This window comes from Sciurus vulgaris (genome assembly GCF_902686455.1).
Source record: "Sciurus vulgaris genome assembly, chromosome: 7".
Classification (NCBI taxonomy): domain Eukaryota; kingdom Metazoa; phylum Chordata; class Mammalia; order Rodentia; family Sciuridae; genus Sciurus; species Sciurus vulgaris.
This window is the reverse complement of record NC_136467.1, coordinates 149,294,913-149,402,858: the sequence shown is the minus strand read 5'-3', so window position 1 is coordinate 149,402,858 and position 107,946 is coordinate 149,294,913. Positions and strand designations below refer to the sequence as shown.

General features: G+C 41.4%; 4 protein-coding genes across 12 annotated transcripts; 3 read left to right on the top strand and 1 right to left on the bottom strand.

Moving 5' to 3' along the window:
- The first annotated feature begins 760 nt into the window (after positions 1-760).
- On the top strand, positions 761-30,277 carry DEK (DEK proto-oncogene). Of its 3 annotated transcripts, none has more exons than XM_079147089.1 (11): positions 761-1,358; positions 2,449-2,603; positions 5,445-5,546; positions 5,801-5,910; positions 7,301-7,395; positions 8,036-8,156; positions 13,148-13,336; positions 24,875-25,010; positions 25,318-25,466; positions 28,546-28,614; positions 29,051-30,277. In XM_079147089.1, exons 2-11 carry the CDS (start codon positions 2,456-2,458, stop codon positions 29,060-29,062), a joined length of 1,131 nt encoding a protein of 376 aa, XP_079003215.1. In that variant the 5' UTR covers positions 761-1,358; positions 2,449-2,455; the 3' UTR covers positions 29,063-30,277. The 3 variants fall into 3 exon arrangements, with proteins under 3 accessions (XP_079003215.1, XP_079003214.1, XP_079003216.1); XM_079147088.1 differs by lacking the exon at positions 761-1,358 and adding an exon at positions 2,037-2,284; XM_079147090.1 differs by lacking the exons at positions 761-1,358; positions 2,449-2,603 and adding an exon at positions 3,200-3,961.
- Positions 30,278-30,970: 693 nt separating this feature from the next.
- Positions 30,971-77,261, bottom strand: KDM1B (lysine demethylase 1B). 4 transcript variants are annotated; one of them, XM_079147063.1, is made up of 21 exons: positions 77,114-77,261; positions 73,559-73,658; positions 72,622-72,749; positions 71,232-71,321; positions 69,798-69,909; positions 66,951-67,067; positions 58,756-58,794; positions 55,782-55,992; positions 53,483-53,667; positions 49,713-49,889; positions 49,172-49,246; positions 46,927-47,064; positions 45,754-45,925; positions 42,936-43,063; positions 41,905-42,036; positions 41,310-41,384; positions 38,276-38,392; positions 37,562-37,687; positions 36,711-36,833; positions 34,886-35,038; positions 30,971-32,760 (listed from the first exon to the last, which is right to left on the bottom strand). In XM_079147063.1, the coding sequence occupies exons 2-21, from the start codon at positions 73,643-73,645 to the stop codon at positions 32,677-32,679; spliced, it is 2,469 nt and encodes an 822-aa protein (XP_079003189.1). In that variant the 5' UTR covers positions 73,646-73,658; positions 77,114-77,261; the 3' UTR covers positions 30,971-32,676. The 4 variants fall into 4 exon arrangements, with proteins under 4 accessions (XP_079003189.1, XP_079003192.1, XP_079003191.1 ...); XM_079147066.1 differs by having other exon boundaries at positions 30,971-32,755; XM_079147065.1 differs by lacking the exon at positions 77,114-77,261 and adding an exon at positions 76,812-76,831.
- A 305-nt stretch (positions 77,262-77,566) lies between these two features.
- TPMT (thiopurine S-methyltransferase) lies at positions 77,567-97,401 on the top strand. Of its 4 annotated transcripts, none has more exons than XM_079147082.1 (9): positions 77,567-77,676; positions 80,232-80,414; positions 81,510-81,602; positions 85,235-85,367; positions 89,298-89,350; positions 89,996-90,070; positions 93,995-94,080; positions 95,448-95,492; positions 96,895-97,401. In XM_079147082.1, exons 2-9 carry the CDS (start codon positions 80,275-80,277, stop codon positions 97,005-97,007), a joined length of 738 nt encoding a protein of 245 aa, XP_079003208.1. In that variant the 5' UTR covers positions 77,567-77,676; positions 80,232-80,274; the 3' UTR covers positions 97,008-97,401. The 4 variants fall into 4 exon arrangements, with proteins under 4 accessions (XP_079003208.1, XP_079003209.1, XP_079003207.1 ...); XM_079147083.1 differs by lacking the exon at positions 77,567-77,676 and adding an exon at positions 77,683-77,831; XM_079147081.1 differs by lacking the exon at positions 77,567-77,676 and adding an exon at positions 77,689-77,881.
- A 6,065-nt stretch (positions 97,402-103,466) lies between these two features.
- On the top strand, positions 103,467-104,923 carry NHLRC1 (NHL repeat containing E3 ubiquitin protein ligase 1). The gene has a single exon (XM_079146138.1). The coding sequence runs from the start codon at positions 103,493-103,495 to the stop codon at positions 104,675-104,677; it is 1,185 nt and encodes a 394-aa protein (XP_079002264.1). The 5' UTR covers positions 103,467-103,492; the 3' UTR covers positions 104,678-104,923.
- Positions 104,924-107,946: the final 3,023 nt, after the last annotated feature.

The following is a 107,946-nucleotide window of genomic DNA, read 5'->3' as shown; positions in this document are numbered from 1 at the left end:
GCATGTTAACGACTGCTACTCTCACCTCTTGGACTACAGCTGCCTCCCCTGAATGCCAGGTTCTCACATCCAACGGCCTACTTGGAGTTTCCCTTTGAAGCTCACTGTAATCTCAAGCCTACAGAACAACCAGTTCCCTGAAAGGAAAAAAAAAAAAACAAAAAAACAAGCCCTGCCCATCACTCCCAGGCAGGGATGACTTCTCACTGACTCTCACCCCACATCCATGGGGTCTAGAGAATTCTTTAGACCCCATCTAGCCTCTCTCCACTACTCTCAGGTTTCAAAGTTCTCTTTTCAAAGGTCAGATTCCTTGATTCAAGGATTAAGACCTTCCTTAATCATCAAATATATAAAATAAAATCTCACCCTATTGTGACTTTCTAACTCCTTTAATCTGCTTTTCAACAATTTGTCACAAATACATTCACTTGTTTTTTCATTGGCTCAACTTTAATGTGAGCTTCCAGATGGCAGGTACTTAGTCCTGCTCTAAATTCTAGAGACAGGAAGAATAGGTTAACTTCCACCCCCCCCCCCCCCCCCCCCCCCCCGCAGTACTGGAGATTGAACCCAGGGGGTGCTCTACCAACGATTTGCACCCCAGTCCTTTCTGTTTTTTATTTTGAGAGAGGGTCTTGGCTAAGTTACTCAGGCTGGCCTCATATTTAGGATTCTCCTGCCTCAACCTCCCAAGTTTCTGGGATTACAGGCATGAGCCACCATGCCTGGCTCAATATTTTTAAATGAATGAGAAGTGGTAAGGAACTAGTGGTGGTCATGGGTAGACAAGAACTCAAGAGCTAAATGGGAAGGAGCCAGTCATCTGAAGACTCAAAGAGCAGAGCAGTCCTAGCAGAAAAAAATACTAAGGCCCCAAAGTGAGAATGAACTTGGCTTTATCGAGGAACATCAAAAAATAAACAAAGACTTGTGTGGCTGCAACATCTGACCTTGTGAGAGATTAGAGAGGTTGTCCGCAACTGAATTATGTAGGATTTTATAAACCATGACAAGGATTCTGGATTTTATTCCAAGTCTGATGTGGACCCACTGGAGGGTTTTCAGCAAGGGAGTACCTATTTTGTTGTTGTTATGTTTTTTTTTTTTTTTTTAAGATCACTTGGGCCGTTCCGTGACTAACGGGGATTAGGCAAAGGCAATAAGGAATAAGGAATAAGGTGAGACTCAGTGACAGGCTTCAAAGCAGAAGAGAGTACACAGCCTCAACAGAGAGAGGGAAATGATGTAAAATTCGCAAGTAGAAAGGACAGGGTTTGCTCATCTGGGATAGGGGCACGAAAGGACAAGAAAGGATTCAAAGAAAATGTCTAATCTCTGCTGAGTAAACCGATCGGGTAAAGAGATCCTTCGGCAGCTAGTGGCTGAGGGGCTGGGGGAAAACCATTGGGCACCACTGATGAAGGGTCACTGGAAGGGGACACTGCGTTGCCTTTGGAGCACGGCGTTCGGAGGTGCCAGCGGGGGCGAGCGGGGCCCGGGCGGAGGGTGCGGCTGCAGGACCTCGGGGCTTCCTCCAGCAGGACGGGAGGGAGGGCCCGCCGCCCTGGCAGCAGCAATCGGCTCGCGTCGCGGGTGCAGGGAACCTCTAGGGGCGCGGGATCTTTTTCCTTACTAGTGCACCGTACAAGTGACGAGACCCTCGGAAGCAGACCCTGGAGGCATTTCCCGGATCGGGTCCGGAGGTCGTTCCTTAGCGACCCGCCTCCGGGAAAGGCTGCCGAGGGCGGCTTCGGGGGTTCCCGAACTTCTCTGCCCCCGCCCGCCCGCCCGCCCGCCGGCCCGCCGGCCCGCCGGCCCGGCCCGGCCCGGGACCGCTCGTCCTCCTTTCCGGGAACCAACCGTGGCGACAACAAGCACGCAGGCCCCCTAGCGTCCTTCCGTCCGCTCTGCGCCCGGGCCGGCTCGCCGCCCGCGCCGCCCGCCGCTCGGGACGCGCCCCGCCCGCGCGCCCCGCGCCGCGCCCTCCGCCCGCGGCCGGGAGACCCCTCGCGCCCCGCCGCGCGCCCCCGCGGCCCGCGGAGGCCCGGCCGCCCGCCCGCGCCCGCCAACTCGCAGCGCGCGGCCCTGATTGGCTGCCGCATTCCCGCTCTCCTTCCCGAACCGCCATTTTGAAAGTCTTGTTGATCCTGTGGAGCGGCGCGCGCGGCACGAGCGTCACGCCAGACAGCGGCCCGCGCGCCTCCCGTCGGCGTCGGCCCCGCCGCCGCCCGCAGCCGCCTCGTGCTCCCGCGCGCCAGGCCCGCGGCGGCCGCCTCCCGCGGTGAGGGCTGCGGCGGGGCGCGGGAGGCCGGGGCGCTGCGGCCTGCGCGGGGGAGGGGACGCGGGCGCCCGGGGCCGGGAGGGCGGCGGCGGCGGCGGGGCGAGCGCGGGCGCCCCGTCCCGGAGCGAGCGTCCGAGCGCGCGGCTTCCTCCCTCTGCCCGCAGGTCCAGCATGTCCGCCTCGGCCTCCGCCGCGGACGGAGACGGAGCCCCCGCCCAGCCCGCGTCCGAGAAGGAGCCCGAGATGCCCGGCCCCAGAGCGGAGAGCGACGAGGAGGAGGACGACGACGACGACGAGGAGGAGGACGAGGAGGAGAAAGGTGGGCAGCGCGCGCGCGGGCTCGCGCCGACCGGGCGGCCCGGCCCCGGCGCCCGAGGGCCGCCTGACAGCCGCCCCGCGGGGCCTGCGCACCTCCCGCCCCGAGTTGCGGGCGCGCCGGGCCCTGGCCGCCGTCCGGGGGCGCGGTCTGCGGGAGCCGCCTTTGTGCGGGCGGCGCGGCACAGGGCTCCCCCGGGCGCCCTTCTTCCGCCAGGAAAGCGGCGCAGCTTGGCGGCCGGAGAAAGTGGTCGCAAACGGAAGGAGAGGGCTCCGAAAGTCCGGGGGTGCAGCGCGGGCGCCGAGGAGCCGCTGCAGGGGGACGCAGGCCGGCCTCTCGCCGCGGTCCGGCCTTGGAAGTGGCGGGCACGGCGCAGCATTCTTTGAGGAGGAGAGCCCCGTCCGGTTGCGTCCCTTTCCGTGGCCAAAATGCAGCCCCCGCGGGAAGAGACCGGGGCTTGAAGTTCCTTTTGAATCTCGGTCGGCCCGTGGTCCGCCTTGTCTAAATCCAGTCTGGTTTGGGATCGCAAGCCGCGCCTTCTGTCGGAGTGCTGTGTGCCCTAGGCAGCGCAGCCGTCTGTGCTGAACTACAGCACGTGAATTATTGCTTAATAGGTTATTTTTCTGTAAGTGACAGTTGGCTGTGATATATCTGCTAACCAAAACTTTCCCAGCATATTTTTTTTCTCCAGTTTTTTGTTGTTCAGCCTTTCTAGAGGGGCTGGGTTGATAGCACAGAGGTGGTCATTTGTTTTGGTCAGGAAAAAAAAAATTACGTAAGTTATTTAAATATACTGTAAGTGGCCCAAACAGTGATATTTGGAAGGCTGGTGGTAGTTCAGAGAATCCCAGATTTTGTTCTAAATAAATAGTTGGTTTTTATTGTGATTTATTTTTATGGTGCTGGGCTTGAACCCAAGACCTTGCTCATGCTGGACAAGCATCTATCACTGAGCTCTTGTGTTTTTTTTTTTTTTTTTTTAAGAACATGATTCAGTAAAAAAGTTTATCTCCTAACAATATTATAGTATTTCGACTTAGTAGTACTCTTTTTACTCATTTGAGTTGTTTGTGGATCAATTATAGTTAACCCTGAATACTGTAGTACAGAGGCATCATGGAAGCAAGATATTGAAATTAATGAAATGTGTATCAAAAAAGGGGTCAAATTGGCAGTGACTTGGGGGAGAAAATGAGTGAGTTGACTATTAGAAAGATGACTTCTAGCTTGCCTTCTTTGACAAGGTATTTTCTGAAAAATTTGCAGAGGTCAGCAGTTTTGGAGATAATTATGACTTCTGTTTTGGATGTGTTGAGTTCAGGTACCTGGACATGAAGTAGAGCTGTCCGGGTGGCAGCCAGGTGTGTATTAGTTGATCTAAATCTCAGAACACTCCACCTAGAGTTAGATTGGGTAGTTAATAGTTTATAGATGATGATCAGAAGCAAATGGTTTAAAATCACCAGGTGAGAGAAAGTCAGAGGTAAGAGGGTGGCTTCACAGTGCTGGTTCTTAATTATGTACACCAGCATATACTTGCTAGCATCCCCTTCTGACACTTCGTGTGCATATTTTTACATCCCCCAATTTTATGTATCCTTTAGAGCCGGAACCGATGTTTGATCCTGTTTTCCTAGTCAAAAAATAATTCCTTCTTTACTCATAGAACTTATTTGTATCTTTCTTAAGGTGTTTTATCATATTTTACATTACAGCATATTTGTCTCACTTTCCTGTAGACGTGATCTTTTTCAAAAAATGTTCAGTGCAATGTCTTCCTCATTTCATCACTTCAGTATCACATGCAGCTTTGCACAACACAGGCATTCATTCAAATGAAAGGACCTCCAACAATATGTAGTTTTAAAATTTTTTCTATTTTAATCAGTGGAAAATAGTTTTAAATAAATCAAGCGTAATGTTTTAAACTTTATATACTATTTCCTGTTTGGTGTGTGTGTGTAACTGGATCAACCAATAGTATCTCATACATGCTCAGGCGCTCTGCTTCTGAGTTACATTCCCCTACCCTTTCTTATTTTGAGACAAGTCTTGTCAAGTCGCCCAAGTGGGTTCCAACTTGAGATTCTCCTGCCTCAGGCTTTGGAGAAACTGAGAATATAGGTGTATACCACTGTGCCCAGCTAATTTTTCTTTTTGTTTCTAAAGACACTCTGGACTAAACAGAACTCAGCTTTTTCAGAGTGATTTATGGCCATCATTGTGAATATGTACATCACATTAAAGCTTGGCTAGTTGATCATGTATTTAAACTTAAAGAATTTTGTATTATTTGGCAACAGGTAACAGGCATCAAAATGCGGTTAGGAGGAATGAGCTGTAGTGTTCTACAGCAGTTTGTAACAAGGATTATATATTTTATGAAGAACTAGAAGAGAGGAGTTCAAAGGCCCCAACCACAAAGAAATGATGAAATGGACATAGTTATAATTAGATCATTACACATTTTATATACATATTGAATTATCATAGCATACCCTGGAAATAAAGTACAGTTATGAAAAGAAAAATTAAAAATAAACTTGAAAATCTAGATGATTTTTTTATGAAGTAATTGGACTCTATAACAGTAATTGTAATTGGCTAAAAGTTCATTATCTGAGGTTCCCCCCCCCACCTTAACTGAGTCCCTGTGGCTTTTTCAGGTAAGTAAAATGTTACCCTAAATTCCTATGATGTTTTTCATCTTTTATGTCATTTGCTTCTCAAAACCGTGTTTAGGAGAAGCATAGGCATTAGGTTTGGGGAATCTTTTTTCCTCCATGGTTATTCAGTAAAGTTAATAGCTTTTTGTTATTTAACAAATATTAAATTAATTTCTAGAAAAGAGTCTCATTGTGGAAGGCAAGAGGGAAAAGAGAAAAGTAGAGAGGTTGACAATGCAAGTGTCTTCCTTACAGAGAGAACCATTTACAATCGCACAAGGTGAGTTTATTCTTTATTTCTTCCATTTTTATGTTGAAAATGCCCAAATACGCAAAAATTGTTTAGCTTTGCTTGTTATTAGCAGGGTATTTAGCCTTTAGTAAATAGTAATTTATTCGTGACTTAATTTTATTTGCGTCATTAAAGCAAAGTTATATGTAAATTATGCTGTAAAGTAATTGTTAGTAAAACAACTTTATAAATGTATTAAATAATGAGTATTTATGGGTTTTTTTGTTTTGTTTTGTTTTAAGGAAAAGGGCAGAAACTTTGTGAAATTGAAAGGATACATTTCTTTCTGAGCAAGAAAAAAACTGATGAACTTAGAAATCTACACAAACTGCTTTACAACAGACCAGGCACTGTAAGACCTTTTTAAAAATAACCTTTAATTTGTTGGCTCCTTTGTGTATTAAAACCTCACGATAAAACCATAATTTTAGTTCTGCAACACTGATTGATAATTCTGTTTCTGTACAGTTGAGCAGACTGACACATACTTGTTATGACTTGTCACAGGTCACATAGTTGAACAGCAATCAGGACTACAATATTCAGGGCTCTTTATAGTTGTTTCTTATTCCTAACTGAAATTTCAAACTGATGATTTTAGTAATTTTTGAATATATTACATCTGGGTTGGTTTTTTGTTTTTGTTTTTTTTGTAGTCCTAGAGATTGAACCCAGGGGTACTCAACCACTGAGGTACATTCTTAGCCTTTTATTTTTGATATAGGATTTCACTAAGTTGCCAAGGCTGGCCTCAAACTTGGGATCCTCCTCCCTCACTCTGAGTTGCTAGGATTACAGGTGTGTGCCACCATGCCTGGCCAGAAATTTAATTTTTTTTGGATATTCTGGCCATTGAGAACAAATAATTCAGTATCATTTTGTCTTATTTTTGTACAAATACCTGATAGCAATGTGGGTAGTAATTCTTTGCCAAAGAAATTTATACTGCATGTATAATTTAGTGTTCCATACAATTAAGGAAACTTAATTTTGGGTTGTACATGGGAAAGTAAAAGTTTGATGTTATTACGATAGAATGTCTGAAGCCTGACATAACTTACTTTCTCATGTATAATCTCATTTAATCCTCACAACAATCTTAATTTACACAAGTCTCATAACTAGTAAATGGTATTAACTTTGGAATACCAAAGAATAGCTTTACCTTCCAAATAGTAAAGTCTTGACTTCTGATTTGGAAAATAAGAAATAGTAAGTAATAACTTGTTTTGCTTATGGAAAGGATGTCTGTGTGTCACTGAGGATTGAACCCAGGAGCTTGTGGGTGCTGCTAGGTAAGCAAGTGCTCTACCACTGGGCTACATTTCTAGCCCTTTAAAAATATGTATATTTTGAGACAGGATCTCTATAAATTGCCCGACTTGCCTTAAACATGTATTGTTCCTGCCTCAGCCTCCTGAGTAGCTGGGATTATAGGTATGCAGCACCGCACCTGACAAAACAGATGTCTTTTTAAGTAGTAAAATTCCACATTTCCTGGTATTAGTAAGCACTTTGGGTGAAGGTTCTCAAATGACAAGTAATTAAAACTCCAACTTATTTTCAGAAGTTAAGTTTAGAAGATTTTTTATAATGTTAATATTAGTAATATTTTTCAATTTTGAACAATGTTGAATAAGTCAGTATTATAACTTGGAGACATATAGAAATTAAGATGTTGGCTTGGAATTTTTTGTACATTGCTAGATTATAAATTTCAATAATAAGAAAAACATTTTCAGGTGTCCTCATTAAAGAAGAATGTGGGGCAGTTCAGTGGCTTTCCATTTGAAAAAGGGAGTATCCAATATAAAAAGAAGGAAGAAATGCTGAAAAAGTAAGTTATTTTTGTAAATAATCATGTTTTAATCACTGTACTTTTTTGTTGTTTAAGATTTAATATTTACATAACACTTATGTAAATATTTAATATTTAAACATGGGCACCCACCCATTCTGATTCTTTAGGTGCTGTTTCTCCTTTTAAACCATTTAAACTATTTTGAAGATGATCATTTCATAGAAAGTGTTCTTCATAATGCAGTAAGGTGATATGCTCTAGAGCTTTTGTTTCTTAAATGCCTATAGTTTAAATACTTAATAGAAATGATTACTGAGTTCTTCACTGAGACATTGTCACAGTCTGAATCCTGAAGGGAAAATGTAAATTTAATTACTGGCTAGAAAAATTATCAAGTTCTTTAATTTTGTAGGTGAAAACTTTTTACATAATTTTCCAGTGAGTTTGCTTCTTTTCTGCTTTTAAACTTAGTTGGTAAATGGCAATTTCAGTTTTCTAATAGTATAAGTGGTTTTACACTAGTTAGAAGTATTAAGAATAAGATTCAGAGAAACATTGGCTGTTGTTTTTTAATGTATGTGACTGAACCGGTTTTGTTGGCTGTTGCCTTTACATTGTGGGGAATGTTTATACATTCCTGTATAATCACCTTGGTTTTTCCCATTTTCTATTTCAGATTTAGAAATGCCATGTTAAAGAGCATCTGTGAGGTTCTTGATTTGGAGAGATCAGGTGTAAATAGTGAACTAGTGAAGAGGATCCTGAATTTCCTAATGCATCCAAAGCCTTCTGGCAAAGTGAGGATCAGTTTCCACTATTTTAATAGCAAATTAGTCATTAATGGCCTTTACTTTCTCTTTTCTGTGAAACAGTGTAATTAGACAGTTGTATTGTGCTTGACATTCAGTAATAGTTGCATTTAAAGAATATACCTTCCACTGGTGTAACTGCAACACTTCATGATAGAAGTAATATGGAAGGAATAGGAATATGTTCCCTTATATCAAATATGAGGGGTATTAAGATTAAGAAAAGTAAATGTTAAATGGGACAAAAAATACAAACTAGGGTTGTGTACCTAGAAGGTCCTTGAATAGAAACAGGTTAAGTGTGAGGTGTTGGACTGGGCGGGGAGTGGTAATGTGATCTTGTAATACCGATGGAAAAGACTAGATGAACTGGTTATTTTCTAGATCCTGGAATAAAGTTATGAAAAAGTAACAAAAAAGCTGATTCTTAAAACAGGTTTCCTGGATTGGGTTTCTAGAATTATCAGCAGAGCCCTGGGAAATGGATAGTAAAGTAAAATGGCCATCTAATTTTCCCACTCTTCCTGAACTTTAAGTTTACCCTCATTATTTAACAGTAACCAGTGACACTGGTGATTTGTCTGTTGAAATGCTACTAACACGATCTTGCATTTTCAGCTTGTTTTAGGTCTGTTGGCCAATGTTCCATATTCCTTTCTCATTTTGATAGGAAAAGAAGTGTAAAGAGGTCTAGCAGGTCTAGGATGGAGTTCAGGGAAATGCCATCTGCAGGGGTGGGAGGATATGGAGAGCATGAAGAACCAAAATAAGAAAATAGCTCTGAAACTTCATTTGCCTGCTGTTGTCCTGCTCACCATAGCCAGACAGGGACAGATAGTTAAGATGCTACTTTCATTAAGCAGCTACAAACTCAAAGGATATAATGTTTTTTGTTAGCATCAGATTGTTTTACTTGAAGACAAAGGATTATATTTTTATTTTCTAACTTTATAGCTGTACTTGTGCTTTTTAAAGATTTTGTGTGGCAAATTGATCCTCAGAAGCAGTGACCATCTTCCCTTATGAGGGATATATTTGTATTTGCCTTTTCTCAGTGATTTTCAAATCTATTGGTTTTAAGATTCCATTACACTTTGAAAATTGAGAAATTCAAGAGCTTTGGTTTATGGACTATTTAATTTTCAAGTAACATTAAAAAGATATTGTGTGCAAAATGTGTATTTTGAAGAGTTAGAGTGGCATTATTTTGTTTTTGCACATCTAGTTAATATTTGGCTTAAGAGAAAACAGCTCAATTCTCTTGCTTCTCATTCAGTCTCTTACAATATACTGTTTTGTCTACAAAGTAAATCCAGCCTCATGCAGGTATGTAGTTAGAAAAAATATTTTTAAAGTCCTCTGAGATGCTGATGGGTATTCTCTTTCAATAACAACTCAAAAACACCACAGGTGGTAGTTTCTTAGCGATTAATTGTAATGTTTAATGTAGATCTGAAGGCATATAAAGGAGCTTGGGTCTTTTGCACATATGTGATTTTGTAACATTATGCCTTTACCATTTGGAAAGTAATGCTTCCCTGAATTGTATAATGTAGATCTTACTATATAATACAGATCTTCCAAATGCACATTTCATTAAGCATGTCAAAAAGTCACGTCTGTCAATATAAACACCATTTTGTCAGAAAAATCTTTATGTACATTTGCTGTAGAACATACGAAGTTTTCAGAATTGTAATTTCTGCTTGATTTTGTAAAACTTATTAACAGTAAATACTGTCAGTTATTTTCCTTGAAATAACAGTTTTATCTGCTTGCTTTTGAAAACATGTCTATCAAATACCTAAATTCTGAATGGCCATGATCATCAGGTCTTTAAAAGCTGGGGATTTGATCCCCAGCACTGCCAAAAATAAAAATGATGCTCCATGAAAAACGAGCTAGTTTAGCTCACATCTCAAAGAATTGCACAAATGATTTCCTTGAGAAAACCACTGAATATCATTGTGTAGCCAGAGTATTTTATGTGTATTCCCCAGTTTGTCACAGATACTAAAAGGACCCATGCTCAAGGGTTGAAGTAACGCAAGTAATATTTATTATTTCATGGAGGACATTCTTAAAAGTAGAGTAGTTTTTTTTGTTTTTTTTTTTTTTTTTTTACTACTTGTATGTAGTTGTGAGGGATACAGTGACTACTAGTTCATTTTGCTGCCTTGATTAACACCAAGGTGTCTTGGTGAATACCCATGTATACTTTTGCACAATTAGTGCAAATTTCAACACCATAAAAAGAGCAAATAAGTAATATGTTGATATTATTATGAAAATAGCCAAATATATAGATACTTGAAGTGGTCTCAGGGAACCCCAGGATCCATGAACCACATTTTGAGAGAATTTTGGTACTAGAGATTTAAGGGGTGCTTGACCACTGCGCTGCATCCCCAGTCTGTTTTGCCTTTTTTTTTTTTAATTTTGCGACAGGGTCTTACTAAATTGTTTAAGTTCTTGCTAAGTTGCTAAGGCTGGCCTTGAACTTGGGATTCTCCTGAATCTCTGGGATTACAGAGTACCACTGTGCCCGCTTCTAAAATCAGTTCTTCACATGTGACCCTGTGGTGTTTACTTCTTAATCTGATGATATTAAATTGAGGCTATTTTCTGTGTTACTATAAGCTACCATCATTTCAGAAAAATGCTAAAAGCTCATTATTTTTTCTATATAATACTTGTAAAAGTATTAAAAGGACACACATTCATCATTGATTGTTTTACTGACATACTTTTTTTAGTTAGATTTAGTTTCCAAAAAGAGGTAATCCTATTGATGCTGGATTCTGATCAATAGATTTATACTGTTAGAACCAATGTAGTAAGGCTCTAAAGCATATTTGTATATTCTTACTTTGTGTTTATTTTTTTTTAAATTTTTTTTACAGGTTTTCATTTATTTTGGGGAGTTGTGTTTTTCTTTATTGAATAATTTAGCATTCTTTCACTTCTCTTTATAGATTTATCCAGCACCCATTCTTTTCCCATGGTTACTAATTACATATACAGAATACTACCTGCATCTGGTTCCTAAGCTGAGATAGTGAAGGATGTCACATTCTAATACATTTGAGACATGGAGTTCACATAGTGAACAGTAAGAGTTTGGACAGTGAGATTTGCTTTTTCTCCAAATAATGCTATTAAAGACATAATGTAAATGGAATTGGGTCTTGATAATAGTTCAGGTAACAAGGATATTTGTATACATTCAAGAATTTTTTTGTTTTTGAGTACTGTGGATTGAACCTGGGGCCTTGTACATAATCTGCCCCTGAGCTATGTGGTTCCAGTTCTTACTGAGATACTCAGGCTGGCCTCCAACTTGAGATCCTCCTGCCTCAGTTTCCTAAGTAGTTGCTGGGAGGCATGTGCCGCCATGTCCAGCTTCAAGGAAGTTTTTTTTAGTGAATCATCTCTGAGAAATTTTTGGGGATTGAGCCACTAACTTAAAATTTCTGGAGTGATCTAAATTATCTGTTCCCCAGTCTGCCTTTAGAATGGCAGGGTTGTTTGAGCAAGCTGGAGGCTGTCCTGTTTGTTTTATTTGTAGATAACCTGAGAGCACTATCTTATACAAAACAGATACTTGTTCTTAATTTTTGTGTAAGGTACCTGTGACTTTTAAGAAATTGAATATTCCTGGGAAATACCTATGAATCTGTTGAATTTTTTGAAAAGTATTGTCTAAATTGCCACAAACATTTATACAGTTGAATATATGTTGAGTATCCCTTGTCTGAAATGCTGGGACCAGAAGTGATTGAGATTTGGGATTCCCCCGCCCCCCCCCCAATTTTGGAGGACTTCCATTTAAATCGACATGTCTTGGGTATAGAACTCAAGTCTAAATACAAAATTTATGTTTCAAGTGCACCTTATACACTGCACCCTGATGGTAATTTTGTACAACATTTTAGTTTGCCTGCTTTTGTTTCTTGCTGTTTGCGGGGAGTGGGAAGTTTGAACCCAGGGGCACTTTACCACTAAGCTACATCTCCAATGGTTTTTATTTTTGAGATAGGATCTCTAAGTTGCTGAGGCTGACCTCAATTTGTGATCTTCCTTCCTTAACCTCCTGAATTGATAGTACAGGCATGTACCACCATGCGCAGCTCAAGTGTGTGCCTGCATTTTGACCATACTTTGCATCACATGAGGCCATATGTGGGTTTTTCCACTTGTGTCATGTCAGTTCTCAAAAAGTTAGAATTTGAAGCATTTTGCATTTTCAGAGTAGGGATGCTCAATCCATACTTCACATTATTAGTATTTTACCTTAATGTTTTTGCTTATTGCAGGAAATAATGTAACAGGCAAAAATAAAAGAATATAAAAGTTATGTATGGTTTAATTGAATATTAGAGTAATTATAATGCACCTGTTTTTCGGTTCTTAATTGGTTTTGTAATTAACATACCCAACATTTATTGCACATTCAGAAGCATCAACAAAAATATGATCCTGGCATTATTGAAACTAGAGCCCAAAGGCAATATGACAGTTATTTCAAAAATTCAAGATAAATAATTGATGACAAGGTTTTATTTTCTTTGTTAATAGTGCCTTCCATTCCTTTTGCTTCATATACCCTCTAAAAGCAAGGAGATCCTCTGGCAGTGACAATTTTAATGCTTATAGAAATGAAATAAATTATGTCTTAAAATAATTATGACAAATTGTAAACAACTCTTTGAGCTTAATACAGTGTGCCCTTGGTTTCTGGTTCCATGTCAGAATCTAGAATACATATCTCTTGACTTTTGGGAAGTCTTTCTAGATATTTAGAATATGAATAGAGTATTGGTAATATAGTTTTAGGTTAACTTGACATATTAAAGATGAATTCTCTATAAAGCCTCTAAGTTTGTTTTTTTTGAGAGATGAAATTGAGAATTATCAGAAAAGTTGATTGACTTGGAAATCTAATTCCGTACTGGTGGTGTTATAAATTTTTTATACAGCCATTGCCAAAATCTAAAAAAACCTCTAGCAAAGGCAGTAAAAAAGAACGAAATAGTTCTGGAATGGCAAGGAAGGCAAAGCGAACCAAATGTCCTGAAATTCTATCGGATGAATCTAGTAGTGACGAAGATGAAAAGAAAAACAAGGAGGAGTCTTCAGATGATGAAGATAAAGAAAGCGAAGAGGAGGTAAAGTATTCTATTTTTTAAAATTCTTTCTTTCCTCGGGGAGAGTTACATATTCTTGGTATAAGAATAGCCAGAAAATAGCTCTGTATTAGTTGTGAAGATGCAGAAATAATTAAGTATAAACCTATTTCTTTCCCTTATGGAACTTCAAGCTTTATTGCCAAGACAGAGTATAAAAGTTGGAATATAATAGTCTGAATGACCTGATTTTGAAATGTGTTTTGAGCCCGATCTTGGCTAGAGTCAGTAAATGGGCAGAGAAGCAAGAGGGATGAATATCCTGAACAGGAACACATAGGAGCAGATTCTTGGAGAATTTATTTTATTGTATATTTTATAGTTGACATGAACCAATTTGTGCAAAAAGAAAGGGGTTTAAGTACCATCATTTGTGTGGGCGTGTTATCTAATGAAAATCAATTTGTTTGAAGTTCGATTGGTGGGTAAGTTTGATATCACTTAGGGGAAAGCCTGTCATTTTTTACTTGGGAGTATTTGTAAAATGTTGAGAATACTTATCTTCCAGAGTGAGACATCAGGAAGGAGGTAAACTGATGAAACAGAAGATTTTAACTTTTGATGTATATCCTCAGTCAGGTAGGTCAGGGAGAACAGGTGCAGATGTACCTGTACTTTCCTGTTGTTAAGGGTTCAGGTAGATAGTATTTAATTTTGTTTCACTGTTTTCCTTCAGTGGTCAGAACTTGCTCTATAAATTGTGTAAACTGCCCTGTCTTACTTAGGGACTCGGTTAATGCTGGCATGACATTTTGGGCTAGGTAATTCTTTGTTGTGGGGGGCACCTCCATTCTCCAGTTGTGCTAACTAGAAATATCCTCAGACATTGTCGGATGTCCCCTGGAAGAGGGGATCATTCTCAGTTGAGCACCACAGAATTAGAGGGATTAAAAATAGTTGTGAACTATTATTTTGTATGTGTGTGTTTAGTATTTATGTGTCTTGAGGTATTTAAAATTCATCCTTGTTTTAATGTCAAACTAAGTATGAACTGCTTCATAATTTAAAAAGATGGTTACAAGTCTAGTAGGTGCTTCATAAATATCTTAAGTGTTCTTTTGTTTGACAGAAAGGAAGGTGAGTAATCTGAGCTCTAAGGTTTCTATGGCTTAGACATCTGAGAGGAAAACATGTTTGTTTATATGTACCTATATAATTGTGATAGGTCTTTTTTTTTTTTTAAGTTGGTTTTTTTTGGGGGGGTACTGGGGATTAAACCCAGGGGTGCTTAACAACTGAGCCACATCCCCCATCCTTCTCCCTCCTACTCCCCAAGACAGGATCTTACTAAGTTGCTAAGGCTGGCCTTGAACTTGGGATCCTTCTGCCTTAACCTCCTGTGTCACTTCTATGACAGGTGTGTGCCATTGCACTCGGCTAATTGTGACTTTTAAATTAATTTTGTTCTGCATTCAGATTTCTGGTCATCTACCATGTATTGTTCACTGTTCCCCAAGATTTTTTTTAATATATGTATATTTTTAGTTGTAGACAGACGCAGTAGTTATTTTTATGAGGCACTGAGGGTCAAACCCAGTGCCTCACACATGCTAGGCAAGCGCTCTGCCAGTGAGCCATAACTCTAGCACCACAAACTCTTTAGGGAAAGAGTTAAAGCATGAAAAGTTGTAGAATATCAACATTGCTTTTTTTTTTTTTTTTTGGCGATGTTAGGGATTTGAACCCAGGGCCTTGTGCTTGCAAGGCAAGCACTGTACCAACTGAGCTATATCCCCAGCCCAACATTGCATTTTTTAATAGAGACAAACTGTGTTTGTTTTTCAGACTCTTATAAATAGTTGAATTCTGTATACAGATCTCATCTGATTTATAACTATATTTTTTCTTGGATAATGATCACGTGTGGAAGTGTCCCACTATAAATCAAAGCTTTATAGTGATATAAACTAAGGTCTGTTGCTAGAAACCCTGGTCAAATGGTGGAAATCTACTAGGGTAGGGGGATAATGCTTTTACAGATTAACTGTATAAAAGTCACAAGATAAAAGCTATCATGTTTTATTAGAGGGATTTTAAATTTATTACTGGTCTCAAAAACTTTATTGCTGATTGAGTTTGTGTGAAAGGGTCTGATGGCCTTTGAAAGTAAGTTCTAATGGAAGGAATGATATTTCTGTGGTCACTTTGTTTTTCTTTATTTTATGAAGTCTTGGTTAAGTGGCAACCATGTTAGGGACTTCATAAATGAAGATATTGAAGGTATTTTGGGGTTATTACTGCTCTTTTCTAAGTAAGGCCATTAAGAAGAGTTTCAGGTTATCAGAAAAGTTATGGTTTGGCTATGGTGGGTTTTTTGTCTTTGTTTTTGTTTTTGTTTTTTTGTACCAGGGATTGAACCTAGAGAGGCTTAACCACTGAGCCACATCCCTGCCTTTTTATGTTTGTTTTGAAATACGGTCTTGCTGAGTTGCTTAGGGCCTCCTTAAGTCATCCCACTCCCTCACCCCTCCATCTCTAAATAGCTGAAGCTGGCTTTGAATTTGTGATCTTCCCACCTCAGCCTCATAAGTTGCTGGGATGACAGGTATGTGCCACTGTGCCAGTCTTGCCTATACATTATTTTTAAATAGAAAATTACTAAGTTAATAGTTTTTGGTTATTGCCTGAAATGTTTCTTTCATAAAGACTTTTCATTATTAGTTTCATTTAAATTAGCCAAGAAGCTAATTTAAAATTTCTATTTTAAATTCTTTGTATCTAAACTGTGCACTTAGGTAGATTAATTTTATCGTAACCAGTTTCCTCTGTAAATTCAGTGATTTGATCGTAATCAAAATGTAATCTGTATTGTTAGAAGTTTTAGACAGAAATCCAGTTCAAATTATAGTTCTGTGGGTTATGTGAGGTTGAATATTATTCAGTGACCTGCTGATTTTCATATTTAACTTTATCTGTGCAGGAGAATTAGGAAGCCACTGAAATCCAGTTAACAAAAAAGTCTTAAAAAAAAAAAAAAGCCGATGTAAGGTTTAGTATATTGGCTGATAATTACTAAAATTTGAGGTTTTCTGTTCTGTACCAGTTTCCATGATATGCAGTGAATAATTCACAAAAGTTGTATAATCCTCATTTTTCTCAGGCAAGAGGATGCTTATTAAGAGTAACTTTGGTAATTAATTCCTTCATAAAAGAGCTTCATTAAATTTCCCTGTTAGTTTGGCTGTTGACATTGACCTTTTAGGACGACAAAAAGTGAGCTACTAGAAACAAGGAACTAGTAGATGAAGTTTATTCAAAATGAGAAAATGTGAATATAAACAAGTTTAGTTATTTTCTATGAAAAGATTCTGAAAACCACCTGATTCCCATATTGAATTGGTACCTTTAGGGGAAGACTGCTTAAATGAGTAGGTAAGATTGAATCCTTTTCTTTTATATTATTTACATGTATTAAGAGGATCAGAGAAATAGTGTACAGAAAAAAAGGGAAACAGTGCCCTTGGAAGAGAAAATGTACCTATACCTTAAAAAGATACTTTGTTTCTTTTTTCAACTTATCCTAGTAACTTTTTCTTTAGTTGTTTCCTAGTATTTATCTGAATCTTCTCATATGTATCGGGAATGTTTTTAGCTGAGATAATTCACGACATTACTAATGTCCAAAGCAGGACTTCATTTACCATTCATGACAAAAAGATAAGCAGTCCTGGGCCAGCATGACAACTTAGGAAAGGATTTGGATGCCATCTCTTCCTGAGCTAGTATGTGGCATTTGACCTTATGATCCACAGGATAGTTGCTTTAGCTTTAGACATTGTGTCCATATTCCAGACAAGATAGAGTGGAGGACATTCTCCCATTGATGTCATCCCCCCACCCGACACCCACCAAGGATCCCTTTCAGATATCTCCATGTGTATGACTTTGGCCAGAATTTTGTCACTTGACTGCTTAGCTGCAAGGAAGCTGTGAGATCCAGACATTAGCTTTCTTGAATTCATTAGAAGGAAAGCAAATCAAAAGCAGGTTGTTGAGTGATCCGTCCTACAAATCAAAGAAACTCAGTTACAGTTTTTGGTAGACTTATCTATTTGGAACATTAAAGGAATTATTTTGGTGGTTGTAGGAGGTGAATATGAAAGTTTTGTTAGCTCTTAATTATGGTTTTGTTTGTTTGTTTTCTAGTACTGGGGATTGAACCCAGGGGTTCAATTGAGCCACATCCCCAGCCATTTTTAATATTTTATTTAGAGACAGGATATCCCTGAGTTGCTTAGGGCCTCACTAAATTCCTGAGGCTGGCTTTGAACTCTCGATCCTCTTGCCTCAGCTTCCCAAGCTACTGAGACTAGAGGTGTGTGCCACCACTCCTGGCTTAATTGTTTTTTTAAAACTAAGAAATCTCATTATTTGTTCAGAGGAATTACAAAACTGAATAAACCATCTAAACCTTTTGTTGGAAGGCAAAGTTCAGTGATCACCATAATAAAATCCATCTAGACTTAAACTTGCTTTCATTATCTTCTGTGAAATACATCTATACCAGCACATTCTTTTCTCTTGGCATTCTGGATTTTCTCAGCCAAGTTGTTAAAAGAATAGTGTACTTTAAGCTAATTTTTATCTTGTTCATCTATTCACCCAGTCCAACCTTTCGCTGTGAGGACAGAATTCTGGCTCTGTGACAGGCTTCTTTTTTGGTGATCCTTCTTCAAGAGCCCTGCTGCCTATAAAAGATAGGTAAGCCTAAACCTCCCAAGATTTTTTTTTTTTTTTTTTTTTTTTGCCTTCCTTCATAAAATGTGTTGTTCCTCTGATTCTGAACCTTCATGGAAAAAATCTTTAAATTTTTGTATATTACTAATCTTTAAAAATTTACATTATATAGTACATTGTACTATCTGAGATTAATGGTGGTCATCAGTTTTTATCTGTTCCCCTGTAGCTTATCAAAAACCTAAAGTGGTTGATGGTCCTGATTGAACTACAAGCAGTGTATTCAGAAAGAACAAACCAAAATCTTCAAAAATAAATCCTATGACAATTTGGAAACTAGCCTTTTCTTAATTATTTTTTTATCGAAATTTGTTACCTATATTTTCCCCCATACATTTATATATTTTGTTAAAAGATTATGTCTTGGATCCTATTTGATGAAATAACCAAAATGAGTACCTCCAACATTTTTCCTTTATAATGACACATAATATCTTTATTATAACTGCTAGTTTTTAGAATATTTTAAAAGAGACTTGAAGGGCCAATACTTGATTTCTAATGTGACTACATTTTGATTCAGTAAATTGGGGGTATGCTAAGTGCTGTTGGGGTTACACAGAAGATATTTTCTACCCACATGCCATTTGATAAATAATACAGGATTTCAGAGAAGACTCTATCTGTTGAGAGAAAGCTTAAGGGAGATATGGAAGAAGCACCCGATTCAGGTTGACGGTGGGCATATAGGGGAAGTTGGATGTGTGAACCAAAGGCAGAGTGCTTTTGTGGTGCCACAGAAGAAGTAGAACAGTAAGGCGGAGCCAGGAGTAATGCAGGTTGAAGTTATGCTGTAGAAAACTCATGAGGTTGGGCATCATTGAGACTAATAGGATCTTTTGGGATATATTTAGAGCATTCTCATTTATTGAAAATGTTTGTCTTTATACCAAAGCATTTTGCTAAGTGGAGGGGTGGGGAGAGACTTATGTCTTACAGGAACTGATGGTTTACCGAGAGAGAAATATCACTCGATAAGCATTTATTGATAACAGAAATGGAACCTACTATGTTCTGTATGCGTCTTACATCTCATTTATTCTTGACTCATGAGAAATACAGCCTCACTTTTGTACTTGGAACGAATAAAGCTATAATAAACACCTAATGACCTTTTTAAGTGCTTTTTATTTTTCTAGAGTTTCCAATTTATATATACTTCTGTCTTGAGAGTTCTTTCTGTTGAACTAATGATTAAGAATAAAATTTTATTTTACAAGTAGCTTTGGAGAAGTCAATGAGTATAAGTCTAATTATCAAAACTTAAAACTCGGACTGGTGCCTAGCATGTGGGAGGCACTGGGCGTGATCCTCAGCACTACATATATATAAAGGTATTGTGTACATCTACAACTAAAAATATTTTTAAAAAACAGAACTGTAAAACCTATTAACATAAATGTTATAATTTGAGAAATTTTCTTGAATGCTTTATCTGGTTCCTGCCAAATCAGTATAAATCTCTAATAATTCATAATCTAGTCTTGGAATCAGAAAACTCTGGCCTGTACTCCAAATCCAGCCTGTGCTAGTTTTTATGCAGCCCATAAGCTGGATGTGGTTTTTCCATTTTTAAATGATTAAACAATAAAATGCAACAGAGATTCTGTGTAACTGGCAAAGTCTAAAATATATACTATTTGGCACTTTATGGAAAAAGCTTGGTGACATCTGTACTATAATTATATTTCTCATTTTATATGATATAGCTAGATAAGTCAGCTGTGGGACTTAAAAATAATATGAAAGTATACTGGGCACTGTGGCACATACCTGTAATCCCAGAGGCTTGGGAAGCTGAGGCAGGAGGATTGCAAGTTCAAAGCAAGCCTCAGCAACTTAGCAAGGCCTTAAGCAAACAGGTGGGACCCTGTCTCTAAATGAAATATATAAAAGGGCTGGGGATGTGGCTCAATAGTACCCCTGGGTTCAATCCCTGGTAATAAAATATACATATATATATTGCATATATATGAGTGTATATGTATATATATTGATGTTGATGTGTATGTTGGTGCCCTTACTCTTGATGATTTGATCTAATGGTCTTGTCTCTCCCACCCCTTCAAATGTACAACCTATATAGGTAAATAGTGCCAGAGGATAGTGTTATTAAACATGAAGAGTTTTGGCTGCTTGTTAATGGGAATCATCTTTGTCTTGGCAACATCAGGATTGAAAGAGATCATTCAAAGTTATCTTGTCCCCGAGTATCTTTTTCCATTTCAGTTTTATAGATAATTATTAGCAGTTACTAAATGCTAGTTCTAAACTCTGTGCTATCTATCAATAGGTAATTAACAAGATCTTTATCCTTATGCATTTCATTTGAGTAGGTAGGAGGAGAGGTCAAAGATTAGGAGGGAAAAAAAAAAAAAACCAGCAGAACATAAATTAAGGGCTAAAACAGAAAAATCCTGGAGCCAGTTCAAAGTTTGGACTGTAAGGGCCAGAGATGGCCCTGATGCAGAATTGGTTTCCTTTGTTGCCATTCCATATTTTCTGCCAACATTTTAACTTCGGGGTTATCATTTGCAGTATTTGTATGCAATGGGGAAAAAAATCTAAATTTAGCTTTGTGATAAACAGATTACATGGTATCTCTTGGCTTATTTTAATTTAGTTCTATAATTTCAGCCCTGGCCTAAAAGAGGTACATTAGTAATTCCTCAAGTAATTTATTGAGTAAGAAGCACACTGGACCTAACCAAGGGTCTTTCCTTCTTACTAGTGAGGTATTGACTCACTTAACTTCTCAGGTACATTTCCCTCATTTTTAATGAAATAAGCAGTTTGGGTTTTGCTTTGGCTTTTTTGTTTGTTGCTTTTGGGGTTTTTTTAAGCTCATAAGATTGTGTATGAATGCTGTGCTACACAAATGTGTTTTTCTTTTCTCTTGAAATTACATTCGTCATTACTTCCTGGGTTCGGAGCACAGATAAATCATTCTTGCAAATAATACAGAGATGAACATAAATACTTAAGTGATCACTGTAAACAACACTTTTTTAGGTGCTTAGGGTCTGACAGCACTAAATAATGGTAGTCAGTGTCTATTCTTGTGGAGATGGTCAGATCTCCCCTTAAGCTTGCAGTGTAGTGGAGAAACAGGAAAATAACTGTTAAACAAATATAGTAAACACCTGTTTTCTTTGCTGTTGTGTGTATTAACACATCCTCAGAATTTCTTCGATATGACCATAGTTAATGAAATCCATCATGCCTGTAAGACATGTTGTTACATAAAGTGTACTCTATTGCCAGATGAAAATTACAAGAAGTGTTAAAGTGGCGCCATTATCGCCTCCTTGTTTACAGATAAGGAAACAGGCAGAGAAGGGCGATTTGCCTGGAAGTGCAAAATTAGTGGTGGAGTCAGGATTTGAACCAGAAATTTGACTGGAAAGCCCATATTCTTACTCACTGCTTCACAGTACTTTGCACATAGTTGGGATTAATGAATTTAAGCCATGTATTGTTGGGGGTGTAGTATAATTACATTGATGGTATTTTGAAAGATTTAGAGAGGTGATTCCTCAGCTGGATTTAGAAGCATGAGCAAGATTTTCCTAAGTAGAAGAAAGGAATGAAAGTAGTACTTTGGAAAGTTTTTTTAAAATTAAAGTGGGCATGTTTTAACCTGCCTTCTCAATTCTCCCAGTGTTTCTTCACATTACTTCTAAATAATGATGATCCATGTTTGCCTTAACTGTAAAAACCTGTCCACTGTGTCCCAATACTGAGGTATGTTCTTTGGTATGTCTCCATTTTCCAAGTTATCTATACGTAATAGCTTATCTTCTGAGTGGGAGAACCATCTACAGGACCTCAGCCTATCTAAGAGCTCATCAGCTGTCCTACTATTATGCCCAAGTTAGTCGTTTTACCCTTTCCCAAGTCTACACAAATCAACCTAAAATATACTGAATTCCTACTTGAAGTTTGTGTCAGAAAATTGTATTGACTGGTTATTGAAGATAAATGAAATCCAGTATGAATAACATGAGATTCTGGTATTTGGGGATTAGGTTATTATATCTACCATAATGTATGAAATGAGTATGATATATCGTGGTTAATATAAGTGTTCTTAAGAAGATCTGGCTACTTTTAAAATTTTTACTCTGTATATCTGCCCTGCTTTTTTTTTTTTTTTTTTTTTTTTTGTCGTGGTGCTGGGGATTGAACCCAGGGCCTTGGGTTTGCAAAGCAAGCACTCTACCGACTGAGCTATCTCCCCAGCCCTCTGCCCTGCTTTTAAAGAATACTTACGAACTTGGAGTTGTTAGGAGAAATTTATATTTGCATAATGCAAGAATTTCTCACTACATAAGGAACCACTCATAATAGTAATAATAGCTAATTTGTTTCCTATGTGCCAGGCACCATTAAGAATACTTTCCTGCATTAATGCATTTACCGCCCATAAGACCATAGGTAATACTGCTTTCCTTATTTTGTAAATGAGGAAAATAGGGCCCAAAGATACACTGGAGCTTGGAATTTGAAATCAGGCCAATTTGCCTCAAGAGCCCACACTCTAAACTCTGTATTTTGTATCTTTTTCTGTAGTACTTGTGTAGTATGTTTGCAGTCTTTTAAAAATTTTGTTACTAGATAATAGGCTAGTTTTCCACATAAACTAGAACGTTATTTTTCCTAAAAGATGATATTCAGTATAGAAAGATATAAAGGTTTATGTGTTTGTCAGTAAAACATTAAGGAGGTAGCTTGATTCTTATTTATCACTACAATATTTATTACTTTGTCAAACTATTAGCCACTCCGAATTTACAGGTTTAAAATGGTACCATATTGTATATGACTCTTAAATTTTAAATGATAAACTTCCCTGTTAAAAGGCTTTGGATTTTTTTTGTTTGGTTGGTTGGTTGGTGTTTTTCGTTTTGTTTTTGGTACCACGGATTGAACTCAGGGCTGCTTAACCACTGAGCCCTGTCCCCACGATTTGTGTTAAGAGTCCGGTTCTCACTAATTGCTGAGACTGGCTCTGAACGCTAGATCCTCCTGCCTCCCTCTCCCCAGCTGCATCCAGCCTCTGGATATATTTTAATTATCTAATTCTAATTGCCTGATTTGAATGGGGCTCAAGTAACAATGCTTATATTGTTTGTTGCTCACTCTCCCCAAATCTTTGAGTAATAACTTAGTTTCTTGTCCTGATTTTATTAGCCTTTGACTAAAGAGTGATACACTGATAATTCTGCGTGTTAAGTGTGTCAACAGAATTTATGGACTTTTAGTATTTCCTTACGGAGTCTGATACAGCTTGTAGAAAGTAGGTGCGGGCACCTAATAAAACTTAGTTTAAGATAATTATAGAAAAGATAAACCATTGATTCTTGTCCCTTAGTCCCTACTATTTGGAACATCAGAATTAGGAAGTAACAACGGCCTCTAAAGAGCAAAAATTCATGGTAAAGCTCATGTACTTGTAGAAGGATGTCAGCACCTTGACATCTCAAGTGGATTTTTTTAGTAGCAGTCAAACTAGATGTGTTAGCTAGTTCCTAGCCAAGCATATATCACTGAAGTAGTGCAGGTATGTACAGTGAGTATTGTAACAAAAAGAAATAGTCACTAAAATCCATTGAATTGCACTTACAAATAATCTGAACCCGGACTAAGTTTTTTTTTGTTTTTTTTTTGGAATAAATTGTTTTGTACACTTAAATCTGAAGGATGCACAATGTTTCGGTTTTTTTAAGGAAAGAGTGATTTATAATTTAACTCAAATTAAGTGTGTAAACATTTGAGAAACATTCTGTCAAGTTATTGACAATAGTTTTAGTATGTAGAAGTGATTTTAATTTATCTTAGGGCATTTGTTTATATGGAACGCTTTGCCTTTGAGAATGTTAATTAAATTAAGAATAAATGTTTTCTAATTTCAGAGGCCCTGGTTGAGACAAAATAACCATAAACTATAATTTTGTCATTTTAATCTGTCTTTAGGTATGCATTTTGCTTCGTTTAACCAGTTACAGATGTTTTGTTTTGTTTTTTTTGTTGGGGGATTACTGGGGGATTGAACTAGGGCACTTGACCACTGAGCCACAGCCCTGTTTTGTATTTTATTTAGAGACAGGGTCTCACTGATTTGCTTAGTGCCTTGCTGTTGCCTGGGCTGGCTTTGAACTCACCCATCCTCCTGCTTCAGCCTCCCAAGCTACTGAGATTACCGGTGTGCGCTACTGTGCCTGGCTAAATTATATGGATGATTTAGAATATTTTTTGGAGTCAGATCTATATATGAATTTTGGCTCTTTATCAGTGTGACAGTGGACAAGATAACCTCACACTGAGCCTTAGTTTTCTCATAGTCATAAATATTTATTGAGCAGCTACTGTGTACCAGGCACCATTTTAGGAATTAGAGATACATTGTTAAACACAAAGGGAGGGGGCATTTTCGTGGAACTTAAGATTGTAGTTGGAAGAGAGGAAATAAATGAGATGATACTATCTGTATTTTAGGATTTTTAATTTTTCCCCCAGGATTAAATGGGATAATACAAAGTTTTCTGTCCATCCAGCAGAATAAATGTGGGCATCTTTTATTTTTTGTAATTGTTTCTTGATTTATCATTAGACCTATGTTGGGGTAATTTGTGTTCAGTGTATTAGGCTTCTATCAAAAGTTGATAATTAGTGATTTTAATTTATAGTAACCTAGTACATTAATTTTCTCTAATATTGAGAGGCATAGAGGAATAACAGTGAATCACATCAACATAGGTATTTTTCTTTCCTTTCCAATAGCCACCAAAAAAGACCTCTAAAAAAGAAAAAGTGAAACAGAAAGCTACTTCTAAAAATAAAAAGTCTGTAAAAAGTGCAAATGTTAAGAAGGCAGACAGTAGTACCACCAAGAAGAATCAAAACAGTTCCAAAAAAGGTAAGTTAGAAATGACATTATCAATAATTTTAAAGGTACAAAATATATGTTGCACATATGTGTGTGGAAGACAAGTAAGCTGCAAAATCAACATGAAATTTTAACGCATGTTTTATAGGTAGCTTATAATAAATTACAATTTTTATTAAAAACTAAAATTTGAAATTAAGTGGTGATTTATAATTTGGGGGTTCAGTACTCCATTGGGATTCTGAAAGCTTATAAAATTCTTCTAGCCTTGCCTTAAATATTAATTTACTTTGCATTATAAAAAATTTTTTATTCATGTTTAATATCTTGCATTTAGAAAGTGAATCTGAGGATAGTTCAGATGATGAACCTTTAATTAAAAAATTGAAGAAACCACCTACAGATGAAGAATTAAAAGAAACAGTAAAGAAATTATTGGCCAATGCTAACCTGGAGGAAGTCACAATGAAGCAGATTTGCAAAGAGGTAATTAGACAAATGTTTAAATCCTTTTGCTTTGCCTTGAAATTCTCTTTCACCTGTTCCTTAATTTGAAGCTACATCCCTTTGTGCATTCATTCTTCAGATAAATATTGAGCTGCGATATAATAGGCACTCTCACAGGTGCTGGGATCCACATATACAATCATAAAATAGTCAAAGTCTCTGTCATAATGGAGTTACTGTATGAATAACAGAATGAATAAAGTCAGAGTGAACAAAATTTGGATGATGTGTTCCAAACCACATAGGAAACTTGCCAGATCTGGAAACTTTCAATGTATTCTTAGATTGTGTTAATTTTAAAAAACAATCTCCTGGACCACCTTATTCCCTTAACACTATGGTAAATGAGCTGTTAAAGATTAGGTTCTTCTGTGAAGCTCTTCTAAGACTTCTCAGAAAATGATGATGTTACCTTGAATATGATTTCATAGGGATTCCATATCCTAGATCCAAATTGGGAGATTTGATAATCTGGTTTTTATGGCAGAATGAACTTAAAATTTTGAAACATACCAAAGGTAAAGTAGCCCATGCTTTTTTAGATTACAGATTATTGGTTTATAGTCCTATTGAACCTCTACAACGTATCAGGCACAAGGCTAGATATTACAGATAGAGAAGCATTACTTGCCTTCACATAGTGCTTATGATCCAGTGGGACAGAAAGAAACACTTGTTTCTTCCAGTAAGAGTGCTGTATGCATGGTGGAACAGTACAGAAGAAGCTGCAGCTGCACAGAACCAGCTTACCTACTTAGGGTTTAGAGGAGGAGCTTGAAAGAGTCTAGAATAAAGCATCTGGAAGAGTTTTTAGTAGAGAGTAAGCTGTTCCAAACAGTTGAGGCCAATAACTCACTGAAAAAATGACTTTGAGAAATAGTAATAAGTCCAATATATTTTTAAGACTAGGATTGGAAGTAAGTCTTTGCAGAAGTAAGGAGAGAATATTAAAAGACTTTGGCAGATCTTATATATGCCTTGTTAGCCTTGTTACTGAATTTTGGTTTTGTTTTTTGTTTGTTTTGGGGGCCGTGTGCCAGAGATTGAACCCAGGGCCTCTGAGACAAATCCCCAACCCTGCCTCCAGCCTTTTTCTTTTTCTTTTTTTTTTAAGACAGTGTTTCACTAAGTTGCTTAGGTTTTTGCTACTTTGCTGAGACTGGCTTTGAACTTGGCAGTCCTCCTGCCTCATTTTTCTGAGCTGCTGGGATTTACAGGGATGCCCCACCACTTAAAACTAATGGGGAATCAGGAGGGCTGGGTAGATTACTGAGAAATATTTGTCAAGGCATAAAGCAATCTTGGTTTGTTTTGTTTTTGTTTTTTAAGTTACCTCAGTGACATCATGAAGGGTAGCCTGACAAAGGATGAGATAACTCAGTCAGGAAACCCAATTTATATCATAACCAGAACAACAGGGGTGTTGCTCAGTGGTAGAGTGCCTACCTAGCATGCTCAAGACCTTGAGTTTGATCTACAATGCCACAACAAAAGCAACAGGTTTGGTATCATCCAAGTCAGAAGAGAGCCTAATCAAAGATTGCTTCCTTGAGGTATAAGAGCTTAGATAGCATTATCATAAAAGAGAATAGAGCAGGAAGAATAGATGTTTTGTTTTAGATATTTTGAGTTGGAATGCTTAAAATAACCAGGTAAATAAAGTTATGGACGTTGTGATTCTCCATTTTAGAAAAGAAATCTACACCAGATACTGCTAAGAGTTGACCAGGAATATAGATAAGGTGGCCAAGAGAATAAAGGGTAAGAAATGTAAAATGGTCTCAAAGACCACTATCATCAGAGTTAAGAAGTAATTTCTATAAAATACAAGAAAATAGAGTAAAAGAAAAAAGGTCAGGGCTGGGGAGGTAGCTCAGTTGGTAGAGTGCTTGCCTTGCAAGCACAAGGCCCTGGGTTCAATCCCCAGCATCGCAAAAAAAAAAAAAAAAAAAAAAGAAAGCTAGTCATTTCAAAGTTGTTAATAATTTTCCAAAGTAGCCTCTGGCCTAAACTTAGCCATAGAAAAATGGGTAGTTAGGCCAATTCTTGGTTAGGGCTTTACAGGGGAAGAACAAGGGAATTTAAATGATGGACTACACTTGCAAACGTTGACCAGTTATAGCCTATGGACTAAATCAATCATACCACTTGGTTTTGTGAATAGTTTTATTATAATACAGCCACACCTATTCATTTAGGTGTTGTCTATAACAGCTTTTGCACTACAGAGGCATAGTTCAGTAGTTATAACAAAAATTAGGAGGAAGAGGAACAGAGCTGAAACTGTTTACTATGTAACTCTTTACAAAAAAAAGTTCCTGGGCTGGGGGAGATAGCTCAGTTGGTAGAGTGCTTGCCTTGCAAGCACAAGACCCTGGGTTCAGTCCCCAGCACCGCAAAAAAAGTTTCTGACCCTGAGCTGTGATAGCTGTGATAGAAATGAAGCCCACAGGATGCTTATAGGACAGGCTGTGAGCAATTATTGTTGGGACTTGAAGTCAAATAGCAGGTATAATGGGACCGAGAAAAAAAGTTGACAAATAAAATTGAAACTTAGTCAGATTTTAGGAGTTGAGGATTTAGTGGATTAGAGAGGCTGAAGTTACAAAGAAGAGGGTATATATCAGAAGACGTTGCACAGAGCCAGGCATTGTGGCACACACCTGTAATCCCAGCTACTTGGGAGGCTGAGGCAGGAGAATCACAAGTTCAAGGCCAGCTTCAGCAGCTTAGTGTGAGACCCTGTCTCAAAAAAGATAGAGCCAAGGAGGTAAACCAATGGTAAGCACCCCTGGGTTCAATCCCCTGTACTGAAAAAAGAAAAGTGATTTCACAGATGACTAGTGTCAAGAAGTTAACTGGGTGTTTTCTTAACCCATATTTATTCAGTCCCCACTTCCAGTTTATAAAGCACTGAGAATGTCTGCATGTTCATTTTCTGCTTTAAGTGCTCATTTGCAGTACAAATGAATACTGTTGGAATGTACATGCAGCTGTTTGTGCATATTCAGAGACAATCTTGATTTTAAATTTTTATTTTTTTTCCTTTTTGTTATAGGTATATGAAAATTACCCTGCTTATGATTTAACTGAGAGAAAAGACTTCATAAAAACAACTGTAAAAGAGGTAAATATTTCAATCTTTTCATAGTTTGATCATTTGGGACGTGTAAGACAAAAGATTATTATTCTGTATATTTTCCCAGAGTATTTGTCATTAAATACCACATTTGATCCTCAGATTTCTTCAAAATAGATGGGGGGGTATATATTTAATAAAATGTGAACAGTTTGTGATAGAACCTGAACTCAGATTAGATGTGAGCTCACAGTGTACCTAGTAGCTGGGCATCTCAAGAGCTGCTCAACAATTTCAGGGCAGGTTCCATCTACCAGGACAAGGCAGGGGGAATCCATAGTAGTTGTAGTTTTATATTGACCCACCTGATTTTGCAAGGTCACAGTAATAAAACACACATAAAAAAAATGGGGTAAGGTTTTATGATTTACGTATACTTAATCTATGTCAGGCATGGCAAAATAATGTTTCTTTTTCATTACAGCTAATTTCTTGAGATAGAGGAGAGACAGATGACTCGTTTCCATAGATTTGAAGATCTGATTTATACCATTATACCAGCAAAGAGAATGTATTTCCTTTTCTAAATCCTTATTAAGCATTGTGTTGGTAGGACTTACTGCTGACCTTTTTATCTTGAGTGTTACATAAATCAGTTGGCCGTTTTAAATTGCATTTCCATGCAGTTTTTAGTTAAAATCTTGCATGGCAGTAATTGTTCCTTGCTTTTATAGCTGTATTTTGTACATTTTGGATCTTTATATAAGGTCATAGATTCCTGAACTGTTGTGGGTTTTAGTGCACTTAATATTAGATTGCTTAAGACATATTTTAATCAAGTAGAACAAAACTATTATAGCCAGCATTTATACATGCAGAGACTTGCAGTATTTACTATATTTTGAATACACATCTCTTCTGTCAGTGTGAACACTCAGAGGCAGTGTGCTTATCTTTAACAAGCAACAGCTGGCCAGGTGACTAAATTGGAACTTTTCTCCTGCATGTGTATATATGTCAAATTGTCAGCATGACAGAAATGACAGATGTTATTTTTGTATTTTTAAAAAACCAATTTGTTGTATATAAAGTTTTTTTTATTTCTTTTGTGCAGATCAGTTTTTAAATTCAACGTAGGTAGATATCTTTACACTCGTAAACTATGAAATGTCAGTGTTTGGCGAGACGGTGTGACAGCAGTGGAAGTCAGAATTCAGTGATGGGAACTCTGAAGGAACTGTCTAGTTCTGCTTTGCCTCCAAAGTGTCATCTGTTTGTAGTTTGTGTTAATTCTGCAAAAGTATCTGTGGATGCATTTTATATTAAGGACAGACCAAAATCAACACATCAAAGCTTCAAGAACTTTGGGAAAGGGTGGGAGTAAGTACAAGCACATTTGGCTTAGAGTAAATGAGCTGATTTTATTAACTGCTTTTGACCATATAAGATGCTGATATTTACAGGAAACCTGGCCACCTTCATAATTATGATAAAACTACTAGGTATAATGCCAGAAGATAATGTGTGGGTAAGAGCAGTTATCTCTGACAAAGAATTTCTCAAAAGCAATATTTTTAACATTAAAAAAAATTAATGTGGAATCAGGGCGTGTGGGTTTTAAATTTTGGCCAATCAAGATTCCAGGTGATCAACATAGGGACCATTCCTGGTCCCATCCATGACAACTCTTCCCCCCCCCCCCCCAGAAAAAAAAAAAAAAAAAAAAGATCCTGTAATTGGGATGAAACCCAGGGGTGCTCCAACACTGAGTCACATCCTCAGCCCTTTTGGAGACAGGATGTCACTAAGTGACCCAGACTGGCCTCAAACTTGTGATCCTCCTGCCTCAGCCTCCTGCATGGCTGGGATTACAGGCTTTCATCACCATATCCAGCCCACTCCTGAATTACAAGACTTACATTTTTTTAAATTAATGGTCTTAATCAGTTTAAACATGCTGCCTATGAGATATTTGATGTACCAATTGAGTGTTTAAAACTCTTTGCATCATAGAAATGTATAAATGATTTAACAGGTATTTTCACAGGTTTGTCTCTTGATAAGTCAAGACATTAGGGAAAGGTATACTTAATAAAAGTGAATGGAATAAGCAAGTAAATGAGACCTAAAAATTGGCCTTTGATTTTAAATATCTGTTCTTACAAACCTTGTCAATAAAAATTGAACAGTCGTGTTTTAAGTCTCTTGAGTTTGATGTTTTACTGTTTGGTTTTTAAATGGCTTTAGCCCCGTAACAATTTGAGCATTACACATCACATCAGTTAGCTATTTTATGACCCTTCAAAAGGGAAAAAGGGTTGGAGGTGAGGGGACTGGGTGGGTGAGTTCTGGGTGATGAAATGCCCACTTAGTGTTCGACACTGCAGCACATACACAGCATATATGAAAAAGTCTAGTTTTATTAAGCAGTTTTACACAGCCAGCTATACATGATCTGCAGTTAAATCACTGTAAATGTGTATTTGCTGCTACTCAATTACAAAATCTTCAGACAACATTGAAAAAGTAAATGAAGTACCACACTGCCTTCAACAAAATGTCAAATCAAATATATAGGTTATGTAAGACACAAAAACAGTATTTTAAATACACATTTGCCATCCTTTAATAGGGTTTTTTCCTACTTGCAGCACAGACTTAAGTGCCCAGAAATTTAGTAATAATTTACTGTGAACCATTTCAAACTTAACATTTTGCATTTATCACTTAACATAATGCATGCTGTTTAAACATTTAAAACAATACTTTAAAGCAGAATACCTCCTAATCAGTACCAATGAGTCTCAACAACCTGAATACCTTTTAATTGTGAAACAGTTCTTTGCTTTTTGTATCATACTTTGGTGGGGAAGGAGTGGTGTCTGTCAAGTTCACTGTACATTGTTTGCATAAATTACTTACAAGCTGATTTTAAATTTTAAAAATTCCTAATATTTCAGAAAGTGGCTTTAAGGTATTTTTTAGCCCCCTTAAAAGCTAACCAATATAATTTAAAGAGTTGTTCAAAAAGTTTTAAATAAGAGCTTATTTCTAACCTGTAAACTGAAGTTTCTTGACAAAATAGGCATCTTGAAGACCCTGAAAACCAGTGTTTGTTAAACAATTCTTAAGTGGAAAAAGTAAATGCTTGCCATGTTTTAGGCTTTTAAGCTATGGCTTATAAAATGCAATGTTTATCAAGACAACTCACATTTTTTTGCAGTTTTCCAGTGGACCTGCCTATGGAAAACTGAACATAATTATACAAAAAATATTCCTAGATGCTGAATCAGTTATTACAAAAAGCAAAGGGGGGGTTTCAATCTAACAAGATCTTTTGGCCTAGTGGTTGCCAAAATTAAGGTTACTGAACACCAAATTTGAATGTGTAGCACACTTGAAGAAAAAGTTATATTCTGTCATAGCTTGAAGATCACACACTCTGCACCCCACTCTCAATGAAACAATACCTACTCTTTAAGGGATTGAGATTTTTGTTTTGCCAATGATTGTGCAAACCTAAAATATCTCAAAAGATAATTTTTATAAATACTTAACGGGGAGAAATGTGTGTGTTATAAAATAGAAGCTTCATTTTACCTTCAACTGGCGGGAATGTATCAAAAACTTCTCAATTTTAAGTTTGATATTGGATCTATATAAAAATATTAAGGCTCATTGGTAAAGATACTGATAAATTTTCACAGAAGGAAAACACATGGCTTTATCTGGTATGTTGATGGTTCCTGCTTATTTAACTTGGTTTCACAATGTAAGAAAACTGATCAGCCACCAAAGTGTCAAATCTGAAGGGAAACTCCAATCATGGAAGGACCACACCCACGGCCTCAACTTAGGTTATGTTCTGCCTTATTCTGAAACCCAGAAGACACAGCACTAGTTGGACCTACAGAAAATGCAATTAAATATAAGTGCTCATAAGCATTTGAAGGGACTCATGCTTTCAGAGTGGTGGCATGGGTTTACATTTTTATCACCTTACAAACATTTCAACTTTGCTATCACAAGCTCCCCCTTATAAAATTGAGGTTTAACATGTGTTTCCCCATTTGGGATACAGAAAGAAAGCAGGGTCCAGACAAATTCTCTTTAAAAGGCTGCAATCTTGCTTGCTTCTCGAACACCACTCAAATATGCCCCTGTAACAGTTTGTGGAAAATGCCTGTTTGTTGCCTTAAAAAAAAAAAAAAAAAAAAGCATAAGTTGAACTCATGCATGAAGAATTCATCAAAAGGCAATACAAGCTTATGCTTTCTCTAATTCTCCTAAAATAAGATTGATGTCCCAATGTCCTAATCTGTGTACTCAAATTAACACTTCTCACCCACCACAGCACTTGAATTTCTCTGGTTATCTTGCCATGCTTTGCCAAGTTCATTTATTCAACAACATTCTGTCCCGCCTGTGTGGCATTCATTAAGTACTAGGTACCTATGTGAGGTATCCGATTGGAAACAATTAATGTGGGGGGCGGGCAGCAATGAGAAGCATGGGGGAAATGGGTTTTTAGTGGGTGAGGCATAATCAGAGGAAAGCAAGAAAGGTCCTAAATCCTGCTTGTGACCCCCAAGTACCTTAGCCTAAAACAGCCATCTCTTGTAAATGGCTGACAGTTAACCTGGTGTGCAGCCACTATGCGCTTCCTGCAGAGCGGGCTCTTCAGAGGCCCAGAAGTAATCAAATACACCTGGTTTTAAGGTGACATTCTTTTATAATTACTCAAAAATCACAAAATAACACCATCAACTATTTTAGATGAGACTGGGGGACATGTGATCCTAAACTATCACATAAATGTAATAAAACGACTGAAAATGTCCCCGGGCGAAGAGGGATGGAGGTCATAACAAAAAGCAAAGTGGTTCTACAAAGAAACCTGAGAAAATCTCAGCTGTCAGGGACATAGGAACCATGCAGGCGGAGCAGCACAAGAAAACAGGACTGGTGTTATGACCGGCTAAAGCGAGTTAGCCCCTCATGAGGTTCTACTCTCTCCTCAAGAGACCCCTATTTGACTTGGAAAATGGGTGTTAACCAGCTTTCTACAGCTCCCCCCACACGCTAAACGTCCCAAGACACCCGATGTGGGATCCAAGCACCAGCTAAGCTTGCTGGAGCCGCCATGTGGTGTTTTAAAAAGCGCCCTACTCAAATCTAAGCCAACGGTCAAGGGTGGGGCATCTGGACATGGAGCAGGCAGACTAAAGCACACAGAATAGAAAGTCTGAGGACACCTCGCAGGGAGGGAGACAAAAACCAAGTCTTAATAACCTTAATTAAGGAACAAGCTATGGAGCAAGAAGAGGGCACTAAGAACAAGAAAGCACTCAAAGCAGAAGCTAAAACTATAAGGGCCAATTTACCTCTCCCCACAAAAAAATCCCCCAAACCAGAATAAATAGATGAATAATAATAAAGCAAAAAATCAGTCAATCTAAGAGTTTCAGGATAGCAGAAGATCTAGGAGTAAAAGAAAAACCTGGAAAGTAAGTGATCAGAAATAAAACTAGGATTGAAGGACAAAGGTTTCTAGATTACAAGGAACGAAATAGGGCACGACGGGACCAAAACCAAACAGCACCTCAAGTGGAGAGGAGAGCGGATAGTAGAGGGAAGACCCAGCAGGCCCTGCAGCAGCACTCCCCAGACTGGAACCAGAAAGGAGGACAGCGTGAAGTGGGTGGGGCTGGGACTAACAGGCCAGCTCAGACTAGACTGAAACCAAATGCACGAAAGGGAGAGGGACCAGAACAGGCTAAGGACCAGAGGCAATTATGTTGGACAGTCTGCAAACACCTTGGCTCAGCAGCAAACATCTGCACAGATACAGACCAACCTAACTGAAATTCCTCAGGGAGAGTGGTGCAGACTAAATGTGCCAAAGCTTTAACCTGACGGCAAGTCAACAGATGCTTCTGTCTGATGTTAAACCAGAAGACAGCGATTTAAACATAATTTTAAGATAGGAAAGTCCTGAAGAAATGGCTGGAAGAGTTAAAAGTGACCGCCTCTGTGAGTGTTGAGAAGTTCCCAGTACTGAGAAGGCTTCTATTTGCTGTCTTAAAACTTTCAACAGTATTTGACTTAGTTTTTGGTTTAACATTTTTTAGTTGTCAGTGGACCTTTGTTTATTTTTATGTAGTGCTGAGAATTGAACCCAGTGCCTCACACATGTGAGGCAAGCGCTCTACCACTGAGCCACAACCCTTGCTCCTGATTTAGTCTTAAGCTCTGGACAGCTATCATTTTAATCACAAGAAAAATCAAAACACAACTGGATGTGAATTGAGATACATACCTCGCCCGCAAAAAAGACTGTTCCTTGTATTTCTTCAGCAATGATATCATAGGCCTCACCACTTCCAAACGTCTTCACGAAACTGTATGCCATCTGGATCCATGGCTCTGTGCTCCATCGAGTGACAAAATACTTAGTGGGATCTGGGACCTCCTGTGTCCAACAGAGGGAATCATAAAACAGGATGAAGGAGGAACTCAGACACAGTGTGACTCCAACCAGAAACACACACCTGCCTTGGGGCTCGGCCTGACTGCATCCTCCCAGCAAGCGCGAGCCTCGGTGTGCTCCTGACCCTATACACTGTCCCCTGCCCAGCCCCACGATTCCCTCCCTTCTGCTTCATCCTGCCAGAGGACGTCTGTCCACCTTCTGGGCGCTGTCACCAGTGGTCAAGAGTCCAAGTCTCCCTGGGCCTTTGCTTGGCACATGCTGGAGAAATGGTAGAAAAGGCGTCAGGCCCAGGGTAGAGAGAGTTCGGGCGAGTCACCCTGGTGGGACTCCCTGCGGCTTCCCCCAGGCCGCAGGCGCTTACTTCACTCAGCAGTGTCAGCTGCTCCCACGCCCTGCCACCCTCCCAGCAGCACAGCTGAAAAGGAACGGGAAACCCAAGCTGGGGCGTCACCACATCTCCAGGCAGCCTCAAAACCAGCAGCACACCTGGGTGAGCCCTTTCCTACATTCTGTAAACTGAATCATTTCACTTCTATTTCTGCTTAATTTGAAAAAAAAATAAACCTCAGCCATTTATAAATGTCCAGAGACTGAGACTTAGTATGTAAACTAAGTTACCTTGAGCTCCTTGGAGAACAGGTAGAAAAGACTGCATGGGTGGGGTACAAGGAAATCTGGACACCATCTTTTCATTTAATTTGGTACAGGGGATTGAACCCAGGGGTGCTTTACCACTAGCTGCATCCCCGATTTGTTTGTTAGCTTTTATTTATTTTTTTTTGAGGCAGGGTCTAAGTGGCTGAGACTGCCTTGCACTGCCTCAGCCTCCCAGGGCGCAGGGACGCAGGAGTGTGCCCACACTCCCTGCACATTGCTCTTTGAAGGGAAAGCTGGGGACTGGGCTGGGGCTCAGTGGTGGAGCCCTTGCCTTGCATGTGTGAGGCACTGGGTTCAATTCTCAGCATCAAGTATAAATAAATAAAGGTCCATTGACAATTAAAAAATATGTTAAAAAAGAAAGTAAAGCTGAAGTCAGAGTCTAGGGCTTGGGTAAACAGAATCTTGGAAAACGCCAAGCTGTTCACACCCTCAGGAAAGAAAGGGGGTGTGTGCAACATGAGGAGTAAAAAGCAAGATGACTGTGTATAAGGAGGGGTGGGCACCGCTCTGGGCTGCACTGTTCCCCCAATTCCTGTGTTAATGTCCTGACCCAGTAGGTCACCGTGTGACTCCATTTGGAAATCGAGTCTTCAATGAGTAGATAAGTTAAAATGGGGTTGTCAGGGTCGACTGATCCGATGGAATTGGTGTATGTCCTTAAAAGAGAGGTGATGACACAGACGTAGAGGGAAGACCCAGAAGGACCAGCGAGAGGAACAAGCCCATCGGTAAGCATCTAAAGGGCCCAAGCCTGCTGTCACCTTGATCTGGGCTTCCAGCCTCCAGAACTGCAGGAGTGATCTCCAGCTGAGCCACAGGTGCTGTGGCATCTCCTGGGTCAGCCCTGGCCCACCGCCCACTGCCCACTTCCCACCAACTGGGCATTTACGGGAGCAGGGGAACTGGGCTCCCTTCATCCTCAGTACTCAACAGCCTGGGCCCCCACCAGGAAGAGCGAGTCCGGCAGGCCCTCCCAAGAGGCCTCTCTGACCTGCTCCTTGAACAGCTCCCGGAGGGTGGCCATGCATCGCTGCAGCACCTGCTTGTCACCCAGCGTCCTCACGGATGCCACCGCCTCCCCCGCGATCACCGACATCAGCACGCTCTGCTGCTTCTGGAGACAGGGAAGGACCGGCAGGTGAAGCGCTGCTGCTGGCACAGACATTTAAGGCCCAGTTGCAGATGAGGGCCTCATTCCCTGTCCCTTCAGTCACCTACCCATTCTCAAACACGCATTACTCATCTGCACATTCGACTGTCCCCTGAGGGACAGGAAATGCTGCAAGACTCAAACTCAGGGCTCCCTTTGCTGTTCACTTACAAAACCCTGCTTCAGAAGCAGCAGGAGGAGACTGAGGGGAACTGCAGACAAACGAAACAGCGTGAAGACAGTCTGTCCTTGGCTCCACGTGAACCCCGAGCCAAGGCTTCTCGAAACTGGGAGGAAACGAGAGCCTGAGGTGTGGCGGCGGCAGGCTCCTCCTCATGTGGGCCACACCTGCACTCGCCCCGGGCAGACCGACCACATCCCGCCCTTGGCAGCCCACAGGAGACCCTGAGGAAGGTTCAAGCTCACGCTTTACTGAGCTGCTACCAACTCTACAGAAAGGAGGTCCCCCTCAGCCTGCAATAAGTTTCCACAGCACCAATTCCTGCCCAGAGGAGCAACATCAGTCCTTCAGGAAAATACAGCAAATATCAGGGTCACTTTCCCACGGAAAATGTCCTAAGCCTGGCGTCCTCCCAGAAAAGAAATCCCCACTATGTCCATCCATTCCTGAGCCTGCCAGGTGAGCAGCAGACCTGAAGGCGGGGTTCAGCCACGCTCCACACGATGCTCACCTGGGGGTCCATGTCATAGTACACAGCAAAGAGCCCTCGCTGGCTGGCACTGGGAGGAACATGACCAAAAAAGTCAGCCCCTTGAACTTTACTGTCCCAAAATCTATACGGAAACTGCAAGGCAATCTGGAAAGAAGCAAAGGAGAGATGGTGAAGCGCATCCTGCGCTGCTCACGCCGCACACGCCACCACATACCCTGTCAGCATCCTCTCCACCCCTCTGCCCGCAAGCTTCCTGCCTTCTGCCACCCACTCCCACCTCCCCTGGATCAAGGCACCCGCTGGCTAATCCACAGGCTCATCTAAAGATGTGAGGCGCTCCTGAGACCCAGTCTTGAAGCAGCGTGCCACCCACACGGATGCCTCACAGCACAGAGGCCCGTGGCAGCCCTGCAGCCTGCTAAGGGGGAGCCAGAGGCAGCGGAGGAAAGCACTGTCCTCCTTGGGACAGATGAGTGGAGGGCGGACAACGAAAGCAGAGAAGAGAACTGCTCACAGCAATCCAAGTTCTCAATCACAAGATCCATTCTCCTAAAAAGGCAAAACTGAGACTTCAGACAGCCTTTTGTTTTGATAATGTCCCTTTGTATTGCTCATAAACAATTATTCAAATAAAAAGGAAATCTTTGAATTGTCTTGAACAATGACACACTACTTCTCCGGATCCTCCGACATGAACTGCTCGAGCTGAGGATAAAGTGAGGTCTCGGTCACCTTTTCAATGATGCCTGCACCTAAGCTGTTGATAGCCTTCATCTTCTTCTCTGACAACGGTGGATTAAACTGAATGGCACCCTTCTGCAGTATGGCCAGTGGGACAGTGACTAATACCTGTGGGAAATAATTAACAGTAAACGCACAGCAACTGAACCTAACACAACTACTAGTAAGTTTATTTCCTGGAACATTCTCTCCATTTCCAATCAATAGATTATAAAAACAAGGGCTGCCATGTGTGACTGCAGGTTGTTCACTACACAAGGGTACCTAGTTGAGCAGAAGTGACATCCACATGGAAGAATTGACATAAAGGTCCCAAAAGCTTACAATGATCCTGGGTCAGAATAGACAGCAGATCCCAGCCCTGAAAAGCAGTACTATAAAAGAATATGGTCCAAAATATGGGGTCAGGAGAACTTTTTCTATTGTTCTATTGATAAATTCTAATTTATCAAGGTCAAGTTCTGTCATTCATCTCTACCAGGCACCTATAAGATGAAGAAAATACCTGCCCTATTAATGTCAGAACTGGAGTGATGCTCAAGATTAAAAATAAGACACATTAACGTGCTTCATAAATGATGAAGCCCATCACAATGTCAGGGATTATAGCAATGGATTGTGTAAAGCCATAATGGTTTTTGTTTTCTTTTTTTGGTACTGGGAATTGAACCCAGGGTGCTTAACCTCTGAGCCACATCCCCCAACCCTTCTTTTATATCTTATTTTGAAACAGGTGAAGCTGCTTAGAGTCTCACTGAGTTGCTAAGGCTGGCTTTGAACTCATGATCCTCCCACCTCAGCCTCCCAAGTTGCTGGGATTAGAGGCCACAATGAAATTGTTTAAAGTGAAAGTAATTTATTACAAAGTCTCGCGTGGTCCTAAAAAGTCATTTAGAAGAGCCGATGACACAGATACTAAGCTGAGCCTCCACGATTGACTCTCGAGGCCACACCAGAAGACCAGGCCATCAGAGGTGATGCCTCAGGGGTTTCTGGGCAGAACCACTACAACCACCAGGAAGCCCTCGCTGCTGCAGCCTGTCCCAAAATCCTGCCCGTACAGAGCCACCTGCACTGCCAGCCTGAACCTGGGCCCTCCACTCTCTGGTGCAGAAACCAAACCTTGACCGCCTGTCACAGAGGTGGCGCCTCAGAGGCCACAGCCTCCAGATCCGAGGCAAGTCATCCTGGCCGGCTGGGCTGCTTCCATGCAGAACCTCAGCCACGGGGTCAGGAAGAACGTGTGTGTGTGTGTGTCCCCAAGCCCTGCAACTAAGCCCAAGCATCCCATCCACCCGCCCAAGAGCCCCTGTGTTGACATGGAGGAACCCTCAACTCCAGACCACAGAGCTGATTGATGTTTTTTTGTGGGGGTCACTATTTTCTGCAGCATGAAAACTTTATAAAATATGTTATGTTCTCATCCTTAAGAAGTTCACGATCTTTTTATAGGTAACAGCTACCATGTGACCAAAACCATCAAACAACAACAAAAATTAGCCCATTGAATTATATATAAGAACCGAAAGGAAATAAAGTCTAGATGTCTTCTTGCTGGCTAAGTTTCCAAAAGCATGGGAATGTGGGTCAACAAATGACATGGACACACCCCGGGAGGGAAGCGGCTTGCTCAGTGGACGCAGTCTGGGTTGAGCCAGGGGGTGAAAGGCTGTGGGTCTGTCATGCTGGGCTGGAAAACTTCCTCACCTGTAGCCAGCACAAACTGCAGTGACTGCTAGCTACATAAAAATAGAAATATGTGCTTTAAACATTTCAAAATGTAGCCTGCAGCTCTGCCCTAATTTCTCTGGAAGGTCAGAAGACAGACAGAATGGTGCCTGTGCCCCGCCAGGGGACACACAGCAAGGATGTGGTCCTGCACAGAAGAGGCAGGGCACAGAACACCAGAGGCTGAGCCATCAGCTGACTTGAAATCTTAAAAGGTGATTTTTAATCGTAAAAAAAAAAAAAAAAAAACACTAGGAAAAGTCTTACACCTTAGGGGTTTGCAGAGGACACTGAAGCCCAGTGGGTCCCAGCCAGGCTGCACATGGAGTTGCCTGGAGGCTTGGCGTGTCAGTGAAGCGGGGTTTCAGACCTGTCTTCAAGCACCTCCCAGGTGATGTTGACTTGCGGCCCAGAATGAGAAGCACTGCCGGTCCAAGTCTCCCAATAGTCACGGCAGAAGCACTACTGGGACGCCTCTGCCCGCTCTTCTCAAGGCCCTGTTCTTCCCACGTGACACACACCCTCTACTTCTGTAGGACTACCAAGGGCTATGAAGCACGGGAGAGCACTACAGAGGAGGAAGCACAGCTAGTCTGGGAACCAGGGAAAGTTCCTCAAGGGTATTTTCTGACATCACTTGAGGCGTAACTGAACTTCCATTCTTTATAATCCCCTCTACCCCAAGCACGGGCCCTTGTTCTCCAGGACTGGAGCTGTCTCAGCATGACTCCACGTACTGGTTCAGCAGTACTGTGTGCTACCTGATACTAAGGTTGTCTTGAGTTGTAACTTAAGAACTCATAGAAGTACATAAGTTATAGAAAAAGCACAGTATTAGGATGAAAACAATTTTATATGAAAAAGGTTCCATGGTAAAAAGCACAGAACTAAAGTATAACAGGTTTAATGCAGGACTTTTCAGAACCTTTACTATACTCCTCTCAGTTCTTAGAGTGTCCCAAGGGCTGGGGCGTACCTCAGTGGTAAAGCTCTTGCCCAGCATGTGCAAGGCTCTTGGGTCAATCCCAGAACAATGTATGAATGTAAACACACACACGCACACTTCCTGCTCCCAGGACCACTGTGCCACAGAACCCTCCTGGAGGAACGCTGGTCAGAACTGCATCTGCCCTGGGTCTAGATGGGTGTCCATCATCAGAATAGATCTGCACATCTACAGACAGCCAAGTGGACAGATCTAATCCATGAGAAGTCCACCAACACCCTGGCAGACTGCTAAAGATAGACAACTGGGTGCAGGAGCCCGCATCTCCTTCCTGGCAGGCCAGGCACTCACCTTCTGCGCGGAGAACCCAGTGCCATCTGTCGTGGTGACCTGCACATCATCGCCAGTGTAATCAATGCTTTGCACCTGCTCAGGACAAGCAATTATGGAAAGAAAATGAAACCCAGACTCTTAAGTCTTCTCCAATTCTCATACCGTGTGAGCTCACTTCTCTAAGGCCAGGGGGAACCATTTGCTGGCATTTAAGCTAAACAGCTACAGTTGAACTCAGGGAACTGCAATTTATAAACACGTTAGAATATGGAAAATCTTCACAATGGAGAAAGTGAAACATACATAAATAATCATCCCTAATACTACAGTGTACAATATGAATCCCATGGGATAGAGGGAAACAAGGTGAAAATAACTGCACCGAGTTAGAGGGGCAAGCAGCTTGACCACTTTAACTACTCACAAACACACGCATGGCTGCTAGTTTCCAATGGCAGTGTCCGACATGGTAATGCTACTGACCACAGGCCACAACCACCCCACAGTGTTGGGAGACAGCAGTCACACCTGTCTCTTGGGGGCCCCATGGCCAAAACTTCACACCCTCTCAAAACAAGGCAGAGCTAGCGTCCCCACCCTGGCCAATACTCACTGGAGAGTTGAGCCGAATGTCTAGCCCTTCAGCCAGTTTGTCAATGATTGCAGAGTACCCGGAACTCAGGAGAGTGTGATCACCGGCAAACTGGGCAAAGAACTCATTGTGGTCCCAGGAACGAGCAGACACCTGGGGAATAACAGGGGATGCTGGGAACTGGCAATGTAAATCCTTCAGCCAACACCTGAGGGCCACAGAAGGAAGCAAGGTGGCAGGCCAGGCTACCAGCCCCACGGCAAACATCAAGGAAGGGGACTATCTGGCCACCAGGGAGGCCCTCCCTCCAGAGCGGAGGAAAGCCTTCCCTAGAACAAAAGGCCTACACGACTTGGCATGGGGACCATTCTTAGACAGTAAACGTTGATTTTAGATGTAGACAACTCTGGCAGGGAAGAATCCTATGGGCATGGAACTGCGACTGATCGGGTCTATGTACAAATGTGCCAACACGCTTTCTTCAACATAAAACTCGAGCGAGGCTGAACCCGCATGGGATTCAACCGCACCGCAGCACTGAATGGAAACAAGTCCCGGGAGAGCAGATGAAACCCTCCTTTCAAGATGCCAATGCCCAGTGTTAGGCTCCCAGTTGGTTCAACAAGCAAGGCAAGCCCAAATTTATTTTTACAAGATAAATGGGCCAAAATCGCAGGGATACTGTATTTTGGTTTCTTGAGAACAGCATTTTGAGACTCCATGTTTCCCCAAAAGTGACTCAGGAGACTCTACAGAGGACAAGGTGGTGGGTGGCCAAAGGCCACAGCTCTGATTCAGCCTGGCCATGCTCCTTTCTGGGGTTTTATAGATTGTCCTCACAGGCACTGTCTGAATAAGGGTCTCTTTTGCTTTAAAAAAAATGGCAAGAAATCACTGTGGGTTAATACAGTCTGAAATCTGGTTATCAAATCTTCTGGGCAACTGAGCTGTTCTTTCCTGTTGCTCCAAACCAGCCTGAGTTGGGTACTTAGGCACATAACGCACACACATCCACAAGTACTCCATGGCCTGTTCCGCCGGTCCGGGCGCACCTGGTGGAGGTTGCTGCCACAGGCGTACTCCAGGTTGCTGAGGTGGAACTGCAGCACCTGTCCTTCCAGCTCGCTGAACTGGATACCAGACTCCTTAATGAAAGCTCTGTAGATCTCCTCGATCTTCTCTGGAATAATGGACCAAAGCAGAAAAAAACAGCGTTAAAATGACTCTGTCCAGTTCCTTATCCCTTGCTCTCAACCTTCTTCTCCTGACAATACCCAAAACTTCCCAAGTCTTTCCCCAAGTAATATCAGGGAGGGAGCTCTCAGTAAGGTTGATTTTTCTTAGGAGGCTAAAAATTATCTTAATGGAAACAAAGCTAATTAATTAACTGATGTTTTATTAATGCTGAGTTAAGAAACCGTTTCTTCCTATGCCCAAGATGCAGAAAAAGTACCCCTCCCCCAGCACGCGCACGCGCGCACATACAGACACACACACACACACACACACACGTACACACAAAAAGAAGAGAACCTTTCTGGTCCTACTGCCAATGACTTACAGTCAAGTTCCCATAATACCTCATCTCAACTAAGACCCACGATAGGCTGACTACTGGCAATGGTCTCTCAAACAAGAACATTCTGCCAGGTACTTTTGTCATGTCACCCTTCTCTATCAATATCTTTAATTACTGGTTCCCTGTTGCCTGGATAATTCCAAAGCCATAGCCAAACAAGGCTAGCACACGTTAGCCCTTCCAAAGGTAGCAACTGGCTGCCTGTCCACTTACAGATGTGGCCCCGCTGCTCCTGACACATTTCCTGGTGAATTCCAGCCCTGCAGGGCCTACACCCCTACTCTCCTTCATGGGACTGTCCTCTCCTAACGTCACAGTCCAGCATCACCCAGCCACTCCAAGTCCCCAGCCTCCCTCTCTGCTCTCAGCCCCAGCACTTACCTACCCCATTCAACCAGAACTCTTACAGACAACCCTGTGAAACCATTCCGATTACTGTCTTGATTGACAATAACTGGAGGACCCAGAGGGGATGCAGATTTGGTCACATGTCTAATTCCAAGCCACTTATAACTTTCCCAGTGATGCCAACTGTCCAACAAGTACACCACAGGCGCTAAGCCCCATCAGGTTCTGTGTGCACTTGCTCACTGGAATCAACTGAGGAGCAGTTAACTTTTTTGGTTTTTTGACTACTCAGGTTTTCATTAGACTTTCTCTCTTACACAAGACTGTAACGTGGGGATATCCAAAGGACCTCTGGATTTGTGCTTGACTCTTGACCCTGGGCTTCTGCCATTTCCAGTGCCCTCCTGGCAGTTTCAGGCCCCTGCTGAGACCAGCTCTGCTTATGGGGTTTGGGGAGAAAGAACTGTGAGTTTTAGAATACAAAATTAAGTATGAATAGACTGGGAAAGGCCTCGCTGCAACGTTCACCTAAGTGGTATTTAAGGGCTTCAGTGCATGTGTTGTGAAATGTATCCAGCTGCTCAGTACTTATGTTTTTTCTAGCTATGTGCTACTAAGGTGAGATCTCAGCTGAAAAGACAGAAAATAACTATAACCTTATACAGAGGTGTGTGTACTATTAAGGAACATTTTAATAAGATATTAAGATGAAAAATGACTTACACAGTATCGCTACTCCTCTTTTTCTTCTTTTTTTTACAATGCTGGGATGGAACCCAGGGTCGTGCACATGCTAGGCAAGTGCTCTGCCACTGAGTCACAACTCAGCATTTAATGACTTTTTTAAAGTAAGGCCAAGACAAAGCAATCTTTTTTTTTTCTTTCTTTTTTTTTTTTTTTTTTGTAACTCTGAAACAAGTGTAAAGAAAACCCCAGCCAGCAACTACCCCACAGATGCAAAACACTGACAAAACTGAGACTACCCTGCAAGTGAGACTACTAGTTTTCAACCCCAGAAGATTTAACAACCCACCTCCACCTGCTCTGCACACAAGACTGGGTGCAATGGTCCCTGCTGACTGAAGCCTACCTCTGAACATGTTCTGCTATGGTCTGTCAGTCAACCCTTTCCAAGGATGATCAGAGTGTGGGTCCATCTCTTAGAGGTGGTGGGGAAAGACAGAGAGACTGTCTCTGCCTTGAACAACCAGCCCAAGCAGGTGAAACACTATCCGCCTGAAGAACTGAGAACCCATGCAAAGACACGCACAGCTGAAGAAAATTAACATCTTACAAACTGATTCAAACATTCACACTTCAAGAAATACCGACATGCCTCCAAGGTCACAAAATTGTAGGATACATAAATATCAATTTAAGAAGCAGTGCAGGAAATCTCAGCCAGCCCCCTCATGGAAATGAGTCACTACAGGCAGTCAGGCATGCGACAGAGTTGTGGTTAAATTGCTCATTTAAGTCCCAAAGCTGAAGAATTGTGAATTAAAATTCTTAAATTATAACATTCTTAAGCAAAATATACTGAAAATAATCTTATATCTACTGCCTAAAGAAAAAAGAAATCCTGGTATACGGAAACTTTTATCTAGACATTAGGGGCTGAGGTTTTAACAACAGGAAGCTTACCAGAGGTTTCCTAAAAAGTAAGCTCCTCTGGGAAATTAAAAATTAAACATTTTGTAATTTTGTAAAACACCAGCTATCATGCAAAATAAGGTCCCTGTGCACATGTGCACACAAGCATGGACAGGACCCCCAGGGAAATTCTGCCCCCTCCAAGGATTAGTCTGGAGAGTCCACCAGTCCGGGGAAAGTGCATAAGCACTACCCTTATCACAAACATGGAGCCTGCTAAATAAACACTGCTACTGCTAAGGTCAGAGTGACAGTAAGATGGAACAATCAGAATGCCATTCTCCCCATACCTCCTAAAGGGACATCTTGGAGCTGAGTCTTATCCTTCCTCCACTCAGAGACAACATCCAAGAGAGCATTAAAATGAAAATCCATGCGCTTGTCAATAGTGGGGTCAGTTATTCTTCCACCTTCCTGAATTAAGTCACATCTTTCTCCAAACTTATGCATGCTGATGCCAAGCTTCAAAATAATAAGAATAAGAAGGTGAAAATCTTCCCTGGAAAAAATATGTACAGGTTCTAAGCCGAAATCAGGCAGACCTCTCATGGAGAAGAGGGTCTAAAAGGCAAAACTAAAGCTGGGCGTGCCTAACGCACAAGGGCAGTAAGTGAGGCAGTGAGAGAACGGCGTGAACCCGAGCATGCCTTGCTCGCAGGAGAACGTGAGGGTGGCAGCCACGGTCTCTGCGCCGTGCACACTGACCCTGCCACTCCCAGACACTGTGGACGGCCTGCCTTTGTCGACCCTTCTGCCCCACTTTGGACCCTCAGGTAATGAACACAACACACACAAACACTCACAGAAGTCGAAGCTGAGTGTACTGTCAGCCCTACTGAAGGGCCGGGCACGCAGCTCGGTGGTAGAACGCTCGCCTAGCTTGCGCGAGGCTCTGGCTCCATTCCCAGCACCCAGAGAAAAGTTCCTGGAGAATTCTTGAGCCTCCCAGGGTGCCAGATAACAGACAGAATGCCCCAGTGATTGACTTTCAGATGAATAACACACTTTTAAAAGAATTAAGTATGCCCAAACATGACAAAATATTCCAGGTAATATTTGAGACACATTTATATTAAAAAATGACTGCTTATCTGATTTAACCAAGAAGCCTCTTTTCATCTGCTGATCAGTAACCCTGAAACCATGAACAAGTAGCCTGCAAATAACACTAAATTAAAGATCTGGGAAAAAGAAAAAAATCTTTTACATACCTTCTTAGGAAGACAGAAGGGTAACTGCTTTATTTACTTTGCAAATGAGGAGACTGTTGAATATTACCTACTTTAGAAACATATTAACACTATTTGTTTTTTTCAGTGTTGGGAATCAAACCCGGGGCCTCAAACATGCTAGACAAGTCCTCTACCACTGAGCTACACCCCAGCCATAGTAATATTATCAAAAAGCCAATGATACAATTTTTCTTTGCTTTGTTCACAATACAGATCTTAAAAGAAACTCACTTGCTCACACATTAGTGCTACTGGGTTATTAATACAGCCATTGACAATCTGAGGTCCTCTTCCCACTGTGACACCTTTAAAAGATTTATCATCCCATACCCGGCCTCCAATTCTGTCTTTGGCTTCCAGGACAGTCACCTAAAAAGACAATCAGGGAATCTAAATAGGACAGAATAGTCATACCAGATAATATAAAAAAAAAAATATATATATATATATATATATATATACACAGAATGATACTGCTAAATAACCTCCATATTTAATTTATTATACTTTTAAAGAAACAACTTCAGTTGAGTGTAAACAGAAGCCAAGTAGATAAAACAACCCAGATAATGGAGAGGAGCAATTCGAGTCGTCTGCTACAGGGATCTCACTGTTTCCTCTCAAATCAGATAATAAGATTTGATAAGTTAGTACATGAGATGTACTTCAAAAGCTTTTACTAAGTAGTTACATAAATTACATTTAAAATTAGGATAAAGAGCTGATTTTCCTATGAAATGTTTATGGATACAGCAAAATCCCTTTAGCACTGCAAATAGGCCTTAACTTCTCTAAAATATGACTACCATTTTTAAAAACTTGTACCCCACTCTGTATAAGCATGACCTCATGGGGCAAGCCTAACCAACTAAGCCCCACACCCAGGTTATTTTATCTTCAAATGTCTAATGCTAGCGGGACGAGGAACTGCTCCTGGTGAGATTGTACATGTCAGAGTTCCATGACTGCATTAACTGAAAATGTGAGATTTTTTTATGGTAAGCAAGCATTTCACTTCCAGATCCCTAAAAACACTACTTTGAACTGCCCAAGAAGAGGTCCCAGAGTCAACCATCTCTGAGGTGACTCAGAGGAACTGATTTCTCGACCTCAAAGGAATGGTCTCCTGGCTGCCTCCTTCATCACCTGGAGAGGGAGAAGAGAGCGCCCGGGCCCCAGACCTAGATTCTTCAATCACTCCAACCAGGACGGCTACAAAGTGTGGTCTCACCCTCGTCACTGTCTTTTTCTGACTTAACACTAAATCACCCCACCATTTCTACTTCTTTTTTAGTATAAAAAGGCAGCTAAATATTAAAGACACATTCCCTAGACTTTAGATATTAATAACCACCTCTGCAATATAATCTGTAGGGTTCCCAAAAACACAAAAAAGTTGGCCCTAATATCTAATGCTGAAATAATCAATTAAAATACTTTCGCGCTTACTACCAGACAGAAAATATTTCAGAATGTAAGCACAAGTCTTGTAAATCCTCCTCAGAATCTCTGTTTTGCCAACTATATGACAATCCATGATGTGCATCTTCCATCCAACCAGGAGGAAAATCTCTTAGGCATAGCTATCAAAAATTTTTCTCTGAAACTCTGGAATCTGTCTTCCAAAAATCTTCCAAGAGAAGATATTACAAAAAAAGAAATGTCACTTCTTTTAGCCAGGCAGAGAAGAGTGAAAAGGCTAATTTAATTCTACAAATTTTACATTTTTCACTAAAAACCAACATTCTTGCAAAGTAAATTTCAGAAAGGAGAGTTGTGTCAGACCCAGCAAATCAGTGAACCTGAGGGACGGTTAATGTGAATTAACTTAATGGAACTGGATACTGAATCACACAGATGGTTTTTGTGAGTCTCTACCTTGGTTCATTATGAACTGGTTTAAACCAACAGTCTGGCAACAGCATGTGGCCTGCCCCTCCTCAGGGAGTGAGCCTCCTCACTTCCCTGCAGGACTGTGGAAATCACACGGTTCCACCTCAAGCCATCAATTAATTCAGTCTCACTTCCAAAAGCAAAGACATTTGGTTTTGAGTGAGATTCAAAGGATGCCTCTGGTTTGCCTTAGAAAACCTAACTGGGTATTTTGGGAACCTTCACCAAGAAATGCACTGCATGCTGTGCTTCATCGTCTCAGACCATCGGCCCAAGCCAGGGCTTCCCCGGCCTCTGCGTGAAGGAGAGCTGTCAGGGCATCTATCCAACTCCAAGTGAGAGTTTCTCCTGACTTGCTCAATGAAGTCTGAAAGTCCCTCCAAAACCAGGAGGGTTTCTACCTTTCTCCACTCTTCTTTTATTAAATCAGTGCCAAATGCTGTGACTATTCTAGGACCTAGTGAAAGATATCACACATTAAGATTCTTCACTAAAATTAGAACTGGTTTCCTATGTCTTAGAAAATTTAGACCAAAGAAGCAGATAACCATCTGTTTCCATCTACATATCCCAGAAATCTTACCTTAATTCCAAAGTTATGCAGTTGCCTAGCAGCTGCTAACCCTGCTGGACCAGCCCCAACAATGACAACCGATTTCTTTAAAAAAGAAAAGAAACAAAACTCCAATTAGAGCAAGGGCAACAGCGCACTGTTAAGAGTTGTTCTGAAAGGTACTAAGTGCCAAGCCACATTCAACCGCTGCTCTCCGATTCCCTTAGAAAATTATTTTCCTCAAGAATATGGTGCTGGTGCTGGGGTTGTGGCTCAGTGGTAGAGTGCTGGCCTAGCATGTGTGAGGCACTGGGTTCAATTCTCAGCTCTGCATATAAATAAATGAATAAAAATAAGGGTCTATCAACATCCAAAAATACGGGGCTACATGTCTGAAGCAATCCTTTCCCTCCTCCTCGGTGTAGAGAGCAGCTTGAGGCTTTCCTTACGGGGGAAGCACATTCGACACAGCCTTGTTGCGAAAGTTCTACAGCGGGCGACCATGTGGTGTGCACCAGTACCCTAATGGCAACACACGAGCGCTCAGCCGGCTGCGAGGCCCGTCACCTACGTTGTGGTAGTCTTTAGGGAGGAGATACTGGTCGGCTGCCACGGTGAGAACTCCTGTGTTGATGAGACCTTTCCTCGTCATAAAATACAGTATCCTCTCCACTTCCTGGACGCATCGGATGCGGACGAGACCCCGGACGATGATGTGAGGGATACATTTCTGAGGAGTAAGGGCTTCCTGTGTTTAGAAATGAGAGCAAGCTGTTAAGAAAAACCTCAAAATGAATGAACAGCAAGAAAAAAAAACTAACTAAACAACAGGCAAAGAGCAGCTGGGGCTGTGGCTCAGTGACAGCGCACTTGCCCAATACGTGCAAGGCCCTGGTTCCATCCTCTGCACCAGAAAAAAAGGAAAATAAGGGCAAATGACCTAGAGACATTTCTCAAAGACACACAAGTGGTCAACAGGTATGTGACTAAATGCTCATGCTCACTCATCACCAGGGAAATGCAAATTCAAACTACAATGCGGTATCACCTCACTCTGGCTAAAACCCTTTACCAAAAGACAAGAGGTAAGTGCTGGCAAGAGGTGGAGGACAGGGAGCCCTCGCACACTGTGGGTGGGAATGTAAATTAGCACAGCCATCTGCAAAATGGCAGAGCTTCCTTCAAATGTTAAAAACAGAACTGCACACGATTCAGCAATCCCACCACTGGGCTGTGCTCCCGTGTGCACTGCATGTCAACAGGTGAATGGACAGCAAAGGGGCACAATCTCACCTACATGTATGTGGACCTGAAAAAGCCGAACTCAAGAACTGTCGAAGGGGCCAGGGACTGGCAGTGGGTGGGATAGGGAGACACTGGCTAAAAGGTAGTTTTTGTTAAGACAACAGGAGTAAGTTCAAGAAGTCTATTATATGACTTGGGAATACCGGTAATAACAGGGACACAGGCCCCCTTTGCTCTTACTCAAAACCAAAAGTCTTTGCTTTTGGAAGTGAGACTGAATTGATTGATGGCTTGAGGTGAAACTGTGACTTCCACAGTCCTGCAGGGAGGTGAGGAGGCTCGCACCCTGAGGAAGGGCAGGCCACATGCTGTTGCCAGACTGTTTAAACTAGTTCATAATGAACCAAGATAGAGACTCACAAAAACCATCTTGTCTTGAAAATTAACTGAGTAGATTGTAAGTGTTCTCACCACAAAAAATATTTTGCATATACTAATTAGTTTGATTCCATAAACAAACATATTTCAAAACATTGTATTGTATGCCATAAGCAAATACAATTGTCAACTTAAAAATAAATTTCAAAAAAATATTTTGATTTCTCAGAAAGTTAAGCATAATGATGATGACCCAGCCATTACATGATCCAGAATTAAAAACATGCTCATACACAATGTTCATAGCAGAAGTATTCAAATAACCAAGCAGTGGAAATCAATATCCATCCATGGGTGAATAAACCTATATCCACTCACATCTATGTATACACACATATGTATCCCCAAACAATGGACCACTGTTCCACTGTAAAATGGAATAAGGTTCTGAGTCATGCTACGATATTGATGAACTTTGAAAGTATCATGCTAAGTGAAAGAGCCAGTCACAAAAGGTCACATATTGTATGATTCCATTTATATGCAACACCCAGAACACGCAAATTCACAAAGAAAACAAAACAGCAGTTCCTAAGGGCTGGTGGGGGCAAGAAGGAGTGATCAGGTGTGGGGTTTTCTCTTGGGATACTGAGAAGATTCTGGAACTCGACAGTGGTGATGAACCTGTATATTTCACAATGGCTAAAATGGTACACGTGGTAAGTTATGAGATGTTTATTTGATCACAATAAAGCCTCTGGGGTACTTTGTATCCACCATTTATCAGCAAGACAGGAAGGACAAAGGGGTGGGCCTGGAGGAAGGCCAGAGGACCCAGCAGTTCATACTTGCGCTTCTGCATTTCCTAGAACGACGGTGAGGAGGGATGTGGGGGCACATCGTGCCACCCTTCTGACTCAGAGGACACAACAGAGACCGGGGCTGCTGCTGGTACTGGCAGCAAAGGCTGGCTCATGAGCGATGTCATGAACCTATATTTAAAAAAAAAAAAAAAAAAGACACTGCCTTCCTTTGATCCATTTCAGGTGTGAGGAAGCCACTTCCTGAGCGAGCCCAAGACAGGAAGCTCAGGACAGGCTCCTTGGCTTGTCATCTACACCCAGCTCCATTAGAGTCTGATCAAACTGAGTGGGAGGTGGCGATGTGCTGGGCAGACTCAGCGACAAGCACAGCACTCCTGGGGACGGTTGGCAAGAAACGTTTGGGATCATAAAGTTTAAAAAAGCACTGCCAAGTCTTCAAGTCTTTTAAGCATGTTTTAACTAAATTATTAAAGTGTACGAATACTGTCTTCTTATTAAAAAACTAAACTACATCCAAATGACATGGACTTTATTAAATTCTTTCCCACCACCAAATTTTTGGGATTTTTGGTACCAGGGATTGAATCTAGGGACACTTAACCACTGAGCCACATCTCCAACCCTTTTCTTTTTATTTTTTATTTTGAGAAGCATCTTAAGTTGCCTAGGGCCTTGCCAAGTTGCTGAGGCTGACCTTGAATTTATGATCCTCCTGCCCCAGCCTCCAGAGCCACTAGGATTATAGGTATGTACTACCATGCCCAGCCCCCTCTATCAAATTTCAAAGTAAAAAAGAAATGTAACAAACAATAAATCTAAGGTTGTTTCTGAAACGTATTTAACTTATTTACAGAAAATTCTGACCACAATTTTGTGTAATTCAGTAAGTGTTTAGTAAGCCCCTATCTCAAACCAGCTGGCACAAAATGAGTATTTCTGCCTGGCCCAGCATGCTCACCTGTGTGTAATTCATGTAACTGTATTAATCCAGAAATTAACTGGGTAACCTCATCTCACACTGAATTCTACTTCAGTGAAAGACCAGGGTGAGAACATCTTTCTTTAATAAATACCACTTTGGCACTCTTGCACAACATTCTATATCCAACAGTGACTCAAAAAACTGCTGAAGAAAGAATAAATCAAAAAAATACTAAGGCCAAGAGAGTTTGTCTTTGTTTAAAAAACAAAACAAACCAACAAAAACACCCTGGCACTCTTGCTCTCCCCACTCAAGGTGGTGCTGTGTGATGCGCCAACAGAGAGGAAACCACCATCGTGGTTGGCTGAGGACACTAAGGTAAACAAAAACTAATCCCCGCTTCTCATGCCGCTGGAACCCTGTGGACCACATCCTGCACCTTATTCTCATCCCTAAACTTAGCGTTCTGACCGCACACGTGGTCTGAGTGGCAGTCCTCCTACCATCTGGAAATGTCCAGAAATACACAGGCTGAGCATCTCTAATCTGAGAATCTGAAGTGCTCCAAAATCCAAGTGCCAATACAGTCTTCAAAGAATTCTGGAGCATTCGTAACTTTTGGATTAGAGATCAATTGTTACGCTTACCAGTAAATATTCTAATATCTGAAAAAATCCAACATCAGAAACATATCTAGGTCCTGAGCATTTTGGAGAGGGATCCTCAATGTGTATCTGGCTGACATAACTGGGAAGTGTTGCTGGCATCGAGTGGGTAGAGACCAGGGCTGTTGTTCAAAATTATGCAGTGCACAGGACGGCCTCCCTGGCATCCAAAGAAGGACATGCCCAGGATGCCACAGTGCCGAGGGCCCGAGAAGCCCTTGTCTGAGGGTTCCCTCCTCACAGAGGGCAGCACCTCTTAGGCAAGGAAGCCTCGTCCCCTGGCCGCTAGCTGGCCACGCTTACTTACTTTGCAGTTCGTGTACCACAGGGCCAGGATGAGGTTCCTCAAAGCCAGGTACATGGTGGGGTCCCGGGAGTACTCTGGGAACTCATAGAGCTCGTCCAGCTCCATCACGTCGGGCCTCACACACAGGGCTTTGCCACATTCGTTGGGCTGGTAGAAAGGCTGGAAGTACCGGTTCATGCCTGGAACTGAGAGGTGACACAAACAGGCCGCTCCTGCAGGCTGTCACTTACAAATCCAGAAGAATTAAAGAGCAAAAACAAACCAAAAAGCATGACCTGGGTGAGCCCCACAGACTATCCTGCACAACCTCTGCTTCTTCCACCCAGCGGATAAAATGTCCAGAAACCAAACAACCAGTTTCCCACTCTCGCTTCACAAGTTATTCACAAACCTAGTGTCTGTGGCATGAAAATTTTGATTCTTTAAAAATTGTGCTCCGAATTTCCATAGAGCTTACCTGCATAACCATTTGCAGGTTCAGAGTGTTAATACATTCACACTGTTGTGCAACAGAGCCACAGGACTTTCTCATCTTGCAAGACTGAAGCTCTGTACACATGAAACAACTCCTCAGAAAAATATGGGTTGGTTTATTGATTGATTGATTGATTGACTGCAGTGCTGGGGATTGAACCCAGGGCCTTGTACATGCAAGGCAGGCACTCTACCAACTGAGCTATATATCCCCAGACCCAAAATATGTTTTAATAGCAACTTTTTTGGCACAAAAAATAGAATAATCACTAACCCTTGCTGATGTCCCAGTGGTGGGGTTACAATGAGGAGCATGCTCTATTCTTCTGTTTCAATGAATAGAGAATATTAATACAACAGGGACTTCCTTTACAAAGCTTGATAAAATGCTAGAGTTGCTGTTTTCTAACCTGTTTTTTAGAATTTCAAATATTAGGAACATTTTTCCATGTCGTTAAACATGACTTCAGTGGTTTCCTATTAACCATTCCCCTATTCTGGGCATTTAAATTTCACTCAATTTTTCACCATTGTACACAATGCCAAAACCAATTTCTTTCCATATCTATCTTTGAACTTACTCATACAATAAGGTATTTAGAAGAAATTCCTAAAAATGGCACTGCTGGGTTAAAGGGTATCTATTTTAAGGTTTTTGATGCACACTGCCAAACTGTCCTTCACAAATATGCCCTCCAACAGGATCTGAGCACCTATTTCATGACACCTTCATTAACACCAGGAATTTTCACTTTAGGTTTGCTCTCCATCGTAACTGCATTTTATGGGTGGTCAGTGTTATTAGTTGAAAATTTATGGACAGGGGCTTGGGTTGTGGCTCAGTGGCAGAGTGCTTGCCTGGCACGTGTGAAGCACTGGGTTTGATCCTCAGTACCACAGAAAAATAAATTAATAAAATAAAGGTATTGTGTCCACCTACAACAAAACAAAACACCTTAGGGTGACAATGCAAACATCTAGCTGCACCACAAAATATACAGTTTGTCTGTGTGCACAGAGAGTAAGATGGAAAATCTTGAAGATTCTCTTTAGAGTCAGTAGTCAGCAACACACCTGCCCTGATCTGAAGCTCTAAATCCTTCAGAGAGTAGACACCAATGGCATTATAACAGGCAGAAAGGTGGACAGAAAAAAAGGTACTACTCATCTAGTTCAAAACTTTCTTCTGGCAAATCAGAGTGCATGTACTCCTTAAACCACACCGCTATCCAAAATTCAAAAACACTGAACCCTGGAATAAGTCATAGATTAAGGTGACACACTTCCCAAATTACTGAGGGGGAAATTAACTGTATGCTGTATACCAAAGATATGAATGGCCCACAGCAGTCATCCCTCAATATCCCTAGGGAATTAGATTCAAGCCCCACCCCACCACAGGACACCTAAATCCAAGCATGCTTAAGTCCCTTCTGTGAGAAGGTGTAGTATTCACATGTAATCCACACATATCCTCTGGTGTGCTCTAAATCACCTCTGGGTGACTGACACTCCCTAGCACAACCCAAATGCTGTGTAAATAGCTGTTCTACATTGTTTAGGGAATGATGACAAGAATAAAAAGTTTATACATGCTCAAAACAGACCATTTTTTCCCCAAATGTCTTCTATCCATGGTTAGTTGAATTCATGGATCCAGGACTGTGGATATGGAGGGCCAACTATATAATCAGATGCATGAAAAAATGAGGTGCCCTATATCATGCCCCATATGATTTCTAGGAATCCTTTTGCATTTTGCTCACCACACATTTCCGGGGGTGAGGGGCAAGGGAAAGGAGGGAGTAGCAGGAACAGCTCTCACCAAGCGCAGAGGGAGCCATCTTGGATGGCTCCAGCTTCCCTGGGCTGGCATCGCCAGCAGTGGCAGCGCGGTTCGTGCTGGTGCAGGAAGGGCTCATGCCGACGCAGTCAGGGTAGTAGGCAGAGAGCAGAGGTGCTGCCACGCTGTCTTTCAGCAGAGGAGGTAGGATGAGCATGGAGTACCACCAGTGGTTGGAAACTTCCGACACTCTCTGAAATGTACCAGCAGGAGGAAGAGAGAAGAGCAGAGAAGAAATGGACATGCAGACTGTGCCAAGGACAGATGGCTATCTTCACTTCATTCATCCTTAACCCTTTTACTCTACCCACCCAACCCCCAGACTTAACAACTCTATATCAAGAGTTCTGCACAGATTTAAAAATAGAAATAGGTTATAATACACAGAGAGAATGTTTCTTAAGGCAAAATACTGCTTTAATATACAGCAACAGTCTTCCCCGCCAAAAAGTCCCACCAACACCAAGTAAATCTTCAGAGCTCCGCCCACTTGCTACCCTGCAAGGCTGACTTTTAAGTTTCAAGAGGGAAATGTATTTCTGCTCCATAATCATGTGTTGTCCAGCCCCGCTTACTTCAGATTTCAAAAAAGTTAAAACTGAGATACTGGACATAAAAAATAATTCTCCAAGTAGCAGTCAAGCATTACTGCTTTTAGCAAAAAAAAAAACTTTCAGAAGGAAAAAGTACACTAGGACCATCAAATAAGATGCCACAGGCAGACTGCACAGGAGGCTATTTGGCTGGAACATTTTCAGTGTCCATGAGCCCCAACACTCCCTACAGTACAACCCACTGCTGCACACACTTACCTTCCAGACCCAGCCCCTGAAGCCACATGCATCTGTGATCTGCCCTCAGAGCGTGTCTCAGGTTTGCCTACCCTTAACCAGCCCACTCTGAATCAAAACAATGGGTACTCCGGCTCCTTTCCCAGCACACCCGTCTGCCTCTATCAGCCACCTTCCTGGCTCAATCCCAAAGCAAGAGCAAACTGAGATTCAGCTCCTGACACCCAGACTAGACTATGTAGAGGGCAGAATGCGGTGTCTTAAAAAACATGAACCCAGATCCAGGCTACTCCGATTCTCTTCTGTTCCCTGGGTCATGCAGCTCAGTGGGTAAAATGATGCAGGACCAAGGGAGGCCTTGTCATCTTGCTCTGATCCCCAGCTGTTATTTCCCTAGAAACTCACCTGAAGGTATACCAACCCAAACCCTGCCTGGTACAGGAGCAATGGGACTCATAAATTAGCACTCACATCTGCTAGTCGCCAACCCTGGATCCCTATCACTCTGTCAACATGCCATCAAACATGTCTCTCTCACTTTAATACAAATACCACTGAAGAACCAGTACTTGCAATAGTCATCCTATTAGCATATTCAATCAAATACCCACTGTGCTAGTTAGTGTTTCCCAAAATTGTATGTCCACCCTGAACCTCACAATGTGACCTTATTTGGAAACAGGGTCTTTTCAGATGTACTTAGTTATGATGAGGTCATACTGGCATAGCGGAGCCCTAAATTCACCATGACTGGAGTCCTTATTGAAGAGACACAGAGAAGACAGGAGACTACGGGGCGGGGGGTGCAAGCAGGGATGAGAGCAGTGTGCTACATGCCAAGGAATGCCGACGACTTCTGGCAACCACCAGAAGCTAAGAGAGGCAAGGACCCTCCCCTGAGCCTGCTGACACCGGAATTTAGACTTCTAGCCTCCAGAACTGTGAAAGAACACACTTCTGTTGTCTAAGCCACACAGTGAATCCTGGTAACTTATAGTTACCTACAAGATCTAGGTAACTAATACACTCAAAGAAAATTTAGAAACTGCTGTGACCCTAGAATTCAAAGGAACATTAAAAATGTAAGGCAGATAAACATGACCTGACCTCAACTGAATGCAAAAACATCCAATGCAAAAACATCCAATGCAGATGAACATCCAAGGACTCTTCCAATTTTTTTATGTTTTTATATCTCATAAGTATAGCTTCTGTCTTAAAGTTCAGATTTTTCTGGTTGCAAAATGGTCTCAATATTAGGGAACAGATGTATGAACAATTACAACAACATTTAAATTTATTTTTTTTCTTCCTATAATCTCATAGTGTCTACCTCAAATCCAGAAATCATTTGGGCCACTGCCTTACCATGGGAATATATGGGGGTCCAGTCTATTAAAAATGTGTGTATGTATGTCTATACATGCACACACCCCACTCCTCAAGTAAGAGAATGGATTTAAAGTAGATTTGCTAGATGTCAGTTCTCCCTTTGCTAAAATCCCACTGTGGTCCCTGAGTTTCAGACACCTGGAACAACCTCAAATTAACAATCCTAAATCACTAAAAATCAGAATGACTCAGAATTTGAGAACGCAGAAGCCCAGAATTTTCAAATGCTGTTTTAAACTGGATCTGGTTACATGGAGCTCCAACTCGGAGACCTAAGCATCAAGAAGACACCAAAATGGGGCAAGGCCTTGCCAGCTGGACCTACTGCTCCCCTTTCACATCTAGGCATGGACAGGATAAGGCGGTCACACTGAAGTCAAAATGCATGGGACATTCCTGCTGCTGAAGTCAGGCCAAGGAAATCAAATTATGGCCCTCCCATCCTTTTTTGGGAAGGATTCAAGTGGAGAAAGGTTCACAAAGTCATCCCTGAAACACAAGTTCGGTAACTCTGATCTCTATGGCAAGGCAAGGGAGCAGGGCCTGCCTTTTTACTTCCCTTTAATATAAAGCAGTATAACAAACATTTTTCAGTGCGTGTGTGGGGTCACATATAACACCACTGCAGACATTTTCATGATGCAGTTACCATGCTACATCAGAAAGGCTTTGATCAGCAAGCATGAAGAGAAAGAAACTCATGAAATGCTGCAGTCATTTGCTTATCATTGAAGAGACATTAACTCTGATCCAGGGTACTCAGAAATACTCACCAGATCTTCGGGGAGGGAACAATGATCTGAGGTCTCAGGCTGCAAAAGAAACCCAAGTCTTAATTAGGTTTATAAAACGTAAAACGTAACCTTAAGTGTCAATTTATCTTCAAAATAATACCTCTTTTTCACCCATTAAGCTGACAAAAAAGTTTGCTAAGTTCCTGCATGAGTGAGGGTGCCGGAAGACAGGACTTTCACAAGGACGTCCTAGTAAAAACATGAAGGGATACCACTGTGGAGAGCAAGCTGACAGAATATGGAGATTTTAAAAGCACAGTAACTTGATGTCGTAATTGAGGACACCACCAGCAATTCATTAGAGCATAAAAAGGCTACGCCTAGCAATTCTAACCTATATATATTTTCTTGTAACATGTGCACCAGCAGATAGATTAAAAAATATACAAAGGAGCATGATTAGTAATGGGAAAAATGCTAAAGACAACCCAAAAAAATCCATCAATAGTGGTTGAATGAATAATCCATATTACATTCAAATAATGACAAGCTACACAGCAATGGGGGTGAAGTACAACCACAACACATTTGAGACACATTCATGTTATACACACAACATAATGTGGGCAGGAGCCAGGCCCATCAGACTATAAGAGTCCACTTATGTAAGGTTCAAACAAGAAAAAAAAAAAAAACTGCAATATTGCAAATTAAAAACAAGTAGGTATTTGGAGGGGGGCTGGAGGCCACAACTGACAGGAAAGCACCAGATGGTTTCCGAGGAGCTATTCAATTTCTATACTAGGAGCCAGATAAATGGGTACTTTGAGAAAACTCAGTCAGTTTTGCATCTTGATTTGTGCATCTTCTGTTTGAATGTTATGTTTCAATTTCTTTAAAAGTTGCCTAACTAAAGACTGACATATCATATGGCCCAGCAATCCTAGTCTTTGGAATATATTCCAGAGAAACTTGCATGCGTGTGCTCAAATAGACCTAGCAAGACCAGGCAAGAATACGCCACAAAGCACTGCATGTACTAGCCAAAAATTAGAAACAACCCTCACATCCATGAACAGGAACACGGATATGCTGAGACAGACTCACACAAGGTAATCTGCCCAGGAGAGAAAACAAACCAGAGCTTAGGTGTCAGTCAACCCGGATGCACATCAAAACCTCAATGTCAAGTGGAAAGAGCAAGCTACAAGGGAACTTGAGCAAGATGAGGAAGAAACATGCAGAACGTTCTATTTCTGAAATGCTAGGCAACAGGTTAGTTATAAAACAAGAAGCAAGGGAGTAACAGCATGAGATTCAAAAGAGCATTTGCCCTTGCAAAAAAAGGGAAAAGGAGATTGCTGCAGGAGCACCCGAGGACGTGGGAAGCCACCGCAGTGCTGACTCAAACTGGTGGGGGACACCAGCGTTTGCTTTAGTTCTCTATGCCTTATATACACGTTATAAATCCTTTTCTGAACCAATAAATTATTTCATATTGAAACTGTATATATACTTTGATAACGAAATTTCATTTAAAAGAACTGATGCTACAAAAATACTCAAAAATGGCATCAGTAGAAAGCTATTTGCTACAGCACGGTCATCAACAATAACATCTAAAAGTAACCTAACTGCCCTCTGAGTGTGGAATTAAGTACAGTACATCTGTTAGTGGACTAAGTATCAGAGTCTCTTTATGTACTGAGATGGAAGCCTCCCAAAAACAGATGAAATGACAAGAACAGAATGCAGTTTGCTCCTTTCTCCTTACTGCTATTCTACAATAAGCCCTCGACTTGGTCCTTGACAGCATACAAGGCTAAACACTCAATAAACATTGTTTAAATAAATATTTCCATGGTTCAGGTTACGGATGGCAACCAAAGTAGATGGCAGCAACAAGATGGGGTGTCGAAGGAGGATGACTGAGGGGGTAGGTAACCCTCAGCAGGTGACAAAGGCGTCCAGTGTAGGGTGGGGTAAGAGCAAAGGCAAGCAAGTTTTCAAAAGCATAAGCAAGGGCTGGGGAGATAGCTCAGCTGGTAGAGTGCTTGCCTTGCAAGCACAAGGCCCTGAGTTCAATCCCCAGTACCACAAAAAAAAAAAAAAAAAAAAAAAAAAAAACATAAGGTATCCAACACCTCTGAGGCCATCCTGGAGAAACATCCTCGATGTTAAAATACATCCAGCCAGGTGACAAACCAAAATAAAGAACCTGGGATGGAAGGACTGCAGTAGACGAAACTGAAGGGAGCGATGGGTCCATGCAACTACAGCAACAAGAGGAAAACACACAGGGCATGTGGTTATGGAGAAAAGCAATACAAAAAAACTAAGAAAGGGAAAAAGAAGTCAACCGAAGTGTATTGAACTTTTACTGATTTCAGAGCACGGTTTTGATTAATATCTTCTAATAGAACTACTAATTTTTTTAAAGTTAGAGTGATTTTAACTTAATAGTCACATACGATATTTTCCAACTTTTAGAGTATTTTTAGAAACTACTATTTCTTTGGATGGGGAAATAATTACTCTATAATTTCTCTGTAATTTCTTATTTCACTCTGGCTTCTTTTTCTTATTTCAAATCCATGTTACAAAAATCATGTTGGCAGGCTGGGGACATGGCTCAGTGTGCACAAGCCCCTGGGTTCTATTCCCAGTACTTCCTAGCCCCCTGGAAAAAAGAAAAAACAGAAAAATCAGGTTGGCACTATTCCTTAACAGGAAGTTGTCCACCAAACACCTCCCCCCGCATTCATACAGGAACACTCAAAACTCAAAAAGTGGTGACTATTTCACCATGATGACTGACAGCATGCATTTTTTATTTTTGGTTAGCATCTTTGTTCTTTTCTGTATTTCTTTTGAAGTGTTCAATGAACACAAATCGTTGGTCCACAAAAAGAAAAAAAAAAAATTCCAAAGAAAACCTTATAGTTTTTAAAAACTAAGTAAGTTAGAAAAGTTGAAAATGACAACTGACACCCAAGGGGGAAAAAGTGCTAGCACACATGAACAATTTGAACAATTAGTGGAGATGAAGTTGAAATTGTACATTCAATTATGAGAGAGTAATACAGGAGCAATTATGGATGACTCCAAATTATTCTTTAGTCAAACCACAGAAAGAAATGTAAAATCACACCTCGTATTTAGTAACCTACTATTACTTATATCATCCAAAATCTTTTTAAATAAACTGCTGGGCTCTGGAACACTACATAAATAAATCATGTGAAAATGGCTCCAAGGCCAACTCTGATGAAGCAGCCCGCTATTTGTTACTGCTGGTCGGCCGCGGTCTCCTCTGAATGTCTCAATGCAGTGCCTGTGTCTCCCATTCACCTGAGAAGTCACTGGGGCACAGTGCTGGTTCATTCAGTGCGACCCAGGCCCTGTTTCCACAGGAGGAGAAGCTCCCAGCCGAGCAACCCCAGCACTGCACTCCTCAGCCCCTCCCATCTTTTTTTCTCTTCACTCTAAAAGCAGAGCTTGAGAACCAGGCAAGGTCTTGAAGATGAGAGTTTATTCTAAGTGTTCTCACCACAAAAAATCAATACACAAGGCAATGCATAAACTAATTAGCTCAATTTAGCCACTCAACAAACATATATATTTTATTTGTCAATTCAAACTAAATGACTTTTTAAAAGAATCAAGGGCTAAACTGAAAGATTTTAAAATAAGTCATCAATTCTGGGAACCTGGTCCTAGGCTCAGATCTGAGCTTTCCATCCCTCACTCCCAAATTACCAACATCAAGAACAGAAAAGATACCAACCCAGAGGCCACAACATTAACAGAAAAAGAGTGAACAGTAAAAGGACTGTAGCAAATCTGACAATGTAGATGAAAAGCACAAAGCCCTGGAAAACCTTCCAAAACAGATCAAGTCATAAACCACCGGAATCACAGTATACTTGTTAAAGAAACTGAATCAAAATCTACTGGCCAAACTAATTGACTGAAAGAGTCAACCGGACACTAAAAAAAAAAAAAAAAAAAAAAGGATTAATACTAACTTTATGCACGCTGTTTGACAAAATACGAAGCATGACAAATTCTCCATTTGCTTCTTTGGCAGCTAGCATAGCTCTGTTACCAGAACCTGACAAGGATACTACAAGAAGAGAATATGACAGTGTTCACTATGAGCACAGAGCCAGAATCCTTAACAAAACATAATAAAACCCAGAAATTTATTAGAAGCATAGCACACTAGAGAAAACGAAGATACTTCTCCAGAAATACAAGGGTGTTTCAACATTCCAAATCAGTGTGATTCATCCCATTAGCAGATTAAAGGAGGAAAAACCCATGATCACCATAAAAGATGAAGAAAATGCGTTTGACAGAATTCAACCAGAATTCGTAATAGAAGTTCTCAGCAAAGCAGAAAGAAAGACCTTCTCCCTCAACCTGATACAGGGGCATCTGTGAGAAGCTACCGCTACCAATGCACTCAGCCCTGATGCCAGGAGCAAGACAAGGAGGCTTGGCTTTCGCCACCACTTGGGTCTGTCAGTGGTGGTCCTGCCCAGAGTGGTAAGGCAAGGAAGAGAGCAAAAGACAGAAAATCAGCTGATGTGGTCAGTCTGCAGATGACCCAAAGGAATCTACAAAAGGATTTATGAAGGTTAATATGGGACGCCATAAAAGTCTCTGGGTATAAGGCCAGCATGCACAAGTCAACTATATTCCTATACAATTGTCACAAACAACTTGAAAATGAAGACAAAATTCTCCTTACAATTACAGAAAAAAAATCAAATTTGACAAAGACATCCTCAGTGAAAACTAGAAAACACTGCTGGGAGAAATTAATAAATCCTGGGAAATGTTTTCTGTAAAGACTAGATAATAAATATTTTAGGCTCTGTGGACCACGAAGTCTCCATCCTGACTACTGTCACTGCAGCATGGAAGCAGCTATAGACACTGCATAACTAAAGAGCATGCTATGTTCCAATAAATCTGTCCTTATAGCTGAAAAATTCGTAGAGGGAGGGAAGGGAAGAGAGGGAGGAAAAAGAGAGGAAAAGGAACCTCCCAGAGACTGAATTAGAGCAAATTATATTCCATGCTTTTACAACTATGTCAAAATGAATTCTACCATTATGTATAACTAAAAAGAACAAACAACAAAAACGTTCTTTATGAAAACAGGCATTGACTCATGAGCCATTTTATGCCAATAACACTTATGCCAGCATTTTATGGGTTAGGAAACTGAAAAATATCCATTCTCCTCCAAAAGATATATAGATTCAACACATTCCACTCAAAATTCCAGAGGTGTAGATGCTAACAAACTGATGAAAAACATACAGAAACATAAAGGTCCTAGAATACTCAATCTTAGGAAAACAAAGTTGGAGGAACTTACTCTACCTGATTTTAAGACTTAGTAAAGATACAATGATCAAGATAACAGCATATTGGTTAAGGATACACAATAAGAAATATGGAATAGAGAACACACTGTATGTATGGTCAATTGATTTTTTTAAAAAATACTATTAAGATAATTCAATGAAAAAAGAATAATCTTTCAACAAATAGTACTGAACAACTAAGTACCTGTATGGAAATAAATTGAATTTTGTCCTATTCCTCATATCAACTTGATAAAAGTAAAAGCTATAAGTATAAAGTTCTTCAAAGACAGCATTGAATCTCTTTGCAAGATAGTCAGTGGTTTCTTAGAAAAAGGTTATAAGCATAAGTTGAAAAAATGATAAACTGGGTTTCGACATAAAAATTTCTTGCTCAACAGAAGACTTAAGAAAATGAAAAGTCTAGACACGGACTGGGAAAGATATCCAAATGATATACTCACATCCAGATTATATAAAGAACTCCTAAAATCAACTATAAAAAGGCTGAACCATTTTTTTTTTTTTAAACTAGGATAGATATTTTCCAAAGAGGAACTATGAGTGGCCAACAAACATCCAAGATGTTCAGCACCACCAGTTATCAGGGAAATGCAAACCAGTGCCCCAAGGCGATGCCAGAATGTACCCACTAAACCAACAAAACCACAGAAGAAAACACCACAGAATGTTGGAACGTGGCACAAGAATCATGGAAAATCATGTGGCAGTTTCTTAAACTTCAACTACGTGACTCAGCAGCACCACTCCTGTGTTTTTGCCCGTAGGAAATGCAAACAGGCCCACACAAGACTTGCACAGAATGCTCACTGCAGCTTTATCACACAGCAAAAAAAGTGACAATGGTTAAACGAACTGCAGGGTGTATGTATGATGCAATTTTACTCAGCAATTAAAAGAAACCACTGATCACGACAGTGACGGGGATGAATCACGAATCCTACTTAATGAAGAAAAAAAAACCCACTACACTTCTAAAACTCAATGAAACTCATCTAAGATCTGTGCATATAACTATAGTATGTAATCACACCTCAAAAACAAGATGCAATTTTATATCAATTAAAAATACTACCACTTGATGCAGATGAGGTTTTGATATTATGATCACTCTCTTTAAAACTTTAAAATGCAGTTTGGATATTCGTATCAATAGCCTTAGGTTATGTGTCCCCCGTAAATACATTCAAATGCATTTCTAAAAAAGTTCCAGTAGAGGTGAAAATGTGGCTCAATGGTACAGTGCTTACCAAGCATGCACCAGCCTAGGGTTCAATTCCCAGCATCACAAAAAAAAAAAACCTTCCATCTTTTATTTATATGTTACATGTGTATATGTACATATATATTTTCAATTTACTTTTTTTATGCAAAACTTATTTATGAAAAAATAAAAACTCTAACTCCCAAATGTTCATACCCCTTTTCTCATTATATCATTTTGCAAAAATCTTCCTATGTTTTTTGGCAGTGCCGAGGACTGAATCAGGGCATCAAGCATGTTAGGCAAGCCCTCTACCACTGACTACAGCCCCAGACATCAAACTGATTTTCTGCAATGATTATGTGTTGCTTTAGCAATATTTTTATGTTAAATCCAAGGTTTTTAAAACTTGACTAAGAACTTTATAAAATTTTCCATTCTTTTTTTTTTTGGTACTGAGGATTGAACTTAGGGGCACTCAACCACATCTCCAGCCCTATTTTGTAATTTATTTATTTAGAGACAAGGTCTCACTGAGTTGCTTAGTGCCTCGCTGAGGCTGGCTTTGAACTCGAGATCCTCCTGCCTCAGCCTCCTGAGCCCACAGGATCACAGGCGTGGCCACAGCTCCAGGCTCCAGTCATTCTTTAAAAAGAGACTATTCAAAAGAGCTTTGCTAGTGATGACTGCATGTCTTTGTGAATATACTACAAACCACTGAACTACATTACTCAATAGGGTGAATTTTATGATATGAATTTAAAAAAATATGTAAAATTTCCAATCTGAAATTTGACTCCCACCATCCTGTTTTAAGTACAGGAATGGAACCTAGAGGGACTTTACTACTGAGCAATACCCCAGTCCTTATTTTGAGAGGTCTCACTAAGTTGCTAAGGTTGACCTGGAACTTGCTATCCTCCTGCCTCAGCCTCCAGAGTCACTGGGGTTACAGGTGTGCATCATCATGACAGAATGACTTCTGATATTATTTAACTTATTTAAAGCATGAGTGACATTTGTATAGATTAATGCCTTTAACACATTAAAGAATCACACATTTTAAACACTAATTGCCAAATTTCAAAAAAGGCATATTATGCCAGTTATAGCTAATTCCTAACTGCCAAACTCCCATTCCGCCTGCTTTCATCTGGTATTGCAACATGTTCAGTTGTAAAACATTTTTCTTCTTTTGTCTTCAATGTAATCCAGAGTAGCCGCACGATTCTGTTCTAGCCAATAAGATACAAACAGATGTCCACGTCCAGGAGAGATCCTATTTCCCAATAACAGGACAAAGTCAGCTGTCCCACCTCTCCCACCCTTTTCCTTTTCCCTTGTAGAATTTAGACACAGTGGCTGGTGGTGTGGCAACCACCTTACGAACTTGAGAATGGAAGACGAAGTAAAGACAGCCACACTGGAAAGCAGAAGATCAACCCTGGATAGTCTATTTCCAAACCGCAATGACAGAAAAGTAAAATACTTGATTAGTATACCAACTGTAGTTGGGGTTGTTACACGAACACTAACATAAACCTGATAAAATGAAAAATACAAACTCTTACTATTTACTGACAACTAAATTAATGCTATCCATAAATTCAAAAGGCACACCAACATACCTTAACAGCAGCATTTGGTTTCATACCACATCGATATGTCTTGGCTACCTGTGGAGTGAGCTGGATTTCCTTGGTAAGCTGCCTCCACTTACCACACTTGGGTTCTGTACACTGAACCTAGCGGAAATAATAAGTCAAGATCAGTAGGTTGGCTAATCTTGAGGTACATCCACCACTCACAACCTGCATCACCATATAATTCACTTTTACTCCATTAGGGTAATTTCTGATTCAGTACTAGCTCAGGCAACAGGGAAGTGCACAGAGGAGCTAAGAACTGTTGTCAGAAAGATTTTCCATCTCAGACCTAAGAAAATAATCAGAGATGAATTTGGTATCACTGGTCAAAAAAGAACACTAAATGCAAATAATGTGGTATCCTGGATTGGCTCCCAGAACAGTACAAGGACTCAGTGAAAAACAGATGAAATCTAAACAAAGTCTGTAATGTCATTATTCACACTTGCCAATGTTAATTTCCCAGTCTGACAGATTCAACTTCACACACACACAAAAATTAACTCAAAATGGATCAAACAACTAAATGTAATAGCTCACACAATAAAATGCTTAGAAGAAAACAGGGCATTATGTACACCCACAAGAATGGGATTCTAATTCGAATGGGTTATATTCCATGAATGTATAATATGTCAAAATACAACTCCATGGTCACGTATGTCAAAAAACCACCACCACCGCAACAAAAAAAAGTGCAAACTAAAAAAAAGAAAGAAAGAAATTATAGGGATTTATCTTTATGGCCTTAAACCTGGTAGTGAATTCTTAGGTGTGATACCAAAAGCACAAGCAAGGAAAAAGCAGACAAACTGAAAACTCTCATGCATCAAAGGTCACGAGCAAAGTGAAAAGACAAACTACAGGAAAAAAAAAAAAAAATACCTGCGAATCAGAGATCTGACAAGGGTTTTTAATATACAGAATGTATAAAGAATTCCTACAACTCAAAAATAAAAAGACAAACTACTCATCTCAAAACAGGTGAAGGACTTGAACAGCCACTTCTGTTGTTAGGGAAATGCAAATGAACACCACAATGAGGTTCCACTTCACACCCACTCAGAGGGCCAGCATATTAAAAACAAAACAAAATGAAAGTTGGGGAGCGCATGGAGAATCTGAACCTTCACACACAGAAATGAAAGATGGTGCAGCAGCTATGGAAAAGAGCCAGAAGGTTCCTCAAAAAGTCAAATGCAGAATTACTATGCAACCCAATTCCACTCCTACCTATAGACCTAAGAGAACTATAAACAGATATTCAAACAAATATTTGTAAAAGAAAGTAGCCACACGATTCACAATAGCTAAAAGGTTGAAATAACCCAAATGACCATCAAAGGATGAAAGGATAATATCTTTCCAACTGAATATTAGAAAGAATGAAATACAGTTAATGCTACAATGTGAATGAACCTCAAAAACCCCACCCTAAGCGAAAAAGCAAGACTTGAAGGGGTTACATGTTGTAGGATTCCATTTACAGGAAGCACCCTAACTGGGAAAATCCATAAAGATGGAAAGCAGACTAGCAGCTACCAGGGACTGGAGGGTGGGAAGACGAGAGGGTGACTGATCCTTCGTGGGTGAGGGAAACAAGCTGAACAATAACAGAGGTGGCAGCTGTACAACACTGTCAATATGCTAAAGACCACTGAATTGCATGTCTTTTTTTTTGGGGGGGGGGGGGGGGGTGCCAGGGATCGAACCCAGGGCCTTGTGCTTACAAGGCAAGCACTCTACCTACTGAGCTATCTCCCCAGCCCCGAAATGCATGTCTTAAAATAGTTAATATTGGGTCTCAGGGTGCGGCTTAGGGGAAGAGCATGGATTTGGCATGCATGAGACCCAGACTGAATCCCCACCACCAAAACCAAAAGCAAAATAAAAAAACAGAAAGTAGACAAAACATTAAAATGATTAATTTTATGTTATATGACTTCTACATCAATTTAAAAAAAAGTTTAAGCGCACAAGGCAGTTCGGAATTACTCATATTTTAAAAAGCTAGCAATAGTGATTTGTGATATATGTAAATCACTGAAATATATTTTCAAAGAATACAAAATAGAGAAAGGAACATAAAAGGTTAGATTAAAAAAACAAGTTAGAGCCAGGTTAGTGGTGCTTACCTATAATCCCAGCAACTCAGAAGGCTGAGGCCCTAAGCAACTTAGTGGAAACCCCCTCCCCCCACTCTCAAAATTAAAAAAAAAAGGGGGGGGAGGGCTGGAATCTGGCTTAGTGGTTAAGCATCCCTGGGTTCAATCCCTGATACCAAAATTTTTAAACAAGTTATAAAAAATATATCCAAAGTATAATTTTTTAACTTAATTAAGATTTGTATGTAAAGCACAAAATTATGTTTAAACAAACTCAAAAATATGAACAGAATAAAAGACTAGAAGGATATATACCAAGCTTAGAAATGGCTATCACTAGCAGGTGTGAGACTTTAGTTTCTTCCTATATTATATTGAATTATCTTTCCACAAAAAATAAAAAATATTTTTTGCCTCAATAATAAAAAAGAACAGCCAAGCATAGTGGCGTACACCTATAATCACAGTCACTTGGGAGGCTGAGGCAGGAGGATCGCAAGTTTGAGACCAGCCTGAGCAACTCAGCAAGGCCATAAGCCACTTAGCAAGACCCTATCTCTAAATAAAATATTAGAAAGGGTTGGGGATATGGCTCAGTGGTTAAGTTCCCCAGTACACCCCAAAAATCAGAAAGAACAACAGAAGTAATAAAAGAAAGATTTCTTAAAAGTCAACCTTTTCATCCATTCCTCTTCTTTTTAGCTCCATAAATGCATGTTCTTACCCAGTAGGGGAGCTGCTGGTCTGCCATGAATGCTTTGGGGCTAGGTTCAGTTTTGCCATTGCTGGTCCATATTTTTTTCCAGGTAGTATACTTATCATATCCATCTTTATGGCTGCAAACAATAAATACATCAAGCTAGGTGTCAAAACACAAGTCAATAAATCTTACAGAAAGGACTAAACCAGTCTTTTACACAGAGGGAAATTACTATGGTTCCCATACAACAGGTGGTCAGAAGGGGTATTCTCTATTCCATGGTTGTATAATTATAGCATAATGAATTCTGCTGACATATATAACTAAAAAGAACCAATTTTTAAAAATGTTAAACTAATACAGGTAAAGTATTCTCTAAAGGAGGAATTAGGATATTTTAAAATGTAGAGAACTGGAGGTACAGCTCAGTGGTAAAGCTCTTGCCTAGCATGGCTGAGACCCTGGGTTCCATCCCCAGTACCACAAAAGGGGAAAAAAAGAATACTTTCAAATGTACACAGTGAATCTTAGGGTGGCCACTTAAAAATTACATCACTAGATTAAAAAAACACAATCAATAAATGCTCAATTAAAATCAGAGAAGTCAAAAGAGAGAATCAAGGCAGAGAAAACAGCAATTGATCTATTTCAATCCAATTATGTCAATTTCTTAAAATGTGAATAATATATACACATAAATTAAAAGCAGTTGAAAATTAAGTTATTTATTTATTTATTTATCTTGGTGCTGAGGATCAAATCCAGGGCCTTGTGTCTAAACAATTTACTTCTAAATAATCTTGGATCAAAGAGAAAAACTCGAAGGAACTTTAAAAATATTTTGAACCAAATGAAAACGAAAGTTATTGAAATTTGTAGAAGGTAAGTACATCATTTAGAGGGAGATTTATAGCATTAAATGTGTTTGTTAGAAAAGAGAGATCTAAAATCAATAACCATAAAGCTTCCAACTTAGGAAATGAGATAAAGAAAAAAATAAATCTACACCAAGTAGAAGTAAATAATAAAAATGAGAGCACAAGGAAAATTGAAAGTAAAAACAAAACCAAAAACTGATTCAAAGAATCAGTTCTTTGAATAAAATTCCTATGCCACCAACAAGGACAAGGAGAGAGAAAAAAGAAAAAAATAAAATTAGTAAAGGGGGGTGGTGCTGTACAGTGCCCTCTGCCCATTAGCATCTCCTCCCTACTTCTGCACCCACCCTCTGCATACAGTGACGGAACAGCAGAGCAGCTCTGAGGGCTTCCAGAATGTGCAGATTCACAGCAGATATTTTTTGAGCACACACACAAACTGGTACATCAAAGTCCTGGTCAAATTTACAGTGGTCACAGGCATGACGAAAACAGTCCAGGGACTAAGCCTCAACTGCTGATCCCCTCCCCTGCCCTTGTCACTGCCGTTCACCGTCGACAGTTCAATTAGCAAACCAACCTTCTGTAATAATGGTCAAAGCACTCATTACAGAAATGCTCTCCACAGGAAAGGTGATACCATCGGGATGTGTAACCATTTTTGGCACATCTGAAAACAGCAAAAACATGTAGCTTTGGTAAAAAATACACATTTCTTTTCACCTTTTAAAAAAAAACATTTAGCAAGTGCATTCTATAGGCCCATTTTGTTTTATTTCCATTTCAGACTCCTAATGGCCATGAACCACCAACAGGGGACCCTGGAATGGATGAGTATATAAGGTAACCCAAGTCAAGTGTCCTTAGCTGAAATGTGTCAGACAAAAGTTGAAGAATTTCAGATTTTTTTTTAATTTTGGAATCTTGTTATACATATAATAAGATAGCTTGGGGATAGGACCCAAACCTAAATATGAAAGTTATGTTTCATATGTACTTTATACACATAGCTTGAAGGTAATTTCATACAAAATTTTAATGGCACCTGCATTTTGACTGAGGCCATCCCATGAGGTCAGGTGTGAAATTTAATACTTGTGACATCATGTCGGCACTCAAAAAGTTTCAGATGTTAAAGCTTTTTGGATTTCAGATTAGAGATGCTCTATCTGCCATACACAGAAGGGACACAGGCCTTTGACACTGGTCCCTTGCCTAGGTGGCAGCCGGGGGCCAAGGAGCCTAATGAAGACTCCCTGGAGCACTGACAGTTTACAACTCGAAGCATCCAGGCCACAGCCTCTGAGGAGAGGGGCCAGCATAGATGACTCTTGTAACACGTCTGGCCTAGTCCTGAACAGGGACTGGATCTGGCCTGCTGTCATCTGAACGTTAAGCAGGCAATCTGGCCACATAACTACAGAAGAGACAGTAACACAGCAACAGAACAAGGAATCCTGCCACTGTGAACACAACCCCTCCCACCTCTTCATGTTTAAAAATAAGCAGGATGTGTGTTCCAGATTTTATTGAATCTTAAGCCTTAACTGAAGATTTTTCTCTAGAAATGGCAAGACTGCAGTTAACTGTGGCTTCTGTGAGACCTGTACATAGAAGTGGGAAGAGGAGGCATGTCATACAAGGGAGAAAAGCTGTGACCAGTGAACACTTGCTGGGCATCTCTGGAAGGTACGGGTCCTCCCCAATGTGTTGCCAGTCACTATGTTGGCTGCGTTGAGGGCACTGCACCGTGGAGCTGAAGTGGGTGTGCTCTCTCCCATTAGGCCAGGGGTAACAGGGAGCTCTAAGGAGATGTGGAATACAGAGAATGTCTGAGCAACATCTCTCTTGTTAGGCGACTTCCAGTATCAGCATCTGCCTTTGGAAAAACTACCTCCTAGGAAGATGTTCCCACAAAGCATGCTCTCACGGGCAGAAACTCAAGGCTGAGACTCGCCTTCTAAACAGACCTTTCAGAGGCACTTGCGAAGCACACAGGACAGGTCGCTGTACAGCCCGCCTTCTCGCACTTCCTGTACTTCTTCTCTGACACTCCATCTTCGTCCTCATCTACTGTTTCAGTTGCTTTCTTCTTTGCCTGTGGGAGGGACAGCTGAGGTTAGGACCACTGGGTTGACCAGGCAATGGCTTTGGAAGGTGTGTTACTACTGAAACCACATGTGTGTTTTAAGTTCCAAGTGTGAAGGGCAACAACAACCTGGCAGTGGGACGGCTGACCCACAGAGTAACCACTACCTCATGACTCACTGCACATATAGTTCACTGCCTGGCTAGAGATACAGAACCAGTACTTTAAGGACAGGCACCTAGGAACTCAAATTCACCTGAGCCTTTTTTAGAAAAAAAATGACACAGTTCAGCATAAACACAAGTCATTCTCAAATTAAGACGTTTTTCCTTCCTTAGAAGAGTTAAACCCATGCAATATTATAGACTTTTATTTTACTTTTAAAAACTAAAAATTAGGAAAGTTCTAGAGAATTATATCATTTAATTTTTTCATGAAAAAGAAAAGGGGCTCTATCAAGAAAGCAACCCTTCAACAGTACCCAACTGACTACAAGCTCAAGTCCAAATTCCTCTGAATGACATCCAAGTCATGCATGATCTGGCCACAGCCTCATATCCTGGCAGCAACCACACAGTGTGATTCCCTGATGCCCATTCACACTCCATGCCTTATCCTTGCAGCTCCCCACCCCAGAGATGCAGCATTCTACATCCTATCACTTTAGCATACTGTACTGCAACTATTGTGAATCTCTCCACTGGACTTTAAGCAACTGGAGGACTGGTGGAGTGTCTTCCACCAATAATTTTATTCCAATCCCAATATTATTCCCGTATGCTCAAAAGAGGTTCCTTGAATGAACAAATGAACAATACCTGCCTGCCGGAGCTCCTCAAAGGAAGGCTATCAGGAGAACCATCAAAAGCTGTTCTTTTCTTTGACCTCCCACGGGGAGTTGCCATTATAGTAAAAAATCTGCAAAAAAAAAAAAAAAAAAAAAAAAAAATTAAACCATTCAATATTAACATCTGCTATTGTTTCAACTGTGTGGAGCAAAGCTATTATGTAGTTTGGTGGGTATGAGTCCATGCTAGACTACCTGGATGTACAGTCATCACTTCAGAGTTACTTAACCTCCCCAGGTATCCTGAGATAAAATGGGCATGGTAAGGGTGTACCACAGCAATGGCATGAAAATTAAGACAATTTAGAGCACCAGTACCAGCAGAAGTACTCGATAAATATTACCCTTTAGTACTATGCACACTTTAAAATGAGAAACATACCACATGAATGAAAAATAAACAAATTTCACTACTATTTGTAACATTCAATAGGGAATAATACCTAGTTTTTGTTATGTTCCTCTTTTTTCATCATACTGTGTCTTCTTAGTTCCTGAATTCTGATGCCTTAGCAAACTTTAAAAACTTATTCATTCTTTCTTAGTAAAACTCAACAAGATGAATCTCAGGCACATTGTGTGGTCACTACTGAACACAGGAACCTGGATTAGATAGAAGCACTGGTATCTTCTATCAGATAAATCTTAAGCGTTCTCAAACTACTCTAAGAACCTCAGGATTAAACAAACCTTAAGAACCAAAGACTGCAAAATAAATAATGCACAGTAACATGAAAAACAGTTATTAGAATTTTTTCAATTAAGAATAGAAAAAGACTTAGCATAAGTAATGAATAATATGTGAATTCTGTAAAGATCATTCTTTCCCTTCCCTGTTCCATTGTTTTTACTACATGCACAAGCACACACACGAAATAATAAAATGAAAAATAAATAAGACATACCTATGAATAAGGAATTTCAAACTGGAGAAGTATTAACATAAAATACAAATCCCATATACACGATCGTAATCTTGGAGAAAAGTTTTGAAGATCTTGTAATCCTACTGTTTCATATTTGTGAATAACATCTTTTTAAAAAAATGTTATTGTATTTCTTATATCTTTATTTTACTTATTGATATTTATGTTGTACTGAGAATGGAACCCTGTGCCTCACACATGCTAGGCAAGAGCTTTGCCACTGAGCTACGGCCCTGGTCCCTATAACAAAATCTTTAAGAGTACTCTTCATGGATTATTAACATCAAGCAGAAAAACTTTGCCATCTACCCTAACTCTGAGAAGACTTCCTATCAATGTTATGATTTTCCTTTGATATAGTCTATATTTTCTTAGAAACAATATAATTTTACCTATGAACACATAACCTCTACACATTCTGAAAAGTAATTTAATACTTCTTAAAGCATTATATTACGGCTTAGAGGGCCTAAAGGTGTATGTAGCTCAGCAGCTGAACACAAGTTTTGCATGCATGAAGAGCTGGGTTCAAGCCCCAGTATCAAAATAAATAAGTTGCCATTTGGTTCTACAGCATCCATTATACTGCTAAAGTGCCAGTAATTTAAAATATACCATCTACTCAGTTATACCAAGTACACTCTTGCACAATGTACAAAAGCCTTCTGGGTCCCATTTGTATTTTTAAAGGGCCTAACAAAACTCTTTGTACATGAAAATATGAGTATAAAAAAAGAATATGTAAATATGAATTCTTACATGTCTTCATATATATATAAATCTCACATTATTCATAAAATGAATCACAAAAAACGAAATGTGAAAATATATAGTATTATGTACTACTTTTTTTTTTTTTTTTTGTATTGGAGATTGAATTTAGGGACTGGTGAATGCTAAATAAGCATCCCACCACTGAGCTACATCCCCAGCAGTACATATGGTATTGTAGCAAAAATATCTGAAGTCCAACATGGGGTTTAGGAACAAAAATGAAATCAGCCTAGGTTCATGCAACATTTGACTCTGCTACCTAGGAATATGTGTTTCCTAAAAGCATAGTTTCCAGAAATTTCATCAAATATTTTAATCAAATTGTACACCAGAAAATGTTCTTAATGCAATAAAGAATGATAAAATTCAAGTAGTTAAATATTAAATGAAAATACTAACTATAAAGATCTTATTAAATTTGAGCAAAGGTTTTTAAAACAGTACATTTTCACCTTTATACAATTATGTGCTTCCATTCTTTTTTGGCACTTAACATAATCTCTATTTTCACTGTTGCTGGGTCGTAAAATGAAGGGAAAAAATAAGTTTTAAGGACTATGCTTTTAAATATAACCTTAGAAATACTAACCAAAGTGTCATTCAAACAAACCAGTACAAAGTTTTCACATCTGATTCTTTAAATAAAAACACCTAGCTAAATATGTTTCATGTTCAATATTGTATAAACCTATTTCTTCCTAATTTGAAATGCACAGCTTTGGTTTTAATGTGATAAAAGGGAAAAGCAGGTGTTTTCTATAAACATGCAAGTGGATACGTCAATACCCAGACTTCTATTTAAGTAGTTCCCAGGTGTTTCTGAACCAGCTTATTCAAGAACCGTTTCTTAAAACACAATTCACAAAAATATGAATCAAGAGGATTCCAAATTTACAGTGGAGTCAGAATAATGTCTAAAAATAGAACAAACTACTAGAAACTTCTTCAGAGACCAATGAAAGAATAATTTCCCTCTGGGCCATTTAAAGCAAAACTAGTACCTTATTATTCCCACACTAATCAAATTCTCAGGAGTATGGACCGGGAACCATAACTCAGTCACTACTCAACATCCAGTTCCTTAATTCAACCCTGAATCCCCAATAGCCTGGGCGTCTTTTGTTGACTGACCACTTTCTCTGCCGGGAAGACAATTAATTATTGATGGTCATTTTCTCCTGTGTAGCCTCCTGAAGAAAACCTCCCCTCCCACTCGCCTTTCTTCCACTGAAACATCTTTAAAAAAATAAAATAAAACTGGCGAGAACCGAGCGCCGCGAGCGTTCCGGGGACTCGGTGGAGCCCCGCCAGCGGCGCGGAGGACCGGGCTCTCCGCAGCCGGGCCTGCCCGCGAGCGCGCCCGCCGGCGGCTCACCAGGGCTCCGCGGCGGCCCCGCGACACCTGCGAGGCCCGGGCGCGCCGCGCGGCCGACGAGCGAGCCGGGCGGCCCCGGCCGGACCCCGCGGGGACCCCGACGCCAGGCGCCCGGTCTTCGCCGTCGGAGAAGCAGCGCCCGGGCTCACCTCTCCGCGAAGAGCGAGCCGGGGCGGCGCACGCCGGGCAGAGGGGAGCGCGGCCGGGCCAGGAGACCCGCCACACCGCGCCCCGCCGGGGACCCCGTCGCCCCCCGGCTCCGAAAAGACCCCCGCCCGCGACCCTTCCCGTCGGCGGCGGCGCATTCAGCGCCCGGGACGCCCGCCCGCCTCCCTCCCGGGCGAGAGGCGCTGCGCCGCGGAGAGGAGGGCTCGCACCCCGCCCGGCCGCAGAGCGCGGAGCTGTCACCCCGCCGCCGCCCCCGCGCCCGCCCCCTGTCGCAAGCCCCCACCTCGCAGCGCCAGCCAGGCGGTGCGCGCTGCCCGGGCTGTCCGCGCCCCTCTGAGCCGCGCGCAGGACCGCAGCACCCGCGCGGCCGCGCCGCTTCCGCCCCTACCGCGGTGTGACCCGACAGGGTGGGAGGAGCCGGAGGGACAGCGAGCGGGGCCCCGCCCTCGCCGCCGCCGCGGTGCGCTCCGCCCCCGCCATTTCCGCCGCTGCGCAGACCAGGGCTCCGGAGAGGGCGGTGCGGCCGCGGGGGGCGGGGCCAGGAAACAAGGGCGCCTCTAAGGGGCGGGGCAGGGCGGGGCGAGTGGGAGGAGGGGCGCTAGGGGGCGGGGCGCTGGAGGAGGAGGAGCGGGGCGGGCTTCGGCGTGGGCGGAGAAGGGGCGCTCCGGGGCGGGGCCGCTAGGGGCGGGGCCGCGGGGGCGGGGCGCTCTGGGGCGGGGCTTTGGACGAGGGCGGAGTAAGGGCGCTTTGTGCAGGCGGGGCCGCGGCGGAGGAGGGGGGCCCCGGCGGGGAGCGCGGCGCCGGAGGAGGGGAGGGGACAGAGCCTGGCTGCCGGTGACCCGCGAGGTGAGTCCTGGGGCGCTCAGAGCAAGCCGAGAGGAGTGAGCTGCTGGGAGCGTTCCCGGGACCCACGAACCCGGAGTGCGGATGCTATCCGCGCCCTGAAATGGGGTCAGGGAACGGAAACGAGAAGTGGTACTAACGAGGTCAGGTAGTGCAAGGTCTTTGAGTCCATGATTTCAAGGGAACCCCCAAAGCATTGTTTGTCTTGGTGAGTTTTAAGCCAAAATAGTGACTGATGCTCTGGGGGCACGGAACGCTGGGCATCGTAAATTAAGGCTTGTTCGGTAGTGTGTTACCCAAGGGTATGCATAAAAAGTTTCACTGATCCCTTAACTCAGAATTTGTGTATCTTAGGGAAGTTACCTAATCCAACGATATGTTAAAATTAAACTAAAGCGGAAATGGGTTTTTTTGGCTTTTTTTTTTTTTAAAGGTGCAGGAGGACCTGAGTGGCCCATGAGCACATTTGAAATTAACTTTTATGACAAGGAATCATTATGAAATTTGCTTTTTCTGATTCTTGTACTTTGTATTTATATCGTGTTGAGAGACAATATTTCTTAAGAAATGACCTAGACACGTGGAGTACACGTTAAGAAACTGTTAGAACTAAGAAGTGATGATATTTATGATATAGTTCAAATTTGTGTTAAAGGAATGGAGTTAATGTAATTCAAGATTGCTCTAGTGGATGATATAAATTGTGCTTCCTTTTTAGTTTTAGTACAGGACTTCTGTAGGAAGGATCAACTTTGGGTTCCAGCTTTGGTGTTCTAAAGTTCCTGGCTGAAAATAGAAATGACAAAGTGCAACTCTTGTCTTTCTGTACCCAAAATAATCGAATACTTCCCAGGGTTTGTCAGAAAACTGACACTTTCTGATATCTTCAAGGCCTTGTAAAAGCCATTTGTTAACAAATATTTGTTAAAAAGTGAATCCTAGAAGATGCCTTTTTCTTAAATCCTAAGCACACTGAAGCCAAATTGTCCAACAAAAGAGGAACTCTTTCCTGAAATCTTGATTTTATGCACGTTTCCTATCTCATGAATAAATCATTGTTTGAGTTGCCAATAACAGCATGCTAGTTTAATCCAAACCAAATTAGTTTCGCTATTGATTTTTAAGATATTTTTTTAGTTGTGGATGGACATAATACCTTTATTTTATTTATTCATTTTTATGTGGTGTTGAGGATCTAACCCAGTGCCTCACACATGCCACGCAAGCGCTCTACCATTGAGCCACAACCCAGGCCCAGTTTCACTAGTGATTTAAAGGGAGTTTTGGAACTTAATATTGCAAAATTGACATTGAAAGGACAGGCATCTTCCTTATATATTCTGAAGATCTGCAATTATGTTTACATGTTCTTTTTCTCAGCTCCCTTTGTTTGCATTTTCCCATGCAAAAAAGAAGCTATAAGAGGGACTGGGATTGTGGCTCAGGGGTAGAGCACTTGCCTAGCATGTGTTAGGCACTGGGTTAAATTCTCAGCACTGCATACAAACAAATAGATAAATGTTCATCAACAACTAATAAAAAAATTTTTAAAAAGAAGCTATGAGAAAATTATTTAAAAATACAGACTTATGATGTACAAATGAGATACTGAACCCATGCATGTATTTTTGCTCCTTCCTGAAACCCCACTAATGACAGAATTTTTAAAGGCATAAACCATCCTCATATTGATGATTGAAGAACTGAGAGTATATTGATGAGAAAACAGGACCATTGGCAGAGTTTGGAGTTGAATTAGTAAGTACATGGAAATTTTAAAAATGAGAAACCACAGAATCAAAAGTTGTGTAGAAAAGGACAAGCAATCATAGAATACTATATGGTTTAACTGTGACTCTACCTGGTTATAATGTACACACCAAATACTTCATCAAAACTATGCTAAGAGTATATTTGAAAGATAGGAAAGATGAGAGGATGGGGTGTGTGCGTGTGTGTGTGTGTGTGTGTATGTGTGTGTCTATGTGTTGGGAACTTGGAAGAGAGGTAAATGCTCATCTTCTCTAGATGCTACCTAGAAATGAACAAATTAAAAGAAGATACAAAATAAGCATGCTAATTTAAGATAGCATGATCCAGGTAAAAGAGTTAAAGATGGTTGCCTCTTATGGGGAAAGAGGACTGCTTATTTCAGAGCAAATCTATTAAACTCCTCAAATGTGTATACTATAACATTGATTAAAACTAAGACATAAATATGAAAATTTAAAAAAAAAATTTTAAGTTTATGAATTTTAAGTTTATGAACACAGCTGTGTGATGTCTAATTTTTTGTCCTTCCTTTTTTAAGCTTAAATCCAGCTCTCTTACTGTAGTGTTAAGGTATAATTCAATTTATTTAAAGATCTTTTCAAATGTGTAACGTGAGTTATATCTCCACCATCAGATTCACTGCAAAGTAATTTTTTTGCATAACTTTCTGTTGAATTGTGAAATATTTTTTAAAAGCCATACTCCCAAGGATACTAGGTTTTCATTGACTTTAGCAGAATTACAGTGCCCTTAAATAACAACATTGCACATATTATTCTATTTAGGCATTGGAGATACCTGCTTGTAAGACAAAGGTTTCTATAAACTATGAGTGATACAAGACCTTCACTTGATATTAAAGAGTACCCCGATTGGGAGGTACAAAAAAACCGAATACTAACCCTGGAAGAATGGCAAGACAAGTGGGTGACCCGTAAAATTGGATTTCATCAAGAACAAGGAAATCAGTAAGACATGTTTGTTCTGTGAAGAGAATTTCTGTATCAAAAACTGACTTTGAAATAGAAATAATAATGTCAGTTCTTAGACTGATTTTAAGATGCACATTTTTAGTTTGTCATTATGTATCAATTCTGAAAGCAGAATGCATCTGTGGCATGTCATAATTGCACTGGCAATGTGTTTTCTTCCATAGAGTACAAATAATGATGTGACTTACAACTGATGGCATCTTAGATTTATGATATGTTTTCATAAAATTGCTGGGGTTATGCAGGTTTATACCAAGCAGATGCTGTAGTACCATCTTTTTATACTCCAAAGTGGTGGTGTTTTGACTGATTTACCAGCTACATGTATTCTGTCATTCTTCTGTATGGTGAAGAAGAGAAATAAAGAGAAAATAAATGAGCTAGGCATGTCAAGCAACTTAGTAGCAGTTTTTGTCTTGTAACAGCAATGATAAATTACGAAGCCCATTTGAGTTAAATGGTCATTATAGATAATCCTTGTCCTAGGCCAACACCCCACTTCCCAGAAGATGTTGTCTTCATTAGCATTTTATTATTACTTTTGCACAGCAGATGGATGTCCAGGCATCATCCCAGAATATTTTTATAGATCACCTCTGCCTTGGGGGTGGCCTTAGAAGAGCCACATCTGTACAGACGAAATTAAACTATGAGAGTGAAACTTACTTAGAGAAATTTCCATATAACAGATGTTGAAAAATCCACAGGTTCAGACTCTCCCTCTCTACAACACTTTTCTTTAAAAGTAACATGTGGAGATTGATACAGAATTTTCAAAACATGTCAACCAAAGGAAAAAAAAAATCTTTTTAAATTTTTAATTACTAATTAGGAAAACCCAGAGTGTAAGTCATTTATTACTAGAAGGATGATTAAACAAGTTATTTAACTGCTCTGTTTCTTTATATGTAAAATGAATATAATAACATTATCAATTCAGTAAGGTTTCGGAGAATATTAAGTGAGACAGTGCATGAAAAGTAGTTCGTGTGGTACAGCCACATTGCTTTCTTCTGTGCTCTGGGCTAATTCAAACAAGTACTTTGTTTTTCTCTCTCTCTCTCTCTGCAGGCTATTAAAGAAATATTTGGATACTTTTCTTAAAGGCGAGAGTGGACTAAGGATATTTTTCCCCCTTTGTGGAAAAGCTGTTGAAATGAAATGGTAGGAGGAGATTTCCATCAACACACTGGTCTTTCATGATAATGCAAGTGAATATTTAATAGGATATAGGTTAAAAAGTGGCACATGCCTGTATTCCCTGCTACTTGGGAGACTGAGGCAGGAGGATTGTCAAGGCCAGCCTGGGCAATTTCACGAGCCCTGTCTCAAAATAAAAAAAGGACTGGGGATGTAGCTCATTGATAGAGCACCCATGGGTTCAGTCCTTAGTACTGGAAAAAAAAAATCCAGGGGCTGGGGAGATAGCTCAGTTGATAGAGTGCTTGCCTCGCAAGCACAAGGCCCTGGGTTCAATCCCCAGCACTGCAAAAAAAAAAAATCCATTCTCAGGAAATGCAGAGGAATTCCTTATTTTTAGTAGACTCTTAGTGGTAGTTATATAATTAGAGACAATATTTTCAAACAGTAAGAAAGGGAACAGGTGTGACCTTGGCTTTTTGTATTGCATTTCAAAGGAAAATAATTAGTTTGGAACCAGCAGGGGTGAAAACCCAGCCATCAGCTTACATCTCCTGGATCTTTGTGCATGGTTTAGTTATTGTAGGTGATTTAGGAATTAAGCTAAATTACCTTTAGCTACTTGAAATAGAAGTAAACAGAAACATTCAAAATGTCTTATAATTGTTTGGCAGGACAGGGTTTATGGTCCACTGTGCAGCTCAGCTCACCCCTATCCCTATGAGCAAATAAAAATTTCTATTACAGCCAGGTGTGGTGGCACACACCTGCAATCCCAGCTGCCTGGGAGGGTGAGGCAGGAAGATTGAAAATTCAAGACCAGCGTGGGTACTACTTAGTGAGACCCTGTCTCAAAGGAATAAAAAAAAGGAGAGGGGCTGAGCCTCATTCCAGGGTCTCCAGAGGCTGAGGCAGAGGCCAACCTCAACAATTTAGGAAGGCCCTAGCCCCTGGGTTCAATCCCTGGTACCAAAAAAAAAAAAAAAAACAAAATGGAGCAGCCTCTGGTATGTAGCTCAAGGGTACAGCACTTGCCTAGCCATGTGTGAGACCCTGGGTCCAATTCTTGCAGAGTTAAAAAAAAAAAAAAAAAAAAAAAAAAAAAAGTTTTTGTTATCATGAGTCATTGTTATAAAACCAGTGATGAAGAAATTCCTTGTGAGTAATTCCTACAAAGAGAATTCATATTAATTAATAAGCCACTGATACTGTGGGTTACCGTAAAGTCAGGAACCTGGAAATTGTTTTCTATACAGAACCCTGTTTTAAAATATGCACACACACAAACTCACCTGCCAAGATGTCTTCATTTCTAAGCTTAAATGTTGAGAACTTGGATTGTTAAGCAGGAAAGAAAAAAGGATGTATGTAAAAGGTTACTAAACGCAAAATATAGTAAAAACAGAGTAAAAATGCTCTGTTCCCCGTATCATCAGTGACTATCCACAGAGCAAAGGTGCATATGTAATTGGTTTTTCAATAAAGATGGCAGAATTTTGACAGCACTCTTTCAACTTGTAGATAAAGAGTATATGTTAAATGGCTGCTGTGGCTTAAGATGCAGTGTGACCATGAACTTAAGAACATTTCACTCTATTAATAGACCTAGGTATTGACCAACTCACTGAACCAGAAGAGAGAGTAACTTTGGAAACAGCTTGCAAGAAAAATGTGAACTCTATAAACAGATCATCTTATTGATGTTGTTATAAATGATACAGTGTAGCTCCAGCAGAGATTTTAGGCAACATTAGGAAAACAATATGAGGAATAAACCAGTTAGGTGTGGTTGTTGAATATTTTTTAGTCTAAAACCATTTGTAATAAAAATACCAAGGAACTGGGACTGTAGCTCAGTGGTAGAGCGCTTGCTACCATGCGCAAAGCCCTGGGTTCAAGCCCCAGCACTGCAAAATATGATAATAATGAAATATCAGAACTGATCTGCTGTGATGGCATCCAAGTTATTGCATTAGAGAAATTTTCATTTTCTTAACTAGTCTGTGTGTTAAATCTATATAGATATCAGATACGAATAGATGAACAGACCATAAGCTAAGCCAAAAAGCATCAAAATGAAATGTTTAAGATATTTGGCTTCTGGTTTTGTTTTGTTTTGTTTTGTTTTAATCCCACTCTACTGTAGGACACGCTTCATTTTTCCACCTGTTGAGTGAGAAAAAAAAAAGTAGCCAAATTGGATACTTCTTTGTTTACATTTTATAACTTTAAAAAGTATATGGAAAATGAAAAAATATTCCCTGTATATTAGCTCACCAATTTCCTAGGAAATAAGCAAGATGAGCAGTCAGTATGTTTCATTTTGGAAGTGCAAACAATCTGTGCTCTGCTCACATTGAAAGGGTGTGCTCTTGTGTAGATAACAAGTAACAGTCTGTCTCGTTCTTGTTTTGAACATGTGAATTTTGTTCTAACTCAGTTGATATATTGGGGAACAATTTGAGCATTCTGTGATTTTTCCCATTTGCTTTCTGGTGGTTTCATCTGCAAGAAAAATTAGGCAAAATCAAAAGACTGTACCAAGTTGTGCTAAGCCACGTAGATGTAGGCACCATGTGCCCGTGCACGCCCGGCCCCACCCTGCCACCTCAGTTTACCAGCACTGTGAGCCTGTCTCATCCTCACCAGGTGCTGCAACTCTCCGTCTGATTTCCGGTGACACTCTTCCATCACTTCACCATAATTCACAAATCGCAGCCCTTCCGGTACCCACCTCTACAAGGACACTTTAGGTCTTTTTCGAGGTGAAGTGCCATGTTGCAGTATTTATCTATTCTTAACCATTTCACATGTGTGATCTCGTTATTATTAGGTTCTTGTCTTTTTTCTGTTTCGTGTGGCACTGCATAGTTTTTAAATGTTGTTCCCTAACCCCCACTTTTCCATTAGCCATGTGATTTCTTTGCACAGTTTTGCATACCATGGTGATTTTTAGGAAAGCATGTGTTCCACTGTAGCAGATCTGACTTTTTTTTATGTAGTTGGACCTAAACTCATTGGTGTACCAAGGTATTCTTGCTGTTGATAGTGTTTTCTCTAGCATTCAACATCCCAAATCAGTGACTTCTATAGTTAGCTTTCCAGGAAAATGTTAGTTATTTGCATATGGTAATTAAAAATTTAGGATATTGGTTGTAAATAAATGGAAATGAGATAATTATAGAAATGGACGCTAATGTTCTAGAGCTGTGTGCGCCAATATAGTAGCTGCTTGCCACATGTGGCTATATATTTTTAAACCAAATAAAATTTAAAATTCAGTTCCTCTGTCAGAATGCTGCTCAGCAGCCAACACATTAATGGCCACTGCACTGAGCAGCATAGATACAGACATCTCCACACAGTGTTTCAGTGGAAACTGATTTAGGGACATTGAAAGCATTTCTCACGGTCAGATACATATGTTTACATCAACTTTAGCATTCCAAATTATAATTTTTTTCCTAAATCCATTTTGCAGAATTCAACATAAGATTTGAGAATACATGGACCCACTATCTTTCATAGCCTGTGAAACCTCATGAACCTAAATTCCTATGAATCCCTTAAAATTAAAGAAAACATGTTTATTAAGGCATATACCTTTATTTAGTATTGTATTTGAACTGTATGTATAAACGTATTGTTTTATTCAGGTTTGCTGACCGGGGACACAGTGTAGTTGGTGTGGAAATCAGTGAACTTGGAATACGGGAATTTTTTATGGAGCAAAACCTCTCTTATTCCGAAGAACCAGTTGCTGAAATTCCTGGCACCAAAGTATTTAAGGTTTGTTTTGATTTTGATAAGTAATGACCTACTGTAAGGAACTGGGGCTTCAAAAGATAGATGATGGCTAGCAAAATGGATAGATATGGACATAGAGAAATACAAGAACCCAGGTGGAATTCTCTCCAAATTCCAGTTTTTAGATTTGGTGAGCCTGTGTGCATGCGCACGGTGCTGGACAGGAGCACAGGGCCTCGCGCGCTAGGCAGACGCTCTACCACTGAACTCTCTATCCCTAGCCTTTTTTTCTATTTCTGTTTCTCCTCCTCCACCTCCTTCTTTTTTAATTAATAGTCCTAATCTGAGATTTTTTAGGTGACAAACCCTGTATCAGATATTAAAGAAATAAAAGATAATTCAGTCCCTGTCCTAAAGAATCCCTTACCTGAGGAGAAGAGAGAAACAGGAATGAAACTATGCTCAGTGGAACAAAACCGAAAGACTCAGGGATTAAGGGAATGACAGGGAGTGACCCAGCCCAGCGTGGGGTGCCTCCTGACTCAGGGTGACAGACAAGCCTGGGAACAGGCTTGGCAGTAGGCAAGGCTTGAGTCCCTGGTCCCAGAGGCCCCAGGAGTTAGTACTGCATTCTGCACAGCAGGGTTTAAGTAGGATCAGGACAGGGCCAGATTTCCATTTGAGGTAAATCTCCTTTATACCTTCCTGGGAAGTTACTTGAAGGGAGGTAGCCTCCTAGGGAGAGACCAGGTAGGAGGGTGTGGTGGTGGCCCAGGAAGGAGATCACAAAGGCCTGAAGGCATGCGGAGCATATAGGATGGATTAAAGTAGCATTTGCTATGTCACTGACAGGGCTCAGAGACTGGGTGGGGGAATAGGGGGCAATGGGTTCCATTGCTAGCTCAGGTCACTAACTAGTCAGGTGGTAGAGAATAAAGAAGCAAGTTGAAGGGCAGAGAAAATGAGTTCTGTTCTGGGGATGATGGTTCTAAGGACCTGTGGATGGGAAAGAGGTGGCATTAGGGCTGGAGAGAGTGACTTTGGGAGTTGCCATCCTCCTGACCCAGTGAAACTGTCCCACTAGCTCGTGGTGATAATGCAGAAATAAACAAACCCACCCAGATGGCAGCAGAGACCGGTTTTAAGAGGGAGGCAGCCACTTGTGTTTGGCAGACTCAAAGACTGCATGAGAGTGGGAAAGGGCAGTTTCCAGTGTGCGCTGACTAGGCTGTTGGCCTGCGGCTGCGGGAGGTGGGCATCTAGGCTGACCATCGAATGTGGCTGGTGTGGAAAGTGTATTTGACTTTCTGTGGTCAGTCTGAGTTGGAAGGGGGTTGGTGGTAGGCATCAGGGAAGTTGGCAGTCACTGCCCAGGTAGACCCAGAGGCTGTGGTTCAGCTTTCAGGCTGGCTGCTACAGAGGCTATGGTTCAGAGTCCTGTTGTCACAAATGGTCTGGCCATTGTCCATTTGTACATTCAGTCTCTCACAAATACTCTTCTAAATATTGAACCTATTGCCCAGGTCAGTAGGAGACTTGATAGTACTTTGCTTTATAGCTTCCCCGCTACCCTGTGCTCAAATCATATAGAATTCTAGGAGTTTACTTAGTCCAAAGGAGCTTGACCAGATCCCCTGTTAGGGCAGTGGTTTCCAGCCCTGGATGCACCTTTAAAATCATCCATGGGTCTTTTAAGAATTCCCAAGCCTCACCCAAGTCAATTAAATTGGAATCTGCCAGACCTGGAGGCACGTTAATACTGCTTAAAGATGCCCAGGAATTCCACTCTGCATCCAGAGTTGAGATCTGCTGGATATTCTTCGAGCCTCCAGGGTCCCCTATTCTCCGGACTGACCCCCACAGAGCTTCCGAAGTGGTGTTCAAAGACCTTCTCTCCTCTGTTTGGAAACCGGTACTGGTGCCTTGGTTTAGAATCGACTCCGGCACATCCTGATGCACCCCTTCTGCACTGCCCTTCCACCCACTCCCAGCTCCCAGACTCCTCAGTTCTGCACATGTTACTCTCCCTGGAGTGCACCCCAGCACACCGCTTTGATGTCAGAAGATACATCAAGATGCCCTGTCCAAGGCTGCCTCCTGTTCAGTCTGCCCCTAGGCCCCCAGGCAGCCCTGGCTCCATCTTCTCTGTTCACATTGTCCTCGGGCACATAACCATGACCATACTGGCCATTGTGTGTCGTCCTGTTTCTCTACATTCAGAGACTGAGTCAAACTCACGTGCATTTTCTAGAATCTTGGATAAGTGTCCTGTCCCCTAAGTGTTCATCAAGTGCTTATAGTGGAATGATCGAGAGACGTCGGGGGAGGCTGTACAACCACACTTTTCCTGAATAACAGGAATGGAGTCATCAAGTACACACAACAATAAATGCACTGCTACACTGTTGGTGGGACTGTAAATTAGCACAAGCACTGTGGAGCTCAGTACCGAGGCTCCTCAAAAGGCTAGATATGGAACCACCATATGACCCAGCTGTCCCACTCCTAGGTGTTTATCCTAAAGAATCAAAATCATCATACTATAGTAGCACATGCATACCCAGGTTTACAGCAGCACAATTCACAATAGCCAAACTATGGAACCAGCCAGGGTGTCTGTCAGTGGGTGAATGGATAAAGAAAATGTGGTGTATAAACACAATGGAGTTGTATTCAGCCATAAGAAAAATGAGAGTATGTCATTGGCAGGAAAATGGATGGAACTCCAGACCATTATGTTAAGCAATATCAGCCAAACCCAGAAGGTCAAGGGTTGTATGTTTTCTCTCATATGTGGAAGCTAGAGAGGAAAAAGGGAAAGAATGGTATTGGGGGGGGGTGGATCTTATGAAAATCAGAGTGAGATTAGTAGGGGAGAAGTAGCAGGGGGTGGGGAGAAGGGAAGGGAGGGGGAACATGCTGGGGAGTGATATTGGCCAAATTATATTGTTATGTCTTGTGCAAGTACAAATATGTAACAACAAATTCCATATTGTGTGCAAGTACAAATATATATACAACTGTAATGCACCAATTTAAAAAAATCTGTCTATCAGCAGGTCTGATGATTGACCTGCAGATTTATCTTTAGCAGGGTGAAAATATCAGGACCCTGCTCAAGTAAGCATTGCTAGAATTTTAACCTCAAAACACATAATACTTCACTGATCTTTAGGGTTTACTCTATGATTTCCTCTTTGAGTTGATCCTAAAATTATCCCACTCCTCGGTTTATACCCAAAGAACTTAAAATTAGCATACTACAGTAACGCAGCCACATCAAGGTTTACAGCAGCTCAATTCACAATAGCTAGATTGTGGAACCAACCTAAATGCCCTTCTACAAATGAATGGATAAAGAAACTGTGGTGTATATATACACAATGGAATATTACTCAGCCACAAAGAAGAATAATAATATGGCATTTGCAGATAAATGGATGGAATTGGAAAATATCACACTATGTGATAAGCCAGTCCCCAAAAAACCAAAGGCCAAATGTTTTCCCTGAGAAGTGGATGATGATATATAATGGGGGAGGGGAGGCTGGGGGTGAGAGAAGAATGGAGGAACTTTAGATTACACAGAGGGAAATGAGAGGGGGGTATGAAAAATGGTGGAATGAGATAGACATCATTACCCTATGTACATGTATGATTACATGAAGGGTGTGAATCTACATTGTGTACAACCATAGAAACGAAAAGATGTACCCCATTTGTGTACAATGAATCAAAATGCAGCCTGTAAAAATAAAAAAATTTTAAAAAGAAGGCCTTCAAAAAAATCCCATACAGGTGCTAAAAGAATAAACAAGGTTCTGTTAAACTACAGTGAAGTTGCAGTGATTACTATGCATGTCACTCTCTCTCTGCCACCTCTGCCTTTTTTGGACCTTCTTTTTCTTCCTGGGTCATTCAAATGTACCTTAACTGAGTAGAAAAAAATTTTTTTTCATTGTTCCATTACAGAGTTCTTCTGGGAATATTTCATTGTACTGTTGCAGCATTTTTGATCTTCCCAGGTAAGATTGAACACTACACCTACTTTTAAAATAGTGGGTACCTGTTATGCCGTGCTAGGGTCGGGGAGTGGAGTGTCTCCTCATCACTTCTGCCTGTTGGTGTGATCTCCATGAGGCATTGATTTGAATCTCTGTTCCGCAGTTATGCTTATTACAGACTCCTTGTCTGTCCACTTGATATTTTTGTCCTTGGAGAGCTCCCAAACTACGAGACACAATTATGACTCAAGGCAAGCAGAGAAGGGTAGGGAGAGTGAGATAGTGTCTTTTACCCTGTACCTGGGCCTGCAACAGAAATGAATTGCAAGGTGCACAGACAGACAAGATCGCGTTTGAAATTTCTTATACCTGAGCCAGGGGCTAGGAGCAGCGGCGTCAGACATTGTCCTTCGTTTCTCCTCGTGTACCTGAGTCATAACAGAAGGGGGAAACTGCTGCCACAGACTCTTAAACTGTTAGGAAATGGACAGCTTCCCAACCAGATCAACATAACCCTGGACTCTGCGAAGAAAAGCAGACGTGAGATCTCAATTCCTTGATGACGGGTGAAGCACCAGCATGTGCCACGGGGACACTGTGGTACATCTTGTTCAGGATTTGATTTTTCACACATAAAATGTTGTGATTTCTCCCTCTTTCTGGTAGAGCAAATATTGGCAAATTTGACAGGATTTGGGATAGAGGAGCATTAGTTGCCATTAATCCAGGTGATCGCAAATGGTAAGTAATTTGAATTTTGTGTTTATTTTTGTTTTCGTCTTTACCTGAGTTTCAGGAAAGTGTAGGATTTCACTGTAGGGACCTAGGGATAAGGCTTGTGGGTCTGCCACTTCCAAGCTGTGTTGTCTTGATCAAAGTACTCAACTTCTCTTGGCCTCTGTTTACTCCCCTGCAAAACTGCAATATTTCTATACACCATCATCAACACCTCACTAATCATACCCAGCAACACCTCTTGGACACTTGCCCTCTGTCAGGCATTGTTGAAATATTTAATGTAGGTCAACACATTTAATCCACTTGTATTAGTCAGTTTTCTTTCACTGTGACAAAATACCTGACATAAATCCATTTCGGCTCAGAAAGGTTTGAGTTTATGGTCACTTGACCAGATGGCCTGAAGGCTTGTGGTGAGGCACAGCATCACGGCAAAACGTGTGGCAGAGGAAAACTGCTCACCTCATGGTGGCCAGGAAGCAGAGAGGGCAGAGAAGGGGCTGAGGAGAGCTCAAGGGCACATCCACAATGACCTGCTTCCTCCACGTAGGCCCAGCTTCCTGAAGTTCCCACCGCCTGCATTAGGCCATTGAGCTATGAATCCATAAATGTTTGACCCAGTGAGGTCAAAGCCCTCATGATCCAGTCACCTCCCACAGGCCCATCTCTAGTCACCGCCACATTCGAGACCCAGCCTTCAACATGTGAGCTTCTGGGGGACTTCCAGATGCAAACCATAAATCCATCCACCGGCCTGGGAGGGATACACAATCTTTATTTCGTTATACTGAAGAGCAGGCTAAACTCAAAGAGATCAAATTACTTGTCCTAAATTAGGCAGTGATTACGTGACGGAGCTGAGATCCAACTCAGTGTCCTGGCTTCACCATCTACACTCCTATATCCGAATACCCCCAAGCCTGGGTGCTAAAGGAAACGAGTAGGTGGAAATGCCTTGTTACCTCTGCAAAGAGTATCAAATATGAGCTGATGTCATCACCAGAGCATTTGTTATTGAGGCTTTGTTTCTTATTGCTATTGTTTCTTATGTTACTAGAAAATGAAATTTGAGAAGGCCTATGATGAAAATGTGATCACAACTCTATACTTTCCAATGCAAATAACACCGCTTACTACTTGGATACAGCACGCAACTGTCGTACAGAGGCAGACTGTTAACACAGGTCCAAAAAGTTCAGGCTCCATGTCAGGAAAATAAAAATTTTATTTTGAAAAACTGACCTCGTGAGTAGACTTATGGCCAAACCTGACCATTCCAATCGGAACGCAAGGTATCAGAAGCAGGCAGTTTTCCTTCATGTTCTGGTTTTTCCTTCTCGGACGTCACTCATTTCTTTCTTGGAACCCTTGTCTTCCTCACATGGCTAATGTCAGCATTCCCTAAGGAGCAAACCAGCCTCGGCCTGTGCCACCTACGCCCCGCCTTCCGGGGATGGCACCCAGGGCCTTGCGCCCGCTAGACAGGCACTCTACCACTGGGCCACCCCCACCCTACGTCTCCCTCTTAGGCCTGCTCCTTGTTGATCGCTTCACTTCTATTACTTTCATTCACATGTTCAAGACATATTTAAGTTCCTACTATGTTCTAAATGCATACCATGTCCAGTGGCGGGGGAAATAACTGAATAAAGTGTACCTGGTCTTTGCCCTTAGGATTTTTATATTTCCAGCCCTGTTCTTTCCCCCAAATATCCACACCACATTCTCAGTATCTGCCTTTCACATGTGACTCAGCGTCCTTTATCAACTCAGAGCGTCACCTGGGATGTTTTCATCTCTGTAAGACACCACTTTCACGTACGAAACTCAACTCTGATAAATGCCTAAATTTCCCACTCTGGGATGATGTTCCTCCTCTTCTTTGAGGCATTGGTTTGCCTGGCAAAACCCACAAGGCAGTGCAGAGCCAACTGGGTGTCAAGGGCAGGCCAGGTACAGCACAATCTGCTCTTTCCCCCAGTGTTTGGCCTGGTATGATTCTTACTGTTAGTAAGATTTTGTAATAAAGAAGCAAACTGTACACAGCAAGACAAATACGCTTTTTCTTGCCAAGTAACACCACCTTATCTTTCCTTAGATATAAAGTCCAGCACAGTAGACTGTGAGCTCGTTAACTCATGGTTAACGAGGCAGGGGTCGGGAGGTAGTGAGGGCTTACCTAGAGCTCTAGCTTGGCAGTAGAGTCCATGTACTCCCGAGTTCCCCCCACTCTTCCTCTTCCCTGCCTCCCAGGTGTGTGTGTTCTGTGTTGTGTGTGGTCACAGCCCCAAGCACAGCTGAGAACATGATGTCCTTTGTGATCGGAGTAACTACTTAGTTTGTACCAACAGAGGGATAGATCATTTTATCTTCGGACTGGTACTTGGTACTTATTCTCAGTCCTATCATTAGTACTCAGCATCTTCTGCTTAAGTTGCACAATGTCAAGTACTCATGTGTTTATTCTCTGCTGTGAGTCTCTTGCCTGACAAATCAGTGGCACGCACCTTTCTCATTTTTCTGAATTTTGGAGCCCATACTCCAAGAGGAAGGAAGTTCATCAGTCCTGGGAAAGGTTGCCAAGCCAATTCCACTGACTACCTTCACAGAGACGCAAGCATCTTACCTCTTCTTAAGAACAAGAATCAGAAAGTTAAAAAGTAAAGGATTCCACTCCAGCGTTTTCTTGGGTCTGGCTTTTTGACTTGCAAGGAAGGGTATTCCATTCAAGGTCACTGAGTTAGGGGAATTTATGTTCATGATCAAAAGCGGGTAACGACAGCCAACCTTGAGCCCTGTCCGTGTGGCAGGTTTTAAAGAGCACTGAACTCTTACACCTCATGAGCTGGTGATTGTAGTTCAGAAAATTGAGGCATAAAGGGGCCAAGAATTTGTAAGCTGGGACACATTGTAAGTGGAGAAGCAGGGGTTTGAACTCGGACATCTGAGAGTCCATCCAGCTCTCCTGTCTGTCAGTCATGGCTCTCTGCCGCCCTGCCTGTGCCTCCTCTGCCCCCGCCCTCACCTCCAGCTTCCTCCGTTCCTGTTCCCACACACCTGCCTGGCTGCCCACCCTCCGCCTCCTCCAGCTCTGAGTGCAGTGGCCACAGCTAATCAGCATTTCATCTTTTGTCTCCTAATTCAGTACCCAAGTGGAGCTGATGGTTGCTCCCCAGCCATCCTGCCCCAGGCCCAGCCCTGGCTCCCGGTTCATCTGCTGATGGGCCTCTTAGGGTCACGTCCCACCCAGACATAGCTGGGAAGGGGTGCCCCCTGCTCCCCGAGGCACCACTGCAAGGATGACTCCAGCAGCACGCGTGGCTTAGGCCACCCTTGCAGAAGTATGATCTCATACCACCTTGAAAGTTTTTTCTTTTTCCTTTTTTTTTTTTTGGCAGTGCTGGGGAATCGAACCAGGGCCTCGCACATGCGCTCCACCCCAGCTGCACCTAGCGTTTTTACCTGCATGGTGGTCTCCTCTCTCCCTGCTGACTAGAGGAGAAGGACTAAGTTTTGTATCTCCTTTACATGCCCCTGGAAGAGGTGCCAGGTACCCAGGACACTTGTTGAACTGCAGCATCCCTGGCCGCAGTGGACCTGCTGAGTCAACCTGTGGGCAGAGAGCTCAGCTTTTTCCTTTCAGGGGGTGCCTCGGTGACTCTTAACCCCCCAGTATGGTCTGGGACCCACTGCCTGGGGCACACTGGGGCCAGGCAGTCTTTCAGAGCAGCCTGCAAGCTGGCCCCCTTTTCCTCTCCCACTTTAGGAAGGGACATAGTTTGTTGGACCCATTTCCTGCGCTTCGAATGAGAACCCACTCGTGTAGTGTTGATGAGAATGAATGCTGACTTCCTGCCCCGCCTCAGGTCCCCTCCAGTGTCCGCCATGCTGAGGAATGCAGCCTAAACTTTTCTGTGTTCTTTTTAGCTATACGGATGTCATGTTGTCCCTACTAAGAAAAGGGTTTCAGTACCTCCTGGCTGTTCTTTCTTATGATCCAACCAAACATGCAGGTAAAGCTGTTATGATTCTTTTCCCCTAGTTTTCTGATTTAATTCTCTGACCTAGAAAAGAATTTATTGGTCTCATTTATTTCATGGGAAGCATATTACTTGTATGCACGAAGATAATTCTATTTTGAGCTAAGGGGAATAATAAATATTTTTTTTATTCCCACACCGTACCTGATTTCCTTATATTCCTTTCACATTTACCATTCCTACTCAAACTATAGTTGAAAAGGAAAATGGACGATCCTAACATAACAGAGAAATCCCATAAGCACTGGAGTGGAAGGAAGGGGAAATTTGGTCACTCCAGCATGGATACTGCCTAGTCAGATCATGGTGGTGTGGCAGCATGCTGGGCAGATGCTTACACACAGAGGTGCCCCCTCACAGGACTGGCTGGGGGCGTGATCAGGTGGAGGCGGGGGAGGAGGATCTCTAAACCCCAAAGTTTACAATATCTATCTGTTGCATCCTATAACGATCCCTTTGTTTTGAATCTATAAACGGATGTTTTCCTCTGGACCCATTTCATTTGGACACTGAAACTTAACATTCGTCACATCTGGACTTTTATTTTCAGGGAGAAGTGAAAACCAAATACGTAGACTTTTAATTTGTAAGAATCCACTTTTGGATTTTTAGTTGAGCTTTTAAAAAAGTGCCTTGTTTTATAAATATTTGCATATGTTAGTCTTTTTTTTTTTCCTGTTTGAATAAATTAGGTCTAAAAAAACTCATTAAGAGATGAGATCCAGTGCCCCTAATTAAGTCTGAGGCAGTTGGCTGGAAATAGAAGCTACTGGAGGCAGAAGTTAGCTCTGCTAATCTGATCTGAATTCCATTCATGAGCAGAGGCCCAGGAAAGCCCGTGGGAAGAGACACAGCGGGCTCTGGGGGTGGAGTCTCAGAATACTGCTTTCAATAGGCAAAGGGAAGGTTCCTAATAATCCCTGTGTCCCACACAGAGTAAGAGGAGCATATAGAAATGAGTGGGTGCAGGAGGTAGAAAATCAGTGCCCAGAAGACAAGATACCCCAAAGGAATTTACCAATGGACTCCACCCCGATTTCCATGTTCCCAAGACCCATAGCTGGCTCAGCCTCTATTTCATCAACGCTCAGATGGATATGTAACAAGGCCATTCCCTCAATAAGCAGCTTCTCTTCTTTGTGTGAGATAGGCAAAACAAAAACAAAAACAAAGCACAAAAACCAGAAGACCATGCCACATCCTCCCCCATTTGGGTGACTAAGCTGTGTATAGAACGGGCCAACAGGCCATGGGAAGCAGCTGGGGCAGGCCCTGGACGCTCCTGGCTCTTCAGAGTTAAAGTTGTAGGAATCACTCCTTACTGTTTCTCTCGTTCCTAGGACCACCATTTTATGTTCCAGATGCTGAAATTCAAAGGTTGTTTGGTAAGTTGGGCTCTAACTTTTTTTTTTTTTTTTGGTAGATGTTGCTAGACCTTTATTTTATTCATTTATTTATATGTGGTGCTGAGAATCAAACCCAGTGCCTCACACATGCTAGGCGAGTGCTCTACCACTGAGCCACAACCCCAGCCCCAGTCTAACTTTTTAAATGAAGTCAGCAGGTAACTGTATTGAGCTGTTAGTAAACTATCAGTATGTGATTAAAGCCTCTGAAATTTAAAAGGTGGAGACCATTTTATTGAAAACTGTTTTATCTTAGAAAGGGAACCAATCTCTATAATGTGACTTTTTGGCTGCATGCTCTGGGTTAACCCGTGAACTTTTCTACAGAGGCGGTACATTCACTCTTGCTCTTGAGATAATAACAATTCCAGAGTCCAGAAGTTTGCCCTTAGCATTTCACATTTTGCATTAAACAGAAGAGAAAGAGCCTCAGTACACAGTCCCTTTAAAATCCTGTGAAGTGTTTCTAGAATCACCCCCATGATGGTCTCCAGGGTTTGTTTGTTTTTTTCCACATTTTTTATTGGTGCATTATAGTTGTACATAGTGGTGGGATCTGTTCTACATATTCATACCTGCACACAGGAGAACAATATCATTTGGCCAGTATCACTCCCAAGCACTGACCCCCTTTCTCCCCTCTTCCCTCCCCCTAGTCCCTTTCCTCTACTGATCTCCTTTTGAATATTTTTGCTTTTTTGTTTTGGTGGTATTGGGGATTGAATCCAGGGGCACTTAACCACTGGGACATAGCCCCAGCCTTTTTTAAAATTTATATATATACATACATAAGTATATGTGTGTATATACATGTATATATATATATACACATAAATATATATAATATTTTATATATTATATATAATTTATGTATATATAATTATATATAATTATAAATTATAATATAAATTATATATAATTTATGTATATAATATACATAAATATAATATATAATATATGCATAAATATAATATGTAATATTATATTATATATTATATATTAATATATTATATATATATAAAATTTATCTAGAGACAGGATCTCGCTGAGTTGCTTGGGACCTCACTAAGTCCCTTTGATTTTCATGAGCTCTCCCCACCCCTTTTCTTTTCCTTTTTCCTCTCCAGCTTCCACACGTGAGAGAAAACATGCAACCCTTGACCTTCTGAATTTGGCTTATTTCACTTAATATAATGTTCTCAAGTTCTAGCCATTTTCCTGCAAATGACAGAATTTCATTTTTCTCTGTGACTGGATAAACTCCATTGTGTATATATACCACATTTTGTTTATCCATCCATCCATTGATGGGCACCTCGGCTGGTTCTACAGTTTGACTATTTACAGAATTTTGACATGTTACCCTTTGTTCTTGTTTCAGGTACAAAATGCAATATTCTCTGCCTTGAGAAGGTGGACGCTTTTGAAGAAAGACATAAAACTTGGGGAATTGACTACATTTTTGAAAAATTGTATCTACTTACAGAAAAGTAAATGAAATGTAACTAAAATCAAGTAACATGAATGTTTTTGAGCAATTGAAAATTATGCCATGGGGCTGGGGATGTAGGTCAGTTGTGCCTTGCAAGCACAAGGCCCTGGGTTCAATCCCCAGCACCAAAAAAAAAGAAAAAAGAAAATTATGCTAAGACTTGAAAATATAATGGCTGTTTTTTAAATTGTAAAATTTTTAAATTTCTCATAAATCATATCATAGATCAGTGCTCAAAAAATGCATATAAATTTTTAGAGGGAAACTCAAATGTTAAAGTAGCTCTTTTACAGAGGTGTCTATAACTGGGGACAAAATATTAACCTCTCTGTCTTAAAGATTGCATGTATTTCTTGTATAATAAAAAATAAAAGAAAAACAATGCATATACCCACAGACATAGAAAAACTGGCATTCTTATGAAATTTAGAACCGTGGAAGAAATGTAACAATTTAATAGGCTTCAAAGTAATCTAAAAATTATGCAAAAGATGAGCTTTTACTATAAGCTCCCATCTCATCCTCAAATCCTAGAACCTGCTTTCACATTTTCTCCATATGTGACTTTATATGTAACAAAATCAAGAAACAGACTTTTAAAAACTTAATTAAACCAACACATATGGAACAAATGTTTTCTTTCCCCAAACTGTAAGAATAGCCAGCAGAGTGACACACACCTCTAATCCCAACAGTGTGGGAGGCTGAGGCAGGAGGATGGAGAATTCAAAGCCAGCCTCAGCAACTTAGCAAGGCCCTAAGCAACTCAGTGAGACCCTGTCTCTAAATAAAATACAAAAATGGCTGGGGATGTGGCTCAGTGGTTAAGAGCCTCTGGGTTCAATCTCCAGTACCAAAAAAAGGCTCTCATTTCCCCAAGGCCTGCCCCCAGGCCACAGCATGGGCTCTGGAGCCTCAGTAGCCAACTCCAACTCCAGGCGAATGAAACAAGAATGACTGCGGACCCAAGCTGGGCCAATCTGGTTTCCTTTTGAGATTTTTGAACTTGGGGCTGGAACAACAAGCTGACTGCAGAGATGGTGAAACTGTAACGTGTGAACCCGGAGCTGTGCGACAGCCACATCCCACTTGGAGATCTGAGAAACGGGATATTTTCATCTTTCCAGAGGCCCTGCCGTATCCACGTGATAACGTCCGCTTCTCCTTGCAGTGCTAGGGGTTGAACCCAGGGCCTTGTGCTTGCGAGGCAGGCACTCTACCAACTGAGCCATATCCCCAGCCCATGTCTGCTTCTCTTGCGTGAGCTGGAGTTCGTTTCTATAACTGACACCCAGAGAATCTTAAGTGATACAAATGAGACGACCTTATATTGTCAGTCTTTCACGTAAAGTGTCCTCATTGGGGAAGTGGCCTTTTTAAAAGTCTCAAGATAGAAGATATACTGCATATACATTATTTTACAGCAGTTGAATTATTCTCAGGATTCTGTAAAAATGCCTTTTATTTCATTTAGTCCTTTACATAACAGAGAACCTGAGCCTTCTGCCCTGTACACAGTGATTCACTAAGTGCCTTGTCATCGCCTACACAGGGATGTGATGTTCAACATAGATATTCAGAGTTGTCATTAGCAGTCTGGAGGAAACGAGGGAGGGATGTGATAGTCGGTGTGGGTGAATGGGGAAATAAAAACACAGAGATATAACCAAAGCTTCCACGCTGACCTCGGTCAAGCCTGAGATTTGGCTTCATGAAGGGTTAATGGTCAAGGGACCACAGAAGGTGGCCTGAAAGTAATACCTATGAGAGAATTCCCAAATGAAAAGGAATTCCTGTGCAAACAGAAGCCTAACCGCCAGAGATACCAGTCCCAGTAATGTACCTGTTCACAACTGTAGCATACGCCTATTTTATTCTCATAAGGAACAATCTAGATGTATGTTCATTCATACATGTGTATAATTATATGGCACACACTCAAAGATCTTTCAAAGAAAGATTTCTACTGAATGCTTTTTAAAGCTCCAAATTGTCTTACTGAACACAGGTGGCGCACACTTATAATCCCAACTGTTTAGGAGGCTGAGGCAGGAGGATCACAAGTTATAGGCAGCCTTGGCAATTTAGGGAGACCCTGTCTCAAAATAAACTAAAAAAGATTGCAAAGTCGCTTAGTAGTAGAGTGCTTGCCTAGCCTGTGCTGGGCCCTGGGTTTGAGCCTCCAAATGCTGCAAAACAACAATAATAACAATAATAATAATAGTCTTTAATTGTTATAACTCTGACTTTTCATCACTTCTTATATAATGTGCTTTATTCTTTGCCAAACATATTAAATTCACCAGAGTGGCAGAGTTACTGGCGATAAGATAGGATTCCTTAAAAGTACCTTAAGCACAGCCACTCTGCTGGGTGTGAACAATAGTCATGTCCCAGATTTCTTTCTTTTTTTCCCAGTTGCAATCAACCTTTATTTTATTTGTTTATATGCGGTGCTGAGAATTGAACCCAGTGCCTCCCACATGCTAGGCAAGTGCTCCACCACTGAGCCACAATCCCAGTCCCCTAGATTCTTAATTACATGTAACTTTAATGTGTAAATTAAAAAAATGCCTGAAAATCTATGAGCCCTAACCAGTGGATATTGATAGAAGTGTGTTTCACTACTGGTGTGAACTCTCCACAGCAGGTGGCAGTATTTAGAAATCAGATATTAGCAATTATTTATACTTAAATAGTAAAAATAATACTCTGGAAATTTGGAAGGTATATGAAAGTCTAAGAAGAAAAACAAAAACAACCAAATCATATTGCTTGAGATAATACTGAAAACATGGAGATGTGTTTTCTTTCTTTTTTGTCTACTTACATATGTGTATTTTGACAAAGTTTCGATTATATTTTAGATACAGATGTTTTGTTTTGTTTTGTTTTGGGGGTACTGGGACTTGAACCCAGGGACATTTAACTAAACCCCCAGCCTCTTTTATTTTGAGACATGGTCTTGCTAAGTTGCCCAGGCTAGACTCCAACTTGCAATTCTCCTGCCTCAGCCTCCTGAATAGCCCAATTACTAAATATTTACCAAAAAGAAATTTTTTTTTTCTTGGTGGTGCTGGGGATTGAATCCAGGGGCCTCATGCACACTAAGCATGTATTCCACCGCTAAACCGCAGCCCCAGCCCAAGATTTTTTGACAGTTGTATTTCCCATCATTGTAGTGAGCATTCATTCAGCAAATTTAAGTCCAGGCCTGTCAGGCCTGCCCCAGGCACCAGGATACAGTGTGGAGCAAAACCAGGTGTGGAACTTCCTTATCTCTTCAGAGACAGACGTGAAAGAAAGAAGGAATGAGGAGAAGGTTTGGTTTTAAGAATGAATTGAAAAAAAAAAAAAAAGAGGGCTGGGGATATAGCTCAGTTGGTCGAGTGCTTGCCTTGCATGCACAAGGCCCTGGGCTCAATCCCCAGCACCACCAAAAAAAAAAAAAAAGAAAAAAAAAGAGTCCACTAAACTCCATGTCTTCTATTAAGCAGAAAAAGGCCCAGGCAAAAAAAGGGAACACTGGCTTCTGCTGATGGGAACGCCAGACTAGAAACCGAGGCTACTCCATCGGGTGGCAGCAAATGACAAAGATAACAAGAGTGCCCCACCAGGATATGGTGATCCTGAATTGCACAAGGACTGAAGCCTAAATGTTTGCATGACTGAGAAAACCTTAATCTCCAATCAAATGCCACAAGTTATACTTCTATATGTCAAATTTACCACTGGATCCTTGACAGTAAATTATTAGGGCAAATGGGTCACAAAGTCTTCCAGCACCCTACTATAGCAGAGCGATTACTATGGACATTTTTTTTTTTTTTTTTTAGTATCAGTTTGAACCCAGGGGCGCTTAACCAGAGGCACATCCCCAGGCCTTTTTTTTTTTTTTTTTTTTTTTTTTTTAAACAAGGTCTTGCTAAGTTGTTTAGGGCCTTGTTAAGCTGCTGAGGCTGATTTTGACAACTATTTTCCCATCCTGCCTCAGCCTCCTGAGTTGCTGGGATTTCAGGCGTATGCCCCCATGCCCTGCTCTATGGACATTCTTTATTGCCGCTTTTTCTGATTTCTCTGGCTGAACACCTGCCTCTTTGTATTCCTGAGGCCTCGATTGGGTTGCAGCCCCAGGGCTAACAAAGCTGAGGGTGCAGTACTAGTAGTTGCCTCACGGGAGCAGCAAAAGATCAAGAAGAAGGTAGGATTAGCAGGGTGTGTGCAGGGGAGTTGATCCCTCCAGCTCCTCCCTCCTGGAAGTCTGGCAGCACAAGACCGAAGGGTCAAAGTTCAGCTATGGTCAGCAATGAATTGAGATCTTCAAATATTTTTTTAAACAACGTTGGAACAGAGACAAGTTAGAGCAAGTCAGAGATCCACAAAGTCAGTTTGGCAAAGTGTCTTGAGAAGGTAACATCTCAGCACAGATCTGGCCTACATTTGTCTGGCTTCCTGTGACAGCAGCCAGCCCCCTGTGACTGTCACCGGCCATGTGTGACTACTGAGCACTTGAAAGGGAGGTAATATGAACTGGAATGTGCTATGAGTGAACAATCCATGTTGGATTTTACTACACAAGAGTATAGCATCTCATTGATATTTTTATAGTGATTAAAAAGTCAAAGTGACAATATTTGGATATTTTGTGTTAAATAAAATATACACTTTATTCATGTCACTAGTTTCTTATTACTTTTTAAAGTGTGGCTACAAGAAAATTTGGTATGATGTAATGTGGCTCTCATATTTGTATTAGGCAACCCTGGTTCTAAAAGTTGTTTTTGTTTTTTTTTTTTTTTTTTTTTTTTTTGAGGTTCTGAATGTATTTCTTGACTGAGAAATAACTAAATAACTTCTGGAAGTCATTTCTGTTGGATGTGGTTTTAGTTGGTTATTTAGTTGGAATGGAAATGTATTCTGAAATACAGTATTGAGTTGGTTGTGGTGTTCTAATATACAATCTTTGAATCATGTAACATTTTATAAGAAAATATTCTTTCTTATCTTACTTTAAAGTTCTCTCCTGGGGTTTTAACAGGTGATGGAATCTTGTGTTCTCAGAAGTCTAGTAAATAAAAGGGTCACTGGTTATGACTGCAGTCTCTAAATGAACAGAAATGACCTAATATGTGGTTTTTGTCATGTAAGACATTTGGGTGGGAACATCCGGCAAATGGAAGACTGTAATAACACAGTGGATTCCTGAGCTGGATCATGCTAACTCCTGGTTGAACATTTTCCAATATATGATAGAACCTCTTTGCTTTCAGTCTTAACTGAGATTGGAACACTTGAAGCTGTTGGTGTTTGAAGGACCCACCACAGCGCATTGGTTCTCAGATTCAGTTATAATCAGCTGGGGGACTTTTACAAATCCCAGCAGCCCACACCACACCCCAGAGCAATCAAATCTCTGGGGATGAGTCCCTGTGCTTACCATATGCAACCAAGTTTGAAAACCACTGGACTAGTTAAGCGTGTGGGCTCCTTAGTGAAACTGCATGGCTTTCAGTGGAAGCCCAGCCACTTGCTAGCCATGTGACCCTAGCCAAGATATTTAACCTCTATGAACTCTATTGTAGAAAAGGGGTGATGAAAACAATATATCAAATAGGATTGTCATGAGGTTTAAATGAGATAATCTACATAAACCCTTTTTTTAAAAAAGGCAGGAATGGAGCAAATTCTATAGTAATTGTTAATAATTTTTAAAAAATATTTTTAGTTGTAGATGGACACAATACCTTTATTTTATTTATGTGGTACTGAGAACTGAACCCAGTGCCTCAAACATGCTAGGCAAGTGCTCCACCACTGAGCCACAAGCCCAGCCCGACAGCTTTCTTAATTCGTATTTATTCCTGTCGAAGGCATTCTCAGCCATGGCTCCCCATATGAAAGTCACAAGCCTAGTGAGTTTTGGTATTGGCCTGTAACCTTTCTTCCACAGCCAAATTCACTTTATAAGTATTCAGTAAGCTTCTCCTTTGCTACAAATGTGATAAAACACACCAAAGTGTGGCACCAGCCTCGCCTTCCTGGAGTTTTAACTTTGGTGTGTCTGTGTTTTCCCGTCGGATTATAGCTAACATGAAGTAAGGGACCGTGTGACTCCAGCTCTGGTCCCCAGCGCCCAACGCTGCGGATGGGAAACACTGCTGGACACTAGCGCTGGAACTCTGGGTTCTACTTCTTGCTTTGTCACTTATGGGCTGAAGAACAGGGACAAGCCACCGGTCCTCCGTGGGTGGGCCTCCTTGCCTGTCAAATGCAGATGATCCACCCAAGCCGAAGATGACCGGTCTGCACAAAACTTGCAGGTGGATTCCTCCCGGACCCGTCCACTCAGGCAGGAGTGCCGCGTGCCCACCAGGGGGCGGCAGGCCGCGGCCGGCGACCCGCTGCGCTCTACGTCAGGGCGGACGCCCCGCCCCGTGACCGTGACCGCGAGCTGCGCGGGGGCAGAGTCCAGCGGGGACGGCGCGCCATGGGGGAGGAGGCCCGGTGCGGCGCGGGGACGCCACCGGAGCTGGTGCGCGAGGCCGAGGTCAGCCTGCTCGAGTGCAAGGTGTGCTTTGAGAGGTTCGGCCACGGCCAGCAGCGGCGCCCGCGCAACCTGTCCTGCGGCCACGTGGTGTGCCTGGCCTGCGTGGCCGCCCTGGCACACCCGCGGACCCTGGTCCTCGAGTGCCCCTTCTGCCGGCGGGCCTGCCGCGCCTGCGACACCAGCGACTGCCTGCCGGTGCTGCACCTGCTGGAGCTCCTGGGCTCCACCTTTCACCGGTCTCCAGCCGCCCCCTCCGCCCCCTGCACCCCCGGGGTCCTCACCTGCCACCACGCCTTTGGCGGGTGGGGGACCCTGATCAACCCCACGGGTCTGGCACTATGTCCCAAGACAGGACGGGTCGTGGTGGTGCACGACGGCAAGAGGCGGGTCAAGATCTTTGACTCTGGGGGAGGATGTGTGCATCAGTTTGGAGAGAAAGGTGACACCGCCCAAGACATTAGGTACCCACTGGACGTCACTGTCACCAATGACTGCCACGTGGTTGTCACGGACGCCGGCGACCGCTCCATCAAAGTGTTTGATTTTTTTGGCCAGATCAAGCTCGTCATTGGAGGCCAGTTCTCCTTACCTTGGGGTGTGGAGACCACCCCTCAGAATGGGGTTCTGGTAACTGATGCGGAGGCAGGGTCTCTGCACCTCCTGGAAGTCGACTTCACAGAAGGGGCCCTTCGGAGAACAGAAGGATTGCAAGCTCATCTGTGCAGTCCCCGAGGGGTGGCCGTGTCTTGGCTCACTGGGGCCATCGCGGTCCTAGAGCACGCCTTGACCTTGGGCCCCGGGGCCAGCAGCACCAGGGTGAAGGTGTTTAGCTCAAGTATGCAACTGGTCGGCCAGGTGGACACCTTTGGACTGAGCCTCTTCTTTCCCTCCAGAGTAACTGCTTCAGCTGTGACCTTTGATCACCAGGGGAATGTGATTGTTGCAGATACCTCTGGCCCAGCTATCCTGTGCTTAGGAAAGCCCGAGCAGTTTCCGGAATTGAAGCCCATGGTTACTCATGGTCTTTCCCATCCTGTGGCTCTGACCTTTACCAAGGAGAATTCTCTTCTTGTGCTGGATACTGCATCCCATTCTGTAAAAGTCTATAAAATTGACTGGGGGTGATGAGGTGAGGTGCAGACCTGGGGCGCGGAGTCAGAAGTCCTGGTGCTGTCACTAGCAAATTGTTTAACCCTGGACAAGTCACTTGACTCATCCATCCAGGTAGAGACAGTGATAACTGCCTGTCAGAATTACAAAAGCTGGGCCAGTTATTAAAGAATGAAAAGTAAATCTAGCCTTTATTGAATGTATATGCCCAGTCCTAAGAAATTTGCAAATATTATTTAATTCTAAATACCCAAAGAGGTCATTTCTCCTTTTTTTGGGGGGGTGGGGGGGTTGGGGATCAAACTCAGGGCCTTGTGCTTACAAGGCAAGCACTCTACCAACTGAGTTATCTCCCCAGCCCCAGGTCATTTCTATTATTAGTCCTAATTTAGAGATGAGAAAACTGAGACCCAGAAAGCTTAAATGGCTTCCCCAACATCACATTTACTTACTGTGACAGTCACAATTTCAGCTCAGTTCTGACTCCAAACCCCTTGCCTTTACATAAGATAGCAAATGTGGAAAAAAATATATGAATGTACATTGTTGCTATGGCACTCTCTTTACAAGTAACTAATTATTTTAGATGCACAAAGAAAGAAAAAAAGATTTTATAGAGAGTTCAGAAGAAAAAGGATCTTGTAGTGGGCGTCAGATTCCACTCCTCAAATGGTACATTAGGTGAAGTTACTGTTGCTCTTGAGTTACCTGAATAAGAAAAGCGATTAAAGTGGTAGGAATGGTAGACTTGACTTTGAGTAGCAGTGACTCCTCATCTGTAGGCACTCGGGTCATGCCACTTGGTGGGTTGACAGAGGCCTACAGAACACTACATACTAGTACAGACAGAATGTTACTTCTGTTTCCTGTTTATTTTAGTAAGGAGACGAGTCACCATAACAGGTTCATGGCAGACATGATTTTGCCTGCCGCTTTATAATGGGTGGTACCTGAAGCGCTTTATAATGGGGGTTTTCTGGGTGCAACTTAAATTGACCCCATGTATTGCAAACACTGTGTGATCAATAAACAATTCCCTTGATTCTTATAGACTACTGGTACATACTTACTTGTTGAATTGAAATACAGCTCCAGCCAGGGTAATGCTTTACTGTTGCAATTGAGTAAATGAATGGGTGAAGTAGCCAGTTCTTTAGAATTATATTTTTTATTTTATTTTTTTAGCTAATGCAAATATCCTAGAGTCTAGGGCTGTTGGAACAGTACCAAATAACTGGCCCTTCAAATGCAGCAGGCAAAAATGTTGTCTCAGGGAGAAAATATTGCTCTCGAAAGGTGATAGTTTGCTTTAGATATTAACAGATGATTTTTTTAACAAAAATAGTGTTCCATTATACAGAGTTTTCATAGCTAAAATATACACACTAAAGATAGCCATGAAATTATGAGTGAGATATGTTCCAAAAGATTGTGAGTTGTCCTTTGGAGCTAAAAGTGAGAACCAGGCTCCCAAGCAGGTGCACAAAGGCCCATTTTTGCTTTTAGTGCCCAGAATATGGCATTAAAGAGTAAGGTTGCAGGCTCCCTGAGCCACCCGGTTAAGTGCATTCCAACAGGAATTCTGGGGCAAATTCCTTCTCCCCACCTTCAGCAGTCACCCTTAGGATGATGACTTCCCAGCTCTTCTGAGAGTGACACCCAGTTGTATGTGGAGGTGGAGTTCATTTGCAAGTGGGGAAACCATGGATGGATCTGAAAATGTTTTCTTTGGAATAATGACATTTTAATCATCTTAGTGTTAGTTGAGCTGATTCAAAAGGTTTTCCTCGGAATTATCAGGAATTTTTTACCATTAAGCTGTGCATAAAGCACAGACCACAATTGCAGAAAGATGTGGGATGTCCACACACAGGGAGTTCTGCAAGCAAGGTTTTGCTTGTGACTGGGTGGATCACCCCTCGGGGAGAACCGGGTGTAAGTCTGTGAAATGATGTAGGAGCCGTGGAGATGGCATGACTGGCGGCCTTGTCAACTGCTACCTCTCCTTGGTAGATGATCAGGCTTGGGAATGCGATGGGGCAGGATTTGTGACCAAGGGGGTCTAAGGCAGCCCTCCCAGGAGGGCAGGGTAGAAGAGCAGAGTTGCTGAGAAGATGCAAGCTTCTGTTCCTGATCTGCAAGCACCACAGACCGAGGAGTCATTTCTGACCTGGGGGCAGGTGCCAAATTTGTCTTCCAGATTCGTTCTTTAAAGCAAGCTGGTGAAAGGGCTTGAGACCCATCACCCTGAACCCGCAGTGATTTAAGACACTGGAGAGCTTTGCGATCAGCAGGAAGACGTGATCCCAGCAGAAAGCAAAGGGAGTCGAGGAGATGAAGGAGAGCCCGAATGACTGACATGGAGGCAGAAGAACGTGCGTGGCCAGAAGGAAAGGGAGAAGGAGAAAAAACCCGCCCTTCAGCTCGGCCACCACCTACCACCTGGTGAGCCCAAGAAAGCGAACGCAGGCAGGACAGCTCAGCACTCCCCCTCTGTTCCAGTTATGTCCATTCCTGATCCTTGGATTTCATCCCGATTTGAACCTTGCCCTGCCACCTGGACTTGGCTTTCTCCGTCTTTCCCCTTGGTATTTTCTAAAGACCTTGGTTCAGATTCATAACATCTCTCCTCTAGCAAGTCTAGCTCTGGAGCCCAGGACCCAAACCATCGGCATTCACTAGGGCCGTACCCAGACCTTCCAAGCCCCCCATTAAGAGGGGTGCAGGCCCCAACAAAAGTGAAGGCACCACTGTTTTGAGGAAGAAGCATTATCTCATACATCCCAGAAAACAGAGGAAGTCACTGATGGACAATTTAATAATCTATTCTTGCCACAGAAAGAAAAAATAGATACTGGCGGTTAGTGTTCACTAACAGTGGTATATGATGGTGAATCTAAAGAAGAACTAATTTCCTTGTATGGAAAGTTGATTGGGAGGCTAACAAAATTCACCATGCCCATTGTACTGGACAGTCACATCTGCTGTGCCACAGGTCCTACTTATGAACTAGACCTCAGCACACATCATCCACAGCGAGATCTCCTCCAACAAGAGTGGATGAGATAAGGATACACCCCTGACCCAAAAATAGCCAACCCATCAATGGTGCCCAACAAATGTTTTATTTAGTTAGACCAAGAAACTGGCTATGAATTGGCCTGGGATGGAAAAGGAGATCCAATTCAGTTTTTTTTTTATTTCACTAGTGATTGAACCCAGGGGTACTTAACCACTGAGCCACATCCCTAGCCCTTTTTATTTTTTGAGACAGTGTCTCACTA

Bases quoted from the DNA above. Each gene is read 5' to 3' on its own strand.
- DEK (XM_079147089.1), top strand. From the start codon at position 2,456: ATGTCCGCCTCGGCCTCCGCCGCGGACGGAGACGGAGCCCCCGCCCAG. The intron at 5,547-5,800 runs GTGAGTTTATTC...TTTTGTTTTAAG, and splicing joins ACCATTTACAATCGCACAAG to GAAAAGGGCAGAAACTTTGT. The intron at 8,157-13,147 runs GTGAGGATCAGT...TTTTTTATACAG, and splicing joins ATCCAAAGCCTTCTGGCAAA to CCATTGCCAAAATCTAAAAA.
- KDM1B (XM_079147066.1), bottom strand. From the start codon at position 73,645: ATGGCAACTCCCCGTGGGAGGTCAAAGAAAAGAACAGCTTTTGATGGT. The intron at 67,068-69,797 runs GTAAGAACATGC...TATTTCCGCTAG, and splicing joins ACCAGCAGCTCCCCTACTGG to GTTCAGTGTACAGAACCCAA. The intron at 38,393-41,309 runs GTGAGTGCCTGG...TATTTCCCACAG, and splicing joins CTGGGTTCTCCGCGCAGAAG to GTATTAGTCACTGTCCCACT.
- TPMT (XM_079147082.1), top strand. From the start codon at position 80,275: ATGAGTGATACAAGACCTTCACTTGATATTAAAGAGTACCCCGATTGG. The intron at 85,368-89,297 runs GTTTGTTTTGAT...GTTCCATTACAG, and splicing joins CTGGCACCAAAGTATTTAAG to AGTTCTTCTGGGAATATTTC. The intron at 90,071-93,994 runs GTAAGTAATTTG...TGTTCTTTTTAG, and splicing joins AATCCAGGTGATCGCAAATG to CTATACGGATGTCATGTTGT.
- NHLRC1 (XM_079146138.1), top strand. From the start codon at position 103,493: ATGGGGGAGGAGGCCCGGTGCGGCGCGGGGACGCCACCGGAGCTGGTG.